This window comes from Lytechinus variegatus, chromosome 19 (genome assembly GCF_018143015.1).
Source record: "Lytechinus variegatus isolate NC3 chromosome 19, Lvar_3.0, whole genome shotgun sequence".
NCBI lineage: Eukaryota > Metazoa > Echinodermata > Echinoidea > Temnopleuroida > Toxopneustidae > Lytechinus > Lytechinus variegatus.
Window position 1 is genome coordinate 7048219 of NC_054758.1, and position 126037 is coordinate 7174255.

At 37.6% G+C, this 126037-nt stretch overlaps 3 protein-coding genes and 3 long non-coding RNA genes across 6 annotated transcripts; 3 read left to right on the forward strand and 3 right to left on the reverse strand.

Moving 5' to 3' along the window:
- Positions 1–240: 240 nt before the first annotated feature.
- On the forward strand, positions 241–69957 carry LOC121405804. Its single transcript, XM_041596762.1, has 19 exons — positions 241–611; positions 20086–22405; positions 23588–23660; positions 24280–24410; positions 27335–27419; positions 28064–28254; positions 31048–31170; positions 32398–32568; positions 32688–32826; positions 34621–34725; positions 36101–36189; positions 38594–38644; positions 39492–39599; positions 40974–41149; positions 47214–47285; positions 61945–62079; positions 63046–63156; positions 67145–67235; positions 68114–69957. The coding sequence occupies exons 2-19, from the start codon at positions 20498–20500 to the stop codon at positions 69911–69913; spliced, it is 5559 nt and encodes a 1852-aa protein (XP_041452696.1). The 5' UTR covers positions 241–611; positions 20086–20497; the 3' UTR covers positions 69914–69957.
- Positions 32625–49499, reverse strand: LOC121405806. The gene is made up of 3 exons (XR_005968698.1): positions 49318–49499; positions 34001–34002; positions 32625–32634 (listed from the first exon to the last, which is right to left on the reverse strand). It is a non-coding gene; the product is annotated as an uncharacterized LOC121405806 (long non-coding RNA).
- On the reverse strand, positions 51132–58679 carry LOC121405805. Its single transcript, XR_005968697.1, has 4 exons — positions 58561–58679; positions 56406–56491; positions 55746–55866; positions 51132–51329 (listed from the first exon to the last, which is right to left on the reverse strand). It is a non-coding gene; the product is annotated as an uncharacterized LOC121405805 (long non-coding RNA).
- Positions 69958–98535: 28578 nt separating the features above from the next.
- LOC121406129 lies at positions 98536–101898 on the reverse strand. The gene is made up of 3 exons (XR_005968756.1): positions 101839–101898; positions 99092–99211; positions 98536–98551 (listed from the first exon to the last, which is right to left on the reverse strand). It is a non-coding gene; the product is annotated as an uncharacterized LOC121406129 (long non-coding RNA).
- A 4115-nt stretch (positions 101899–106013) lies between these two features.
- On the forward strand, positions 106014–107651 carry LOC121406245. The gene is made up of 2 exons (XM_041597263.1): positions 106014–106021; positions 107201–107651. The coding sequence occupies exons 1-2, from the start codon at positions 106014–106016 to the stop codon at positions 107649–107651; spliced, it is 459 nt and encodes a 152-aa protein (XP_041453197.1).
- Positions 107652–110630: 2979 nt separating this feature from the next.
- LOC121405866 lies at positions 110631–121308 on the forward strand. Its single transcript, XM_041596838.1, has 2 exons — positions 110631–110823; positions 118740–121308. The coding sequence occupies exon 2, from the start codon at positions 118842–118844 to the stop codon at positions 119781–119783; it is 942 nt and encodes a 313-aa protein (XP_041452772.1). The 5' UTR covers positions 110631–110823; positions 118740–118841; the 3' UTR covers positions 119784–121308.
- The last annotated feature ends 4729 nt before the right edge of the window (positions 121309–126037 follow it).

A 126037-nucleotide genomic window follows, 5' to 3' on the forward strand; every position in this document is an offset into this window, starting at 1 on the left:
ATATCCAATTACCTGACATGACCCCCTCCATTTCACTCCACCCTTCCTAGATTTGCATGCCCCTCCCTTGAGGCTTCAGGTCTTGCGTGACTGCAATGTAAATACATTTGTATTGAATTATGATGTCTACTGCGGTGGAAAGACCCAAAGCATTCATAACAAAAGAATATTTGATTAGATTCCAAAGGACACCCGCATGAGTGAACTGTTAGAAGTTTTACACCTGACCTTGAGTATACACGAATACGATTCGTATTGCTCATATTACGTTTTGAGGAAGTAGTCGACAAATTGCTATCTAACCACTTTACATACACAGAGGCGATATTCATATTCATTCCTTACATGGAAATTGTGACAATTTGGATAACTGCTACATCATACACTGCGTCGTTACTACAAAACTCTCACCCTTCTAAATCATGAAAATTGGATAAGGAGGAGGAGGAAGAAGACTCCAGCGATGACGGAAATCAATCGTATCTAATGCAGATATCGACGAACGTGATTGTGAAAGCGAGGGAGAATCTTCGGAGACCCACGATCCCGAAGACTCGAGAGAGACGCAAGAACCCGAATACAAGTGGCGTTACAGGCGGGGGAGGAAAAGGGTAAGAATCCATCAAAAATTCTTATATATATATATATACATATATATATACACAACAAAAAAGTAAGTCCCCCCTGAACAAACATCAATAATTTCCGAACCAATGTGAGTTTTTGATATATTTTTACATGAGCGTGTAGGTAATTTTATAAGCTACCCTCTGAGTAAATGCTGTGGACGTATCTTACGTCATGCTTCAGTGAGCACCGTCAGAAGGCAAAAATGTCACTTTTCAAAAGTCACAAGCAAAATATCATGACTTTGATTCCATTTTATTGGAACTAATTCCACATTCTCATCATGAAAAATAGTCAGAAGGCTTGTAAAAGGTACTTTCTAAAAGACGATACAACTTTTTTTAAGCTAAATTTCACGGTTGAATAAACTCAAGTCCAAATTTGCTATAATTGGATTTTTACACATTTCTATCAATAAAAATGCTAGAATATGATGACAGTTATTTTGGGGAAGACTATCTTCAACAATATTCATCGTTTCACGGTTCAATGAACATTTATTTGAAACAAAAAATGCGATTTTCAAATATCGTAGGCAAGTATTGCTTCATTTGGGTAACTGAAAATGATATTTTCTCAATTTTTTCGTTATGTTCATGACCAATTAACATGCTTCAATGATTCAAAGGTGTCAAATTAAACATTTACGCTTGAATGAACACGTGGAATGTGATTAGCTCTTTTTTTACGTTATTGGAAAAAATGCAATTTGTAACTATGGATATCTGTCATAAAACTCCTTGCACAGTAAATTTGATTTTTATGAAAATCCCGATGTTTAATGCATCAGTGAGCACACAATATTCGAAAATTATGCAAATGAGAAGAAAGTTCAAGGCCTTGGCCCCACTCTGTACCGTATCTAATGGTTGTTTTAGTGTGCGCACCTTTTGGATAGTGTTACTCTGAAGCCATGTGCGAAGTTTCATGAAATAACTTGGCAGAAGTAACAAAAACCGTCCGTGAAACAAACCGTCATTTCATATTTGTTAAAATTTTGACTTCCTCTCTCATAGACTTGTGTACATTATGGGTGCATATGTTTAAGCATACTTAACCCCTTGTTCAATATGGTGGAACTTTTTTTCAAGGCTGTTTTTAGCAATGTCGTTTGGCAGTAATGTTTATCAACCTATGGGCAGAATTCTGTGCAAAAATGAAATCGATTTGTTTCTTTATGGATGAGTGAGCACGTATCAAAATGGGAAAATTGGTATTTTCAATGTCACAGACTCATTTTAAAGGGTAAATAAAGTGAATATTGGGGACAAATTTGATTTCAAATGTGTCTTTAATTGCTGTTGTTTTATCATCCATCATTTCTATCACCAAACATTTCCCGAATTTTAACCATTTTCATGGTTGAGCGAGCACATTCGAAAACTTAGGAATGAATACTCTTTATACTGCATAAATGTATTCTTTTCCTAACAATTTCTCAGGATCAGTTGAATGTATGGACAGATCAGTGGTGGATCCAGAATGTTAAATGGGGGAGGGGCCTATAATCGGGAGAGCCATCAACATTTTTAAATTTTAACATGATCTAACAAATTGTAGAACATACTACCAAAAAACCCCTATGATGATACGTCACAATACAGGAGCCAAAGAGCAGTTTACAAAGTGGGGGGGGGCTGACCATGCCAAAAATCACAATCGTATTACATTTTTATACTTGCTTATGGGAAAAAGTGGGGGCTGAAGCCACCCAGCCCCCATCCCCCCCCCCCGCTTCTGCGGCCCCTGTAATACATCGTGCTCACTCAACCATGAACATACGATATCAAAATTTGGTTAAATGAGTGGTTAAATGATGGATAGTAAAACAGCATAACACCATAAAATTCTCCTAAAAACTATTTTTTGCCCTACTTTGTATCTGCACAATCCGAAAAATGACTCTTGTGACTTTCAAAAATGGTCATTTTTAATTCGATCTTTAATCACTCATGCATGACTCAACCGATCAATCTCATTTTTCCCCAGGAGTTGCTTAATGAGTATAGGAAACACCCATGAAATATATCACAAAATAATTCGGTTCAAAAGTTACAGCAATTTGATTTAGGGGGGACTTACTTTTTTTTTGTGTGTATAGATCAACATCTATTTTGAACGTAGACCGTACAATTCTTTAGTCCTTTCAACACGAATAAAAGATATGTTCTGGATGAAATAATTTCACCAGATCAAGTTGGTTATACGGAAAATAGAAATATAGGTGAAGCCATAAGGTTAATAGATGATAATATGAATAAGTAGGCCTGGGAGTAAGACAAGGAGATCCATTATCTCCCTATTTGTTTATTATTTGTATTGAAACACTTATGCACCAGGAACCGTCCTCTCTGCGCACTTCGATGCGAAAGTTAAGCGCACTGTATCTATTCCACGAACCGTCCTCTGTTACGTTGCCGGCCCACTGTGGCGTAAATAATTAACTTCACGAAAATGTAAAGATACGGGATGAAACTTTGGAACCTGAACTTTTTAACGAAGACACTGGTAAATAATTTGCTCTCCTTGTAGGTGCACTTATTGCTGGTTTAAAAAAAACTTTTCTTTAAATGCCTTTTCTGAAAAAGTAACTTTCGCATCGAAGTGCGCAGAGAGGACGGTTCGTGGTGCGTGCGACGACGAAATGATAATTTGGTTTTGGGTTTCCAATTGGAGACACAGAAGTGAAGCAAGTTCTTTATGCAGATGACATTACCCTTTTTGTTAAAAATCCTATTTCAATGAACCGTTTAGAAATAATTTTTGAAAGTTTTGCAAGTGTACCTTGATTGAAAATTAATAACGAATACATATGTACATGTATGTAATATCACGAGGCAATGCTGATCAAGAAAACCCAGGGGGTACCCCCTTCCGGAAAAGTAGTATTATGGGTATTTTGTAACTTAGACATTAATGTAAAAGATTGTATGAACTGTAAAGAAATTTTGAGTAAATCAATAACTTCCTCTCGTGGTGGAAACAAAGAGATCTAACCTTAAAATACCAATGGTTAAAACTTTCATATACCCTAAGTTGATATTCATGACGTCACTTAATCAAATTCCACATTCGATATTTCAGGAACTTGATAAATTGATGTATAACTTTTTATGGAGAAGAAAATGTAAAGTTAAAGGTAAAGGCGAGCTTTACCTTTGAAGGTAAAGTTAGGGGAGCTAATATGGGGGACTTCCCTCCCTCCTTTCTTTCTTTCCTTCCTTAATCCCTTCCTTCTTTCTTTCTTTCCTTCTTTCTTTCTTCTTTTCTTTCTTTCTTTCTTTCTTTCCTTCCTTCCTTCCTTCTTTCTTTCTTTCTTTCTTTTTTTTCTTTTTTCTTTCTTTCTTTCTTTCTTTCTTCTTTCTTTCTTTCTTTCTTTCTTTCTTTTTTCTTTTCTTTCTTTCTTTCTTCCTTCCTTCCTTTCTTTCTTTCTTTCTTTCTTTCTTTCTTTCTCTCTTTCTTTGTTTCTTTCTTTCTATCTTTCTTCCTTTCTTTCTTCTTTTCTTCCTTCTTTCTTCCTTTCTTATTTCTGAGATACTACATGAATTTATTTTTGAGAGTTTCTTTATTTTTAATTTTTTTTGTTTGCTTATTGGCCCTTTTCGCTGCCCATATTTTGGGCATGGAGCTATTAATGTTTGGGGAATCCCCAGCTTTGGTAATCCCACAGTCCGCATCCATTTTTTACTAGTCCCGTTCTTTCGTGGGAAGAACGCGAACGCTTATTTACGACGTTAGTTGACTTTGGAAGAGACTTTTGGGCCCGTCGTCATGGTCGTAAAACTCTGTCCTGCAATGCAAATTGTGTGACATGAGATTTTTTTTCGTTTCGCATCTGGAACGGAAACATTGAAATTTGCGTTTCGTGTGCAAAATTCTGATTGCTACTATGGCAACAGCGATATATTCGATTTAGGACGACTTTCCAAAGCAACATTTGGTGCCTCCCAGAGCTCGAGAGGCCGCCCGGGGGGCCCACTTCCATTGAAGAGTGGCGACCACGCGTAAAAAAGGAAAGAGTGGGTAAGTACGTTACGTATAGGCCTATGCAATGTAATAAGGGTGTCAAAAACGATGTTAAAAATACTGAAAGTGAGGATATGTTTTAATACTTGTTGGGTTTCACAAGCTAAATACTTGTTAGAGATGCATTTTCATAATCTGGAAAAGCCTTGCTTCCCTTGTTTAGGGTGCTTTTCGAAACCGCATGGTCTTGCCTGGCATCCACTCATCAATGGAAGTGGTTCCCCTCGGGAATTCGAATCTAATCCCCCATTTCTGGGGATAGTAAAGCATAGGCCTAATGCCCATTACATTGTGTGCTAGAGGCACATCGTTTGTGTAGAAGTGAACAAAAGAAAAAAAAACCGCACGTATGCATGCCGTGTACATAATCGACGCATGCGAAATGGTTTCGGCTGGAGAGGTGATCTGACCCATGGAATCAACTGCCAGAGATCCAAAAATAATCCACATTAAATGCAATATTGATTCGATGGACTGTAATGATCTATATCTAAGCCTTAATTTAGTAACCTTTTCCTCACTCAATATGTACTCAATTTTTTGAAAAAACACTTTCTTATCCATGTCATAATCTATTTTAGGTCCTGCACTTCGGATATCTCCAGCCATCAGTCGCAATGTACTTCATGTATGATGCGGATATCGAGGGAAAGCATTTTGCACACGAAAAGCAGATCTGTAGGGCCTGTAACCCCCCCCCTGTAACACAAAGCTTACCATTGATTGTAGAGCACTTTTCTACGTTTGATTCTATTGACTGTAATGTACAATCACTCTTAAAAATCAAGTTTATGATTAAGCGTTAACTTTTGTGTTAGGGGACCCTAAATATTAGCGTCCGTGAGGATTGCGAAAGGTGGCAAGTATTGCATTGTATTGCGTTAATTGCCCAGGCCCATGCAGGCGCCCATGCAATGTGAGTGGACCGAGCGGTCGGCCTACGTCGCACGAACGTAGCTTACCTGTTACGTAATTACCCGGGGCCGCGGAAGCGGGGGGGGGGGGGGTGTTGGCTTTGGGGCTTTAGCTCCCCCCTTTTTTTCCAAAACCGTGTACAAAAACGTATAAATGACCATATGATTGTGATTTTTACATGGTCACCCCCCCCCCCACTTTGAAAACCGATTACATATAGTACAAACTATTTTTGAGAGCTTCGTTATTTTGAGATTGTTAATTATTTGTTTTTTTGCCCTGTTCGCTGCCCATATTTTGGGAATCCCCGGCTTAGGTATTCCCACAGTCCGCATCCATTGTACTCATAATCCCGACCTTTAGTTTGAGGACGCGCACGCTTGTTTACAACGGTAGCTGATTTAGGAAGGGACTTGTTGGGCCGTCATCAGGGTTGTAAAACTCTGTCCTGCAATGCATATTGTGTGACATAAGATTTTTTTCGTTTCGCATCTGCAACGGAAACATTCAATATGCGTTTCGTGTGCAAAATTCTGGTTGCCACTATGGTAACAGCGATATATCCGATTGAGGACGACTTTCCAAAGCCACATTTGACTCCTCCTAGAGCTCGAGAGGCCGCCGGGGGGGGGGGGACACTCCATTGATTAGTGGATACCAGGAGCGACCACGCGTAAAAGGGGACAGAGTGGGCAGGTACGTTACGTATAGGCCTATGTAACGTTATAAGGGTGTCAAAACGATGTTTAAAATGCTGAAAAAGGGATATATATATCCAATACTTGTAGGGTTTCACAAGCCAAATACCTGTTAAGATATGCATTTTCATAATCTGGAAAGGAATTGCTTCCCTTGTTTAGGGTATTTTTCGAAACCCCATGTTCGCTGCCCGTATTTAGGGAACCCCCGGCCTGGGTATTCTAACAGTCCGCGTCCATTGTACTGATTTTGCATTTCCGTCGGTACTGATCGATCCTATACAACACCGCGGGGGAATCCGACCCCCCCCCCCCTTTCTTGACCTAAACGGGCTCCGCCTGCGTCTCATCCTCAAAAACAGAGCTAACGTTAGACTGGATAAAACAAAAGATCATAACATCCTATTTTCACAGAGCATGAACATTCATTGACTTTGCATTAAGGTGTTGCTTATGGTGGCCCTGAAGGGATATCGCATATAGACCAAATCGCGAATATTCACGATGAAATTGGCGACGAAATTCACGACGTCGCCAATTTCGTCATGAATTTCGTCGTCAATTTGATATTCACGACGAAATTGGCGATTTGGTCTATATGCGATGTCCCTTCAGGGCCACCATAGTTGCTGCCTCGGCTACCCATGGCGATCGCGGCCAAGCCTGCCGGGTCGCGTGTTTTTTTTCCGTACCGCTAACGCGTCATATTCCACAAGTCCCCAACAGAAACTTGATATGAATAAAAAGAGAAAAATTCAACAAGCATAACACCAAAAATTTCATCAAAATCGGATGTAAAATAAGAAAGTTATGGCATTTTAAAGTTTCGCTTATTTCAACAAAATAGTTATATGAACGAGCAAGTTACATCCAAATGAGTGAGTTGATGACATCACTCACTCACTATTTCTTTTGTATTATATTATATGAAATATGAATATATCTATTTTCTCGTCATTGTCATGTGAAATGAAGTTTCATTCCTCCCTGAACACATGGAATTCCATTATTTTAACATTTTGTGCTTCAGGCAATGAGGTCCTAATCATCAATTTCGTACAAATTGAAATATTGTATAATTCAAACAATAAAAAACAAAAGAAATGGTGAGTGAGTAAAGTCCCTCCAGTGAGTTTGATCACCCCTATTGTGAAAATTTATCACCCCTAAAGGCGCTGTCACACCTTGGCGTTTTAGACAGCGTATGCCCGACGTATGAGGAATTTGGCGAATACGCTGGTGTACGTTGAATACGTTACGGGTAAGTTTTGCATACGTTAAGAGTACGCTAAAACACGCTGGTATACGTCGTCATACGGCGAGATCGTCGAAAATTTTTGTGCAAGCACAAAATTTTCGACGTATGCCAGCGTAAGGCTCATACGTCCCGCATACGCGGGCCATAAGTTGGAGGCAAGTTACGCGATCAATGATACACGTTGACACACGTTACTCGTAAGTTACTCATAAGTCGATGTACGTCGAGATAATGTCCAGCGTACCCTAAAACTTACTTCTAACCTATGAGTAACGTGCTTTGAACGTATGTGTAACTTAACTCCAACGTATATTGACGTATGAAGACGTGCTCCGGACGACCACAACACTCACTGAACGTGTTTATAACTTACAGCTACCGTATAATGACGTATTGACAACGTTTATAGGAATTGGTATATAAAGGTGGGGTTCACAGGAGTTTTCTTCGGCATGGCGGTGGTGTTGATACGGTGATGTATCGTGCGGTTATGATTTGAATAGTCGAGCGGCAGCCTAGCTTTTTATATGCTACGACACGTGTTCGTCAGCGATACGCTGCCGCACGCTATGCGTAAGTTAGGCTATCGTAGGGCATAAGTTGTGTACGCCAGCAAAACGCTAAGCATTCGTTGGAATACGTTACTTATAAGTTAACGAAGCGTTCGATATAAGCTACTAATACGTTATGTATACGTCCAACTCGTTATGAATACGCTAAGTATACGCCAAGAGTTGAAAAAAATATCAAAGTTCAGCGTATGCCGACGTTTTAGAGAAATTTTGATACGTCGGGCATACGCTGTCTAAAACGCCAAGGTGTGACACCACCTTAAGTTGTAACACAGTCAGCTGTTTGCACTCAGGGTCACTCCGTGACCTGTGTGTGCCTTCAAGAGTTGTACACGATTTTCTGTCTCATTTAGGCAGAAATCTTTCATAATGACCCCTTTAAATCATGAGATCAGAGACAAAACACAGAGCAGATTATTTACTATAGGTAGTTATGTTATTGTTTTTAAGTATATTCATAGAATAAATCAGCACGAATTTGGGAAGGACCTGTTATTGCAAACTACCATTACAATACACCCCAATTTATCCTCATTATTAGGTCCCTCGGAGAGGTCCTTAAGCTGTCGGTCCCTGGTTGTTTGCTCACAGGCATTCGTGCTTTCTTAGCAGTCAGGTAAAAACCTCGATAGAAATATAAACATAATTATTATACATGTGTACTCATGTCAATATAGTGACTGCAATAAACTAACAAGGCTTAGTCCACGCGCATATGTATTTCATAATTCTACTTCTGTAGTATTGCATTAATTTTCACTTTCATGAAAATAATTAAAAGAAACCGCTGAGAAACCCACGCGTACGTATCACCACATTTTGCAACTTTCGAATTGCGACCTTGCCCCACATTTCAAGACACTGCACATCCATGTGAACCATAATCATATCATGTATGGTATCATTTTAAAGGGAATTAAATGCTCTCTATTCATTAATATTAATTACACTTTGATATTTACTAAAACCGAGGAGGGAATATCGATCAAAGTCAGATTTCCAAACTTCTTTTGAGGATATATATATATATATATATATATATATTACATATACACTAGCTTATTATATATATAGATATACATGTATATATAGGACTGACATGCACAATAAAGCTTGAATAAATCTCTGAATAACATTTGATAATGCCATAGACCCGAGCATTCTTTATTTTGCATTTGCAGTATTATATAACGGGACCAGACTACTAATAGAACCAGAAAATCCGGCCATGATCCTGAATTACATGCAATAATTATGTGTCTGTGGAGAGAAAAAGAAAACACAGCTATAATCTTCTGCAGAGTTTGTTTTATTGATCATCATTCTTTGGAATTCCGAGACTTTCCTCCACCTCGCCGATGTACACCGTCCCTGGGCGGAGAGTGCTCGCAGTCCATGCATACAAGCGCACTATGCACTGGATACAGCTGCACACAGTGTTTCCACTCTTCCCGAAATTCGGGAAATTTCAGGAAATTTTGAGTTTTTCCAGGAACGGTTCGGGAAATGAAATTATTCCAGGAAATTTCGGGAAATATGAAAATTACAATTAAACAACAATTAAACGTAGAAACTATCAATATTCATGATATTCAGGTTACATTTTATTAATGTTTTACAGCCATATGTAGCTCAAAATTTTCCGCTCGCGCTCCGCGCTCGAATTTCTAATTTTGTTCCTTTTTTTAAGAGGGCGTGAACAAAAAAAATGCTAAAATCCTTGATTTTGGCCACCTAGACCGAATTTAGGCTCGCTGTATTATTGCCCGATTTTCGTTTAAAATCAAACTTGAAAATTCCAGGAAATATCTATGACTTTCAGGAAATTTGTGATTCAGTTTCGGGAAATTTATTTTTGAGCTGTGGAAACACTGGCTGCACAGCTCACAATACGCACAGACAGTGCGCGAAAATGAAACAAGCTAGGTTGCACTTCGTAAAATCTGTGGTAATTCTTGCAGCTATAGACAGCACATCTATCTCTGGCACCCATAATTAAGAAGAAAAGTGATGTTGGACTCTGGAACAAATATGACGAGGCGTTTGCTGGAAGTTAGAAAAATGTTGACTGCGGGCGTCGATCGTATTTTGATACACTATGGAAATCGTATGCTATATTGTCGGCTGCTTGCTTTTGCATGGTCGCATCCGGACAATAGCGGAGCTATGATCCCAGGAAGCCTGAGGTCAAAGGTTAAGATCACAGTGACTTGTTTTCATCTTACCCTTCTGAAGTCCTTGATAACGCAATAATCTTAGTTGAACTTAACATAGGCTCATATAATTTGGTGTGTGTGATACTAGCATAGATCCCAGGAATTCTATTTATTTTTTAGGTCAGACGTTGCTTGACCAGGCGGGCTTATTATGTGCTCGCTTTAGCGACACTCTTGCTCATAGATCTTAGCGTGCCATCATTTGACTTAATTGGAGAAAGTATTAACCATTTTAATTTGTATCAAAAGAGTGTCATTGAGTGAGAGTGTATCATCAATTGATTGTGTATTTGAGAGTGTATCATGATTTGAATTTACAACTAAAAGTGTGTCATAGTTTAACCATGTTCACCTATCAATTGTAAGACGCACCCCTCGACCCCCCGGGAATGGTGCGTCATGGGTGGGTCATTCCCGACCTTTCGTTTGAGGACGCGAACGCTTATTTACAACGGTCGTTGACTTTGGAAGGGACTTTTTGGGCCCGTCATCATGGTCGTAACACTCAGTCCTGCAATGCAAATTGTGTGACATGAGATTTTTTTTTCGTTTCGCATCTGCGACGGAAACATTCAATATGCGTTTCGTGTGCAAAATTCTGGTTGCTACTATGGTAACAGCGATTTATCCGATTGAGGACGACTTTCCAAAGCCACATTTGACTCCTCCTAGAGCTCGAGAGGCCGCCCGGGGGGCCCACTTCCATTGATTAGTGGATACCAGTAGCGACCACCCGTAAAAGGGGACAGAGTAGGCAGGTACGTTACGTATATAGGCCTATGTAACGTTATAAGGGTGTCAAAACGATGTTTAAAATGCTGAAATAAGGGATATATATTCAATACTTGTAGGGTTTCACAAGCCAAATACTTGTTAAGAGATGCATTTTCATAATCTGGAAAAGAATTGCTTCCCTTGTTTAGCATGTTTAGGGTACTTTTCGAAACCCCATGGTCGTGCCTGGTATCCACTCATCAATGGAAGTGGTCCCCCCGGAATTTGAATCTAATCCCCATTTCTGGGGAATGTAAAACATAATGCCCCTCACATCGTGTGCGAGAGGCATATCGTTTGTGTATAAGGAGTAAACAAAAGAAACAAAGAAACAAAAGAAACAAAAGGAAACGAGTTCAAAGGTATCGCATATGATGTGTACATATCAACGCATGCGAAATGTTCGGCTGGAGAGGTTGATCTTATCCATGAAATCAATTGCCAGTGATCCACCAATAATCCACATTAAATGTAATATCGATTCGATGGACTGTAATGATCTATATTTAAGCCTTAATTCAGTAAGTTTTTCCTCACTCAATTTGTTCTCGATTTGTTTGAAAAACCACTTTCTTCTCCATGTCATAAATCTATTTTAGGTCCTGCATTTTGAATATCTCCAGCCATCAGTCGTAATATGCATGTATGCGGTACGGGTGTCGCGGAAAGGGATTTTGCACACGAAAAGCAGATTTGTAGGGCCTGTAACCCCCCTGGTACACAAAGCTTAGCATTGATCGTAGAGCAGTTTCCTACGTTTGATTCTATTGACTGTAATGCACAATCAATCTTAAAAATCAAGTGTATGATTAAGCGTTAACTTTTGTGTTAGGGGACCCTAATACTAGCGTCCGTGATGATTGCGAAAGGTCCCAATTTACCAACAAATTCGTGACTCAGGGTACCGTCATGGAGGCAATTGGTCAGTCAGAGCATGGAGAATAGGTGCGTCGTAGTCGGTCATTTTACCGGGGTGCGTCATAAAGCCTCAGCATGGTACGAACGGGTCTGTCCGCGCACTTTACTCACGTCGTCGGGCGTTTATATTTAAACCCTGCATGCTCATCCTTGGATTAAAATCTTGTCTTGAATTTTCTGTCACCTTGCATAAGAAGTTATTTCACTTTTCTTTAGATCCATTTTTGTCTCACCTGCGAAGCAGAGTGAGACTATAGGCGCCGCTTTTCCGACGGCGGCGGTGGCGACGGCGGCGGCGGCGGCGGCGGCGTCAACATCAAATCTTAACCTGAGGTTAAGTTTTTGAAATGACATCATAACTTAGAAAGTATATGGACCTAGTTCATGAAACTTGGCCATAAGGTTAATCAAGTATTACTGAACATCCTATTAAAGTTTCATGTCACATGACCAAGGTCAAAGGTCATTTAGGGTCAATGAACTTAGACCATGTTGGAGGAATCAACATTGAAATCTTAACCTGAGGTTAAGTTTTTGAAATGTCATCATAACTTAGAAAAGATATGGACCTAGTTCATGAAACTTGGACATAAGGTTAATCAAGTATCACTGAACATCCTGCATGAGTTTCACGTCACATGACCAAGGTCAAAGGTCATTTAGGGTCAATGAACTTTGGCCGAATTGGGGATATCTGTTGAATTCCCATCATAACTTTGAAAGTTTATGGATCTGATTCATGAAACTTGGACATAATAGTAATCAAGCATCACTGAATATTTTGTGCAAGTTTCAGGTCTCATGATTAAGGTCAAAGGTCATTTAGGGTCAATGAACTTTGGCCAAATCGGGGGTATCTGTTGAATTACCATCATAACTTTGAAAGTTTATTAGTCTAGTTCATTAAACTTGGACATATGAGTAATCAAATATCACTGAACATCCTGTGCGCGTTTCAGGTCACATGACCAAGGTCAAAGGTCAATGAACTTTGGCCGAAGTGGGTGTATCAGTTGAATTACCATCAAAACTTTGAAAGTTTATGGATCTGATTCATGAAACTTGTACATAAGAGTAATCAAGTATCACTGAACATCCTGTGCGAGTTTCAGGTCACATGATCAAGGTCAAAGGTCATGTAAGGTCAATGAACTTTGGCCATGTTGGTGTTTTTTGTTGAATAACCATCATATCTCTGTAAGTTTATTGGTCTAGTTCATAAAAAGTGGACATAAGAGTAACCATGTATCACTGAACATCTTGTGCAAGTTAGAGTAGTATTCAAAGTCAGCACTGCTGCTATATTGAACCGCGTGATGCAGGTGAGACGGCCAGAGGCATTCCACTTGTTATATATCCAGCCCGCAAGCCCGCACGATGGCTCAAGATGAAAAACGAGTTTTTCTTGCAGCGCGCGTCTCGTACGTCGTTCCTCTCAGATCAAAAACTGATTCTCATGGGGGGGGGGGTGTTCTTTGCAAAGGACGTCTTTCGTGTTGCGGATTTATGATGCGCCGTAGGACATTGTTTTCTTTAATGCCTGCCAACATATTTTATTCATTTGTTGGTGAACAAAAACCGTTGCTTAATAATACCATATTTGCCGGCGTGAAGGCCGCACCCCCATTTTGCGAATCATCTTTGAAAAAAAATGCATGACAGAATTCCCGGCGAAGTCGGAAAAATCTTGGTTGGAATATTGTTCAACAATCGCCGCGGAATGGGAAATAATAAACACGCATGCTGTAATTCTTACTATTTCATCTTTTTCGCCAAGGCGACGCAAGGAAAATAATCCACCATCGACGTGAAGAAACGGCCGATCGAGGTAATCAAGCGCTGCGGATGAAAACAAGAGCTGCGGAGGTAAACAAGCGCTGCGGAGGTAAACAAGAGTGGCGGAGATAAACAAGCGCTGCGACGGTAAACTTTCAATTAACGTCTTTTCGTACAAATAAAGTTGAAGGTCAAGTCCACCTCAAAAAATGTTGATTTGAATCAATAGAGAAAAATCAGACAAGCACAATGCTGAAGATTTCATCAAAATTGGATGTAAAATAAGAAAGTTGTGACATTTCAAAGTTTCGCTTATTTTTAACAAAACAGTTACATGTATATGAACGAGCCAGTTACATCCAAATGAGAGAGTTGATGTCACTCAGTCACCATTTCTTTTGTATTGTTTGAATTATACAATTTTTCAATATTTACGAATTTGACGATTAGGACTTCCTTGCCTGAAGCACAAAATGTTAAAATAATGGAATTCCACGTGTTCAGGGAGGAATGAAACTTCATTTCACATGACAATGACGAGAAAATCAAAATATTTCATATTTCAAACAATAAAAAAAAACAAAAGAAATAGTGAGTGAATAACATCATCGACTCTCTCATTTGGATGTAGCTGGCTCGTTCATATAACTTTTTTTTTGTGAAATGAAGCGAAACTTTGAATGTCAACTTTCTTATTTTACATCCGATTTTGATGAAATTTTCAGTGTTATGCTTGTTGAATTTTTTTTTATTCAAATCAAGTTTTTGTTGGGGTGGACTTGTCCTTTAAATAAATACAAAAGCACGGGCAGTGTTTCAATGTTTTTTTTTTTATTATTGAAGTCGGTGATGTCTCATGAGATAAATAATCTACAAGATGTACATCAGGCCATTGATTGAGTTTGCCGTGCCTGTTTGGGCATTTAGCATTACCTGCCAACAATCCGCTAGCATTGAGTGGGTTCAGGAGAGGGCTCTGCGTATCACTGCCTGGCCAAATGTCTTGACATACATTGAACTTTTACAAAGTATCTCTTAAAGACAGACGGAGTGAACTTGTTGAAGGATTTGCACGCTCGTTGCTAAAATCGAAACGACATCACCACTTCTTGCCTGAAACCCGTAGGGTTAGAACTGGTCTTTCCCTAAGAAATGCACATCTTTAGATTCCTCGGACTAGAACAAAAAGATACCATGAAAAGTCGCTAATCCCCCACTTTGTGCAATTGTTGAACTCTGTAATATAATGTAATTTTATATGCAGCTTTATTTTTTAGCAACTGTAACACTTTTTGTACTCCCCTTTATTGTTTATCTTTAATCTTATTGATTTTATGTTAGGTTTGTCACCTTTTTATTCCAATGTTCTTTTTTTACTTACTTGAGTTCCACCTACATGTAATACGACTATTCGATATGTAATTCTGCCCAACTTCAATATTTTTTTGGTTCGTTTATTTATTTTTTTTACTATAAAGCATATAATGTACCAGTCACATTTCTTTGACTACCTATTTGCCTGTTTCGGCCGGAGAACATTGGATTCAGTGCACTGAATTTGCTATTCTCTGGTTTAGGCAGGTAAACGGGTGGTCAATTGGGATTGTGACTGGTGGTGTACTATCTACAGTATATCACATGGTTAATTCCAGACTTCATACCAATCTTGTAACATCGTATTTATTTCGCTTTAGTTTTATGACTGTCATACAAGGCTCAAACTAATTTGAAATTACAATTATTCACAACATTGATTTGGTTTATATTTTTATAGGACTTATATATTATTTAATTTGTCTTGCTATTTACAATTTTTTTATATACATGCCCATTTTTCTTGTTTTAAATATGATATTTTAAAAGTGTAAATGTTAATTTATATATGTTTTTAATACTCGCAACCTTGCTGATGTGATTTTGACGATGATAGTTTTACAATGTTATAATTTCAATCAATAATCTTTTTTTGAGATTGTCCAAATTATTTTTTCTGGCTTTATTTGTTATTTGTCAAGCACTAGAATTGTGATATATTGTAATCTTTTAATAATATACATGTACATTTTTACTTTGTAAATAATGATGAGTCTTCGGACTTTTGTCATGTACCATTTTCACAATAAAACCAGAATTGAATTGAAAAAAATAAAGAGTGAGAGAGAGGTAAAGACCAAGTGAAATAAAGACATTAGCGGCGGAACCCAAAGAATTAGAGGGGGTCTACCTTAGTGATGGACAAATGTAAGTAAAATAATTTGACAAGCAAAAAAAAAGGTCATCAACCTAAATTTTAGGGGGGGGGGACAATAGACATTTTAGGGGGGTCCACCAGAATTTAAGGGAGGGGGATGCAGGAAACAAATTTGACAAGCAATAAGAAAAAGTTATCAACTAAAAATTTAGGGGGGGATCGTCCCACCATCTCAATTTTTGGGGGGGACCTGCCCCCCCCCCCCGCCGCCTATGAATAAAGATGAACCCGGGGGGGCACTTACATTGACGAGTGGATACCATGCGCGACCAAAAAAAAACATGTAAAAAGGATGTCTTTTTCACGATAGGGCACGTTACGTACGTAACGTGATAAGGGTGTCAAAAACACAAAAAATAAGGAAAAAAGGGTATCTATTTCGCTAGGAAAATTACGTGTTTAGGGTCGAATTTGCGGGGATGATAAAACAAAATTAAAATGCTTTGTAAAGGATGTCCTTTTTGCCCCAACACTTCGTGTTTAGAGTCTGATTTGCGCGAGGTGTAGGAGGTGGGGTCGTACTAAACCAAATTAGGTAAAGCCGACGACCAAAGGACCTGTAACAATAAAACATTCCTGTACTTAATTGTTTAAGGGTTCATTTCAGGGAATATTTGCCAAGAGTATCGTTTTCCAATACTTGTTAAGGGTAGGGTTTCACACGCCAATACTTGTTAAGGGGTGCATTTTCAGAATATGGAAATTACGTGTTTAGGGTGCTTTTCGAAACCCCATGGTCGCGCATGGTATCCACTCATGAATGGAAGTGCCCCCCCCCCGGAGATGAACACTGAATCTTTCTTGGAAGTTTGTGGTCTTGAAAAAGACCGTTATTAATTCACGCACAAAGCAATTTTAATTGACATACCTTGTCATGTTCCCTCGGTCTCTTTCAGCGGGAAAATAATGAAGGCGGCATGATTCTTTTTAATACTTACGCTATTTTCCACCTGCAATAGAATATCAAATTTCATGCAAACTTCGTGTATCACCTTGTCATCTTTATCGTCGCACGCAAATCGTGCATCATCATTTACTATTGTCAACATAAACGTGCTCTATCATCATCATCCTCGTCGCCATCTTAATAATCCATAATGCCTAACAAGTAAAAATCTAAATCACTCATCTCAATGTTGTAACTTTAATTATCATTTTATGGCAATTCATTGACACAATCGTACTTATATCATTATTGTCACCATTATCATCACATAATTCATCCAAAATAATTTGTATTCACAACCAACCAGCCAATCATCACCACTACCGCCATTTCCCGCAGCAGACCACAGCACACATCGCAAGGTAGGTTTTTATTATTATTTATTGGCCGATGAGACTTGGAGATGCAAAAGAAAAGATCAAAAGGTAAATATTTTCATTTTATTTTCCATTACGATCGATGATGATGTAAAAAATAAATTCAAAAATCTAGAGCGAGGTGCTGTTAATCTTCCTGGCTCCTGCAAGGAAGATAAAAATGATAACGTGTTAAATCAATGTTCCACATAATTTCATAAAAAGTAATGACATTCATTACAATAATTAGATATAGGTTGTGTTGACAAAAGTCTACCAACATATTGCAAACGTACTTATTACACATGCTCTTGCCGGGGAATGCCGGCCCCAGACAGAGTCAGTGAGTTGCACGGTCTCTGAGCTCTGCTACGTTATACGGAAACAAATTTAGACCCAAATAGAATTTAATTTGAAAAGTAAGTTATCACGTACCGGTACTGAAATGTTTTCTTAGTTAAGTCATGCTTTTTACTATTTCATCCTATAAACGCGCTGTTTTAACTACCATTACAATGGAAGCGTCACTGTAGTCCCAAACGTACGCATACGTGCTGTTTTGACCGCGTATTCAGCGTTCGCGCTTTAGGCCGCACCCCGACTTTGCTTCTTTTTCTCATCAAAAAATAATGCTGCCTATACGCCGGCAAATACGGTAGTTCATGATTAAAATGCGCCTCATAAAATGGGCGATACCAAAGACAGTCCTTTCAAAGACCCTCTCGTGCATTCGCCCCCTGAATGGGTATTATTCCATAGTACTTTGCAAGGTTCCTTCGCGAGAGATGTACGCGGATGTCGTATACAGTACAGCGGCGGCACGTTGGTGCCGCGCCCGCGGAGCCGGAGATTTACTTGACGGAGTGCGTCATGGAGACAGTCGATGGTCAGTCAAAATCTAGCACTGGTGCGTCATATTTTTTCGTCCAGGCACAGTCATCGTAAGAAAAGGTCCGTCACAGTCGAGACACACAGGTGCGTCATGGTACATGGAAATCCGACTCACATCTGACGAGTGACGCACCATTCCCGGGGGTCGGGGGGTGCGTCTTACAATTGATAGGTGTACTAGGGGTGCATTGATAACGAATCTGGAACATCTGTAGTATCTTGAATTCTGAAATTACGTGTGGCTCTAACATGTCCTGAAAGAAAAACCTTTTTAATCATGAACCATGAAAAAATTTGCATTAGTGGGCCGCGCTGCTCGTATATGGCATTACAAATAAAAAAATTTAAATTCTAAGCGGGTGATAGCTTTTTCAATCCTTGATGAATTTTCCTCAAACCTTCACCCAAGTTTTTGTCTCACCTGCTTAGCAGTGTGAGACTATATAGGCGCCACTTTTCCGACGGCGGCGGCGGCGGCGTCGACACCAGATCTTAACCGAAGGTTAATTTTTTTAAATGACAGCACTTAGGAAGTATATAGACCTAGCTAGTTCATGAAACTTGGCCATAAGGTTAATCAAGTATTACGGAATGTCCTACCTGAGTTTCATGTCACATGACCATGGTCAAAGGTCATTAATTTTAGGGTCAATGAACTTAGACCATGTTGGAGGAACAAAATCGTCATCATAACTTAGAAAATATATGAACCTAGTTCATGAAACCTGGACATAAGGTTAATCAAGTATCACTAAATATCCTGCATGAGTTTCACGTCACATGACCAATGTCAAAATTCATGTAGGGTCAATGACCTTTGGCCAAATTGGGGGTATTTGTTGAATTACCGTCATAACTTTGAAAGTATATTGGTCTAGTTCATTAAACTTGGACATAAGAGTAATCAAGTATTACTGAATATACTGTGCGCATTTTAGGTCACATGACGAAGGTCAAAGGTCAATGAACTTTGGTCGAATGGGGGTATCTGTTGAATTACCATCATAACTTCGAAAGTTTATGGATCTGATTCATGAAAATTTGACATAAAAGTAATCAAGTGTCACTAAACATCCTGTGCGAGTTTGAGGTCACATGATCAAGGTAAAAGGTCATGTAAGGTCAATGAACTTTGGCTATGTTGGGGGTATTTGTTGAATTACCATTATATCTCTGTAAGTGTATTGGTCTAGTTCAGAAAACGTGGACATAAGAGTAATCAAATGTCACTGAACATCTTGTGCGAGTTATAGCATTCAAAAGTCGCCTTAAAACATATTTGTTTAAGCGGTTCTATGATTGGGACAGTCTACATAATAGCTTTAATCCGCTCTCTTCTTTGTCTTTTTTTCTATTAAGTGCATATAGGGACGCCCATGGGTAGTGATATGCGCTATACAAGCAACGTCGTATTATTATTAGTATTAGTCCGGGTATTAGTCCGGGTATTAGTACTTTTCAAAGTCAGCACTGCTGCTATATTGAATCGCGTGATGCAGGTGAGACCGCCAGTGGCATCCCACTTGTTTTTATTATTTCGTGTGCTTTAAGGCCTGGTCACGTCACACCGCCCGAGCGTTGTTTGGGCGGTCGTGGAGCGGTAGGGAGAGAGGGTCGAATTTCGCTCACAAAATTTGGGAAAAAATCGAAAAAAAAAACCAAAAAAGAATCGAAATCGAAAATGGTGAACGGTAGCGAGCGGTGATGATTTTTTCTCTCCGCTCCACGACCGCTCCAACAACGCTCGCGCGGTGTGACCAGGCCTTATTATATATCTTAGTAAATTGCATAAAGCTGCAGCAGTTGGATTCTTCGCCATCCCTCAAAATTCAATGTTGTTTTTTATATTTTGTTCAGGTAGGTGACTCTAAAGCATTGAGCAGCATAGAGATAATATTCCAGTGAGTGGATGACCAGGACCTTGATGATCAGCTGATGAGGACATCTTTCTTATTGGAAAGACCAGATCTGATCTGACAGCTAAGCTTCATGAAAGTCATGAAGATACTAAATGTATTCTCATAGTCCATAGAAGCTAAGATTGGCGGTACTCAAAAGTCTCTATACAAACATATATTCATAGATCTGGAGCAGCAAACCTGTCTAATCAAAAGAACTCTTTAACAGTAATCGAGAATGAGTGGACAAGCCTAGAAATCTGAAAGATATTAACAAGATCAGAAGTGTGATGATTGGAGTAGTGGTTAACAGAACCGAGGATGACCTATATAGAATTCATGGTACTGTCGATGGTGTAAAGGAGTGACGGTACCATGGGTGACGATTTGATTGTGATTTCTGATAGTGAGGATGAGGAGTATCCTTCAACCTCTTCTGGGAACAGTCACAGAAGATCAGGGGGAGTGAGGTTGAGAGAGAATTTAATCCCCAACCAAAGTGAGAAGGTGGGAAACAACGACGAGTTAGAAAGTGATGTCATACTTTTATCCTCGGAGATCGATTCAGACTCTGACTCAGATTTACCGGATCCTTTCGCCAGAGGCAATGATGATGGTTATGTCAAAAGAAAGAAAAAGCTAAAGAAAAGTAGAAAGAAGGTTAATGTCAAATGTTCAGAATTTCAAACTCAGCATGCCAAAGTAAAGCAAGAAGATGACAAATCTTATGAAGATCTAATTTTTCAATCCGAAACAAATTGTGATTGTGACCAAGACAACTCCAGACATTTGAGAAATGGGCCCACTTCAGGGGATACTGAGTGTGATGATCGTGAAGTTTATCCAGGTTCTGATAAAAGTACTTGTCCTTGTGTTGAAACAGATGATGATTTTACCGAGCCTTTTTCCCCATCTGGCGGTGCCGAGCCTGATGGTCAGACGGGCAATTCAGATGGCTTGGATACCCAGCCTTTCCAACCTGTTTTTGATGACCAAATTGAGTATTCGTCGAGTATGCACAGAGACACTTCTTCTCCTGAACAGAAATTCGCCACAGATTGTACTTATTCGGACAGTGATGGTCCTGGAGGATCATCCAATCAAGAACAGGACACAGGACAGTATTTCCCTACAGATTCTCAGTTAAGTTATAGCCTTGACAGTGAGGACACTGAAGATCAAAAAAGCCTTTCAGCGGAAGGAACAGCATTTTGTGGTAAAGAGGCAGAATCCGGTTGGTCCAACCCTTCCAATGGCCGCTTACCTGGAAGAGATTCTGACTGCACTGAAAAGAGTGATGGAAAGAAAATTCTTCCCTGCCTACAACATGCTTGGTCTCCCTCAAAATTGGATCCACAGCAAAGATTTTTGATGCTGCAAGGGGACGAATCTGAGTGTATTTCTTTCTCGCAGAACACTCCTTCCGATAGTGCTGCCTTAAGCCCTGCACTTTCTCATTGTGAAACCCAAGACAAGCATGTATCTTCTTTGTCACCTGACAACTCAATAATGACTAGTGGAAGTAAGAAACGCTCTCCCAAGGGGAAAAGATTTCCAAATCTTTCAAGAGGTGAAAAATTACTGTCAACCTTGAAAGAAAATGAGAAGCAAAGGGAAAAGAATGAGACAATTACTGCACAGGATAATACTTACATTGCATCAACATACAATCCATCCGACAAAAGTCCTGAGGTATCTTCACAGACCACTTCTACCTCTGTCAAGGACATTTCTGGCACTCCGGACAATCAACCCAGCTCAAGTTCAATGGATTCTTCCGAAACCCCTTCCAAGTTTGGGAGCCTTTCTGTGCAGGGTCAATCTTCGCTGTCACATGCCAATGAGGTTTGCTTTGAAAAAACAATGCAAGTAGATTCAAGGACTTTTTCTAGAGACAATGCAAGTGTGTCCACTCCAACAAAGTCGATAGATAATGGTCGCACCGCTTCTGCAGGCATCTCAAATGGAATCGATTTTGCACCAACTGGTGTGCTGTCTAATAGAGTCGGTAGAAGTATCTCTTGTGGCCATCCAACTGTGTTCACTCCGTCAGCAAGTGCATCTGTAACTAATGGTCGCACCACCCCTGCCGGCATTTCTAATAAATCCGGTTCTGCATCAACCCGAGTCCTATCAAATGGAGTCAGTAGATCTTTTAATCCAAGTGGCACTTCAAACCAACAGTGTATGGAAAGAAGCATACCTCCTAAGAACCGATGGCATCAGCAGACATCAGGTGTTCCATCGGGAAGCCATGGGTCAGAAGTCTCCACAATGACAGAGGTAGGTTCCTTTCTTTATCTTCCTCTGTTTGTTTTCATCCTAAATTGTGTAATCCTCGTTTGTTTACAACCCTTGCGTCATCTGCTTACCATTTTACCATTTGGTTTAACCCTACCTAGGCTGGGGTATTTTGGGAGTTCATATGGCCGGGTGTATAAAAAAACTCTTTTGGGTGTTCCTAGCAAGTTTACATGAAAAGAATTGCGATATCAGATCAATTTCTTATGTATATTATTGTTGTTGTTTTTTGCAATTTCTTTTGTATTTCTTTGTTTTTTGGACCTTTTTAGTTTTTCTTTTTTTTCTATGAAATTTGTTGTGGACTCTTCTGACATCATAAACAGCATAAAATAAATACATTTAGATCAGCAAAAACAAAAAATAATCATACATTTATGAATTTCGGTTGAAAGCACAATTTGCATTGACTTTGCACACAAAATCACGCTTTTGAGCAACTTTTGGTCTGACATGCACTTACATAATGTTGCGTAATTTCGGAACCGCGTACTTGGGTGAAGCAAAACTGGTCTCAAAAGTTGTGCAAGACTTGAAAGTAAAAAGTCAGTGAGCGGCGCGGTCTAAAATATTTGCGCGGCGAAAATATTGCGCGAATCGTTGAAGGTGGGGGGGGGGGGCTCCGTTAATCGTGATTTTCATGTAAGCCATGCACCACTTTGTCTGATTTCCAGTTAGACCATATACCCAGATTTCTTTTCATATCCACGTGGTCTAACGGTTTCATGACATTTGCTCCAGTGACAATTTCTCTGATGGAAAATCTGCAGCTTATAATAAAACCAAATGTAAATCTAACCTCTAAAACTAAATATAGCCCTAATACATTATTCTTAACCAAAAACTATTAAAATCCTCTAACCCTATGCACTCTGAGATAATTAGATCAGGGGCCCGTTGCAGAAAGAGTTGCAATCGATTGCAACTCTGAAAATCATGCGTAACTTGATTTTCAACCAATCAACAGCGTGCATTTGGGACTTGCGATTGATTTTTTGGCTTGCGTTCAAATGCAACTCTTTCTGCAACGGGCCCCAGAGCAATTGTTGCAGGAGCAAAATTTCATTAAAGTTATATAAGGAAAAAAATAAGTACACAAATTGTGTGTTATCCTTTGTGCATTGCCGTGTAAAGTAGTTCCTTTCTTTTATCCTGTTTATCTAGGAAACTGGAATTAAAAAGGCCTTGTCTTGTATACTTTCGTGGAAATGTGATTGGATTTCAAGCAATGAAGGAGGTAAAGTTGTGTCTTTCTTTTGTTTTTTAAAATAAAATTATTGCTGGAGCCTTGTTTGGTAAATCGTGTTTCTGAAATTTGTATCTCTATCAAGTAGGCAAGAAATTTTGAGGTGAAAGTTAGGTATGAAATCTGATTTTTTATGAATCGTTGAAATGCCTTATATTTCCCCCAGGGGGAAGGGGTTGTCAAACTACAAGATTTAATTGGTAGTTCCAATGTTATTTCAAAAAGTTTTTATGTTATGATTATCATTATTTATAAGATTATTATGAGATATAAGAAGACGAGCAAGATAGGACAGAATGGCACATGTCTCTTTATGGATTGGGGCATCGGCATGCTCATTGATAATTCATACATTCACGTCTCCTCCAGGTTTCAAAAGGCTGTGTGACTAAAGTCGCTTATTCTCACCCTAACTCGGGTCGCGCCGACTCTCTTCGTCGGACGCTAATCTCTGCTCAGCCACTACTTAACAAGGAATATAGCAAGTCACGAGGCCTTGTCAAAAGTCTACGTACCTTTTGCATTGGTGAATTTATGCTTTCAAATAGGATTGTACTAATATTTTCTTTGGTTAGTTTACTGGTACTTAATTCTCTATTCATTCTCACAGTCTCTTCTGCAGATGTATTGCAATCGTTCTTAGGGTGTAGAGAAGTACCTCGACACCAGGATGCCTTCCAAGACGTGGGAAGCTATCAGATATCCCTGATTTGCTTTTTACTCCTTGAAATGTGGTCGAAGGTGAGTCCGCACCCAGAGGCGTCGATCCTGGGGGGCAGGGGGCGGGCGATCGCCCCACCAATGAAAATATTTGGACGGGGGGGGCAAACATATCATTTTGCCCCCCCCCCGCCAATAATTCCGGATATGGCAAAAAAACAAGCTTGTCATGTTCAACGAGCGAGAATGAGATACATAACTCGTTCTTTGTTTAAAATCGTGCTCAAAATGCCCGCTTTTCTGATTGGATTATAAAAATTTCCAGCTCGCGCTACGCGCTCGCATCATTTCTGTAGCAAAAACCCATACTTTTCATGATTAAATAGGTAAATGCAAATGTTCCCTTTTCACTTTAACGCCTCAAAAGAACTCCTGCTTCGATTTGCAATCATTTTTTCTTGGATATGTATCTTGTTCTTTATAAAAAAAAACGTCCATTAAACTGTCATTTTTTCAGATCGAAAAATCAAAATTTTCAGCTCGCGCTTCGCGCTCGCATCTATTGTTTTTTTTTTTAGATACCAATCTTAATCATTGGTACCAAAATGCTTAGAATATCAAGCTTTCAGGTCAGAATATAAAGAAATTTTAGCGCACTCTCGGCACTCGTACTATCTGTGTCGTGAGATATGTCTCCTCATGAGTTACTACAAACAGTTCTAAACAGGCACGCTTTTCCTGTCAGTATACTAAAAAAAGAATCAGCTCGCGCTTTGCGCTCGCATTAATTTGTTGGTGAGATACGTGTCTGTGTCTCATAAGTCATATATTATATATATGTGTGTGTATGTGTGGGTGTTTTGTACGATCCAGCGCCTTTGGAACGTTAATGATTTTGCCCCCCCCCATCTGAAAAATGGATCGACGCCCCTGTCCGCACCCCCCTTGTATTTTCAAGGTCAAAGGTCACAGAGCTCATTATTTGAACTTTGTTGTTGTTTATCATTGACTGCATTATCAATAGCTGGTCTTAACTACATGTAATTTGATTGGGCCATTTCAGAGCAGGAAATACGGGGGGGGGGTCACTTTGAGCCCCTTTAGATTTCGGCCGCTCATGATTGTGCGATTTCCAAATTTTTGATAAATTAATTGTTTATATTTTTTAATTAAATAATTATGCCAGGGCTCCACACCAGCTCTAGTTAACCCTTTTTTCTACTGGTCCAACCTGCTTGTGTCAGACCCAGTTTTTCCAGTTTTTACTTTTCCGAACCTAAAATTTAATGTTCCCCCAAAATAGGAAAAACTTAAAAAAAGAATAGTTTATTTTGCTGTCTTTTACTGCTTTTAGGAAAAAGAAAAAGAAAGGAAAACAAACAGTACACACATACACAAGATAATTTAGGCAGTTAGGAGAGCCATTTCTCAATTTTGGAGAGCCATTTTTATAATTTACAAAAGAGGAGAAAATGTTGTTTGTATCAGTTTTATGTATATATATATATATATACATATATATTTTATACTGCTCATTTCTGAAAAGTTATTGCCCCGGCAGCATTTTTGACTGGTCTGGGACCGTCGCGCCGGCGCCAGTGTCGTGTGCTGCTTATGCAAAAAAGCACATGGAATTTGCGGTAAAAAATAGTTTTTGCCTTAACTCGCTTTATATAGCTAGTAGAATGCTAATTTTTGGTAAAAATATTATTAGATTTCTAACAAATATAAAAGAAAATTGCCAAAACATAATTTCCTATATGTATGTATTTCATTGAATTTTAAAATTTATCGATATTTTGAGAAAACAGTTACATGCACATCGTCGTGAATATTTATTAGGTGGGCTGATGATGTCATATCCCCACTTTCCTTTTTCTTATGTCATTACATGAAATCATAAATGTTTCATTTTCACATGCATGTGAAAACTATGTGTCTCCATTATGATGAGAAATAAGTTGTGGCAATAAATAACTAATTCACGTAATCAGTTGTCAATCTAGTTGTTTTATTCTTGGAATTTTTTTTTTGAATAAACCTAATAAAAAAGAAGTGGGAATACATATATGACATCATCAGCCCACCTACGTTGTTATGAATTTTCATAAAGGCATGCTTAGAACTGATTCACCGGAATAATGCAAATCTTTAAAATTCAATAACTTTGTTATTTGTTATCCGATTTTGATGAAATTTTCAGCATTTTGCTCTGTGAATTTTACTCTATTTATTGAGATATAAATATTCCCAGCCTGGACCATCCCTTTAACATAGTTAATTAGTGTGATATCCTTTCAGTGGGCCTACATTATAAGGCTATTGTATATTCTCAGAATGTCATATAATTGGCCAGATTTGAGTAGTTAAGACTTGAGGTGGTGGTGACATACAATACTGCTTGACCATAATGGCCCAGGTATTTGCCCCTGGTGAATCGTCAATTCGTCCACTGCCAACTTGTCCACTCACCACGTTGTTTACCTTCATTTAGTCTAATGCCATTCGGTCCTTCAACATTTCGTCTAACAACCATTTGGTCCAATCATCACTTCGTCTAATCACCATTTCGTCTATTACCTTTTCGTCTTTATAACCAGTTGGTCTAATACCCACTTTCTTTTCATTCATATTACACAATTAACATCTTAAAAGACCAAATGATATATGGATTAAGTGGTTATTGGACCAACTGGTTATGAGACGGAATGGCATTAGACTAAATGAAAGTAGACCATGATGTGAGTAGAGGAACTGATGATAGACCAAATGGTAGTAGACGAGTTGGCAGTTGGACGAATTTGAAATAAAACTTTGCCCCATATTACATGTCCTTGTATTAGAACCATGATTCCTACCATTATACTTCTCGAAACCTGCTAGCACTCTTGGTCTTAATACTAGTTATGATGTTTTTAAATGAAGTTGGGTAAATTATTTCTTTATTCAATTCGGTGTAATCATTCTATATTTGATGATTTCTTTGATTGTCATGTTTTCTTTAGGTTTCAAGTGCAGTACACAGAGAGTGTGATGTGGTATGGAGACAGATATTATGGCAAAAACAGATCTCAGAAGGCATTGTTGAAGGTACAATTAACATCAACCACTGGACTGTTTGTATTCATAAAGCTGTTTGTTAAAAATAAATACCATTTGTGGTTAACAACCTCAAAATGAGTTCGAAGAGAATCCAATAAAATGACAACCCAAGTGTTTGTATGTATAAGTATAAATATGTGCCAAATGGCTCTGGAAGAAAATGCGTATTTGCTGAGATATTTGCAAAGTAAGCGCGAAATCCCATCAAATGTCTGGTATTTTTCCAAGCTATATTATTTTTTTTAGAATACAAGTGTATAATTATGTTATGTCTTCCTTAGAAAAATAAGTTGTAGCAATGAATAACTAATGCTTTAAATCAGTTGTCTATCCAATTTTTTTCTTCTTGGTAGAAAAAATTTGAATAAACCTAATTACATGTACATATAATAAAATACAAATGAACAAGCGGGTGTATGACATCATTAGTTTGCTTATTGAATATTCATGAAGACATGCCTCGGACTATTTCACCGGAATAATTCAATTCTTTAAAATGCCATAGCTTTGTTATTCCTTGTCCAAATGTGATAAATTTTCACTGTTTTCTTTGTCTGATTTTTTGTATCTGTTCAAAACATTATTTTCAGCCTGAAGTATCCCTTTAATATTTTATTCTCCTATAAATGCAGTGAACTACAAACCCATTGATAGTTCTCATCAAGGCCTGATTGTTGAGGACCTGGTCCTAGTCGATATGACGGCCATCAATGCTGTAGAGAACCAATACCAATTTGGACTGGTACGTGGGGTGTCTGATGGGACCGTGACCCTTGCCCTTCCTTCTAAGAACAAGGTTGTACCCAGGTCAACAAGACTAAAGGTATTAAATGTATTACATAATGGTAATGATAATAATAGTTAAAATAATGATAATGAGAATGGCCATTCTTGGTCACCTGTGTGACTGAAATTATGATGAAAACTCTTGACTTTAATCAGTTATAAATCTGAAACTTCTTGAGATTTAGTAATTCGAATAATATATAACATGAACATGTTAAGTCAGCCATCATTTGGAAATATTTTTTTGCTGTCTCAAATATGTAGATTCAAGGTCAGAAGTCTAATGAAGTGTGTCATGAGTGTTACTTCACACAGAAACGTGATTTTGAAAGTTTAATTTCTAATTAACAAATGAAAGTCAAGATTTGCCATAATTTAGGTCACATGCATTACACGTAACCAAGAATGACCCAAAGGTATACCACATATCACATTTATTGTCTCGTCTGAACAACTTTCGGCAGAGATCTATTAATCACTTTTCCTGTTGGTCGATTAGTCTGTTAAAAAATGTTAACGTTTTCAACTTGCTCTCATTTCTTTTTTTCTGCATCAATTTTGATCACACTTGGTTGGTTCAAATGATCGTTCGGTAATACCACAATTATTGAGGATGATAAGGTCAAACGTTATCTAGGGGTCAAATGGTCAAGTTTTTATTCAACTTGCTCTCATTCCTATATTTCTTCATCAATTGTTATCACACATGGTACAAAGGATCCTTGGGCAATACCACACGTATATTCATGAGGATGATAAGGTCAAACGCCATATAGGAGTTTAAAAATTACATTGCCTATTTTATTGATCGAGAAATCAGGCAAGCTAGCTTGTATTGTAATAAGTTTCAATGCGGGTCCTTACAATAGATGTCTACATTGCCTGTGGTCCGTCAACTGTGTTTAGGTAGGTCACACTGCGGATGGAAAATGAAAAAAAATCAAAGAAATGTTTTATATTGAATCAAAAGAGTGTGAATAAATAAGAACAAGTCTTATTCTGTTCTGCATTTGTTTTTGCAAGTTAGGTCTTGTGAAAACGACGCTCATATAATTTAGTGTGTATGATACTATCATATATCCCAGGAAGCCTATTATTTTTTAGGTCAAAAGGTCAAAAGTCCAAGGTCAAAGTGACGTATGTTAATCATACCCTTCTGCAGTCCTTGTAAACGCGAAAACATCAGTGTAAAACCTAGGGTCATATAATTTGGTGATTATGATACTAGCATGAATCCGAAGAAGCCTTTTTATTTTGAGGTCAAAGGTTAAGGTAAATGTAATAGTGACTTGTTTTCATCTTACTCTTTTGTAATCCTTTTAAACGAGATAACTTTAGTTTAACTTTACCTAGGCTCATATAATTTGGTGTGTATGATACCAGCATGGATCCCAGAAAGCCTATTGTTTTTAGATTGTTATATATAAGAATTGTAAAAGCAATTCCATTCATTTATTTAGTTTTTTCTCTTTAAGGATATTCATAGCACAAGAATGATCAAGAATGTTCCAGTACAGCTTTGTTGGACACTAATCATTGAATAATCTTTGTTATCCCTGGAATGTCCCAAGAGAGACAATACAGACTGCTAAACAATAGAGATTGCTTTACAATAGGCTTGTATTGGTAGTGGAAATGAACAATAGGCTTAGCTATTTTGTTGACATTGTTGATTTCAATGAGGTTATTCAAGAGTGTTTTAAATGTAGACTGCTCTAGAAATGGGCAGAATGTTCTTTTGTAGACAATACTAGAAAATTCCAGAATAGTGAATACTAGAAGTTTCTAGAATAGTTGAAATTTGTATACATAAGCTGCAGTTTCTTCAAGGACATCATCAAATCAGACCAGACTTTATGTCAGAGCCGAGTTTATTTCCACCTGAAAAACTTATCTTGTGTGGAATTATTTGCACGCGATCAATGAACGGTTTGCAGTTATTTTGAGAGGAATACTCGGTTCTCTTCGAGATCATCAATCTGTTTTATGAACACTCTTCAACCCATGGATTGCTGAAATTGACTGTTAATCATCATCAACATCGTCTTCACGGATATTTCAACTCGTTACTTTGACTTATCTTATTCATCGTGCTTCAATATCAGTTTCATCATCGCCATCATTGTGAACTTTAATTTACGGAATCTTCGCCAACCAACTTGGATCTTATTTGGATTATATACTGGACTATCATAACTGTGAACTCTAATCAAGACATCAAGATATGTAAGACCGTTATCATTTTTTATAAGTGTTAATGTATGCTTAAATATTTCCTGTATTAAAAAAAAAGGAAATCCAGTTAAAATTGTATTGTTTTTATTGTTATTTGTTGCAGTATCGTAACAAGGTCAAAGTTCAAAGTCACAGTGACATGTTTTCATCTTACCCTTCTGAAGTCCTTGTAAACGCGATAACTTTAGTTTAACTTAACCTTTAGACTCATAATTCGGTTTGTAAGATACTAGAAAAGATCTCAGGAATTCTATTGATATTGAGGTCAGACAGTCAAAGGTGAAGTCGCACCTTCCACTTTTCTTGCTTGACCGATATCTCCATTTTCCGCTTTACAGGCGGGCGTAATATGTGCTCGCCTTAGCGACGCTCTTGTTCCCAGATTATTTTTATTTACCTTTTTCCATGTTGTTTCTCACATTTCGTTTTCTACACGTTTATTCCGTTACCTAGTCTAAGTATTAAGCAGATTAGCTTTTATTTCCATTTATTGCAATTACTTTGTAATTTCAGAATGAGTTATCACTTTTGTTTGTGGTTGATATATGGAAAAGGAATAAAATTATGTTTTTTTTCTTGTATGTCTTTTCTGCAGATTGTAACATCCTTGAGTCATTACATGAACCAGATAAGAGCGTTGCTGTCATTTCAAAGTAACCCTCTTGCAAGGCATATCGCACAGCCAGAGGACTTGTCTGTATTTGTCAAGGATGGAAAGGTGTGTATAGTATAGGGGTGACACTATTATGCTCCTGCGACATACATGTATGCTCCAGTCTCAATATGTCATAGGGCATAGGATTAGAGTCGGGATTGTAATAGAGATTTTGGTTCAGAATAATGTAAAGAATATGATTAGGGTTAATTTAGTTTTGGAGGTTACATTTTATGTTTGGGTGTACAGATTTTCCACTGCAGCAATCGTCACTGGAGCAAATTTCATGGAATCAGTACAGTTAGCCATAATACCTCCATGACACATGAGGTTAATCAAGTATTACTCAATATCCTATCAGAGTTTCATGTCACATGACCAAGATCAAAGGTCATTTAGGGTCAATGAACTTAGACCATGTTGGAGGAATCAACATAAAATTCTTAACCTGAGGTTAAGTTTTTGAAATGACATCATAACTTAGAAAGTATATGGACCTAGTTCATGAAACTTGGACATAAGGTTACTCAAGTATCACTGAACATCCTGCAAGAGTTTTATGTCACATGACTAAGGTCAAAGGTCATTTAGGGTCAATGAACTTTGGCCGAATTAGGGGTATCTGTTGAATTCCCATCATAACTTTGAAAGTTTATGGATCTGATTCATGAAACTTGGACATAATAGTAATGAAGCTTCACTGAACATTTTGTGCAAGTTTCAGGTCTCATGATTATTAAAGGTCAAAGGTCATTTAGGGTCAATGAACTTTGGCCGAATTGGGGGTATCTGTTGAATTACCATCATAACTTTAAAAGTTTATGGATCTGATTCATGAAACTTGAACATAAGAGTAATCAAGTATCACCGAACATCCTGTGCGAGTTTCAGGTCACATGATTAAGGTAAAAGGTCATTTAAGGTCAATGAACTTTGGCCATGTTGGGGTTTTTGTTGAATAACCATTATATCTCTGTAAGTTTATTGGTCTAGTTCATAAAAAGTGGACATAATAGTAACCATGTATCACTGAACATCTTGTGCGAGTTAAAGTAGTTTTCAAAGTCAGCACTGCTGCTATATTGAACTGCGTGATGCACTTGTCTTACTCCTACTCTTCCCCCTTCTCCTTCTCATCATCGTCATTTTCATTATGAACATTATTACTATGAAATAGTGTGAGTGCTGTGGTGGGAATTGAACCCCCGACCTTGTATTTTAAAGCCTGTAGAGTGTAGACTTTAAACACTTATCCCCATCACCGCCCTCTCTGTTTGATCCTCACCACAGCCCCCTGCAGAAGGCAAAGTCTCTGATGATGCTCTACTGAAATCTTTGTCCATGTCAAGGTCTGCGCAGCAGCAAATTCGACTGATGAATGGGCCACCCGGGACGGGAAAGACTTCCTTCTTGGGTCACTTCATTCAACGAACTATAAAAGAATACATAAATATTCAATCGGTAAGATCAATTTTTCAGTCAGTGGAAGCACATTTGCTTTTGGTAAAGTTAAAATAAAAATATTTCCTGCATGTCTTTACTCAGTGCCATCTTTAAGTATACACCTATTTGTCTTGCAGGCCTCCAAAAATCCTTACAAACTGCTTGTATGTGCACCTACAAAACAGTCACTGGATGTGCTTTTGAGGAAGATTTGGAAAAAGCTTAAGAACATGAATGAAAGCAAACCATTTGACGGTGAAGCTGTTTCACACCAGAGTAAGTGTACTCAAAGGCCTTGTTCTCATCAGCGTTCCTAACTAGTTTAGTTGAAAGTGGTTTAGTGGAGGCGATCTTAAGTCCACAGAAGATAAATATTCCAGATGGAAATAAAGTCTGCTCTGACGTAAAGTCTGGCGTGAAATTCCTAGCTATGATCTGATATGATGATACTGCTAGCTTATATACAAATTATTTACTTTTATAGAAGGTTCTAGTATTGTCTACATTAAGAACATTCTCCTTCTTTCTGGAGCATTCAGATTCTAAAACATTCTTGAATGACCTCCGTGAAATCAACAAGATGTAAATAACATAGCTAATCCTATTGTTCTTTTCCACTGCCGATGAAGTCCAATTTTCTGCCTTAAATAACAAAATTCCTCGGCCTTCTCTATCATGTATCTTTGCAAATTGCAGAAATAACGGAATCACTTTATCTCATTAAATATAATGCCTAATAAAGCGTTACTGCCAGGACATTTAGAAAATAACTAAATAAATGAATGTAATTGCTCTTACAATTCTTATATATAACAGGCTCTTTTCTCTGCTCATGTTTCGACACCAAGTTTTCGAAGATCGGACTGTCTATTATGGAGTCATGAGACCTTTTGTGACCAAAGGTCAACCCGAAAAAAAAAGAGATTTATTTTTCATTTTGAGTACAAATCCAATAGCAAAGTGATATTTTCAATTTAAGCTGTAAATCATTTTAATATTTTACCTTTGTTTATCATTTACTTTGACATAATATTGATCAAAATAAAGTACTTAAACAAAAATGTAATAAAAAACAGTAAAATACATTGACATTGAAAACAATTATAGCATATAAAAGAAATTCATAAAAAATGAAATACATAAAAACGTTTATTTTAGATATATTTCAATGTTAACAATGCTTCTTGGATAAAAAAAAATATTTATAAGAAGCCGTGTTTATGAAGTTATCATAGAAAAAGCATGATTTATGCACATCATTTGCATAATTTATCATAACTAATTTTAAAAAGGCAATTCTTATTCTAGTCTTTTTTTAGAGTCTCCCTGTAAAAATGGGAAAAATGAGTTGCAAATCTTAATGGCACCATCATCAGTAGCAATTTGAAACTGCTTTGGACTTCACTCAGACTGCAAGGCTTGCAGTTAAGCAGAATTTAGAGTTTTGTACTCCTAGCGTTATGTCGACCTTCAAATGAGATTATTTCAATTTTTTTAACTTCATACTTAATTCAGGGTAATTCCAAATCATTGAAGGGTTTTGCTGTAACGTTTCTTTATTTTATTTCAGTTCAATTCTTGTGCAACTGTAGAAATCCAGTTACATAAAACTCACAGGCCCGAATTCACTAAGGTAGTTTTGAAAACCATCGGTTGAAACCATGGCTTGTACAGATTTCCTGTCTAGGTTTAGCTTATTTACATGTACTGTGTATATCAAAAAAATGCCCAATATTGATGCACGCTTTCGTCAAAGTGCGCTGCTGCCATGGTGGTTAGGAACGCTTTTCTATCCATGAGTCCACTGTTCTGAATTAAGGAGTCCACTCTTCAAACAGTGGACTCGTGAATAAAATAGCGTACCTAAACATGGCAACGGGCATCACTTGGAGCACTGACAAAAGCAGGCATCAGTATTGGACAATTTTCAATATTCACGGCAAATCAAGCGTAATTTATATGGGAAATCTGCATAAACCATGGGTTCAACCGATGGTTTTGAAAACCACCTTTGTGAATTCAGGCCACAAAATTCTGTTTTTTGTAAACGTTGCTTATTTCGTTCTCCAGAAAACATCGTAAACGGTGTACAGATTGTACGTGTTGGTGAAGAAGCTGATGAACGACTAGAAGAATTTCTCCTTTCGACTGTTCTGGCAAGAAAGAAAAAGCAAGGTATATTCGCTGCACTGGCCTGGGTCCCTATCAAAAATGGGATTATCTTTAAGATTTTGTTGCTTGCTTTTCATAGTATTCTTGGATCAGCACCACAATAAAGTATTTCATTTATTAATTACTACAGACCAAGTCCAAGCAGGTCTTTGTGCTCATCCACTTCTGGCTTCCTTGTTATTCCAAAAGTTGCAAAAACTTTTGGGGAAAGATCATTTGCTTTTGCATGCCCCACTTTGTGGAATAGCCTTCCTGAAGACATTAAAAAATGTACCTCTATCGAGACTTTCAAAAATCTAAAAACTTTTTTTCAGCTCTTAGCTCTTGAGCACTGTACAGAGTGGATTTGGCGCTTTATAAAGTCACATTTATTATTATTACATTTATATTACTTGCTGTGTTTGTATTCAGTTTAATACATGACATTTTCTTCGGCAACAATCGCTCGATCTGATGGAAAATCTGCATGTTAAGCCAAACCTAAAACTAAATAAACTCTGTGGCCCGTATTTTGTTGTCTGGTTTAACCTAGGCCATGGTCTAACTCTGTGCTAATATTATGGGAAGCCAAAATTTTCAAAATTTTGTTTACAGTGAATTCATTTCATGTTTACTGTACTCTTTACTGATTATTTAATGGTGAAGACAACTGTCGTTCTTATCCTTCCCAGGCAGAATAATGTTTTGGGAGTCAAATGAGCTAATACATTGGGCCTCTACTGTTATAGACTTATGTAACAACTGGCTTTCCATAGTTAAACCAAACCTTAAAACCAGAGTTTAAATTAAACCCGACTTTGGAATACGGGCCCTCACCTTTACATTATTCTGAACCAAAAACTATATTACAATCCTAACTCTAACCCTATTCCCTCTGATCGGAGCAATTGCCGCAGGAGCAAATGTCGTGGGATCATATGTCGTAGGAGCATATGTTACGTCACCTTGTATTCGCTTGGTCTACATGTAGGCCTAGTTGGTTTATACTTCCAAGAAAGGTTACCATATCCCACAGTGTTTAAACCATTTGGTCTATTATCAATTAGGACCGCTTGTCATTTGGTCCAATACCACTTAGTGTAATTTTCAATTAGTCTAATGCCCAGAGGGTTCAATTCCACTTCTTCTGCCAAACATTTTTGTACTTTATGAAGTGAAGTCTGAGTGGTATTAGACTAAGTGGAATTTAGACGAAATGGGTATAGGTTAGTTAGAAATTATATAAATAATAAATGGACTAAATGCCAATTGGACCAAACTTGTAGATGAGGATAAGACCATCAGTGGTGAAACCAAGTACATGACAAAGCTTACTTTAGAGATTTTTTGGATGTTAAATAACATCACCATGAAACAAAATTATTTTGTTTTCTTAAAGGTGCCAAGCTTGATGATGCAGACCTTCAAACAAAGATTCTTCAGCAAGCTGATATAGTTGGATGTACACTTGAAGATTGCGGATCTAAGGTACAAATATTGGATTTTGAATTGTTCCACTTTTAATGATAATAACGGTTATAATTTTGATAGTGCTTCATTCTTTGTGTATCCGAGGGCTTAACATGCAATTATAAATACCCCGGTCATAGGATCCATCACTGTTCCACACACAGAGTGCACCATCTCCCTTGATATGCACATCCTACCGGGTAACCATTTAACACCTGGGTGGAGAGTGACAAACGTGGTATTAGTGCTTTGGTAAAGGACATAAGCACCGGATGGGATTTCACCCCTCGACCCTTGGTTTAAGAGTAAAGTGACTGAACCACTACATGATCACATCTCCACATCTGCAAATTGAATTTCTGTTGAAACTTTGATTATGGACGAGTCAATTAAGCGGGTGGTCGCTGGTGACCTATTAAGCTGCTGGTCAGCACGGCAATTTCCTCCAGACCGATGGACCGCTCAAATAAGAAAATAGTTAAGAAACTAAGTGTGGCCCGACTAAAAATAACCACATTTAGATCTATATGTACTAATGTACTTTAGATCTAAACTTTCACATGATATTATAAACTGTTAAATGTTTTGATCCATCCTGGTAGAAAAGCAGATTACAAAGAGAAAATAAATTTGTTCATCTGGACGTTACTGGTATTGAAATGGAGAACAGTTTCATGTCCGATCCGGGACGCCTGTTAGCTCGTCTGAACTGGCTTGAATTTGTCGGTGGCCAAGGAACAATAGATGTTGTCTTTGAGACGTCGAGGAATTTTCTGGATTACTGGAATATAAATCCGAGAGACGGGTTGTGTGTGTCATAATTCTCCTCAGTAGCGGACCGTGACCCGGACGAGACAAAGCATTGGGGGGCACTGCATTGTCTGTGAACAATGCTGTGCCCCCCCCCCATGCTTTGTCTAGTCCGGGTCACGGTCCGCCACTGATTCTCCTCATGATGTTCTCTTTGAAACGTCAAGGAATTTTCTGGATTACTGGATTCCAGATCCGAGAGAGGTCGTGTCATAATCCTCTTTTGTTGAGAGAAGGGTTTTTGCGGTGACGTAGACTGCATCCCGGACTCCCCTCTCAAATTAACCATCTAGGTTACTTGTCTAGAATGAGTACCCGGTTTTTCTCTGTCTTTGTAGTTGTGTTCAGGTGGGAGTATTATAATGTTCTCTGTATCAATAACAGTAAGTCCAGATGAACAGATTTATTTTATCATTTTGTTATTTGAACCATGATACTATGTTTCAAGCCTTGAATAAAGTGAGTATAGCTATGGACATAATACTTCTGGGGGGCTGTCTTACAAAGAGTTGCGATTGGTCCAATCAACCACAACTATGGGCGGCTAGCAACATCAACATCTAACATACAAATTTGTTCGAAATAATTTCTAGCTCTGATGTATGTTCAAACATATACATTCATCGTTTTCTTGAAGATTCAGTGCAATTCCCCTTATTTACTATAAGGAGATTGTGCAATTATTCTGTAGAAAATCGGACGTGATACTGTCCTCTGTTTGTTTGAATCAAAGTAAGTCCAGATGAATACATTTATTTTTTTTCCATCGTAAGATATAGATGGATTTCCATACAGTTAAAATTGATTGGATCAATCATAACTCTTTGTAAGATGGGGCCTGAAGAGGATTTCTCACTTTTTTGCTGGAAATAACCGGCCTGTAATGTTACAATCCTGGTGTGTGGGTCCTACAATTTATTACATTATTTATTTTTAGTACCTACACTTAAACAGGAATTGCTTCCTAATAGGTACTATGCACAATGCTGATTAAATACCACAATTTAATTAAAATGGAATGAAATATTTCCAGGCCCTGTCTTACAAAGATTTACGATTGATCCGATCAACCTCAAGTATATGGAAATCCATCAATTGCATAATTTATTTCTTTAGGAAATTAGCACAATGTCCATTGAAAAAAAAGTAAGCATACTGAATTGTCAAGAAAGCAGTGTGAATATGCATCATATCTAGAAAATAATTTGAACAAACTTGTATTTAAGATGTTGACGTTGCTGATTTTCCATAGTTGTGGTAGATTCGATCAATCGTAACTCTTTGAAAGACTGGGCTCAGAGGCCCGTTGCAGAAAGAGTTGCAATCAATCGCAACTCTTAAAAATCACGCGCAACTTGATTTTCAACCAATCAACAGCGCGCATTTGGGATTTGCAATTGATTTTTTGACTTGCGTTTAAACGCAACTCTTTCTGCAACGGGCCCCTGATGATTAAAAATAGCCATATCTTTCTCATTAGTAAAGAGATAAGGCAATTTACATGTATATAAAACATTCACAAAAACTCTAGTGGTCTCGTTAACATAAAAAATGGCCATTATGTGGAAAAGTCCAGCTATATTAATATTGATTTATTTTGTTCAATTTAAAGATTGTGAGAGAAAGTCTGGAAGGAAATGTATTTGCACTCATTGTTGATGATGTAAGTATAGTCTTATTATTCATACCAATACCAATGTTTTGAATGACATGTATCTTTGACAAAAGTAGGCAAATCAGCTTCTTACGGAGTGAGCGGTAAACTGGATCTCTCCCTATTCTTTGGGAAAATTTGAATTCATGCATTTGAACATGTTTTAAAAGCCCTTTTGGCTGCGCTACTACTTTTCTTTACAAAAACTTTGTGAAGACTATTAATAACTACATTTATGAAATATCATTAGGAAAGCAGATTATATCTCAAAATTTTGAGCCAATTCCATACTCAATAAATTATCTTATGCCAAAATGGGAAAAAATCAATTTCTGTCAGATTCTTGACCAAAATACAAATAATACATATTATATAGGATATTAATAAGAATCATACCCCCGGGTACCTTTGGATTAGGTCGAATATGCCCAAGGCAAAGCTGAGGGCAATTTTGACCGTTTCAAATTTTACAGATGTGGATAAACATTCATATTACCAAGCAAAATGAAGTGTATTATTTTATTTGTTTATAAGATAGTGATGGAGATCGTTCTAATTTGATAAATAATCCTCATCTCAAAACCGCGAGGGTCCGTTGCATAAAAAATATCATGATGGTAACTGTGGCATCCAATGGTAACTTTCAGTGAATCCTTGATTTTGATTGGCTGATGATCAGCATTACCATGGTAGTCACCATTGGAGGGTAAAGATAATAATAAATTTTATGCAACGGGGACCTGGTCAATAGAAATATTAATGTAGTCTTTATAGAATTCACCTGTTGGCTCAAATAACGTATCTACATACTTTTGTCATTATAAAAGTTGTCTCATCTTTTTTCTTCTTTTTATAGGCCTGCCACTGTTTAGAAACTGAACTTCTTCTCGCCCTTCAATGTAAAACTAAACGTGTCTTTTTGGTTGGTGACAGAGAGCAGGAAATCATTCACATTCGTTCAAAGGTATGTGCACACCTGGAGCGTTCCATGCAATCAACCGCAAGTCAATTTTAGGTCACAGAATCAACCATAAGACTTGAAATTATTTGCAAATTTATGCTCAATTACTGATTTACTTTTTAAAGCAACCATGTAGCCAGGATTTAATTTTGGAGGGGGCAGTATAAAGTGCACGCGAAGCAGTGTGGCCAGTAAAAAAATCCAATTATGCCAGAGGAGCAGCGAAATCATGCTAAATCGCGAAAAATTATGCCAAACCGTTTTGGACCCTTAACACGTACCTAGGATTTTCCACAGGGTGGACAAAACCGTCCGCCCAAAAAATTGACAAGCAAAAAAAAAGGTCTTCAATCTGCAATGTGTGAAACATGAAAAACAACATGGGGAAAAATCGATCAAAAATTATGCTAAATTATGCCGAAAGGGTCGAAATTATGCCAGAAAAAAAGTCTAATTATTCCAAAATTATGCTGAAAAGGTTGAAATTATGCCAGAAAGCATAACTATGCCAGTTCTGGCAACGTTGACGCGAAGCGTGCCAACACTAACAGAGCGCGCATAAAACATGAAATGGATGTGCAGCGATATAGAATAAAGTATAATATCGTAATACTTTTGCATATAGCACGGCATGAATTTAATGATTCCCCTTTGAGCAGATACTTTGCCAAATATTACTTGCTGAAAAGCAGAAGAAATAACATTTTTGGACTCGTGGAGTGACGGTAATGTTTACCCGCTCCGAACAGAAGAGCCAAACTTTTGTGTCAATACAATATTTGAAAAAATACTTGTCATACTATTTACACCCATGTATACTTTATAATTTCTGGTAAGAATGTACGATTTCCACAGCCGGGAAGGGGAAAAAACGAAGAAAAAATGTGGGAAACACAAGGAAATGGCAATTTTGATATTTTTCCCACACGGAGAGCGGAAGCAAAATCTTGTATGAACTTGAAGAGAGAAGAACGTCTCATTTGGGATTTTATTCTTTTAACCAAAAAGGAATGGAAAAGACAGCAAAGATAAACCTTTCTTCCCTTTTCTCATTTTTCTTTTTCTTTTGGGAGCGTTTTTTTTTGGGTGGGAAGGAGGCGGCCGCCTCGACCGCCCCCTTGCAAGCTACGCGCCTGTTTTAAAGTAGCTCAAATTGATTTACTATGATTCATATTGAACCATCAATTGTAAAATTGCTAGGGAAATTTGCAATATATTGCAAATATTTACTTTCAACACCAGATTAATACGCGCATAAATACACACACAAATTCATGCTGGGTATATGCTTAGTATTATTGATCTTTAATTGTGGAATGTGAAATAATTAATCAAGTCACTTATAAGTTTCTACACATAATTTCCTGTTTACTATAGGAGGCGAAGGAGTTGGGATTTGGTCGTTCAATGCTGGCGAGAATCGCTCAGAAATTTGCGTTGGAGGATCAAAACACATGTATACATAATTGGGATACTCAATACCGCATGGATGCAGAAATTGCAAAGTATCCGTCATCTGTGATGTACTTACACAAACTCAAGACTGGAAAGAAGTAAGTGATTGAGATTGTATTTTGTTTATTAGTATATAAAAAATTAAAACATCAGTGAGCAACATAAACCTAACTTTATTTCCTCAATCTGCAGATTTTTTCCCCCAAATACTCTTTTTTCAGATCGTGATTTAATTTTGGTTTGGGTACTAAATATTTTGCAGCTTCAGAACATTATGTATGTATTGCACGAGTGTGTTTTGGAGGATTTGCGAAATGTGAAGGGGAAAAAAGCCACAAAAAACTGCTGCGGCTTTCTAGTGAGTTGTGAGAATATTGCGCGTCCCTCATCCTCGTCTACCCGTTTACCTGACAAAATTCCACATTTATGTGTTATTTATTACTCAGAAATTATTATTTTCTACCACAATCACTTGACACAATTTAGAGCTACCACCCTCCCCCCCCCCCCGCAGCCTTGTATAGCAAGTCCTCGCTTTAAGCCTGGCTAGGTCCCTAACCAGGGTTCCCAGCCCATCGGGGGAAATTATTGTGGCGGGTGATGGTCCTTGGTCCGCCGGCAGCTCGCTCTTGTCAGGATGCCTGCCGCCGGCGGGTGTTTTGCCACGTCCATTTCCAAACTTTTCGTCGCGGATCCGTTTGGCAGAGATATATGCTGCCGCAGTTGACTCTTGCACAAGCCTCGTTCCTGTCAGTAGCACCACCAGGCAACATCAAGACGGCTACACTCTTTGATGTCAGCTCTGGAAACAGCTCATCCGACCATATGCATCTAGCTTGTGTAGTTAAGCTCTCTCGACCATATGCATCTGATTCCTGTAGTTTAACTATGATCTCTCTACCATACGTATGGGTTCTTCTGTAGTCAAGGTCCCAATTAAGACCATACCCATGGACTCTAGCTGCTCCAGACTTCCGTCTGTCTGCTTCAGAGTTCAGACGAGTAACCACGTCAGTTCAGTACAGCTACCACGTCTGTTCCGTACTAGCTGCAACCACGTCTGAATTCAGTACAACAATCATGCACATCTCATTCCGTACTGCAACCACGCCTGATTCCGTACTGCAACAATAGAGTGACTGCAACCACGTCTGTTCAGTACCGCGAACACGTCTGATACCGTACTGCAACAACGTCTGTTCAGCACCAACCACGCCTGTTTCCGTACTACAACCACTGACATCTGTTCTGTACCAGAAACTATATGTCTGGTTCTTCGACCATATGTATGGGTCCTTCTGCAGTCAGTCACTCAACGACTATACCCATTGGCTCTGCTCCGGGGGGGGGGGGCACTCGACCAAAAAAGTGGTGGGGGTGTGCCGCGGGCGAGACAAAAAACGGGGGCCTTGGAGCGGGCTTATTGTAAAAAAGAGGGTCCTCGGAACGGGCTTCGGACGACAAATGTTTGTGAAAACGGGGGTCCTTGGAACGGATCGCCTGCGTGTGAGTGCGTATGCATCCCTATGGAACGGTCATGCGTGCATGATGCAGATAGCGCGGCCTCCGCCGGTGGAGCTCTGCGGCCGCTTTTCACCAAAATTGCAGCTCATTCAATGCGAACGGAGCGGCGTAACGAAAAATATGCGATGCTTTGGAGCGGATTTCTCTCTTCTTTTTTCTCGATAAGAAGAAAATGCTATGCCCTGGAGCGGCTTTCTTTGTTCTTTTTCTCAACAAGACAAAAATGCTATGCCTTGGAACGGAAATTTGAGTGTAAAAATGGGGGTCCCCTCCGCGGCACATACCCACTATGCATTATATACTGAGTGCCCCCCCCCCCGGCTCTGCTCTACTTGCAGTTTCCACCGTTGTCGGACCGTTGTCTGCTCCAGACCTCTGACCGTCTGCTTCAGACCAGCAACCATCCGCTTCAGACCAACCCGTCTGCTCCGGACCACCAGCCGTCTGCTCCAGACTCCGAACCGTCCGCTTCCAGACCAACCAGACTACCAAAAAAGCAAGCCCTTGTATAGTCTCTTGCCGGCATGCAAAAGACCCAACAGAAATCTAACCACAGTGGTCTCCTAGGACTAGAATTCCATCCTAGGTGTCCCCATTTAAAGATATGCGGACGATCATATAAGTCAGCTCGATCACATCCATCTTTTTTATTGGATAGCGAATCCAAATCAATCTGCATACTTTACGTGCAATGCACCCCGTGGGCGCCGTACTTTAACACGTCTTTGGCCAAGTCTCACGAGTTCATTAACTTAACGTAGTTGTCCATTACATGTAATTATACATTTTTTGTTACAGTTAACCTCTGGTACAATCTTAGATCCGCTATAACTTTGCTCTCGGAAATCGGATATGCATGAATGACATATCAAATTAAAGCATTCATTTAGTTCAAGCTGGTGAAAACCAAACTAACCAGTTAAACATCTTCAGGAAATAATTATTCCACAAAGACAGTACAAAACAATAACTTCATGACTTTTGTTATCTACGTCATTATTAGTGTAGAAGCATGCATGGAATATCGGCAGCTACGACAAAAAAATTATAAATCAACCGAAGGTAACATTCAAAATACGAAATAAAACCCATTTCCATTATTTTACTTTCAGAGGTGATATTAATTCTTCCAATTTAAATTGAATTTCACCCCCCCCCTCGGTTGCTTCAATCCCTCGGGCTTGGTCGCTACGCTCCCTTGCTTATAAGTATGTCTATTTTTTAAAGAGTGAATATCACCCCTGTACTTTTTTTCCAGTCAGGAAAAATCAGGGAATTTTGATTTAAAAATACCTCAAATCAGGGGAAAAATATGCCCATTACGCGAATCCTGTGTTTAAAAAAAAAAACCACCACCTTATAACACAGGAACTCCATTGCCTTGCGTGTTGTGTCAATGGGAGCTCAGGTGGGGTATTTGAAACCCCAATTTCAGATTTTGGGAGAGCTCTCGTTTAAACTGGGGTGGGGTTCATCTGACTGCTGATAATGCCTTGCATGTTAGTCAATGGGATCTCAAGTGGGGTATTGACACCCCAATTTCAGTTTTTGGGAAAGTTGCATTTCTCGCGTTTAAACTGGGGTGGGGTCGATTTAGTGACTGCTGCTGCTGATAAGAGCCGATAACACCGATGCCTGCCACCACAACAGGCTGATGAACAGCATGGAGTGGGATTGCAGCTGTCCTTGTTACGTAATAGTATAAACAAACTCTTCAGAGCTTCCTGGCTGACATTAATCTTGAAAGAATGAATTTGTATTCTATTTGTTTTAGGACATTAGCATATCTAAAAACGATTCGGAATTTAGATGAAGATCAACATGAAATTTTGAACGATGCAAAATGACCCACAATTGCCGAAATAACAATAAGTTTTAAAAAATCACCCTCTCTCTCTCTCTCTCTGCCAGGCCTTATGAAGGTCACTTCTCCTTGGGGGAAGGTGGATTATCTGGGAGAGTGCGTGGTTGTTTACTTAAGGATAACCATTCCTTGTTGATATCGGGGATGGGGGGGGGGGCGAGTGAAAGTAGCTTGGAATTTGAAATTGGGGGTGTCAGATGAGATCCATTTTTAAACACAAATTTTCGTAAAATATGTCAAAATAGGGGGAAAGTCCGGGAATATTGATCGGCCCAAAAGTCGAAAGCACGGTAGTCTGTCAGATGCTGTTACATTTTGTTGCATATCAAAACAATATCCATTGAATGACTGGTTGTGGTGTTTTTTTTTTAGTGTAGCCTCTTTGACTGCAGTACATGTACAAGTAGACAGGAATAACCATGGTTTCTGGGGATTTCCTTAAAAATTTCTGACATTTCGCCATAATCCCCATTTACCATGTTCACCGACGGTAGTACGTTAGTGTGAGCTCGCATGTGTTATCACGGTAACCGATTCGGTCGAGTAGTACCATCCAGACTTCAATATAAAAAAAAATCGGATTTAAAGTCTAAGGAATACCTAAATAATGTCTTGAGAATGTGAAGAATCAAGAAATTTGAAAAACGAGATTAAAATGTGATAAAATAGTACTTTACCGATGTTTACTTGTGCTGGTCTCGAGAATCCCCCCCCCCCAACAAAAAAAAATGGCAGCCAAAATAGCATTTACCAACGAACGAAGAGGGCGTCAATAAGTTACAAATTTGATATCGATATTGCTTTCGATATTATACGATCTGCTCCACATGCCAGCTAAAGTGCTACGATCACAGGTAGCAGACGACATTCGATATATCAAGACATTAAAAATTTAATAAGGATAATGACATCATTCAAGATGGCGACTTGCTAGAAAACCCCTTCAGCTTTGGTGAAAATAATATGGAATATGATAATGGAAACCATGAAACTGTAAATTTCGCTGGAAAAAAAAAGTTTTAAATCGCGACCTATAAAACGTTTTTTAATAGTTCACTATACGTTGTCTATCGCATACATTCGTAATTCCAAAGCTTCGTTATTCCGAAGGTTCGTTAGTCCAAAAACAAAGTGAGGTTCCTAATTCTGAAGGTTCGTTAATCCGAAAACGAACTGAGGTTCGTAATTTCAAAGGTTCGTTAGTCCGAAATGTAATAATTAACGAACCTTATTTCGTTTTCGGACTAACGAACCTTCGGAACAACGAACCTTATTTCGTTATCGGACTATCGAATTACCTTCGGAACATCGAACCTTATTTCGTTTTCGGATTATCGAACCTTCGGAATAACGCCACAAATGTTCGGATTAACGAACATCGAGGTATAGGCAATTTACGTGTTTCGAAATTACGAACCTTCGGAATTACGTAGTGTAACCGTTGCCTATAGGTACCGGCCAACAACTCTTTAGTCTACATGGTCTATTAATTAGTGAGAGGAGCCAACGTAATTCATCAGCGGAACAACCAAAATACAGAGACTGAAGCTTCTGGTATAATGTACTAGTAGCTGTAGCACATGACTTAAATGAGGCCTCTAACTTTAAACATAATTATGAACACTAAAATTGGGAATGGGTATAGATAATTATCAGGGAATTTTAAAACTTCAATTGAGAGGATTTTGTTTTCTTGAAAAGCTGGGAACCCTGCTAACCGGAAAATGCTACATTCTGAGTAGTGGAAATAGACCCACTTGAATGAGGACATAGTCCACATTCATACTTCAATAATCCTTTTACTGAATAGTTGAAGAAGAATTTTTTCTCTCAAACCTGCAGGTTCTCTATACAAATCAAATTACAGGTTGATTTATTCTCTGTATTATAAATTTTCATCTCGAAATGTGCAATTTTAAGGCTAGCCATTCATAACACACAGTGAATGAAAGAACGCAGTATTTGTAAGTTCTCTCCTGTGTTTTTAAATCTTTTTGAGTTTGGGTGGTCCATTTCGGGACCAACACTTGCCCAAGAAGATATTCCATGAAACCTACTACACTTCTTCTTCACCATGCATGCATGGAAACCTTCAGAAGTTGCTTCTAAAACTTGTAGTTGTCGGTAATTTTGTAGGATTCTGTGTGAACTCATGACCATATATATGTTTTTTCACCAAGATTTTAAGTCAGTGTGATTCCCAGTTGCATGTGGTATACTTTTAAAAAGGCATCATCGCGTTCAGATATATGAGATTATGTATTACACTGCACGATTGCTTTGACGTTTAACAGTTTAAGCATGACTGTAATGCCTGGCTCACATGCACTATGCGATTTGTTGCGACGCGATTGTTTAATAAATCGCATTTTGCATTAAATGTGAAAGTTCCAAGAAGTAAGATTATTTCATTTGAAGTTTGGCATAATTTGAGGAATAATAAGATCCTAATTTTGCTTTGCAGCAAGCCCTGAGTAAAGTCCAAATCACCTTCAAGTTGCAGTCGATGATGATGTCATCACTATTTGGATTTGAATTTGTTGTTATTCCTGCAGGGAGGCTCGAACTAGACTGAATTTCGATTTCCATATAGTCCTACCAGAATTCTGAACTCCGATCGCTAAGATTTAATTGGTTGGAATGTTTTTATATCAAATGTTACAATTTCTTTGAAATTGGGATCGCAACGAATCGCATAGCGTGACTGGGCCTAAGTCACATTTAGCTCTTTGTGACCCCCCCCCCTTCATGGAATTTATGTTTGATATTGACAGGCAAAAGTCGTTCTTCCTCCGCCCGTACATCATCTTTGATGTGTCCGATGGAAAGGAATCTATGCAGGGAGAGTAAGTAGATCCTTTTTATTCTTCCAAATTGGCAACCTCTTATATCTAAATTTTCGGTGCCATGTTTTTTTTTAAATAAAGGTAAATTACTTTATAGGACTTTTGCTTATTATGGGATACTGACACTTTTTCAAATCATGTACCATAAAGTTGTGGGGTTTACAAAGTATGAATTTTGAGTCTATGGGAAATAAATGTTCAACTGAAAAAGGGGGATGAGCTCAATCACACATCAAACGAAACAGCAAACGGAGAGGAAAAGAGGAAGTGAACTCGAGAGACACAGGAACAGAACTGAACTCAATGAAGGCTGGCAGTGCACTGGTTTATTAGAACGGCTACTTTGCCTCACTAAGACCAAGATCATATTCCAGAATTAACATATATTCAAATTACCCTGATAGCAAAAACTGGGTAAAAAGACGTCATATTGACGTTATTTTACGACGAGTATCACGTCGTTTTGACGTCGTAAAAAGACGTCTTAAAGTCAAGAATTTGCACCAACGCACGTCGTCATATCAACGTCGTAAAATGACGTGATTATGACGTCTTAATAAGTCGAATACGACGTCTTTATGACGTTTTTACGCCATATTCCTGACCAGTATTACACGTCTTTATGACTTGATTATTACGTCATTAATGGTTACTTACAACGTCTTTATAACGTATTCATTACCAGTATTATACGTCAGAATGACGTCGTATATTGACGTGATTATTATGTCATTAATGGTCACTTATGACATCTTTATGACGTGATTATGACGTAATTAATAGTCACTTTATAACATATTTATGACCAGTATTAGACGTCATCTGGACATGATTTTAAGGTCTTTAATAGTCGACTACGATGTCATAATGACGGAATTTTGACTTATTTTGACGTGATAATGATTTACATATGAAATTGTACATGAAAACACAACTCGAACGTACAGTTAACCTAGCTTAGTTCAAAATATTAAAGAAATCAAATCATGGGTTGATCAGTTCCAATATTTTTACGATTGCAAGATTGACTGTAGGTCCAAGACTTGTCAAGAACAGACAAAACACAAACACCCATACACACAGTCACACACATTAAACGATAAATCAAATACACATTTCAATTATGAACTCAGTTACAAATATTTTATTAATAAATTCAAGAAATCGCGTAACAAAACTTTTTTCCTTTAAGAATACAGTGTGTGGTGTATTCTTGTAAATACAACATACAACAAGTTGGATTTTACTCTTACAGGGTGCGGATTGCTTTCCCAAAAGTTTGACAAGCTAAAAAAAGGTAATTTGGCTTTCAGAATTGGCACCCCCCCCCCCCCATTCCGTGTCTGGTCAAAGAACTATGAAACCAGTTACAATGTCTGTTAACAAATACAGAGATACAATTTGGATAAATTGCCTATTCATCTATTGCCAACTCGTCCACTGTCAAATGACAATTGGTCCATCAACGAAATATCTAACAACCATTTGGTCCAATAATCTTCTAATCACCAGCTTGTCTATGACCATTTCATCTCATAACCAGTTGGTCTAATACCAATTTTCTTTTCCTTCATTTTGTCCGATTAACACTTATTACACTTAGTCCAATTAGACCAAATGGTATGGCAATTAAACCAATTGGTTATTCAGAAAAAATGGTGGGTGGACGAACTGATGGTAAACCAAATGATAGTGTTAGACTGATAAACCCATGTAGAGTCTGAGATATTAAGGTAAATACAATACTGATGTCCAAGAAATATGGCTTCCAAGTACCTTATTTTAAACAAGAAATGGCTTACCCTGAACAATATGTCTGTGAAAATAATACCAGATTTGCAGCGATACTCAAATGGGAGCTCATATTTATTTGGATGTAAGCAACATGTATTCATTTTAACTAAGTATGGTTTGTGATTGTCGCTTAAAAGTTTCACCTTGGTAACAGCAGTTTTCCATATATACATAATAATGAAAAACACCCAAGTTTAAGGTGAATACTTCACTTGCATACATGAGTGAAATTCCTGACGATATTGTGTAGCATGAGTTGTACTGCGTGAATATAATGCTGATATATAAGAAATAATTGCTTACAAGTATCAAAAATTTAACTAAAATGAGTAAATCAAATACCACATAAAATAAATTTTCTCTTTTAAAGGGGAATATAACCTTTGGAACAAATAGGCTTGTGTAGAAACAGAAAAATCAAAGAATAAGAATAAAGAAAGTTTGAGAAAAATCGGACAAATAATGAGAAAGTTATGAGCATTTAAATATTGCAATCACTAATGCTATGGAGATCCTCCCATTGGCAATGCGACAAGGATGTGTGATGTCACTGATGAACAACTTTCCCTTTGGTGGACTATAAAATACCCTCAAAATGTCTCTTTTTGCTTTTTCTTATGATGATACAAACTCTTTATCCATGATGTATTCTTAAAAAATATGTATTACATGCCCTCATGTAGAAAGAACACATGATCTATGGATAGATGTGATAAAAGAGGCAATTCAAGTGAAATATATCTAGAGTTGTTCACAAGTGACATCACATTTATATCTTTGTCGCATTGCCAATTTGCTATCTCCATAGCATTAGTGATCGCAATACTCAAATGCTCATAACTTTCTCATTATTTGTCCGATTTTTCTCTAACTTTTGTTGATCTGTTTCTTTGATTTTTCTGTTTTCACACAAGCTATCTTGTTCCAATGGTTTCATTCTCCTTTAAGTGAAATCAACTTTTTGTTGGCGTGGACTTCTCCTTTAAAGTATGTAACAATAAGGATCAGTGCGAACGACCCATCATTTTGCAAGTGCATGCAGACCCAAAATAACTCAAAAACGTGAATTTGTGTACAAATCCAATGCAAATAGTGTTTTTAGTCAAAATTCATAAATTGTATCATTTTTCCATTTACTGCTTAAAATCAATTAAATTTATCTTTTTTATGGTCAAAATGAAGTCCCTGACAATTTCCATTGAAAAAACAATAAAAAACAAAAAGTCGAAAAACAGAGAAATACATAAGAAATTTAGAAAACAATAGAATGCTTAAGAAAATAAATGTGATGTTGAAATTTAAAAAAAATAAATTTGATCAGATGCCTATCTAGATTATGTGAAACAAAAAGTAGCATTTTAGGGGCATTATTTTATTAATTAGAGCAAACTTATGATTTTACGCATATATTGGCAAATTAATGAGCAATGAGATTTTTCACAGAATTACATATATTGAAATTTTGTAGATAATGCCATGGGTAACGCGCGTGCCAATTTCCGTCGCGATCGCGCGATGGACGACCGAGATCATAAGGGGGGGGGGGCTGAATCAGGCCCCCCCCCAGTCTTCTTAGGTGTTGAAATAGCCCAGTCTATTTAGGGTAAATAATCAATTAGCACAAAGGAAAGGTTCACTAGTCGTTCTTAAAATCAATCTTAATTTACTAACAGATTTATGAATCAGCCCACTGCACTCTAATGATGAGCAGACCAAGTTGCTCCTGAAAAATGTATTGTACTACATAATTACTTATTCCTATGTAAAGCATCTCTTAAATTATTATCCCCCTAAGTATAAGATTACCGGTAGACCAATTACTCTCTGCCAAAGACAATGGATCTGTTCTATGTTTCATATGATAAAATACAAAAGAACGTCTTTGATCCTCATTTGACCTGTGTTTTGCATATTAATGTTTTTTTTAAACTCAAAATTTCACAACCTTCTTATCTTAGTCAGATTTTGATGAAATTATCAGTGCTTCTTTGGTTTTTCTCTATTTTAATATTCAAATTACGTTTTGCTGGAGTCTACCTTTTCTTTGATAGGCTCCATTGTAATTTGGCAATGTAATTGGTCTAATGTTATATATTGGGGATAGCACAGATACCGTTTATAATATGTGCAAGCTTTATGCACTCTCATTGGCATATGAAGGATACCTGCAGGGTTGCTAGAAACCATATTCTATGTTTGATTGATCATCCATCTCTGAACTCATCAAGGAAGTACTTTATCTTGTGACACCTGTAAAAAAATAAAAGGGGGGTATTGAGAAACTTATAACAAACATAGCCAAACTATTTCATCTGCATGCAAAACTTAATGGTTTCAATTATCAATTCTTTTTATCGCATATTGCCAAAAGTCAGTGATCTACATTATCACTATCGATATCAATATCCATTGTAGACTGTGGGATGGTCGCTAAAATTGTGACTTTCCGTGGGGCGGCAAATACAACCACGGTTCTTGGACATGATAATATGTAAAATATTATGAGTGAATACATGCACAATGTTGCCATCGGTAAATTTTGCTCCTGACCTCAAAATTAAAATAATAATATGCAAAATCGTACCATTGATTCGACTGGAAATTCCGCCATTCACCCCGTGTGTTAAGGACTTCCGTGAACGCGCGCAAGCGTGCACAATGCATGTAACCTCGTTCGCGTTTTATTTTTTTTATTCGCTGTACATGATATACGTTATAATACAGAATGTACGATGGCGGATAAGATGTCGTCGTCTTCGTCGTGTTTTGACAGCGAAAATGACGATTTATCACTAGCAAATATATGCTACATGCACGTCTTACCCAAGGAAAGAGGGCCAGTAAATTCCTTTCAAGTAAAGAGCTAGAACAAATTTAAGCCTTTGCTGCATTCGTTGATGTAGACTACCTGGGACTTCAGAATAAAAATAGCTATTCGTGCAGCAGAGAAACCAGCCCGACGTCCGACCAGCATTTCAGCAAGATCCGAATGGATCAAAATAAATATAGATGTTCGATGTAGGCCTACCGCGTTTACATCTTGCCCAGAGCCAGGTCAAACATCGTTCGTATATCACCAGCATTGAGCAATCAAGCGATCGAAGGTAATTTGTTTTCACTTTGTGCTCTTGCATTTCACTCTCTGCAAAAGTGAAGCGGTGCAAACTTTGATGATTTTTGTATAGGTCTACATCTAGATTTCTTAATTGAGTCGATGAATAATGTGACTCATGACTTACTTCGTCTTCTATTCATAGGCTTGTAAATGTGGCAATGAAGTAAGTCATGACATGAGTCATATTATGTATCGATTCAATTAAGAAATCTAGACCTATACAAAAATCATCAAAGCTTGTACTGCTTCACTTTTGCAGAGAATGAAATGCAAAAGCACAAAGTGAAACATTTTTGGCATGGACAAAGATCGCTATAACAAGGATCACCATCTCAAAATCATCCTCTGTATCTTTTTCACCTTCGATAGCTTGATTGCTGGAATGCTGTTGATACGAACGATGTTTTACCTGACTCTGAGCAAGATGTAACGCGTTACATCTATAATGTTAGTTTGATCCATTCGGATCTTGCTGCAATGCTGGTCGGGCTGGGCAGGAGCGTAACGGGTCGGTGGCCATGCAGGAGGGGCAAGAGCAAAAAATCTCCGGTCTTATCAGGGGCAGATCCATGATTTTCCAAAAGGGGGCTAATTTTTCAGAGGAAAGTTTCGACCAGCCCCCAAAAAAAAAAAAAAAAATTTCAACCAATTGACAAGCAAAAAAAAAAAAATAAAGGTTTTCACCCACAAATGAAGTATATTTCGTACACGAAAAAAGGGTCTTCAATTTCAAAAGAGGGGGCACACCTTTGTTTTAATGGCATATTTACATTACAAATTTTAGTATTTTGCTTCTCAAAAGGGGGGGGGGCAGGCAATGGCGTCATGAGGCAACATTTTGAGGGGCGATATGGTGTATCGGGTAAAAAAAACAATGCGAGTGAGCAAAAAATTATACATTTTTATTACAAAAATCCAATTTCAGATTTTGACATAATGTTAAAGAAGATAACATATTTTTCACCCTTCTCTCTTTCCTTTTCTTTTTTTTCTTGGTCTGTACGCCACGGTAAACAAGATTTTGTTTATGATTTTGCATGCTTATTTAAAAAAAAATAAAATCACCTTTTCATGACAATCTATCTGTTCTTCTTTCTTTCCTTTTCCAGTTCCTCTTTTTCCCCTTTCCCTTTCATTCTCCCCCTTTTCTTTTTTCCCCTTTAAGTTCCCGGTGAACTCCGCCAGGGGGGATAGCTTGCCCCCCCCCTGCACTGTTAAGCCACTGCTCCCTGGGATGGGCCGGGTTGCATGCAAGTCAATCGCAAACTTCTCTGCTGCACGAATAGCTATTTTTATTCTGAAGTCCCAGGTAGTCTACATCAACAAATGCAGCAAAGGCTTAAATTTGTTCTAGCTCTTTACTTGAAAGGAATTTACTGGCCCTCTTTCCTTGGGTAAGACGTGCATGTAGCATATATTTGCTAGTGATAAATCGTCATTTTCGCTGTCAAAACACGACGAAGACGACGACATCTTATCCGCCATCGTATCTGTGTATAACGTATATCATGTACAGCGAATAAAAAAAATAAAACGCGAACGAGGTTACATGCATTGTGCACGCTTGCGCGCGTTCACGGAAGTCCTTAACACACGGGGTGAATGGCGGAATTTCCAGTCGAGTCAATGGTACGATTTTGCATATTATTATTTAATTTTGAGGTCAGGAGCAGAATTTACCGATGGCAACATTGTGCATGTATTCACTCATAATATTTTGCATATTATAATGTTCAAGAACCGTGGTTGTATTTGCCGCCCCACGGAAATGAAAAACTAGAGACATTTTCCTTGTCCATCCCACAGTCTATTGATATGAATATCATCATCAGGTGAGGGAGGACATTTGCTTATTCAGTTTATTTCATTCCAATCGCTCAGCTGAAAACTTTTATATTCTGTTATATGAAATATGTAAAAATGAAAGGGTGCTAATTGCATTCACCTTTGTTTACCAGTCTAAACATTTAGAAGTAGAAAAAAAATAAATGAGGGCATAAATGGGGCACTTAATAAGAGGTGAAAGAGGGGACACTGCAGAAGAGATATTTCACTATAAAAAAAGGAGCGCAAGAGTGCAATAAAGACAATTTGAATCAATATTCCATTAAAGGAAAAAACTCATAGAAGGGAACAGGGTAGTATTTTGAGATCCATTTCATCTCTGAAAAAAGAATCCCTTAAAATCCCTTTGAATTGATATTCTTCTAAGAACAATTTCATCTTCATTTTATTATCTCTCTAAGACACAAATGGGTGTGTCTTAGAGAGATAATTTCATCTTCATTTTATTATCTCTCTAAGACACACCCATTTGTGAAGCAACATCCAATGAGAAAGGCTGTAAATAAAATGCAGCAGTCTCATCATTCATCCAATGAAAATCTTTTACGCCAGATGTGGATTTAATCTTTTAATTAGTTACATATGTAAAATTGCATAATTGATGTGTAATGTCGTTTTGATAGTGTCCCTAATCCCCGAAAGAGTGTAACAGGGTCCAATAAAATCATTGTCATTGTCTTTGCAAAAGCAAACAATACTCTTATTCTTATCATTGTTTAGATGTCTATTTCGCATCATAAAAATTGTCTAAGTTGCAAAAACAAACAATACTCTTATCATTGTTAAGATGTCACTTTTGCATCATTTTATGCATAATTTCAGAGAAAATTTTTATTAAACTAGTCTTTTGAAATTTTTCATTAACCCTAATTCTGCCAGGGGAGGGAGAGGGCCATAATGCCCCCCCCCCGACAAATTTTTGCGATATCTGCTGCGCAAATTTTTTTGACCTCGCCGCTTACTGACTTTTTACTTTTAAGTCTCGCATAAATTATGAGACCAAATTTGTGACACCCGGGTGCGCGGTTACGACATTACACGTCAAAATGTAAGTGTATTTTTCATGTACAAATCCAATGCAAATAGTGTACCGGGTATTTAGCAAAAATTCAGAAACGTATCATTATTTCTACTTTTACTAATTAAACATTATTAATTTTGCCTTGTTTAAAAAAAAATACATAAGAAATTAAAAAAGCAATAAAATACATAAGAAATCGGTCTTGGCACCAGGATTTTTTCATTCACAATTGTTAGGAATGCTATAAAGAATATTTCACCAATAATAGCATTCTGTGAGCTTTATTTAGTGAATCAGAGCAAAAAGTATGATTTCATGAATAAAATACATAAGTTTCATGAATAAATTAGAAAATTAATTCCTACAAAATAAAAATAAAAGAATTCAGTGAAATTTACCAATGCAACTGCGTTGGAAATGTCACTCTCTACCATCATGCAAATTTTCATTGTGATAGCGCAATCCGTGGCTGAGATCTTAAGGGGGGCCCTAATGCCCCCAAGAATCAAAATACCCAGGAGATTTAGGGTTAATCTACAGGAATAATGTTGGAGTATCAGTCACTGTCAATGATTACATAACTTTCCTTCATTCTCATTTTAACTTTGGAACAAATAAACTGAATCAAACATGGAGCTCATGTTCATGTAAAAAAATCCCTTCCAAAAGTGATAATTGTACTCACCACTACACAAAACAGCATATTTGCATGACTTTTGTTCCATCAGTCCATGTTGATGAAATCAGGATTGACACTGAATTAAATGTGGAGCGTAGAGTTGTTCCAACTGTCCCAGATGATGTCACTGAAATTGAAATGATTATTTATTTAGTCTATCGAGGTATACATGTCCTAAAGCTTCAGGTACTCCACTCATTGCACATGCAATTTCAATGGCAAATGCACAATCTTCGTGACTGTAGTGTGACAAGCGACTCCTTTAGTATTAATATTTTGTACAAAAATTGCAAATTGTAGAGAAAAACAAAAAATGCAAGTTTTTTAGGTGTATGCACCTTCATTTATTTTTTTCCAACAATAGAAAATGCTTTAAAAACTGAGAACTGAGGAACAAGAAAAAAAAATTGCATGATAAATCGAGTGTGTAGTAGCTATAAGGACACCTTCAAAATCGGGCGGCAAAATTCAAAGGTGTTTGGAAAAGATGGAAGCGATATTTTGGTTTGAGATATTTTCTAATCATAGTAAATTAATATATGATTTGCCACTTTTGGTTAGTGTCCATCACTACCAATTTTCAGACAGGGATTATTTTTTAGAAAAAACACATCTTTCTGAATAGGGTCTATGTACAATTACATTTATAAGCAAGGCCAAGCCTACCTCAAGTGATGTTCGAGCAGGCTTTTCTCCTCTTCATTACCGCTCCACTTCCCCGAACTTCAAGTCGGTGAACTCGTTCAGATACTCTGAGTGGCAAAGGTGGGGAAAAATGCATATTTATTGTAAAAAATATCCCCAAAAGACATCAACAATAAATAAAAGCTAGATTTCTTGCTCTAATCATCGGTTACCTCAATAATACAAAATGCTATGCCTTGGAATGGAAATTTGAGTGTAAAAAAGGGGGTCCCACTGCGGCACATACCACCACACATTATGTACTAAGTACCTTGGCTCTAAGACCAAGTCTAAGTCAAGAGTAAGAAATTAAACTTGGCGCTAATGCAGTTTCGCAGCGGCCGGTTACCAGCATACCTCATCACCAATATTTGTTCCCAAATGTCATGACAAGTCTCTCAGTCACATTTCGATGTTAATATATCCACCATTTTTCAAAATATCTTGATCGGGAATGGCTGTATTTCGGCTTCGATCTCAACGTCGTTGATCGACACGGCATAGACATCGCTTCGCAGGACGCAGATCACTTGGATTCACCGTGCACCGTAATGTTGATATGAACTGAAGTTAGCAACCAAAATCATGCGAGAATGTGGCGAACAAACTGCCAGCATGCCGCATGCGAATCTATGTTCGCATGATTTGGTTGCTAACTTCCGTTCATATCAACATTGCGGTGCACGGTGAATCCAAGCGATCCGCGAAGCGACACGGCGTAGACATCGCTTCGCAGATCGCTTGGATTCACTGTGCACCGTAATGTTGATATGAACTGAAGTTAGCAACCAAATCATGCGAGAATGTGGCGAACAAACTGCCAGCATGCCGCATGCGAATCTATGTTCGCATGATTTGGTTGCTAACTTCCGTTCATATCAACATTACGGTGCACGGTGAATCCAAGCGATCCGCGAAGCAACACGGCGTAGACATCGCTTCGCAGATCGCTTGGATTCACTGTGCACCGTAATGTTGATATGAACTGAAGTTAGCAACCAAATCATGCGAGAATGTGGCGAACAAACTGCCAGCATGCCGCATGATTTGGTTGCTAACTTCCGTTCATATCAACATTACGGTGCACAGTGAATCCAAGCGATCCGCGAAGCGACACGGCGTAGACATCGCTTCGCAGATCACTTGGATTCACCGTGCAATGTAATGTTGATATGAACTGAAGTTAGCAACCAAATCATGCGAGCATAGATTCGCATGCGGCATGCTGGCAGTTTGTTCGCCACATTCTCGCATTATTTGGTTGCTAACTTCAGTTAATATTAACATTACATTACGGTGCACGGTGAATCCAAGCGATCCGCGAAGCGATGTCGATCAACGACGTTGAGATCGAAGATGAAATACAGCCATTCCCGATCACAATATTTTGAAAAGTGGTGGATGTATTGACATCGAAATGTGACTGAGAGACTTGTCATGACATTTGGTAACAAGTATTTGTGCTGGTAATCGGCCGGTGCGAAACTGCATTAGCGCCTTAAACTTAATGCATTGTTGGTTGGGGGGGGGGTAATTTTTACAATAGGGCCTATTCATTTCATTTTTTCCCACCTTTGAAACTCGGAGTATCCGAATTACAAGTTCACCAAGTTGAGGTTCGGGTAGGTGGAGCGCAGTGTAGCGGTGGTTAAGTGGAGCCTGCACGGACATCACTTGAATTGAAGGTACATGTAATGTAGGCCAAGCCAAAGCCTTAGGCCTATGAAAAAGGCAAGGAAAGGGCACTGTGCAGAGCACCACCACCATGCCATGGCTGACAACGTCCACACCATACAAATTAGAGAATACATGTAGGGTCTAAAATTATTCTTTGAGATCAAATTTAAGAAGTCATAACATAAGAATGCATTTCAACGTTTGATGATTGGTTTTAAAGATGAAAGCAAAGAAAAAGTTTTTACATGTTCACAGTCAAAACAGCAAACGCCACGGCTCGAGAGCCGTTGTCATCGCCACAACTCTAGGGTTCGACTTCACGTACCGTGCGGTACTTACGCCGGCACGCACGATACCGCAGGTTGAAATAACTTCATCAGTGATAGGTTATTCTGATTTCTACTGATACTCCAGCTAATTTAGACATATATAGAATATTAGTATACATGTAAATGCTTACCCTGAAGTGTCTTGACATGTCAAAAAAGGGCAGGCAGTCAATTGAGAACAAGTTATTACGGACGTCGATTGCACGATCCAGCACTTTGACTCGACTTCGTTCTTCATTAACGGTTGCATTTTCAAATACACGAATCACGTGCGCGCTCTGCTGACGATCGGACTTGGCATTTAGTCTTCATTCGAAACATGTTTTGGTTGAAGTGTCAAATGAAATATCAATTTTCGACGACGACCTACCCGGGCGACCTACAGAACCTTTAAACATTTAGGCTAAAGAAAACACCGGGAGAAAAATAAAGGGAACATTTTGAAAACGTATTTGTAGTATGCATTGGCGGCGGAAGCCAACAAAATTTAGGGGGGGGGTCCATCTGAAATTTTGGGATGCATGGTCCATCTGAAATTTAGGGATGGACGCAGGCAAAAAAATTGACATTTGAATTTAGGGGAGTGGATTACCAAAAATATTTGACAAGCAAAAAAAGGGGGGTTATCAACCTAAATTTTAGGGAGGGGGGACACAAATATTTCAGGGAGCTAGGGGTGGGGCCCACGTGAATTAAGGGGGATGCATGCAGGAAACAAAGTAGACAAGCAAAAAAAGGTTATTATATCAACAAACAAATTAGAAGGGGGGAACGTCCCCCCCTTCTGTCCCCCCCCCCCCGCGCTTTCGCTGCCTATGGTTGTATATATATATATATATATATATATATAAATGTTTTCATAATGAGGTCATATAAAATTGTAAATGCACTCGTCGTGAAGGTGTTGTGGCTCAGTGGATAAGTCTGCGGACTGTGAACCACAAGGACCGGGGTTCAAATCCCACCGCAGCACGTCCTTTGGCAAGGCGTTTATCTACAATTGCCACTCTCGACCCAGGTGTAGTAAATGGGTACCCGGTAGGAAGAAATTCCTTGGAATGCTCGATGCGCCCGATCAGGGTAGCCGTGCTAAAGCCGGGGTAATGGTATGCAGCGCTTAGAAACATTTGTATTAAGCGCTATATAAATGTTGCATATTATTATTATAATCACGTTGTATATTTTGGTCATGCAAAATAGTAAATTTACTCGTGACTGGTTGATTAATTACGTCATAATCACATCATTATCTGGTCATATAAAATTGTAATATATTCGTCTTTGATTTGTCAATATATGACGTCATATTTAGGTCATATTCTGGTCATGCAAAACTGTAAATTTTGCTTGTCATTGAATGGTCAATTAATAACGTCAAAATCTGGTCATGTAAAATTGTGGATAGACTCGTCGTTGATTTGTCAATAAATGACGTCATAATCACATCATATTCTGGTCATGCAAAATTTTAAATTTACTCGTCATTGACTGGTGAATTAATGACGTCATAATCACGTCATAATCTGGTCAAATAAAAATGCAAGATAAACTCGGCGTTAAAAATGGTCGCAATTACGTCATAAAGACGTCATATTTATTGTCTACGACCAGTATGCCGAGAATACGACGTAATTATCACGTGATTATGACCATGTCTGCTATCAGGGAAATCAACAATCGATCAAACTGAGAAAAATGGTGGAAGGCCTGGTCACACCGCCCGAGCGTTGTTGGAACGGTCGTGAAGCGGAGAGAAAAAAAATCATCACCGCTCGCTACCGTTCACCACCGTTTAACCAAGTTGGCCTCCGTTAAGGCAACGCCGAATACGCTCGGCCACCGCTGATGGTCCCTCCTACCGCTCCAAAAAATTTGAGCTGTTCAAAATATTGCGAGCGGTGAGGAGCGGGCAATTTTCCGCTCCAGCGAAGTTGACTACCGCTCTAACAACGCCCAGTCAAAGTTTGGCACCGCCAGACGAAAGTTCGTGAACACTTGGGTCCGCTAGGCCAACGCAGAAATCGTGAACGCTGGACAGCCGCTGCTTTGCCAGCGTTGCCCGGCCGGTGATTAAACGGTTCTCAAACTTCGGTGGAGCGGTTGTAAGCGTTTTCCGAGCGGACACAGGATTGCTGGAACGGTGCATTCATCTATTCATTGTTAAATAATAGCAATGAAGGGATGTACTTTTGTCTACAAGAGGAATTGTGGCGAGTACAATGAGTAGCTGCAGAAATAGTACACTCTCTTTGTCATCACGATCATAGTGTTAAACCCCGTCAAGCCGACGCCCCGCATGCGCAGAACTACGCTCTATCAACGCTTGAGTCACCGCTAAACCAACGCTCGCCACCGTTAAACCAACGCTAAAGCTACGCTGGCTTCAGCAGTGCACCGCTAAGGCGACGCCCATGTTTTCGATTTTCCCCCCAATTTTGTGAGCGGCAAGAGCGGTGACAAGCGTTGTCGAAATTCGACCCTCTCTCCCTACCGCTCCACGACCGCTCGAACAACGTTCGGGCGGTGTGACCAGGGGTCGATTGCACGAAAGGGTCTTTCCAAGGACCGTCTTTCGTGTCGCCCATCTTTTATGATACGCTATAAGCATGATAAGCGGGGTGTTTCTGAAATTTATGATAAAGAATAAGATTCGTTAGCTTGCTTTTAAATCAAATTTGATACAATTTCATGATATATCACATTATTTTATTAACAAATATTTTGTTTATTTGAACGAACGAATAAAATATGTTTGCAGATGATTTATTAAAAATGTGTTTCACATGGCGCATCATAAAAGATGGGCGACACGAAAGACGGTCCTTGCAAAGACCCTTTCGTGCAATCAGCCCCAGACCTTAAACCTGACTTCAGAATACGGGCCTATAGGAGACTAATTCATAAAATAAGAGTACATAGAGATGTGTAACATGGTGGGATGATTATGTAATAGTATGTTGAACAAAGAATCAGTTGTGGGAATGTAATGAATGAACACATCAAGGTAGCAACGGAAAGACTTGAGAAGCAAGTTGAAATCAAGATGGAAGTGGATGACAACAGAAGCATCAAGACTGGAAACAAAGCTGAACTAAATATAACTAAGCTATAATAAAAGGAAACCAAATGTCAAATTGAAAGTCTCAAAAAGTCAATAAGTACTCACCTCTTTGCATGTCATAAATTGCAAAATGTGTACATGGGACAATATTCTGGGCAAGTAAGGGTATAAAATTCATATAAATAGAAAGTGCATGACATCATTGGCTCTTATTGCCCTATCCCCATTCATATACATGTACAACATTTGCAATTGTTGCGTGAAAATAAGCAAAATTTTAAGATGTCATAACTTTCCCATGTTCTGATTTTGAGTTAATTTCAGTTTTACGCTGTTTTTTGATTCTCTGTTTTTAACATTCTTTCTGTGGACTTGACCTTTTAAAAGCAAATTCTCTCAAATTTTATTATCAGTAGAACACGCCTTGATTTTTTTTTTTCTCATTCACATACAGATCAATTGTCAACAAAGACGAGGCTTTGTTCATTAAAGAGCTAGTATGCAGCCTCCCTGAAGAGAAAAAGTTCACCATTGGGATAATCACCGACTCCGATGGTCAGAGGGGTCTCCTGAAAAAAATGCTGGAAGGGTGAGAATGAAGCCAATTTCTAGTTAGCTCTTGATCGACTTATACTGTATCTCAAATGACCTTGCCCATTTTTCATGAGGAAGAGCAGTAACACTTCCAATGAAGATGTCTTGTAAGCTTTCCGAGCAGATCGAGCGTTCAAATTCAGAGAAAGAAATGCCTTTCATAGACCTGGGCTCCGTAACACAAAGATTGGCGATCAATCGCTAAATGAACTGACCAATCAATATCAATGTTACACGCGCATATGATTTAAACTACTGACCAGGTCACCAGGAACCGATGAGTTCGGTTCTTTTATTATTTCAATTCATCGCAAACCTTTGTGTAACGGAGCCGTGGTGTTTGTTTCATAAAGCAATTTGTGAAGTTACCCATGGCTTTATGCCTGACTGGAACGTGTTCTTAGGTGAGAAGACAACTGCACAGGGATATATCATATTCTGCAAGAAAGGGTCACCATTCAAGTGTCATTTCCGGTGACTGTGATGGTATGTCAGTGATTAAGTTTAGAAATCGTTTGGATATTGGAACTTTGGAAATCGATTCTGGCTCATTGACTATTGTTTGGGCTACTGTCAAAGATTATGAACACTTTTCAGCTTGGATGTGATGAAATGAATAATACTAAATCACAAATGCTTATGTCTGTGAATTTGACATTTGTCTTCTCGATTTTTCTCAGAAATGAAATGTTACTGTTCATTTGCAGTTACACGTATAACTGTGCATGAGACTTTAAGGATTGGTCAAATATAATTTAGCACTAAACATAAAAATGTCGAGGGGAGGAGGTAAAAGACCAACACCCCCCCCCCCCCCATCTCCGGTTAGATAGGGTTAAGACCAGAGCTGGAATGAAACCCAAATGCAGAATAAGGACCAAAGGCTTTTAATTATTAAACATCATTATTGTCACTATTTATTATTTTATGCTCTTCAAAAAAAAATGATGTTGAATTATAGGCAGAAAAGTCATAAGCCACTAGTCGGAACCCCAATAGATTTCTTTGGCTTGGAGAAAGATGTCATCATCTTGTGTTGCACAAGAACCGGAAGGACACCTGCTGATCATGGGTTAGTGTGTACATACAAATCACTGATATGAAGATGATGGTGGTGATGATGATGATGATGGTATTGGTGATGATGGTGAAAGTTGGGGTGTTGGTGGGTGTGATGGTGGTGGTCATGATGATGATGATTGATGATGATGATGGTGGTGATGATGGTGGTGATAACGGTGGTGGTGGTGATAACGGTGATGGTTGTCGTGGTGGTGGTGATGATGATGGCGTTGGTGTTGGTGGTGATGAAATAAAAAGAATACCTAATGTTTCTCAGAAATAGTATCCCGTAATTAGTAACCATCTGGAATAAAACTTATTGGTAATGGTTTTTGACTGAATTGAGTAGGTATGGGCATTATGGGTGTCAACATTTACCAAAAAAAGGTTGTAGGAATACGGGTGGGGGAAAGTGCTTTTTTTCAAGGTCAAAGGTCAATTACATTTTTAAATATACTGTATCATTGTATCTCCCAGATAAAATATTACAGGTTGGTGATCATGGTGTCAAAATGCACAGATTCTTACAAGAAGATCAAATAAAATCAAATCAAGTACTTAAAATGCTCATTCACCCATGAAATTCAGGGTCAAAGCCTTTCAAAGGCCAATGACCTTTTTTTACATTATATACCATATACGGTATAATGTTATTTATTTATTTATTTATTTATTTATTTATTTATTGATATATTCATATTCCACAATCATCAAAGTACATTTCGTAATCATGTTTACAATGAAAAAAATGCATAACATATGCAGGATTGAAACGTAGCAATGAAATTAAAAAAAGTGGAGGGGCCTACTAAAAAGCAGAGCTTGTAAAATGTAGACCCCCTATCAAAACTTTATACAAGGGTAATATGATACAAATAGAGTAAAATAATCAGCAAAATTTTATAAAATTATATAGATATAAACACTGTAACACAAATGTATTTACACTATATACAAAATTAAATATTGACTTTAAAAAAAAAATAATAATAATAATAATAATAAAATAATAATAATAATAATAATAATAATGGTATAATAATTTTTTTTTTTTAAAAAAATAATAAATAATAATAATAATAATAATAATAATAATAATAATAATAATAATGGTATCAGTGATATGAAAAGGCGCAGGTTGGTGATCTTGGTGTTAAAATGCAGAGGTTCTTACAGGAAGATCAAATAAAATGAAATTAAGTACACAGAATGCACATTAAACAATAACATTCAAGGTCAAAGCCTTTCAAAAGTTAATGACCTTTTTTTACATTATATACCATATACGGTATAATGGTATCAGTGATATGAAAAGGCGTAGGTTGGTGATCTTGGTGTTAAAATGCAGAGGTTCTTACAGGAAGATCAAATAAAATGAAATTAAGTACACAGAATGCACATTAAACAATAACATTCAAGGTCAAAGCCTTTCAAAAGTTAATGACCTTTTTTACATTATATACCATATACGGTATAATGGTATCTCTGAGATGGAAAGGCGTAGGTTGGTGATCTTGGTGTCAAAATGCCCAGATTCTTACAAGACGATCAAATCAAATAAAATCAAATCAAGTACCTACATGTACAATGCTCATTCACCAACGAAATTCAAGGTCAAAGCCTTTCAAAGGTCAATGACCATTTTTTTACATTATATACCAAATACGGTATAATGGTATCAGTGATACGAAAAGGCGCAGGTTGGTGATCTTGGTGTTAAAATGCAGAGGTTCTTACAGGAAGATCAAATAAAATGAAATTAAGTACCCAGAATATAACATTCAAGGTCAAAGCCTTTCAAAAGTCAATGACCTTTTTTTACATTATATACCATATCGTCGGCCTTATGCCAAAAGGGCCTTAACCCGATTTTAGGGGTTCTGAATATTTTATAATAAATTTAACACATTTCATGTAAAACTTAATAACTTAACACGTTTATCGAAATTGGCTTCAAAAGCAAAAAAAACGACCACAAACTTTTGATTATTAGAGAGGCCAAAACCTTTATAAACGCCATTATCTCGGAATGGCCAAAAGCAGTTAAGGCCCTTTTGGCATAAGGTCGACCATATACGGTATAATTTTATATCTCAGATGAAAAGGCGGAGGTTGGTGATCTTGGTGTCAAAATGCCCAGATTGTTACAAGACGATCAAATAAAATAAAATCAAATCAAGTACCTACAAGTACAATGCTCATTCACTAATGAAATTTCGGGTCAAAGCCTTTCAAAGGTCAATGGCCATTTTTTTTACAGTATATACGAAATACGGTATAATGATATCAGTGATATGAAAGGCGGAAGTTGGTGATCTTGGTGTTAAAATGCAGAGGTTCTTACAGGAAGATCAAATAAAATGAAATTAAGTACCCAGAATGCACATTAAACAATAACATTCAGGGTAAAATCCTTTCAAATGTCAATGTCCTTTTTTACATTATGTATCATACTGTATAATAGTATTTCTGGGATGAAACGGCACAGGTTGGTGATCGTTGTGTCAAAATGCACAGATTCTTACAGGGAGGTCAAATAAGATAGTTTATCACCCAGAACGCATATTAACCCATAAAGTTCAAGATCAAAGGTCAATGACCTTTTACATAGGTTATATAATATAATGGTATCTCTGGGATAAAACGCTGCATGTTGGTGATTTTGGTGTCAAAAAGCAATTTTTGCAAGAAGACAATAAGGCACAAAATAATCAAAGAATAATCCTTCACCTTTGATATCCAAGTCAAAGGTAAAAAGTTAATGAATATTTATATATCCATGCATGATTCCCCCCCCCCCAAAAAAAAGAAATTAATCCATTATATTTTTTTATTCACATTTCATTTGTGAATAATAGAAAGAAAGATATTGAATTGAATTGAATTGAAAAAGATAGCTATTTGTAATGAAAACTTGGATGTTTAATAATTTTACTCTGAAATAAGGATAAATAATGGCCATGAAAAATATATTCAGGGGTTAGAGGTCAATCAACTATGTCAATAACATCAGGGAATTTAAGTAAATAGGTCGATAACTTGATTGTGGCATGTAGGTATAGTGATTCTGATAGGAAAAAGACTGACCTGCGTGAAAAATGAACACAAATTCCGAAATCCTTGACCAATGATGATGTCAAAATACAAGTTCGAGGTGAAATTGAGATCAAATAGCACTTTTTGATATAATATTGTAGTAATGCATTGCCAAAAGTGTGTTCCTTAAATTTATGATTATTTATATATACATATTATATTTTGTAGTATCTTCGACCTTGATTTGTTATGTTTACCATATTATTATGTTCATTATATTACTGTGAAACGGAAATGAATAAATCAAATCAAATATTTTTTTAAAAGAGAACTTTCCCCAACCTGTATCCTCCTAACTGTTTTTTGGTAAATGTTGACACCCATACCTACTCAAATCAGTTGAAAAACCATTTCCAATAATTTTATTCCAGATTGGCTATTTTGAGGTCTAATTTAGGGATACTAGTATCTCAAATTAGTACATTAAGTAGCTTGTTCATCAGACCCATCGAATGGGGAAGACATTAACGGAATCTGACTACGTCGGATGAATTCTGGTATGCCTTAATTCTTTTCCGGCCTAGTTAGAAAGTAATGAAATGTATTATTGGAATATCAGATGATAATCTAGTATAATTAATGTCATTGACCATTTACCAAATCTTTATGTTGGCTTTAAAACCAACATTTTTTCTAAATAGTATTTATTAAAATCATTCATTCGTCTAATGTAGGGTTAGATTTGCAATAGGGTTTTATTTTAGGTTTAGGATAGAGTATAGTGTTTAATCCAGGGTTGAAGTTGGTGATTCAAGTAGTGTATGGAATTCACAACTGCAATTGTCGCCTGAGCAAATGTCATGGAACCTTAAAACCAGCTTGCCATTTGCTATGTCCCTTTACGATGTATCACTTGATAATGGTTTCATCATTTAAAGTCATCATTATTATCCTTATTTCAGATTTTTGATGAACAAACAGGTACTGAATCTTGTGTTGACCCGAGCCATATTTTGTCTCATCATTGTCGGCAACATGACAAGAATAAAGGAGGTATAGTGGAAAACTTTTTCTTGTTAAATAAAACTCTTCAGAAAAAGAGGTATTGAAATTTCTTTATTTCCAATTCATCCGATTGCCAACTCATCTACTATCATTTGGTCTACCATCAGTTCACCCACCCACTATATGGTCTACTAACATTTAGTCTAATGCTATTTCGACTAATAACCAGTTCGTCCAATAGCCATTTAGTCCATATACCATTTGGTCAAATTGGACAAAGTGTTAAATTGTGCAAAATGAATGAAAATGAAATGGATATTAGACCAACTGGTTATGAGAAGAAATGGTCATAGACGAAATGGTGATTAGACGAAGTGATGATTGGACCAAATGATTGTTACATGAAAAGTTGATGGAAGGAATGGCATTAGACTAGCTGAAAGTAGACCATGTGGTGAGTGGACGAGTTGGCAGTAGACGAAATGGCAATTTACCGTTGAAATTTGTTTGGTCTCTATTGTCTTTGTCGAATGTCACTTCGTTTGTTGGTGTAATTAATAGCTCTTGTTCACTTAGCTTAATGCAATCTGGTCTACTATTGCTTGGTCTGATATCGCTTTTACTAAGTTCAATGTGGTTCATGATTATACATATCAAAATAGATTGATCTCACTATCTTTCAAGGTTTACAAAGTCTAGGCCATAGAAGCAGCTATGTGAAATGATAGTTGGGATCTATAACTATTATTAAATTCTCCATAAACTTCATTTTGTTCATTTCTTTTATGAATTATTCATGTAATTATATCTTGCTATAATTTAAGGATTAAATGTGACTGCATGCTGTGCCCCTACCTTTTTAGTATCCCATATAATCTCCATAATGCCATAAATCTTGACAGAGTTCTTCATTGATTTGTCTGCAGTTTGCCAACTGGAAATACCTGGTGGATGATGCTACTGGTAGAAAGCTTGTCTTCAGGACTTCCAAAGCATCCTACAGGGAAGATGCACAGAACTGCAGAGAAAGTAATTCCCAAGCCAGTACATCTAGGAAGCAATCAGAGTCACATACACCAAGGACTGAATTTCGAGGATCAGCAGCTGGACTTCAGCAGAGAAGAGATCAAGCAGGACCTTCCAATGGAATGAACCTCGTTTTTGAGAGCGGGCACAACCTACGTCATGAAGGGAATTCCGCCAATGGTAATAGCCAGGATCCAAAGGAAGAGGTGTTGACCCATGCAATTGACTTCCCGGGGCATCCTGACATGGACTCTGGAAGCAGGTCATCCGAGGCATTGTTCAATGAAGGTAGAAATCCCATGATTGAAGAACATGTGCAGGATATTCGGAAAGTAATTGTTGTGGATCAGACTAGGGCTGGGGGCTTCCGTGCCATGGAGAACAGACGATCAACACTTAGACAGGTTTCCGCTGATAATGACAAAAGCAACAGGGGGAAGAGGCGCGTGAGCTTTGATACAGCCACAGAAGATCATCAGAGACCAGCGAAGGTACCAAGGACGAAGGGCTCTGCCCAAGAGACATCCTCTCAGATGAACTCATCAACAAGTAGAGATTATCCAAAAACATCCAGAGGCTCTTCTCAACCTAGGGGCATCCCAAAGAAGCCGCAGGAAACCATATCAGCAACAACTCATGGGAACAGATTGGGTACAGACCAAGACAAACCCAGCAACCCCCATATTCCTCAAAGACAGAGAGGAAATGGCTCTAGTTACATTCCAAATCACGGGATTGATGACAGGAAGAATCTGCATGAGATTGGTGTTGGTCTGAGGAACAATGAGAGGATTTCAACAAAGAGAAAAGCTTTAAGTATGAGAGGTCGCACTTTCGGTAAGTCTACACCTCAGAGATCCAGACGAAAAGATAATAATTTAAGGAGTAAAATTATACCTCCTGGTGTGGATGCTGATGCAGAAATGGCCCAAAGTCATCAAGATTTACATAGTAGTTCAGCAGGACAATATTACAGCCATGGAAGCAATCGGCAACAAGAGGGTGTAGATCAGTATCCTCAACCCCTGTCCCATTCACATCAGTCGCTCTATGAAAGAGCAAAGAATAGGAGTGAAAGGAGACATTGGAGTGAGTCCACCAATGTGGGAACATTTCAAAGTCGGCTTGGTTCACAGGTAAATCAGAGGGGCCAGTCTTGGAGGCGGAATAATAATCAGCAGCGAGGCAGGTCGGAGGAACGATTGCAACGTCAAAGCCGTCAAGAACCACCGCCAGAAAGACATCTTAAGAGATTAGAATCGCTCAACCGACTGGCCACCAATCCTGCGCAACCAGAAAGACATCTTAAGAGATTAGAATCGCTCAACCGACTGGCCACCAATCCTGTGAAATTAGACCCAACGATGGAGCATCAAAAATTAGTCAACCAGGCATCTGGCGGTCGCTCTACCGAGCTAACGACACCTCAGCCAAATGTAAGAAGAAGGAAGAGCTGTAACCCTGTCAAATATAGCCAGATGGATTATCCTGCGCAACCAGAAAGACATCATCAGAGATTAGAATGGCTCAACCGATTGGCCACCAATCCTGTGAAATTAGACCCAACGATGGAGCATCAAAAATTAGTCAACCAGGCATCTGGCGGTCGCTCTACCGAGCTAACGACACCTCTGCCAAATGTAAGAAGAAGGAAGAGCTGTAACCCTGTCAAATATATCCAGATGGATTATCAAGATTGAACCCTCCACAGTTCATGACCTATCACAAAACCTTGTCATGATATATATATCTATACAGTGCGTATCAAAAAAAAGTTTACACTTAGAAAAAGTCCTGTAAAATTATACATTTGTTATATCCTGAGGATTTTTCCACATTTTCACATTGGTACAGATCCATTTAAGCAAATGACGATATAAATGTCGAAAAATATTTCCGCTTGAGTGAGCACCACTTACTTTTGAAAAGTTTGTGAAAAATGATTTGCGCAGAACTTTAAAATAGTTATGCGAATAAAAGGAGACCTTAATCACGAAGAACACATGGAATTTAGCTAGTAAAATTGATTTGAAGATATCTTTTACCTTTTCAACTTGTTTCCTTGCCCAAAACACTTCGAAGAGTGCATTGCGCCCCACCCCACTCCCCCACACACCAAGAGCCATCGTGACGATATTTGCTTTACACTGAACTGTGATTTACATGAAATGGCTCAGGCTTGATTTTCATTTTGTTAATCATTGTCAAGCTTGGGAAAAGTGTGGAGAAACAAGTATTAAATGAAAAATGAAATGTAAACCCACTTTAATGATAAAAACTTAGTGAAAAATGCTGGAGATGTCTGATATAAACTTTTGTTCAGATTCAGTTATGTCCTCAGATCCAGCTGGCACAAAAAGGGTAAAGGTTGTGCTTACTAAGTGTTAAAATTCCACTTTGGGTGGCGTAACTGTTACAAAATGTTTGAATATATCCGTTTTATTTCAATTGACTAAAAGTGCAAGGGAAATGTGTGAGAAATGTTTCGCAGGGTAAGTTTGATTTCACCCTTTCTCCTGGACACATCGTGAAAACAAGCATTTCTGCGCAAACAGATTTCTGCGAGCTTTACAAAAATGGACAGTGCTCACTCAAGTGTAACATTCTGCCAAAACTTTTACTTTCATTAGATAGATGAGACCCAAACCCAAGATTATATGTGAAAAAATTACCCACATGTTGTTTACTTTTTAATTCCCAGGGCTTTTTCAAAGTGTAAACTTTTTTTTGATACGCACTGTACCGCTGGCCTATATATATGTATATAAACCCCTCAAAAAAAGTTCTGCAACCCAAGTTTGAGTGCTAATAAATTTCTTCGTGAGCCATCATCATATGTAAAAGTTGTACCATTGGAAAGTATGATTATTCCTCTTTACAATCATGTGTCATTTGTAATGCTTGTGTTATTACACAGACATGATAAATATGCAGCAATTTCAAAAATGAAATGTTGCAAAATTCGTTGCCATTTCATGTTTGAGTTCTGCAACTCAAACTGCAAGTTTGAGTGCCAATAAATTTCTTAATGTGCCATCATCATGTGTAAAAGTGATATCTTTAGAAAGCATGATTATTCTCCTTTACAATCATGTGTCATTTGTAATGCTAGTGTTATCATGAAATACACAGACATGATAATACGCAGCAATGTTAGAAATGAAATGTTGCAAAATGCGTCGTTTCCAATAGCGAATTTTCAATTGTTTCGAGGATGGACCGAGTGCATTCACTGTCACCGGCCGGCCTGCATGGTGGAAATTCTATAGAAATGGAGACTCTTGTTAGAAATCAATGCACTTTGCAACATTTCACTTCTGACTTTTCTCAATGTTCATGGTGACTGCAAATGGCATGTCATTGTAAAGAGGAATAATTCAGCTTTCCAATGAAACCAGTTTTATCTTTTATACTTCATTAACCAAACAGATATCATCCCCCAAAACTGAGTTGCAAAACTTTTTTTGAGGGGTTTATATATATATATATGTGTGTGTGTGTGTGTTTTCATAGATAAAATATACTGTAAATAAAAATACACACTGTTACGCAATATTTTATTGAGGGTAAAAACACAAAGACCTCACGGCCAATAATAGCATCGTGTATTTGCTAGATGTAAAATATGCAATACTTGTACATTATTACTTTGTTTGTATTCTTGCGTACCTATGCATATATTTGGGGTAAAAATATCAGTTTTGGTGCCTTTTTGTCCTGTAATCTATTCATAAACTTTTCCTTACTGTACTATGCAATAAAGTGCTTTTACTTGTATTTTACTGTTTTATAGTGGAGGCTGGCATAACAATTAATCATGGGAAATGTTAATTTAATGTGGGTTAATATCACAAGTTCATTGGCACTAAGTGCATGTTTTGCATCATCGCAAGACAGTCGCTTTTTTCCAACTTGGGGAGGCCTTCATGTTACAGTGGGCTGAACGTGGCTACTGATGATGAAGATTATAATGATGTTGCTTGTATAGCGCACATTACTACCTTGCTGTCTCTACATGCTGAGGAATATGGACGAGAGAAAAAAAAGTGAAGTGAAGCTTGTCTGGAGACTGCTAAAAAGTGTCTTACTTGATATACTGTTTAAACAATTTTTTTAATGTGTTACATGTGGATTGTGTTCCAAATGTTTAGAGGTACATGTGGCATAACCTCTTCATGTGGCATTGTCTTGGTTGTAAGCTAGTGTGAGCTTCCCTAAGTCCAGCTCACACTATATATGCGACGCGAAATTTTGCACAAGATCCTGTTGAAAACAAAATGACCAAGTGTGCGCCAACCTACAACGAGCTGCAACTGCGACCCGCTTTGTTGCAGTAGGATCGCAAACCAAATCTCAGACATTTAATATGTCAGATCTTTCTTTCCAATCAGATTTTGTCCTAGATGATGACGTCATGGCCAATTTGCTGCGCTTCTGCAGCGCAGACAACATACGAGCATGTTTGTTTGTAAATAACTACACACAAACACAAAATGCCTTTCTCACCAATGCAAGGGTATGATTATTCTAGAAGTACTTTTTTGTTTCTTTTCTTCATTAAGATGCCAATGTTTAGAGTGTCAGAATTTACCCTATGCATTTCGAAGGGAAATTATTAATGTAATTGTATTTATACTTTAGATTTTTTTACTTCTCTATATTCATGTATAAGTGTGTAAGAAGGGCTGACATTTATCAAAATGTATTTTTGAATTTTGAGTATTATTATTTAATTGCAGTTATAAAGTTTGTTGAATCAATACTGTTTTATTTTATTTTTTTACTTTTCTACATGTTATGTGATATGTGCTATTTAAAAACCGAATATATGATTGTTATTAGTAAAAGTTCCTGTACATGTTTGGCTTTTTGAACTACCCGGTATTTTAAATTTGTATTGAAAATATTTCACTCTTGTTACACCTTTTCTCTTTTTTTTTGGGGGGGGGGGTCGAAACAGGGAAAATTGGATGATATTGATAATGATTTGAATTCAGATGATTGATGTATTGGTTAATTTCCTGATATTAATCATCAATTCTCACATTTTTAAAGAAGAAGTAATTAAAGGTTACGGAATGGTGTTTGCAAATGATATCTTGCCGAAGGATCTTTACACGACTCACTTCAGGCTTGGGGCGGTGGGGGGGGGGGGGGAGAGAGGCGGAAGGTGCATGGGTGTACCCCGTGAAATATAATATCTGATAATTCACCAATTGGCTTGTCAAAGTTTGGTGGAGATGAAATGTCCTTCATTTTGGACTGCATAATGATGACCATTGCTTAATTGTCAATTTTTTTACACACGAATTTGCACACTGTAAACTTAGTTGATGAATCCGTGCGGGAAAAGGCCGAGAACATGGAGAATGGGCCGGAGTATCTCGCTATCAATTGCCGATCAATTTTCTATAAAACCTGAAAGTCCTCATTCACCATGAATGGTTATAGATGCTGTACGTCAGTATGACAGCCTTTAAATGGCAATTGGAAGGTTTGAAGCAACATATTGTTTCAGTTTTCTTAATCGGCTCATGGGTTCGTACAGAAACCAGTACAATTACCACTGAAAGTGTTTTTTATCAGGGATTAAAATTTGACAAGGGCTTGGGGTGAATTCTCCCCAAAATGATCAAGAGAGCCCTGGAATATAAAAAAGGGCTCAGAAAATCCCCATACACTGCAGTGTAATGTATTCAATGTTGCATATTTACGTAGTTTGTGTAGAGTAGCCCCTGAAATTGATGTTTTCCCCCTAGTTCGGATGCTCAGTGTAATTGAAAAATATCTGCCAGATGAGTCCAGTAGAAAGTGTGGATTATTGCTTAGAAAGGGGACGAAATAAGCATGTCATTCCAGTCGTGTGTTGGGTCTTTTTCACAGCAATAATAATGCTTTGTCCCACGTGTGCTTATCTATGTAAGCTATCTTCAGATTTTTTTTCAGTTCAAGCAAATGTTACTTCAGCGCATTTTGTTGGAGCGTGCTGTGTTATTGCAGAAAGCCAACTCAATTTGCTAGAAAAGTACAGATCTCCACAAAGTAGAAACTGATTTAAGATCATGCTTATTAAAATTACCCTTTTAGTTGATAGCTTTTTGCATGTCAATTTCAGGTAGTCTCTTGAAAGTACTTGGTAGGCCTATTGCTACTATCTAAAACCTGAAATATTCTTTGTCACCTTTTTTTTTAAAATTAACTCTGCATTTTTACATTGTATATATATATATATTGTGTGTGTGTGTGTGTCATTCCCAGTATTTAGCAGGCTGACTGGTTCTAGCTTTTCCTTTCCTTCTGAAATTTTAGAATTCAAAGTGTATACACCCTGAACTGGTTTTCCTTTCTTAGAAGAGGGAAGAAATGCAAAACACTGTAGGCCTATAGTTTATCGTAAAGATGATATTGTGCTTCAGAATAGCTTATTTACAAATTTATTAAATAATTATTATTATGCTCATGATTGTGATTATGACTGATTTTGATGACTCTTATTCATTGTTATTATCAGCTTTAGAGGATTTTCTCGCAATAGATTCCACCCAATTTTCTTGTATTTTTTATAATGTACATTTCCATTCAATACAGTACATAATGCAGTCTTCCAGTTACTATGAAATGAACATTTATGAAGGGTTTTGGTGAAAAAGGACATTGCTGCCAATAAAAGATGTAAAATATGCAATAAATCGTACATTTTCAATTTTGGTGCCGTTTTGTCCTGGAATCTATTCACGAACTTTTCCGAACTGTGTTCCTCACTTTATTCCTTTAAAGCCACTATGAAGCGCACTATGAAGCGCAACCTAATATCATTGTATTCAAATCCGCCACATTGACTATACTTGTACTTTTTTTAATGATGAATTTTGACCCCTCCTCTAATGTACTTGCACTACACTTGCACTTGCACTAAACCCTCATGACCTCTTGTTAAAAAATTTGTAAGTTTTACATGTCGCTTTTTTTTACCTTGAGGCCGTCGTCAACATCAAGCAGGTCGCTCATGACGACGGTCTCCTGCGTTCTGAAATTCAGTGAAATAATATTTTTCATATACTTTTTTATATTCAGAAAGAGATTGTAAATGATACGTGTGTCTAAAATGTATATATATGTAAAATCTATGTAATAATTGATGATGTTGTATTATGTTGAACATGTGGAACGCAGAAATAAATTTCAAGCAACAAACAAAAACTGTACTACAGTGCCTTTTACTTGTATTTTACTGTTTTATAGTGGAGACTGGCAAAACAAATGAATCATGCACTGTAAAAAATGAAGTGCTAATTTAGCCATTACAGTGCATGTATAGTGACTGCACTACGAGTGCAGATTTTCTAGTTTAAATTTGATATAGAAAATCAGCACTCGTAGTGCATGAAATCACTATACAAGCACTGTAATTATTAAGAGCTTAATTAGCACTTTATTTTTTACAGTGTGTGAAATAATAAATTTATATGAGTTAATACATGCATCACAGAGTTCATTGGAACATAGTGGTTTGCATCAGCGCAAGACAGTCGCCTTTCCACCAACTTGGGGAGGCCTTCACCTTACAGTTTGCTGAACATGGCTACTGATGATGATGATCATGATGATTATGGTGATGATGATGGTGGTGATGATGATGATGATGATGATGATAGTGATGTTGCTTGTATAACACACATTACTGCCTTGCTGTCTCTATGTGCTGAGGAATTAATATAGACGGAAAAAAGTGAAGTGAAGCTTGTTTGGAGACTGCTAAAAAGTGCCTTAATTGATAAACTGGAAAAGAATGAAGTGCTAATTAAGCACTTACAGTGCTTGTATATAGTGACTGCACTGTAATTGCTAAGTTAACACTTCATTCTTTACACATACTGTTTAAAGAAATACGTTTTTATATTACACGTGGATTGTGTTCCAAATGTTTAGAGATACTAGCATAACCTCTTCATGTGAAGCAACCGCGTAGCCAGGATTTTATTTTGGAGGGGGCGGTAAATGCACGCGAAGCGTGCCAATCAGGCCCCCGAAGCTACCGCCATTTTGTTTAATCCATTAGAAGCTAAAATAAGCCTCCATTAATATTAATTTCGTACGATGCTCCCTCGTCAACTGTGGTTTTGTACGTGTATTAGACAATACGCACATCAGCGCAATGACAAAGGTCAACTTGGAAAATTCATTAATGTATTCATTTTGTTACGCGCTCGTGACGCGAAGGATTCAGCGAATCAAGCAAGCGCAAATCTGAGACGATACGTTGCGCTTTATAAAGTATCGATATCACAAGCGATATCACTTAAAAACAAAACAATGTTTGTATTGCGTCTTATAGGCCTATGCTAATTCTAAAAGGGAAGATGAAAAGAGTAGATCAAGTCGCGATTAGGTAAAAAGGTGGGGGTGGGGGCAAATCATGGTGAGTATGGTTGAGTATGAATACTGAAAAAAATAACTTTTACCACTAAAAGAGCCATTTCTTGTTACAATTTTCGAGAAGTGAAAAAAAAAAATCTTCATGGATCCCCGTGCCTGCTTTCTTCTGGCGTCCGTTTCATAATGAATTACACTGAGCTATTTAAACATCGCTATTATTGTGATAACCGTGGGAACCTTGATTATGATTGGTATTCGTAGTTACCATACTTGTAACTCATGATGAAACGGGCCCCAGTTTATCATGTTCAATATGTTTCCTGTCTCCTTTATTCTCCAGCATTTCTTACTCTGTTTTTTTTTTTCATTTAATCATTTTAACATGTTGTTTTGTGCCGCCTTTCTCCTACATATGAAGAGCTCACTTTTAAAAGGGGTTAGGTCCATTTTTAATCAAATTTGATTTTTATGTCTTAATTGATTTTTAGTAGCTCTATAAGATGATACCATATAGAAAAGTTGAAATTCCCATAAAAAAGGTGAACTAAAAAAAAAAATTCACTTTTTTTCAAAAGGGGTTAGGTCCATACATAATTTTTCTGGAAAATAATATCTTAAAAAATATGAAGATAAGTAGATTTCTTTTATACCCAATTTTAAATTTCTAATGGTAGGGTATCATGAAAATTCATTTTCGCATAAGAATATTGCAATATGGGAGAATAAAAAAATGATTTTCTTGGAGTGGCCCTAGCCCCTTTTGCAACTTAACTTTTCACATTTCCTTCTTATTTTCCCACTTGATATCTGTCTCCTGGTTTCCCAAAATCTCGTCTTATTTCTCTCGGCTTCCACCCCTTTTGTGCCTACTTCCAACATCAGCTCTCTCACCACTCCCTCTAAATTATCTCTTCATAATTATGTGCCCCTCCATTTTTTTCTCATCTCTTTTCGACCCACTTCTCATCACTCTTTCCCTCTCTCGATCTCATTTTGAATTTTGCCAATTCCAAATCCCTTTCATTTTAGCTCTGTACAAATACTATATGAACACAAATGAAAGACATGAAGGAATTCTCTGGTTAGTGGTGAATTTTATTAATTATCCAGAAAAAAAAATCACATTATCAGAGGATTAAGCTTTACCTTTTCTTAAGCGTATGTTAATACTTTGAACCAAAAGAAATTTGTTTTTGTATGTTGGGGAGGGGGCACAATTCCCCCTACTTTTTGAAGCACTGAAAAGTGACTTTTTATGCAAGAAAATGTCCCCTCACGAACGTGTACTGTGTCCTTTCACCTGATGAGAACCTGTTTTAGGTAATACCAGATAGTGCTCTTCCTTATATGCAATTTTTTACCCAAAAATGCCCCCCCCCCCCAACGTGTTCTGTGCCCTTCCATCTGAGGGCCCGTTTCACGTGTTACAAAGTGCCCCCTCGCCTTCTTGAAAGTGCCCTTTCTTGAATCACTGCCCCCTTTTACCAAAGAAAAGTGCTCCTAAAGAACTTGTTCTGTGCCCCTTTCACCTGAGAAGGATCTGTTTTATGGTCACCATGACAAGTGCCCTTTGAAACAAGAAAACAATATTTTCATTTCTATAATATACTTCTGAAGGAAATCCTTTGTGCATTAAGTTTAATAATTCATGTGAGTGGAGTATATAAGCAGTTTCGTACAGATGGAGGGGAGAGGGGCTTGAAGGACTCTTGCCCATAGGCGGCGGAAGCGGGGGGATAGGGGGACCTGTCCCCCCTAAATTTGAGGTGGGGGACAGTCCCCCCTAAATTTTTTGTTGAGAATCTTTTTTTTTGCTCATCAATTTTTTTTCCTGCGTCCCCCTAAATTCAGGTAGACCCCCCCCTTAATATTGTTGTGGCCCCCCCTAAAATTGTGGTTGACAACCTTTTTTTTGCTGGAAATTTTTGTGGTCTCTTAAGATTTAGTTGGATAAATTCAGGTGGACCCCCTAAATTTTTTGCCTTCCGCCGCCAATGCTCTGCCCCCCCCCCAGAAAAAAAAATCATGACTAAGAAAAAAAAAGAAAAAGGAAAGCAAAGGGTGAAATATATCATTTTGAATATTTTGTCAAAATCTATAACAAAATTGGATATTTGTTTTTAAAATGTCAAAATTTTGCTCGCTCGCAACTTTTAAAAAAATTTCACATAAAACAGCACTTTCCCTGTGCCCCCCCCCACTTTCAACTTCAATCCGCCGCTCCTATTTGTATGTTTATAGCTTCTCTTTTTGCAACCAGTTTTAATAAAAATCAATAAGAAATTTCATACGTCATGAATTTGGGTTGTGATAATATTTTTTTTTTTAAATTGGACTTGGAAAAAAAAACCTTTTCCATCTTCATCACGTGGTTCCCAAGTCTTCAATGTTGACTTGTTGGATTTCTTGAATGAAAACATCTGTTACACCAGTCCTGCAGATTGAAAAAAAGAGAAAGAAAATCAATTAAATTGTCATGATTTATAACACATAAATGTTTTAAGAAAAAAAGTGAGACTATGCATATATATGTTTCTTCAACACATAACATAGGAAATCTTACTTCTACTAATTATAAACTTGTACTTCTATAAAGCATATCACTTAAACATGTTCTCCGCAGTTTACATACCACTCTCCATTCTAACTACATGTATACTTTGAAAAAATGTCAGAGATTTCTTGTAAATATCAATATATAAATTAACATATGTAAATTATATGAATTGTAAGAAAGAAAGTTGATATGTTTCGTTGCACAGAATTTTTTTGATCTGTAATTAAAAACGACACTAACTATAATCTAAAAACAAAATTGAAATTGGGTTTTTTCAAAGGCAGGTCTATTTGTTGCCAAAAAAAATGTGTACAACCTCCAATATCAAAAATAATCACTAACTAACTCACTCACTCTTATAACTGCTGTAGTTTGTATTTCTCTTTGTGGTCCAGTCACTGTTCTATTAGGCCTACTTCACCAATTATTTATCATCATCAATCACCTCCATGGAAATTGTCAAACTGCATCATCCTATTAGACAAAATGTAAAACAAAAAAAAATCATAAATCTACAAATATGAAATATGAATATCACACTAATCAAAAAATTAATTTAATAAAATGTAACTCATGAAAAATAAATATTGCTCTGTTCATAAACAAATAGGAAATAAAAGGCAATTTAATTACTAGTAGATCAAGGACATGACCTTGTTTTATAAATTTGCCCAAGGTACATAACTTTGGACATTGGTTCTACTTTAGACTCGAGAGCCTGTATATTTAAGAAGTGTATATTCAGTACAGATCCTAACAGTACCTCTTTGTGACTCAGATTATTTTTATTTAATGTAAACATGGTTAACATTCAATGCATGTAATGTATCTGTAATTTTGAATGGGTTAGTTTAACTTTTATACCTGGATGAGAATCTGCGAAATGATGCATGCACTTATGATCATCATCTTGAATCATATAGGTAGACCTCTATACTGTTTTTCTTGTTCTTCAAACTCAACCTGTTTTTCTTGTTCTTCAAACTCAACCTGTTTGTGAAAGAAGAGAGTACAGTAATAAGGAGTGATATTTTTCATGGCCGTATGTATAGGGGAGGGATTTGGGTAAGAGCTGAAATGTGAAAACCTTCATCAAAAAAAGAATAGCATGACATCCTTCAATTTTATTTTAGAAAATGCACAAAACGGACATAGGTAATATTGGTTACTTCTGGCACTCACTTTCTGAATTTTAGGTTTCTCTAAATTTTTTCACATGTCAGCCCCCCCCCCCCAATAAAAAAAGAAACATCTGCATCTTTTTATTTCCGAATCTTATTTCATTTGACTTTAACATTTCATCTCATGCACTAGGTCTAGATCTATTTGTAAGAAAGTATAGATCTAGTCCAAGACTCAGAGCTGTGCAACAGCATTCGCATATCTAAATTACTCGTAGGTCTAGATCTAGATAGTAACGATGGACTCTCGATCTATCTAGACCTACAAAGTAACGCTTTGGTTCTAAACCGAGATCTAGGCCTATATGGATTTGATGTCTGACTCTGACTTTTATTCCAGGCTAAAAGTTTAAACTTCATTGCCATTATTGACCAAGATTAGATCTAGTCCTTGGTCCACTGACACTGACAGGCATAGGCCTACTCGTACACGTAAATGGAGTCATTTAGGCCCAGACCTAGATCTAGGCCTAAATTACAGACCTAGTAGCCTAGATCATAAGCCCTGGGGGTAAGTTATGCGGGTTGGGAAAGTATAATTTAGATGACTAGATTTGAATTAGGATGGCCTAGAATTAGAAAGCATCGATGAATAAAAGTACCGTAACGGCATGAGTCTAAAATAATAAGCAACACAAGATCCTCTCTTAACCAAGTTAGAAATTAGATCTAACGTTAGGCCTATCTAGATCTAGGTCCTAGATCTATTGTCTATTGATAATAAGACAAACATGCAGAGCTGCAGCATATTATTTCTTAGACAGGAATAACCGTCGTTTCTGGGGATTTATTCAACAATTTTTGACATTTTACTACGTTCAGCGGAACAACCAAAATAGAGAGACTGAAGCTTTTGGTCTAGTTATTTCTAAGACAGAGTCTAACTATATTTATAAATAACAATAAGTTAAAATGGGTGGGGGCTTAATGCAGAAGCCTGAAGTTATGCAAAATAAATTTGATATCTGAAACTGAAAGTGAGGATTGACACAATGACAGGCAATATATCTTCATCCACACTCCACTTCACAGTTTATTCCTGACTGGGTCTCGATCTACTGAAGATAGATGCAGATCTCCCTCCATCTCCCTCTAGATCTAACGTTACAGTGTACAAAAAGAAGCTTCATTCTTCTTGTTTTAATCAATCGTGGGTTGGTCCTTGTTAATTGGAGGTGAACCAAACCGGCCCGAATTTCTCTCGATGCCCAATCGGCTAGGAGCTAGGAGCCCGTACAAAATACATGTGGTTAACACAGCGGCATAACCGCAACACTGCAAGCAACCTACAGGCTGCACTGGGCGACGATGACAATCTAACTTCAATTTCAAAGACCAAATTCTGCTTTCCTTTAACAGAAGAATGATAGCAAACTCTCTAATTTGGTAGAGAAATAACCTATGATCACAAAATACAGTGTGAAATTCGTAAATAGTCCACTGAATTCATGTGGTTATATCAGTTTATACGTACTCACCGGAGTGTTCGTAGGTCCTTTTTTGTGTGGAAAGAAAAGTTTCAGAATGAATAAATTAGATGACGTAATGAGGTCAAATGAATAATTAATTCTGTAACACGATACCACTAGTATCGATGACAAAGAATCGGGGAAATCGCGTATTAATGACGCTCTTAGCCAATGAAAAGGGCGGATTATGAATATATTTACGCTCATGAATGTCAATGGGGGCTTATTTTTGTCTTCAAATGATCGCGGTAGGCGGAGCCTAATCTGATATGTTTTGTGTTGAACGCGCGCGCAGCTTTCGGTCTAGTAATATTAGTCTGGTCAGTTAGCGGAATTATGTGGACACGGTGGACAAAAGCGTGATTTTTTCTCCAGACCTTTGTTTATGTATAAGAATTAAGAATGGGGTATGCTCCAAAAAATCTGGCTGCAGGAACAGTGAAAAAATGGGTGAAAATGTCAGAATTTATGAGTTCAGATTTGTCTGGTATATAGACTAGCGCTAGTGCAAAACTCAATAGCAGTGCATTATTTTGCATTGGATTAGTTCTTGAATTCAGACCCTTTTTGAACAGATCTTCTGTTTGTCCTCGCATCTCAATGCACCAAATATCTGAATGAAGATGCTAACCAAGCCGAAGGGTGACGGTGGAGGGGGTTGAATGTTGGTGTGTGTGTACATATTTTGGTCTTGGGGTAAAGGTGTGCAAGACACATTTTTTGCATGTGTTGGAAATTGTGTTGCCATGGTAACAGTGTATTATTGCAAAAATAAGGTAAAAATCTTGCAGTTAGAACCACTTCCTCTGTTTTTAACCGATTCTCATGAAATTTGGCACACACATTGGTCTTGAGGTGAAGATGTCTAAGACACACTTTTGTGTGTCTTTCAGAAATCTTGTTGCCATGGTAACAACATATTATATGGTGAAAATTGGGAAAAAATCTTACAATTCAAACTGCTTCATCAGTTTTCAATCAATTCTAATGAAATTTGGCACACACATTGGTATTGAAGTAAAGATGTACTAGGCACTTTTTGTGTGTGTTTCAGAAACTGTGTTGTCATGGTAACAAAATATCATATGGCAAAATTTAGGTAAAAAACTTGCAATTTGAACTACTTCATCAGTTTTGAACCAATTCTCGTGAAATTTGGCTCACACATTGGCCTTGTGGTAAAGATGTGCAAGAACCTTTTTTTTGCATTTGTCAGAGAGTGCATTACCAGGGGCCCGTTGCATACAACTTTTTACCTGAGAAAACTCTGGTTGCTTTTGCCCTGTGTTAAAGTCAATGGCAGAAATCAGACTAACCTTAGTTTTCAGTTTTTACCAGAGTTTTCTCAGGTAAAAAGTTTTATGCAACGGGCCCCAGGGTAGCCACATATGATAGCCAGAAATGAAGGAAAACTTATTGTGGATCAAACTTCCTCCCCTGTTTTTAGTCAGTGCTCATAAAAATTGGAAGAAATATTCATCTTAGGGTAAAGATTCATATTGAATTCTAAATGTCTTCTCTGCATTAAAATGTGGGGGTATTAATCACCTTCATTAATATTTCTGGGTTGGGGGGGAAGGGGCAGGATTAGTCCTTTAAATCTGACATCAAAGAAGGTTAAAGGCAGTGGCCATTAGAAACATAAAAATGATAAAACACTCTTAAAAAACGCATCCCCTTAAGGGCAGGCGCGTAGCCAGGGGGGGGCGGTGGGGGCGGTCGCCCCCCCCCCCCAAAACGTCCCCCCCCAAAAAAAAAGAAGGGAAAAAAGAGAGGAGAAAAGAAAAAGGGAATGGAGGAAAGGGGAGAAAGGTAGCTTTGTGTTTTTTTTCTTTTTATTTCTTTTTTTTTCTTAAAAGAGAAACTCCATCACTCTTGCTCTAAATTTATATATGAATTTTTCTTCCGTGCTGCGCGCGGTTAAATGACAATATTGCAATTCTCCATTGTTTCCCCCACCCTAAATTTCTCTAACCCTGTTTTTCCACCTCAGGTATATATGTGTTTCCTACCGGTTAAAGTTAAAATGTATCCATTAGGGCATGGAATTAGAGTAAGGCTACGCCAAAGTATAGGCCTATGAAGTTATCTTTTTTTATATACTGATCGCGCAACTTCTGGTCGGGTCGGCTCCGGGCGGGTAAAATTTTATATCAATTTCCACCTCCACACTCTAAAAAATGAAGTGCTAATTTAGCTCTTAAAGAGCGTGTATAGTGACTGCACTTCGGAGTGCTGATTTGTCTAATTCAAATTTGAACTAGACAAATCAGCACTCCGAAGTGCAGTCACTATAAACGCTCTTTAAGAGCTAAATTAGCACTTCATTTTTTAGAGTGCATAAAGTCAACTTCTGCTTTTCAGCTCATTACCAAACAACCATAATTCTGGGGCAAACCGGTTCCTAAAATTCGCGTCGTATTAAATAAAGAAGTACAATATAATTTTTTTATCAAATTATATTAAACTTCATGTCATTTCCCTTCACATTCATCTCCTGCCCTGTTTTGCGCCCTCAGTTTGAAATGTTGAATGACACTTAAGTTTCTTTATTATTCAAAATGAAGCACTTCAGGATAAGTCAAAGAAATTAGGAATCCTCTTTTTTAAATTTAATTTCAATAAATCACAGAAGTTTAAACTTTCTGCGCACTATTTCCTCATAAAGAAGTTCAATAATCTTAGAAAATCATTTTAATTAGAGCCGATGGTGGTATTAGACGTATCTGCATTATTTTGATGAACTACACGTCCGCCCTTTGAAATTTCACAGTTTCATTGCTCTGCGCGGGGCTGAATATCTTTTTCCGGCATATATACACTTCTTCTCCTCTGTTTTGCGAGTCAAAGATATGCACTGTCGCTAAATTGTTTGTAATCAAATCTGATCTTTCCAAGGGATCAGTATTCAATATATCTTTGAGAAGACCCTTTAGTCGGGACCCTTTTCATGGCAAAAAAAACTGATAAAACGCTTTAGCTTCCGCGCTTCGCGCGAGGGTATTATTATTTTAATTTCCTCCAACGTATTCCTTTTTTGTGCGTTCACAATCACTTTTTGAAAACAAATTACGGTTCATGAAAACAAATGTTCAAAATCACAATGAGTCAACTGAATTGGAGCTGAAATAGGCACTAGAGACAAGAGAGACGGCTCCTTTTCATTATAATTTATGAAACACCAATAGCTTCGCGCTTCGCGCGGGAGGAGGAAACTCCCCCTCCCTGCACCACCCCCTAGGGAGCGCGCTTCGCGCGCTCTTTAAGTGTTGGCACGCTTCGCGTGCATTTACCGCCCCCTCCAAAATGAAATCCTGGCTACGCGGTTGCTTAAGGGCATATAGGCTGGAGGTACACTGGGTGAATATGAAACCTTCCGCTGAAGCAGAGGAGTTCCAACACTGGCAAGCAAAACAAAATGTGTACCCCTTCTACTTTCAACAGCTGATTTTCCAAACCTTAGTTCCACCTCCCCAAGATGTGCACCCCTCCCCATACCACTTTTAGTTCTACTTCCCCATGCTCAAACCAGTCTACACCTTTGTCCCTCAGGGGTCAATGCATTTTTGAAGCTAGACATTACTCTTTTTTTTGGGGGGGGATGGGGTCTTTAGAAAATGACCTCATTAAAATTACAGTTAAAGGATTATGACTAGGAACTTAACCCCCCCCCCCGAAAAAATAGGGGGCTGATAATACTTTTTAGCAGAAAATGCCCCCCCCCCTTCAAAGGTAAGAAGAGTCCTTTGCACTTCAGACCATTCATTTGAAGCTTAATGCATTCTGATTTGATAAAAAAAAATTTACAGTACCTAATTAACCATTGTTTATTTATATTCTCCTACTCAGTCTTTTATTCATATTCATATTCCGTTCCTACTCTTTCTTTTTAATTTTCACATCACTCTTGATTTTGAGCTTCACCATGCCATCTCCTTCTGTTTCCTGTCTGCTGTCTCTCTCTAAGTAATTGTTTTGTAAAACTTAATTGTATCACCTAGATGTTATGTTGAATATTAATGCTGAGTGCAGAAATAAAATCAAATAAAAAATAAAAGTATATTTTTCTGACATATTTTAAAGTGTACCTTTAATTTTGCAACTAATTATTATAGAAATATAAATACATACAAAAATCTGCACTTGTTTTAGAAATTCACTTGCAAATCCATGACTCAGTAACATACCATATCAAAAATATACCTATGTGCACAATAGATTTTAGCCTTATATTTTCTTTCATTTAATTTTTTCAGTATATTTCTGTGACAGCCCCTGCTTCATGCTTCAAATAAAACATTGATTAATTGGACACCGGAAACTTTTTTTTTTTCAAAGCAGAATGTTTGAGGCTTTAAATCAATATGCTGAAGTGTAAAGGATTTCCCTTTTTTTTTTTGGGGGGGGGGGGGTTAAGTCCTTAGTCGTTATAATTTCATTTTAATCTTTATGTGGCAATTTTCTAAAGCCCCCCCAAATAAAAAATGTAAGGGGTGTTTTTTTAAGACTGTTTAAGTTCCTCATGGTCATGGCCTTTAACCTTCTATATTTTTATGTTGTCAGTTTAAGGACCTTCTCCGCCCCCCCCAAAAAAGCCTATAAATATTATTGAAGGTGATTAATACCCTGCGCTATTATATGACGTTATAAAGGGGAATCAAACCCAAATAAACACTTGTTTTTAGAGGAAAATGAAAAATCAGACAAGTTTATAGGTCAAAGTTTGAACAATATCGGACAAACCATAACAAAGTTGTGAACATATTAAAGTTATAAACATTGGTAATCACTATACCCATGAAGACTTCAAATTGACCGCATATGTGATGTCACAGTAATTTAAGAAGGCAAGGACCACTCTTCCATGTACTGGAATAATTAATTAGCTAAAATTTCTTTTTTCAAAAGTTTTACTTCAAATTATATCTTTCTTTCATGAGGACATAAAACATACTACCGGTTTATATTACGGCGCCAATGGAATAGGGATTTAGGAGAAAAACAAAAATCCTGATAACTACTAGTCTTATGGGAAAGTTTACATAATAGAATAATTTACATAGATATACATGTACATGTAAGTAATGATAATTATATAAAATAAAATGCAGTGGCCAGCTATCATAAGCAAGTTGTCCTTGCGGCCCCACCCCTTGTCATAATTTACTTACCCGGTTGCCAATTTGAATTCTACATACTAGTAGCCTTAGGGATCTTAATTTTAAAGCAACCATAACTATATTCCGCTTGTCCGATTTCTGTAAAACTTTCACCATTCTTATTTTTTCTCCTTTTCCATGCACACAACATTATGACCAAGGCTTGATTCCCTTTTAATACTGAATATGAATCTTTACCCAAAATGAATATTTGTGTCAACTTTTATGAGCACAGGCTGAAAACTGAGAAGTAGACTGATCCACAATGAGTTTTCCCCATATTTTTGGCTAAATGTGGTTACCAAGGCAATGCACTCTCTGACAAAAGGTTCTTGCACATCTTTACCTCAAGGCCAATGTGTGAGCCATAATTATTTCATGAGAATTGGTTCAAAACAACAACAAAAAAAAAACTGATGAAGTAGTTCAAATTGCAAGGTTTTTACCTAAATTTTGCCATATAATATGTTGTTCCCATGGCAACACAATTTTGGAAACACACACAAAAAGTGCCTTGTACATCTTTACTTCAATACCAATGTGTGTGCCAAATTTCATGAAAATTGATTGAAAACTGATGAAACAGTTTGAATTGTAAGGTTTTTTTCCCCAATTTTCACCAGATAATATGTTGTTACCATGGCAACAAGATTTCTGAAAGACACACAAAAGTGTGTCTTAGACATCTTCACCTCAAGACCAATGTGTGTGCCAAATTTCATGAGAATCGGTTAAAAACAGAGGAAGTGGTTCTAACTGCAAGATTTTTACCTTATTTTTGCAATAATACACTGTTACCATGGCAACACAATTTCCAACACATGCAAAAAATGTGTCTTGCACACCTTTACCCCAAGACCAAAATATGTACACACACACCAGCATTCAACCCCCTCCACCGTCACCCTTCGGCTTGGTTGGTTATAGCATCTTCATGCAGATAATTATTTGGTGCATTGAGATGCGAGGACAAACAGAAGATCTGTTCAAAAAGGGTCTGAATTCAAGAACTAATCCAATGCAAAATAATGCACTGCTATTGAGTTTTGCACTAGCGCTAGTCTATATACCAGACAAATCTGAACTCATAAATTCTGACATTTTCACCCATTTTTTCACTGTTCCTGCAGCCAGATTTTTTGGAGCATACCCCATTCTTAATTCTTATACATAAACAAAGGTCTGGAGAAAAAATCATGCTTTTGTCCACCGTGTCCACAAGTAGGGCATTTTTGACGCTAACAGACCAGACTATATATTATAAGGTCTTTGGTGCCAATACTTACAGAGCGCGCAAAGCGCGCTCCCTAGGGGGTGGGTGCAGGGAGGGGGAGATTCCCCCTCCCGCGCGAAGCTCTTGGTGTTTCATAAATTAAAATGAAAAGGAGCTGTCTCCTTTGTCTCTAGTACCTATATTAGCTCCAATTCAGTTGACTATATTGTGATTTTGAACCTTGTTTTCAAAAGTGATTGTGAACGCACAAAAAAGGAATACAATGGAGGAAATCAAATAAAAACCCCGCGCGAAGCGCGGAAGCTAAAGCGTTTTATCAATCATTTTGTTATCTAAGATATATTGAATACTTCGCTTGCAAAGATCAGATTTTATTACAAACAATTTAGCGACACAGTGCATACCTTTAACTCGCAAAACAGAGAAGAAGTGTAATTGCCAGGAGGAAGATATTCTTCCTCGCGCAGCGCAATGAAACTCTGAAATTTTAAAGGGCGGAAGTTTCATCAAATGCAGATATCTCTAATACCCCATCGGCTCTAATTCAATTGATTTTCTAAGATTGTTGAACTTCATTACAAGGAAAATAGTGCGCAAAAGTTGAAACTTCTGCATGTGAAGTGAAAGATGCCTAATTTCTTTGACTTATCCTGAAGCGCTTCTTGTCCCAATGTATTATTTGACAATTTAAACCATGGTCTAGACACCGAAATCATAAAATAATCCCAGGTGGATATTATATGAGCTTTGTCCATTTTAAGTACTTACAGCCATTTTAAACTAAGCCATCTTGGATTTTTGGACACACCAGCCCACTGGCTGCTTTGTAACTTGTACCAATATACTACTTCACCATCAAAACCATTAAAAAAAAACCAAATTAAAGCCACTTAAGTAAGTAATAGATGAATTTTGGATTTTTAGTCTCCTGCAGCCATTTTGGGCGCCATCTTGGATTTTCCTGGTATCCAGGAGTGCTAATATCCACGCTAACTTGTATCAATATATTCGTTTACCCACTGGACCATGGATTATGAATCAAATAGGATTCTAGGGTGGATAATGAGTGAGTTATATCCCTTTTCATTGAATGGCGGCCATCTTGGACGCCATCTTGAAAATAACTACTTTCCCACATGCAGATTTTTGTAGATTTTTAGTATGTTATTCCTGAGGTCAAATAGTACAAAAAACGGTTGAAAAATCATTTGTTGCAATTTGTTCCGGGTGAAACCATATATTGACCCGTCTAATATACGTAATCGCCTTTACAAGTCACATTTACGCAGACCGTCCGAAGCTAACTCAAAAACAAATTAAGTATATCGAAACAAATTGACAAAATTAATTCGTATGTCACGTAAAATGTATTACGCTGATAGAATAAAGAATGCTAGTTCAAACACTTAATGCAACTTGGAAAATCATTAAAGAGGTAATGGGAACAAAGACAGACCCCCCCCCCCGCCCCCTACTGATGATATGACTCTAAACGGTTTTAAAATTGACTCTTCCCTTCATGCAAATTCATTTAATTCATTTTTCACAAATGTCGAACCCGAACTTTCAAGCACTAATGCGCGTTTTACCGACTATGTCCCCGAACCTATATAATCCATACTTTATATGTTTAAACCCTACGAACCCACTGAAATTATCAATATTACACGGTCTCTTAACAGTTCAAAATCGCATGGACATGAAAGCATTAGTATGTCTCTTTTAAAACAAATAATTCACCCACTTGCTAATTCTCTTAGTAACATTTTTAATAAATCATTATCACAAGGAGTTTTTCCTGACTTATTCAAAATCGCCATGGTCAATCCAATTTTCAAAAAAGATAATCCTCATCAAATTAGTAATTATCGCCCCATTTCTCTTCTCCCAACTATATCAAAAATCTTAGAAAAAATAGTATATAACAGACTTTATAAATTCATAAGCAAACACAATCTGCTCAATTCTAATCAATATGGCTTTAGGAAAAATTAATCAACAAACTTGGCTTTAATCCAAATCTATGATAAAACTACAAACGCCTTTGCTAACAAAGAACATGTCATTGGCATAAAGGCATTTGATAACTTATAATCACGACATTCTACTCTCAAAACTTAATTATTATGGCATACGAGGTCAATCCCTCCTTTGATTTAAAGATTACTTAAAAATCGAAAACATTACGTCGCATTTCATGCATTTAATGGTTATGACTCTGACCCACTTTTAGTTCATTGTGTTGTCCCCCAAGGCTCCATCTTAGGCTCACTATTATTTTTACTAGTGTCAATGACATTATTAATACATCATCCATTTTATCTTTTGTATCATTCGCTGACGACACAAATATTTTTTTTCTCTCATACAAATCTCACTCCCTCATACAATATTTTAAGTCATGAAATAAATAATCACAGTGGTTCGCATCTAGCAAAAAGAATGGACATGTGTGCGAACGAGCGATCTGAATAAAGACAATTAAATGAAATAGTAATAAAAAGAAAAACGAACAAACAAAACTCTCATCTGATAATATTTGGAGAAATCGGGCGATGCCAAACAACCATTCATTTTTTAATGTTTTGTTAAAAGGGTTTCCGGGCTTAAAAATAATGTAAAATTCATTGAGCAAAATGCTGGATTTTTTTTCTTAATATATTTAATTATTGGTGAAAACATGCAGTTATTATATGCACATCGTCCTGAATAAGGTGGACTGATAATGAAGTTATTGAATTTTAAAATTTATCAATATTTTGTCAAAGTAGTTATATGCACATCGTCATGAATATTCATTGGGTGGGCTGATGATGTCACGTCTCTACTTTCCTTTTTTCTTATGTTATCACATAAAATCATTGAGAGCGGTGTTGGCTCAGTCGGTAACGCGTCTGCCCGTCGAACCAAAGATCGTGGGTTCGAGTCCACCCCGGGCGGATGACTGAAGCCAGTGCGTTGTGTGTAAACGTCCCTCCCATGTTTCATAGATGCAGGCTATGTTACAATGGAAAACCGTTGACTCCGTCCCTCGGATAGGACGCTAAATGGAGGGCCCCGTGTAGAGGAGAGTCACCACCTTTGCACGTTGAGAACCATTGCACTATTCGTATAAGAGTAGGGGGAACCCCCGGTGTAGTGGTCTGCATTCCCCCAATCAGTTATCAGGCACAAGTGACGTACCAAACAAATAATAATAATATTTTTTTTCATATTTTCATACAAGTGTAAATGATGTGTCTTCATTATGATGAAATAAGTTACGGCAATGAATAACTAATGCACTTAATCAGTAATCATTGTTAATCCAGTTGTTTTAGTTTTTAGTAGAAGTTTTTTTTACTAAACCTAATTTCATATAATGAAATACAAAACAAGTGGGGATATGACATCATCAGCCCACCTATATGAATATTCATAAAGATGTAGCCTAGAACTGTTTCACCGGAATGATAACCGTGGCAACGTAACTTATTTCATCATTAGAACGAAAAACTCACTCTAGATTTTTAGGGGTTATCATAGATGAAGCTTTATCTTGGAATGAGCATCTGCTGATCTGCTCCATATATAGTGTGTATTTCAAAAGGAGTATTGGAATTATTTGCAAGTTAAAATATATTTTGCCTCTTAAAGCTTTATTCTTATTGTACACTATAATTACCTAGTACTATATTGTAACGTCGTTCGGGCTAATTCTGGCTCTACAAAGCTGACTTTTATGTTTAAATTACAAAAGAGAGTTATTCGCATTTGCAAATCAGGATCGCATTACTTTGATTGGCTCACACTGTCCTTTATTTATCAAACAAAAAAATTTATTTTCCAGCGTTACGGAGTATAGCTGGTAAATTTTGTTTAGACGGCAACGTATGAATGCTAAGTCAGGCAAGCGTAGCGGTCTTGACGACGTTGGGTAATTTGAATGTGACGTATAGGGTAATTTGTATATGAAAAGAAGTAGATTCTTGAGTTGGGCGTAGAGAACGCCGAGGATCATTCTAGCCTTCTACAGCATAGAACTAGCACGTCTTTTTTGGAGCTTCCGATATAAACATGGATCCGTCGAAAGTCGCAGAGTTAATTGATGTCAAGATGAGTCAGTCTCAGAACAATCTTCTATCCGAACTAGATAATTTAATTTCAAGCAGACTTAACAATTTTCAACAATCATTTGGAGAAACCCAGAAGATACTGAACGACGCCCAGGTCGCGAAGATTCGGGAAATGCATTCCGACGACTATAAATTCCAGAGGAGAGGAAATGAAGAACAGCACAAGGTCAACGCTAAGATTCATAGAAAACTCGTGGAAGCCAATCATTACCTCGAGGGATCTCAGGACAGGCCATCAGCAGTTTCAGATGCTAAGGAAAAGATAGTCGAAGGTATAGACATCATAGAAAAACGACAAAAGCTCATCAGAATGGCCGACCCCTTATAAAAAAAATTGAATGGTATACCATTGACTACCATTTATCATACACCATTGATATACCATTGGAATACCATTCGCACAGCACCCACCATACACCAATGGTATACCATTCAAGCCTCAATGGTATACCATTCAAACTAATCTAAATAATTCGGACCTTACTATTACCATATTCATGAGCACCATTTACCATTCATATACCATTGATCAAACACCATTCACCATTGATCTACCATATGGCCACTATAGACAGGTTTACCATTGACCACCATTCACCATTCAGCCACCATTCACTGGCCTACCATTTACCATTCAGCCACCATTCACTGGACACCATTGGCCTACCAATTACCTTACACCATTCACCATACACCATTCGCCTACCATTCAACATACACCATTCGTGTACCATTCACCATTCGTGTACCATTCACCATTCGTGTACAATTCACCATCCGCGTACCATTCATCGTACACCATTCACTGTACACCATTCGCGTACCATTCGCCGTACACCATTCGTGTACCATTCACTGCTCACCATACACCATTCAACTACCATTCGTCGTACACCATTCACGTACCATTCACCGCTCACCATACACCATTCAACTACCATTCGTCGTACACCACACACCATTCACCATTGATTGACCATTCACTTTACACCATTCTACCATACACCGTACACCATTGACCTACCATTTACCATACAACACTGTCATACACACTATACTATTAGTCAACCATTCAAATAACACCATTGGTCATACACTATAGACCACAAGTTCAATGGTAGACCAATGGTTTACACTGAATGGTAGACAGTAGAACAACGATGTGCAATGTATAGTAGGCCAATAAAGTACAGTGAATGGTAGACCATTGGTGAACAGCATATCTCTGGGGTTAGTGGTAGGCTTAATAATGGAATAAGTATACACAAGAAAAAAAATGAAAACAGTTACTTATTTCAAGAACGTCAATAAAATATTTTTACTATAAGAAGTTTAAGTACAGCATAAATGGCACAGAGTATTCACAAGTATAGACTTTATAATTAAAGCACATAAGTTATTATATATGGGCAAGTCCAAGAAAAGGTCACCTGGAAGGCAAAATTTAATCTTTAATTTAAGAAGTTATCTTTGGTGGGGTAAGAAAGCCCAAATGTGGAATTTTAAATTTCATAAAGAAAAATTTGATAATATGCATATTTATGCTAATTTGGGGCACCTAATTTGCATAATCAGTAAAATGGGCGTTACGTATGGGACAATTATAAAAACTCATAGAAAATGAAAACAAAACTTCTGAGATTCAGTCATAGGTGGGACATGGACCCCCTTACATCTTATTACTTTTGGCAGAAAAAAGTGGTGTCATCTAATTAATTATGCAAATTAGGTCTTGTCCAAGGATGGAATGTCCCATACGTAACATTTTGAGGATGTTTTTTTAAGTTATTTCTCATAATACAATACTTGTATTGTTGCATCTCTGGGAAGTTCTAATTTATTAAGTATGAAAATGTTATACCACAAAAAGTTTCAAAAATGGAGTTTACTTTTTAATCATTACGCGAATCCTGTGTTTAAAAAATACCCCACCAGCTTATAACACAGGAACTCCATTGCCTTGCGTGTTGTGTCAATGGGAGCTCAGGTGGGGTATTTGAAACCCCAATTTCAGATTTTGGGAGAGCTCTCGTTTAAACTGGGGTGGGGTTCATCTGACTGCTGATAATGCCTTGCGTGTTAGTCAATGGGATCTCAAGTGGGGTATTGACACCCCAATTTCAGTTTTTTGGGAAAGTTGCATTTCTCGCGTTTAAACTGGGGTGGGGTCGATTTAGTGACTGCTGCTGCTGATAAGAGCCGATAACACTGATGCCTGCCACCACAACAGGCTGATGAACAGCATGGAGTGGGATTGCAGCTGTCCTTGTTACGTAATAGTATAAACAAACTCTTCAGAGCTTCCTGGCTGACATTAATCTTGAAAGAATGAATTTGTATTCTATTTGTTTTAGGACATTAGCATATCTAAAAACGATTCGGAATTTAGATGAAGATCGACATGAAATTTTGAACGATGCAAAATGACCCACAATTGCCGAAATAACAATAAGTTTAAAAAAATCACCCTCTCTCTCTCTTGCTCTCTCTCTCTGCCAGGCCTTATGAAGGTCACTTCTCCTTGGGGGAAGGTGGATTATCTGGGAGAGTGTGTGGTTGTTTACTTAAGGATAACCATTCCTTGTTGATATCGGGATGGGGGGGGGGGCGAGTGAAGTAGCTTGGAATTGAAATTGGGGTGTCAGATGAGATCCATTTTTAAACACAAAGTTTCGTAATGATTAAAAGTTAATTAAAAAATTGTTACGTATGGGACAACATGTTACGTATGGGACATTTACACACAATGTCAATGGGGAGATTTGTGTACAAAGTGAATGGAGAAAAACAAATTTGAAGAGTGCTCTAAAAACTGATTATTTACCTTTTCTTTAGTTTTTAAACACTGATTTGTTATGAATACTGATTAATGAATACAAATGAAGCCCCAAAAAATGTGAAAATGGAAAAATATGAAAAAATAAAAACAATAGAAATACATAAGAAATTCATAAAACCATGAAAAACAAGGAATAAAAAGGTTGAAATGGCTAATTTCCCTTCAGTGATATCAAATATGTCTCAGTAGAACATTTAAAAAGAAAGAAACTCTTTTGTTATTTCCATATTTTAAATTATTTCAATTTTTTGAATTATGGGGAAAATTGTGTACGTTCTCTATGGGGACAAAATGTCCCATACGTAACTGTCCCATACGTAACATGTCATTAATTTGTTTAATTAGAGTCTGTAATTAGAGGGATTTGGCTTATGACATGAAACTTGCCATAAATATACTTTAGTATTGAGACTTCTATCACACTAAGTTTCAAGTTGTCAAGTGAAATACTTTCAGAGAATTCTCATCTTGAAACTAATGTATTAAAAATTGTCTTTTCTCTGCGTCCCATACGTAACGGCGCATCTTTTTGCTCTAAAAGGTCAAGATCAAGGTCATATGTCACAATTTTTTGCATGATTATTCTTCTCCTAGATGTCTACCATCATGAGGGTATTCAATCTAATCAAAGTCATTTAACACTATTTTTCAGGTCATTAAAGCCTCTGAAATGTCCCATACGTAACGCGCGCGAATTCTTGGACTTGCCCATATATGACTTAGCTACTCGTTGATATCTATACTCTGTCAATCTTGTTATCTAAAAGTAAACATGCATCAAGACAGAGTTTGATTGAAAAACACAACAAATGAAGGCTAACATTTCCAAGAATAAACCTGTTCTCTCATATTGCTTTTTACATGGATTGAGTACTTGGCAAAACCACTGTTCTGCATACAAACCTGATACTTGTAATACAATAAACTTGATGTTAAATCTGTTGTGTGTAATTGCTTTCAACGACATTAATAAACATTTTTTTACTAATAAGTTCAAGTACAAAAGAGTATTGACAGGTATGGCATAAAAGCACCATATTATGAATACATGTGACTGTGCGACTCCACAAGAGATCAATGATTGCACTCCACATAAATATTATGTTAATCTTCCTATAAACAAATTTACATGTAAGACAGAGTTTGGACAACAAACTAATGAACACCAAATTTCGAAGATTAAACTCAAAATGTGTGATAGCCTTCACATGGCCAAATGAATAAAGGGTACCACACCTAGAAGAAATGAAATATCCCCAAAAGGGGGGAAAATAGTACTCCCAAATTGGTCTCTTTTTTCTTTTCACCTAAAAAGATATATCAATGGCATGTTTCTACATAGAATTGTTAAAAGGTATTACCCGCCTAAGTATCCAGAATCCCTGATAACTTTCCTGTAGAAACAGACGCGATGCGGTTTATTGATAAATTGCATCGCGCAAAATACGGTTTCTCATAACCATCTCTCTGAGAGGTGGTTATTGCCATGTTAATCCGTTTAACTTTTCTGTAAAAACACGGGGCAAAATAGCATACGTGTCTGGCTTAAGTGCTTGAACCAAGAAGTGCGATCTCACAGTAAACATATATTCTGGCCGTTTTTTATCTCGCCAGCTGATCGCGAAACGTGTACCTGCTACAATGAGTGAGATCTACCATGAATTTTGAAAATTTTCCTAACGAGATGCAATTTTTGACATACCAAAATGCAATGTGAGGTTATAGGTTGAATTTTCCGATTTCCACCGTATTTGCGACGCGAAATGCAAGTTAATCAGATTATTCAGTCTGTAGAAACAGGTTGGTTTAAGAACGATAAGGTTATTCAAGTCCGGAAAAGATAAACTGTTTTTAATGATTTACTGTAGAAACACGCCAAAAGTTTATCATAAATACAATAATGATACATTAAGAAATAAATAATATATCACACATAGAAAAAAAATATAATGAAAATAAGGAAAGAAAATTATTCAATTTGGAACACTAAAAAACAGAAGAAAAATAGAGACCTTTTTTGCAAAATATATAGAAAATAATATATACAAGATACCCACTTATTTCTTTTCTGTCTATTTTTGTTGTGTTATATTGTCTTACACAGTAAATCAGTAGTCAATCGTAATTTTTTACAACCGAGCTTGGACAAAATTTAAATTCATATAATACAAAAAATATATAAATTGTGATCTTGTATATTCATGAGGACTTGCAGAGAACAGTTTTAGCAAAAAATAACAACTTTAATTCGTCAAAACTTTGTTAATCCTAAACAAATTTGGATGAGATTTTCAGTGTTTTTTGTTTGTCTGATGTACACTTTGAATTATATCACATAGCTTTCAGTCTCGAGTACCTCTAGCCCTTCAATCAAATTGGTTGGACGACCGGTTACACTTTACATATAACATAGTTATAAGGAGAATGAAGGGGACCATAGAAAGAAAGCATGAGAAAAGGGGAGATTTTGGTAGGGAGAGAATGAATCAGAAAAGGATCATGCTGAAAATTTCATTAAAATCTGATAATAACAAAGTTATTGAATTTGAAATTTAACAACATTTTGGTAAAAAATTAACCCAATGTACACACGATCGTCAGGAATATTTGTTAGGCTTATTCTATAAAATGAAATAATTATTTCATATTTTCATACATGTGTGTATGATATGTCCCAAGTATCATATCATTATTTCCAGCAATGCATATCTTCACATTAAAGGTCTAGTCCACCACAGAAAAGATTGTTTTGAATCAACAGAGAAAATCAGGCAAGCATCATGCAAAATATTTCATCTAAATCGGATGCAAAATAAGACCCTCACTTTTTGTTTTGGTTTTCATTGTTTGAATTGTACAATATTTTCAATTTTTTTTACAGATTTGACAATAAAAAATAAAAATAAAACTTTATTTCATAGGACAATGAGGAGAAAATTATAATATTTCATATTTAAAAAACAAAGAAAAGTGAATGAGTGATGTCATCAGATCCCTCATTTGCATACCGACCTGGATGTGCATGTAACTATTAAGTGAAATTGAGCGAAACTTAAAAATGTCATACCTTTCTTTATGTTTGATTTTTCTCTTTTTAATCAAATCAACTTTTTTGTTAGGGTGGACATGTCTTTGAAATAAATTTTCACTCCATTTTTTATAGTTCTCGGAGGACAAAATGTAAATTAGCGCGACTTCTTGTAATAAAATACAAAAGAACAAGTGGGGATATGACATCAGCTGGGAACGTCGTGGTCTAGTGGTTCTGACTCTCACCTTTCAAACAGAGGGTCGTGAATTTGAGTCCTAGCCATGGTGTGTTTTCCTTCAGCCCGAATTTCATCCACACTGTGCATCACTAGACCCAGATGAAGTGAATGGGTACCCGGCAGGATTAATTCCTTGAAGCTGTAATAAGAAATATTGGATGAAAACAATGCAAAGGACAGTATATTAGCTAAGGGTTCAAAATATGAATGCTTGTCATGTGTGTAAGCTTTCTTTAGAAGTTCATATATTTTTTTATATATTGAGAAATTTGCAGTATACTCTACCATTCAATTGAATGATACCAATTAACAAATATCAACAAAACATTTTGTAAAATATGATAAATAAATTTATGTTTAACCATAGATGGGTAGACAATAACCTATTATATAATGGGAGGTTGCCCCAATGATGACAAATACCACAACAAATGAATACCTGGGGAAAAAGTGTCCACCCTTCCCCCCTCAGCCAACATACTGATTTTTTTCTGGGGGGGGGGGGGTGTCAGAAAAGACGTGTGCTCCTCTAAATAGGGATGACATTTGTCCTTTCTAAGGATTTTTTACCATTCCTGACAAGGTTTTTTTTTCAGCTATGCCACTGCAGGAATACAATCTGTTTTATCTCATGAAGCTTTGCATTTTTTTCTACTGAAGAAAATTCTTACACACCTACCTTTCATAAACTCCAATTGTTTCTTGTACACGGTACGTTTTCTGTGTTCAACACCCGTCGTGTCATTCCAAGATAAGGCTGGATCATCTACCTTATCATCCAGTGTATCCGTCGTCCAAACTTTGAAAATGAAATAAAATCAATTTAAGTGTTGTAAAATCTGCATGTATGTGCAGATACAAACAAAAATAGAATACTAATATAGTAATAGAAAAATAATGATCTTAGAACTTTAATGTTAAAGATATTTTTCATGGACCTCTGATTACCAGCCCAGAATTTAGGATAAAAATAAGGAAATGTGATAGTATTTCAGCGTAGTTCAGACAAGGCTGTATTATAACTGTGCATGCTTTATACTAGTAATAGCTATGTCATCTGAAATCAAATTTCTAGAGCAGCGATTTTCAAGAGGGTAATCGATGACATAAATTCCATTTTTCTGGTATTGACAATCGCAGAAGCAGATCCAAGTGGGCACATTTGACCTGTGCCCCCACCTTGAGAGCAATAGTTGATGTGTTTGATAAAAATGTGGCTTTCTTACACAAGTGTTCCCCCCCCCTTCGAAAGTTACAGCAAATATTTATATTAAAAATATTGTCTCATACAAGAGGATCTCCTTTTGGTTTGCTTGTTATTTAAAGTTTCCTTGGGAAAATGTGCCCCACTACCCCCTTTGAGAAATCATGGATCCGTTCATGGACAATCATATGCCAGTGGATGAACTCCAGACGTTTTTTAGGCAAGTTTTGATCAGTAAATAAATAAAAACAGATAAAATGTGATCACAGGACAAACTTAACTTTAAAAGAGGATAAAATTTACTTTAAAAATTGATATGCCTAGCCCCATGAAAGGATCTGAGAATACCCTCCGGCACTAATGCAGTTTCACACCAGCCAACTCACAGTGAACAATTGTGTACAACGGATAGCGGAGCGTGAACGTAGCGGTCGTGTACATTTTTGCTTATTACATGACGTCATCCAGCCACTGCCGAGAACCAATTTATGAATGAAAATATAGTAAGCATGCGCAGTGCAAGCCTTTTGTTTCCCCACACAGAATTCCACCAAAACAAGTGTGCAATTCCCTATCACCTCGTACCAAAATCGACCTAGAATTTCAATTTTCCTATATCTTATATGAATTATGAAAGGTATTCTCGGAGGATCTATTTTCTCACCGATACCGCACAGGTAAGCGAATTTTGAATACTTCTTGCTTTTCCGTCAAAATCTTACGAATTAGCGTCTATATGTCATCGTGTTCCTTGGAATTTGTAGAGTCTATCGCAACGTGCATAAAGTCAATTGGCTTCCGGGTTTTGGAGCGTTGCGTGAATATGCATGAAATTGCAGTTTCGATAATTTTCGATCGATACCGGAGCGATCCGATCACGAACCAAGACCATTTACCGTGTACACAACATGACCGGATATCGTTATCGATACTTCCGCACGCAGTCCAAAGGAATTATTTTTGGGACCACGTGGTCATGACGTGATCTGCGCTATTGACCAATCAGCGGTCTTCGATCGAATCGCTGTGCGGAGACGATCTATCCGTTGTACACAGTCTATGGACAATTGTTCGTTGTGCATGCAACTTCAAGCAAAACTCCCCACCAGAATAATTGTCTACACACATTTTGAGATCAATACAATATCAATTCTAGATCAATATGCCCACCACTTTTCAAAATATTGCGGATCGCTTGGATTCGCCGTCATGTTGATATGGACCGAAGTTATGCGATCAAAAGATTCGCATGCGGCATGCTGGCAGTTTGTTTGCCACATGTTAGCATGATTTGGTTGCTAACTTCAGTCCATATAAATATTACGGCGAATCCGAGAGATCCGCGAAGTGATGTCTACGGATTAGATCAACGACGTCGAGATCGAAGACTAAATACAGCCATTCCCAATATTTTGAAAAACGGTGGGAATATTAACATCGAAATGTGACTGAGAGACCTGTCATGACATTTGGGAACAAGTTTTGGTGATGAGGTATGCTGGTAATCGGCCGGTGCAAAACTGCATTAGCGCCAGTTTTCTCTGCATATTTATTGCAGCCTCTGTAGAAAAATTGAATAGGAATCGTTTGTCACTCCGTCCAGTCACAGTTCCACACACAAAGTGCACATTTTACCATTGAAATAGTATGTGCAATGAGTGGTGTGTACAGTGTAGCAAAGTTATAGACCTGCGTAGCCTTTATCATTTTTTAAACTTTAGGACCCTTACCATGTTTCACCTCCATTTTATCTCATTTACCAACATCTATCAACAACAACAACAACAAATTATAGGCCTAATTTCAAAGCAATATTTGTCGGCAAGTTTTCAATTTCAGTAAATTAACGTGTGCAGTAACCGGTAACGGTCTATTTATTCACAATTAAAACTTTGACAGTCTTGACATTAGCATTAACAAATCATTCATTCACGAATTCAATGTATTCAGAGATGGTTTTTGTAAAACATTGACAATAAACATCAGGCAATATGAGCGAATTACTATTCAATGCTCGCCGATCTTAACTCTGCCAATACAAAGCATAAACCATAAGCACTCCCTATCGTCAAAGCCACGTCCCGGCCGTAGAGCAGCGGCCAGCGCCAACGGGGCAGTGACGGTGGCAGTGCAGTGGTCGTGCATGTCGTGGCAGTACAACGACATCTAACATTTTGAGACAATTTGAGAAATAAATCAAAGAAAATTGTTATAGAACTTACTGTTATAGCCTTCTACAAATGACTTTGAAGTCGCTGTCCGAATCTGACCCGTGTTCCTTTAGTTTTTGATGAATTATCGACGGACTTATCACAGCCAAAACGGTAGTACGGTAGATCGAGTTTTCTTTTTCAAATATTGCACTTGGCGGTTAGACGTTCGCGCGTGCGTAGTGCGAGAACAACACGTATAATAGAGCTATACTGGCAAGCAGCCAAGCGGCCCCTCTCGCAAAGCATATGGGGGGGATAAATTATGACAAAATATGGGGGGAGGGGACTTCTTCGCCAAGATAAATACACATCCCGATATGGGTGGGGGGGGGGGGGGGTGAATTAAAACCAAATCAGGGGTGTCTTCTTTTTCCTCTCGATTGGTTCTGGGTTGGAAACCATGATGGCGTGAGTGCATGCCACTGTTTTCCTTGGATCTTGGAATCTATGAAAAAAGTTTTCGATCCCTTCACATTTTTTTCCTGTTCTCTATGTTATTTTCTTTTTTATTTTCGTTGTCTTTTTTTCTTTTTCTGTTATCTTTCTTTTCTTCTTTGCCTTTTTCTTTTCTTGTTTTTTCCCCTTTATATATATATTTTTTACTCACTCCTCTTCCCTTTTAATTTGCTTTTGTAATGATTGAAATTGAGATTTCATTCAGTAGATTTCTTTTCTGTTACATTGTTGTACTATACCCTGTATGGCGGCAGGGAATTTTGATAGGGGTGAGGGAGCAAGACCATGTGGATAAATCATTTCAATCAAGTAATGCCGGTCTATAGAATAGCTCTCCTCTTTATAAACGCCGTCCACAAGTGGGAAAGAATATTTAGAGCCTAAAATAGAATTAGAATTTTGGAAATATCATTTGTAAAAAAAGGGTGAAATAATTCATGATTGGAAGCAGCTATAATAGCGTACAAATGGGTCAGATGGGGCTTTTGACGTTGCAGACAGACCAAATCAGGGTTTGCGGATGGGAATTTGATAGAGGTTGGGGGACCAAGACAACCAACAGTGAATTCATTTTTAGCAAAATATGGGGCATTGCAAGAAACTTGCAATCGAAGCAATCGAACGCAAATCAATTTCAGACTCCAAAATCATGAGAGTCATACTTTTCATTGCAAACTTGCAACTGATCCATAAAAAAATCCAAATTGATATGTTCTAGATAAACTTAATGTATCATCACCTGTAAATTTGCATCTGATCGAATTTTGGGATTGATTGCAAATATCTTCTTGGAACACTAAATATATATTTCTTTTTATAAAAAGCGGCCATAAACAAGCAAAATGATTATAAAAATAGAATAAAACTTATTAATTAAAAATTAAAACCCTTTTTATCAAAAAAGATTTCATTGACCGATTGATTTTATTTTTGCATGCACCCATTGCATCAGATTTAAATTTATGTACAATAGTAAAATATAACAAATTTATAATATTGTATCATAACCACTGGATCAATAATATTTAAACACATATAGACCTTTTACTTAATAAGGACAAAGACAATTTAAAAGAATGCAAGAGACCATGTTTACAATCATGAGCGATTACACTTGATTTGGGGAAGCTGCTCGCATAAAAGTCACAGGTCAAATATTTAATTAACTCTAAATACCTTTTAATCTTTGATATATTTTCTTTAAATCTTCGGAATTATGTTAATGGGTAATGCAATTGGGCATATCATTCAGCATTAACACAAATGGCATTCATTAGGCAAACACCACTAAGCCACTATAGCTTTACAATTATCCAACATGATTATATTATATACCACTAGGCACATACTACTAAGACACCATATTGATACCAATCATACCATTATAGAGGCACATACTACTGAGACACCACTGAATACCACTGAGACACCATTGTATACCACTGAGACACCATTGGGTATATAATGGTATACCATGCAGTCATACCATTAGAGGCACATACTACTCAGACACCATTTGACACCACTGAGACACCATTGGGTATATGGTATACAATTCATCATACCAGTCATACCATTATAGAGACACATACTACTGAGACACCATTGTATACCACTAAGACACCATTGGTGCATGGTATACCATTCATTATACCGGTCATACCATTAGAGGCATATACTACTGAGACACTATTGAATACCACTGAGATACCATTGTATACCACTGAGACACCATTGGATGTATGGTATACTATTCATCATACCAATCATACCATTACAAGCACATACCACTGAGACACCATTGAATACCACTGAGACACCATTGTATACCACTGAGACACCATTGGGTATATCATGGTATACCATGCAGTCATACCATCAAAGACACATACTACTGAGACACCATTGAATACCACTGAGACACCATTGTATACCACTGAGACACCATTGGTGCATGGTATACCATCCATTATACCAGTCATACCATTAGAGGCATATACTACTGAGACACCATTGTATACCACTGAGACACCATTGGTGTATGGTATACCATTGATCATACCAATCATACCATTACAGGCACATACTACTGAGACACCATTGAATACCACTGAGACACCATTGTATACCACTGAGACACCATTGGATGTATGGTATACTATTCATCATACCAATCATACCATTACAAGCACATACCACTGAGACACCATTGAATACCACTGAGACACCATTGGGTAAATGGTATACCATTCATCATACCAATCATATCATTAGTCACATACCACTGAAACACCATTCGGTATATGGTATACCATTTACCATTAAATAAACTACCAATTACCATTAAGAACTTACCATTGAAACACCACTTAAATACCATTCGCGTACCATTTACCATTCAGATTACCATTCAACTACCATTCGGCACCATTCAAATACCATTGGCGATTTTTATAAGGGACAAGTCGCCGTTGGGATGGAAACTTGTCGATGAGTACGAGCAGAACACTTTAGCCGACGACTCAGACGATGAAAAACGCATGTTCAAAGCCGAGGCGAGGGCGGAAAGAAAAGCGAAGAAATCTAAGAAGCCAGAAGGGAGGCGTTACTTCCCTTATTGCGGATACCCAGCTTCGCCATGGAAGAGCCACCCAGGTTCCCAGAAAGAACAAGGCCCCTCCACATCTAGCTACACATCATATACCCCCTTCGGTCGTACGACACCAGAAGAACGCAAGAAGCCCGGGATCTGTTTTTCATGCGGAAAACCAGGCCACTGGAAGGTGGATTGTCCGTCCATCAGAGGAAGCCGTTCAGATCAGATAAGTGAATCTAAGTTTTTTGTTGAGCATAACAAGATAGTATCTGAGAGTTCATCCCAAAAAGAAATAGAAGGGATATCTGAAATTGTACAAGTTAAAAATACAAAGTTGTATGAAGAAGCTGAGGGTCAAGATACTGAGTTGGTAGACTCGAGAGAGAAGGAGAATGTTTCTCCTGTTGGAAAGTTGAAAGAAAATGCTAGTGCATGGGCCGAATTCGGTGCTAGCAAAGAGATTTTAGACGTGATCCAGAACGGTTACAAATTGCCTTTACACACGTTGCCCTGATGATAGAGAACTCACTAATAACATATCCGCACGTAACCATTCAAATTTCGTACAGGGAGAAATCGGGAAATTGTTAAAAAGAGGTTGTGTTTCAGAAGTACAATTTAAGCCATCAGTGGTTAACCCCTTAACCGTTTCTGAAAACAAGGGAAAACTTAGATTAGTGTTAGACTGCAGACATGTCAATCCACATTTGTACAAGAACAAATTTAAGTATGAAGATGCCTCGGTTGCTAGGGATATTTTTGAGCAAGGGGATAACGTTTTCACATTCGATCTTAAATCAGCATACCATCATGTGGAGATTTTTGAAGAACATAGGAAATATTTAGGTTTTTGTTGGGAGTTCCATGGTCAGAAGAGATACTTTGTCTTTAATGTTTTACCCTTCGGTATATCTACTGCTGGTTACATCTTCACAAAATTAACCAGAGTACCAGTTACTTATTGGAGGTCACAAGGAAAGAAGGTTGTCATGTTCTTAGACGATGGGATTGCTGGTTGTAGTGACATGAAAGTTGCAAACGAAATGAGCAGACAAATCAAGGCCGATCTAAATAAGCTGGGATTTGTTTTAGCTGAGACCAAGTGCGATTGGTTTCCCCAGAATAAAGCGACATGGCTAGGTATGTTTTGGGATTTTCACGAGGGAGATGTTTACATTACAGAAACAAGGATGCAAAAATGCAAAAAGTAATTGAAGATGTCTTAACGAAAATCCAAAAAGGAAAATATATAATACCAGTTCGAACTTTGGCCAGCGTAACAGGCCAGATAATTTCTATGCAACCGGCAATTGGTACAATAGTTCAATTGAAATCAAAAGAAATATTTAAGTGCATCAATAACCGAGCCTCTTGGAACGCCCCCGTATTAGTTACAGGAGAAGCGGTTACAGAATTATTGTTCTGGTATAAACACTTAGACAGGCTAGCTTAACGGTGTATCAATTTCACGAGTAAAGTCATGTAATTGCTGTTTATTCACCGATGCGTCGGGCACTGGATTCGGGGCGTATGTTAGTGAAATACCAGACCTGGAAGTGGTCGGTTCATGGACAGACTCCGAAATGAAATATAGTTCTTCATGGAGAGAAATCGAAGCGTTAAATAGAGCTCTGAAATCAGTCGGTCCGTGTCTGGAAGGGCAGGATATTCGTTGTTACACAGACAACAAAAACGTTACTAGCATAGTTCAGAGAGGCAGTAAGAATGTACAACTGCAAGAGATAGCAATCGAGATACATGATACATGCGATCTTTATGGATTGGGCATAGATATGGTTTGGATTCCAAGAGAAATGAATGTTATGGCAGACAGTCTTAGTAGGATATCAGACAGTGATGACTGGGGCATTAGCTATGATGTATTTCAATATCTGAACCAAGTATGGGGACCACGTTTGGTCGACAGATTTTCATGTGATTACCATGCAAAATGCAGTCGATTTAATTCGAGATGGGGATGCTCCAGTACAGAAGGTGTTGATGCTTTCAAACAGTCCTGGGCTAATGAAATCAATTGGTGGGTCCCTCCACCTCGTTTAGCTGCCAGAGCAATTGGAAAAATAGTGAAAGAAAGGGCAGAGGGTACCTTAATTGTTCCTGTGTGGGAATCTGCTCCATTCTGGCCCAAAATTTACCAAGGAGGAACATTTGTTCAATTCGTGAAAGAAAGTTATGTATTTCCATGTCAAGAAATTATGAAAGGAAAGGGAAACAACGGTATTTTTGGTTCCGTGGGACAACGGTTTTCCATGGTTGCTTTGAAATTACGTTTTAGACATTCTTATTCATTTTTTGCAGGTTTAGGACTACGAACATCAATAAAAAACGAAGTGTTGGCTTCTGGGGCTTCGGGCAAGCTGCTGAGATTAGCAGATATCTAGTCGACTCCAGGAGTGAAGGTACAACCAACAATTACTTCTGTAGTTTCAAAAAGTTCGAAGAATTTATCAACGCTGAGGGCAAGAGGGCGCTACCTGCTGAACCTATACACATTGCTTTATATTTAACTAGTTTGATTGACGCCTGTAAGTCCTCAACAGTTATCCAAGGCGCTTTATACGCCATCAAATGGGCACATAAACTGAAGGGTTTAGCCGATCCAACGACCAATGGCTTTGTAGTTCATTTGGTGGAAGCCGCTAAGAGAAAAAGTTACACGAAAACGACGAAGAAGGACATCTTAACGAATGAGCAGATAGTCAACCTTTGCGACAAGTATAAAAAGATACACAAGACATTCTCGTTCTGAGAGATCTCGCATTTATCACACTTTGTTACAGCGGATTCTTCAGATTCGACGAAGCGCGATCACTCAAGTGTAATGATATTACCTTCTTCGATGATTATATGTCTGTAAAAATTTGTAAAAGTAAAACTGATCAATACAGAAAAGGAGACGAGGTAGTTATAAGTAAAGGGCAAACAAACGCATGCCCTGTCAGTATCTTGAAGAGATATATGTTTAGCACAGGGATTAATTCTGCCTCAGATCATTTTTTATTTAAGCCCGCTTACGGTAACCGGAGAGGAAAGTTCTTGATACATAAAAATAAATCAATGAGTTATACTAGAACACGAGAAACAGTAGTAGCTCGTTTGAAGGAAGTGAGTAGTGAAGACGCTAAAATTGGTCTACACTCCTTGAGAGCTAGCGGGGCCACAGCCGCCGCAAGGAGCAAGGTGAATGACAGGGTCTGGAAAAGACATGGTAGGTGGAAAGGTGAGAGAGCCAAAGACGGCTACGTAGAGGATAGCTTACAGGATAGATTATCTGTATCGAAAGCTCTTGGTTTGTAATGTGGTACATCTATTATAAATATTGATTTCTCCAAATTGAGGAATAATATCTTTATTTATTGTATCTTGCATTCCATTTGAGACTAACCTACGTTCGAAGCTCAGGTTGGATATGACAATGATAATAAAAGGCCTTATATGGAATGTATGAATTACTTTCGATTCAGAATAGTTTAAATTTTTAATGTAACAGCTTCTATCGCTCATCAATATTTCAATTATTTAACAAATTAGAATTTTATCAGTTTTTGAATACGTCATCACATGACACGAGCACATATATATGCTCTAATTTTCGTAACTGGTCAAAATTAGGTCCATATACATTTAATGAAGTTAAATGTAAATACCGCCCTTCTTTGTAGTTTATTCTAGTAGCTTGGCAGGCTAATCCCAAAATAACGTGTATTTTGGTTTTTTTGGTGCGTTATGGTTTGTAATGAGAGATTTGTAAGACTTATGCTGTGAACGTTGGAGGATGAACATTTATTTTCCAGCGTTACGGAGTATAGCTGGTAAATTTTGTTTAGACGGCAACGTATGAATGCTAAGTCAGGCAAGCGTAGCGGTCTTGACGACGTTGGGTAATTTGAATGTGACGTATAGGGTAATTTGTATATGAAAAGAAGTAGATTCTTGAGTTGGGCGTAGAGAACGCCGAGGATCATTCTAGCCTTCTACAGCATAGTACTAGCACGTCTTTTTTTAAAAAGACCAATTAGTTACCCGAGTTAATATTTTAAGAATCCATTATTTCGTTTTATGTCTGGTAACAACGTTTGTAATAGCCTAGGGTTTTTCAGAGTTTTTGCGCTTATTAGTTTTTTATCTCTGTTTTTTCAGCCCGGGCTAATAGGATAGGGAAATGTTAGAGTCAAATTTCCCGTGTTAGGATTAAAAAGGACAAAACCTACGAAGATGATGTACCTTAAAACACATACTGAAGAAGCAATTGGTTTGTTTTCGCGTTTGTGACATATCTTATTTTTATGACAACTGTGTTGTCAAATGTATTGATTATTTGATATTACTGAATAAAGACCTCGCCGGCTCGATCGTGCTAGTAGCTTGGCAGGCTAATCCCAATCAGTCGAGGCTACTCAATCACGTGTATTTTGGTTTTTTTTGGTGCGTTATGGTTTGTAATGAGAGATTTGTAAGACTTATGCTGTGAACGTTGGAGGATGAACCACTAAAAGTTGCCGACTTTTATACTTTTCAAGTAGCTAGTCATTATGTTTAAGTATATCAATAATCTACTCCATCGTCTTTTGATGACATGTTTAAGTCCAATAGTTCTATCCATACCTATAATTATACCCAACTCGTACATCTGGAAACTTTCCTCTCACAAACCCCAGACTGTTACTTACCTCTGGCTCTAAATCAATTCGGCATCATGGTCCAGACATTTCGAATAATCTTGCAGACAATATTAAATCTTGTTCCACTTAATACTCGTTAAAATCAACTCTTAAAAGAAATATAATTCAATCTTATTCATCCCATACTTCAAATTAATCCTTATTAACCACTATGAATTAAATGAAAAATATAAATTCTACAGCTATATCTAAAGCACCCGCACCTGCATTGCACCCACTTGTTAAGTAATTACCAATCTTATAGTCACGAACAAATATATCCAGCATTTAGCTCGATGAATTGTAGGCCCCCTACTTTATTTTTAAGCCCGGAAAACCCTTTAATTAACAAAACATAAGAAATGAATGGTTGTTTGGCATCACCCGATTTCTCCAAATATCAGGGGGCGTTTCATGAAAGGACTTGTCGGACGTTTTATCCGACATGTCCCATTTTAACCGACAGTTACCATAGTAACAGTGCCTCTCAGCCAATCAGAATCAAGATAAGATGTCAGATCTGACAACTTGTCGGACAAAAATGATTGATGAAACGGTACCCAGATGAGAGTTTTGTTTGTTTGTTAGTTTTTTTTTAATAATTATTTCATTAAGCATATCACTCGTTCACATGCTCACACACGTCCATTCATTTTGCTAGCTAGATGCGAAACCGTTTAAAACGGAAGTCCAACGCAATGTTTACGGCTCTACGATCTAAGAAAAGAAAGAAATTAAAATCCCGTCCAGGGAAAAAGATATACACTGTAAAACTGTGGTGTTAAAACTGACACCAGTTGCACACCCTGGTTACACCCTATGAACACAACACCAACGAGTGTACATGTAACATCCAAAGGTGTTTTAATAACACCTATATGTGTTAAACTAACACTGTAAATCTAACTGGTGTGGTCCTCTATGTACACCAGTTAACACCACAGTTTTTGCTGTGTAGGCTAATATAGGCAGACACGCCTAAACACTCGTCTTATCGGATCAAGTTCGTACCGTTCGGGTATTAACAGCTAGCGCATGCGCTCTATGCAAGTCGCTTTCGCGTTTATGTTGTGAAACTTTCGATTAGGCCTAGCCTATTCCACGTGGTTTACGTTTGAATCACAGTTGATGCATCCATTCTTTCTGCGCTACACTAAGTAACTAGCTCTCTCGTCTGGAAATTACTGCTACGCCAGATATCCGCCTGCCTTTTCAGTGATAGTTGGCCGGAATCATCATATCAATATTCAAGTTCAGACGGTAAGTAGGCCTACTATCCCTCAATTGTTAATTTTGTTGTGTTGATGTGTCAGTGTCGTTGTCAAACATGCAAGAGGCTGAGAGAGAGAGGGGCACCCAGCGATCTTCATCGACATGGCATGGCTTACCACAACAATTGAGTTTATAACTTTGCTGATGCGTGCATACGTTTGGATCCGAGAATGACAAATATAGTGGCGAATGATGATGTATTAAAATGTATGTAGGCCACCAAACTCTTTGGAAGGCCATGCTTTGGCTCTTTTTGTGTGTGCATTTTGATAACATTATTATTTTGTGATATAATTGATCTAATTTATTTTATGATTTTAAGTTGGCATGCCTTGGCTCTGTCAGTCGGGGGGGGGGGGGGGGCAGTCATGCCAGTCGTTCCTGCTGGGCCGGGCTGTGCCATCATTGTGGGTCATACTCGTAATCGTTTAGATCTATTATCATTATTATCTATTATCATTATTATTATTTTAACTTATCTATAGGCCTGATACTATCATGTGGGTAAAACTGGAGTTTTTTTGTGATCTAATTATTTTTAGCTGATTGAACATTGAATAATTCTTTACTCGACATAATCTAGAGGCTATGCCTCTATATCACACTTCATATTATTGCTCAACATTTACTTTAAGGGCACGTCCACCCCAGTAAAACAAAACGTTATTTTGATAAAATAGGAGAATATCGAACAATATCGGGGGGGGGGGGCAATCTTGCCAGTCGTTCCTGCTGGGCCGGGCTGGGCCATCATTGTTGGTCATACTCGTAATCATTTAGATCTATTATTATTATTATTATTATTTTAACTTATCTATAGACCTGATACTATCATGTGGGTAAAACTGGAGTTTTTTGTGATCTAATTATTTATTTTTGCTAATTGAACATTGAATAATTCTTTACTCGACATAATCTAGAGGCTATGCCTCTATATATATTATTGCTCAACATTTACACTAAGGGCACGTCCACCCCAGTAACAAAACATTATTTTGATAAAATAGGAGAATATAGAACAAGCATAAGCAGCTCTAAGACTGAAAACTCCATCAAAATTGGATGTGAAAGAAGACATAACCATTATGACACTTTCTATGGACATCCTCGTGCAAAGAAGGGGACTGATCATACAACCCACTCACTATTTCTTTTGTATTTCATTATATAAAATATGAATTTGTTTTATTTTTCTCATTTTCCTACTTGTCATGATTAAATATCAGTGTCATGCTTGTCGATTTGATTTTTTTTCTCTTTTTCATCAAATGAAGATTTGTTGGGCTGAACTTGTCCTTTCACTTTGTGGAATAGCCATCCTGAAGACATAAAAACTGTATACCTCTGTCGGTCGAATCTTTCAAAAATCTTCAATTTTTTTTTATTTAACTTTTTGCCGTTTATGCGCCTTGAACACTCTACATAGTGTATTTGGCGCTTTATAAGTCACATTATTATTATTATTAAATCATTATGGGCAGTAGGCATAATTGTTATTATTTTGTGGGCAATATTCCAAAGTACAGAGTGTACTATTTAATATTTACGCATTTTCATGTATTCAAGAAATTGCAAAATTAGCGTTCTGCGCATGTATCCCCTGATAAATAACACAACCTCGCTGCACCCCGCACCCCCCCCCCCCCCCCCTGAGCATCTGAACCCAATGGCAGGCATACTGAATTTCAACCGATGATATGCATGTTCCCGGTATGTAACTGTTGGGAACTTGTGTTTAAAAGAGTAGTACACTCACTTCTGTACAATATAGTAAATGTTTAAGGTTTCAATTTCAACCCCCCCCCCCCCCCCCCCCCCCTCAATCCTGTTTTCATACTGATTTGATACACACCCTGCAAGTAGGGCCTACATTGTATAAACCCAGCCTTTGGTCAACGTTGCAGAGAAAATAATGTTATGTTGGAATCAAAATTTGACTCATATTTACAACAGAAGAAAAACAAAATCAGAGCACTAAAATACGATGAGAAAGAAAATAAGGGGAAGAAGTCGCTTTCATATTTGGGGAAGGGGAAGAAATAGAATACATGTTTACAAAGTATCAATTATCACAGCTAATTTACCAGTCTTGTCACTTGATTAACATAAGGCTTACGCCTAACTTTATAAAGGGGGTCGAAGAAGCACCCTATTGTTGTTGATCTCACCCTCGCCTCATTCTCGTTTCAGCCCGGTTTATGGCAATTCTACCTAGTTTAATCCTGTCTGCGTAATTACCCGGCTAATCGCTCGTATAGGCCTCCTTTGTAGCTAATAATTGGACAGTGGTTTATTTTGTTCGTTGAAACATGGAGCTATTTACGTTTAATAGCTCCATGTTTGAAACATGGACCTACTTGAAATAGGAGCATTGCGATTGGAAAAAAAAAACTGCACTGATTAGAGGATAACACCAAAATGAGATGTTTTCGCTTTCGAGGAACCATGGGGAAGGCAGTTTAAAAACATATAGAGAATAATTCCTTTCCACATGCAATGTTGATTTCAATATTGAATGAAATGCAATCACTTGATATCTGCTATTCAAGTCAACAGGAATTCTCTTTTTTTCCTTTCTTTCTTCTCTCTACTATTTTATCACGTGTGGTTTGTTATTTTCCTCTTTTTCACGTTTGACTCATTATAAACAAAATTTGGCTTTCTGAGACTAAGGTATGTGTATGAGGGGGGGGGGGGGGGTGTAGTACCTACGTTGATTTACTACCTAATGGTTAACGGGGTCCTTGGGGGTATTTGAACGGATACAGAAAAATCAGAAAAACATAGCAATGAAACTTTGAGCAAAACAGGAAAAGGAATAATGACGTTCTGATTTTTTTTAAATTTGCATTATTTTGGTGAGTTCTACGCTTGCCCCCATACTGAATATTCAATGTGCAAACTATGTATACATGAAACAATTTTATTCATGTTTTCTCCAAAAACTAAAAAGAAAATGGATAACGGCAACGACCTTTCTTTTTGGCATTAGTGCCGCCACTGTTCATATTTTTACTCAAAGTCAGCACGGTCAGAGTTGATGAGAGATGTTTTTTTTTCATCTGGTTTCTTTAAAGGTATGATGGATTCTTTTTGAAAATTGATGACTCATCTCCCCCCCCCCCCTCCCCAAAAAGTGGCTTTCCGAGAACATTGAAGGGAGAACGCTATTGTGTCGAACCAGATTTCATTTTTGGACAGGTTGTTTGCTTCAGTGTTCATAGTGTTTTTTTCTCTCTCTATATATAATAATATGCTATCAGTGGTCGTGGTAAACCTTTACCACATAAACGTCCAGCGTCATACTTTTCCCCGAAGACAGCGAATTTGAAAGGAATTCAAGTTATTATCTCGGTAAATGGAAGAGTGAAAGTATTTATGTCCAGCATTCATGAAACCTTGCTAATTCGAGCATTATTCATGTCAGTGAATAAGAAACCATTTCCCCCTTGACTCATGCATATGATTAATGCACTGTAAAAAAATGAAGTTCTAATTTACCACTTTATGGAGATAGAATGGTGTTACCAACACTAAAAAATGAGACGCTAATTTAGCACTTACAGTGCTTGTGATAGTGACTGCACTACGAGTGTTGATTTTCTAGTTTAAATTTGAACTAGAAAATTAGCACTAGTATAGTACAGTCCCTATTACAAGCACTGTAAGTGCTAAATTAGCGTTTCCTTTTTTTACAGTGTTGGTAACACCATCTCCATGGTGACACACAAGAAGGGGGAGGGGGCAGGAGGCGGTTCCAGTAGAGAGATGGAGAGAACGGACAGACAGGCATATGGAGACATAGCGGTGACTGATGTTGATGATGATGGTGGTGTTGCCTATTGTAAAAGATGATGGTGAGTGATGATGAGATGATGATCATGGTGATGATGATGACGATGTGGTTAATGTTGTCCTGTTGATGGGTGAAGAAGAAAATATCAGATAGCTGGTCATGTAAATTCACCTTGCTTCATGAATCCGTACATTTCACATCGCACTGTATTACTAAAATACTAGCCATTGTGACCCTTTTTCATATTTTGTAAAAGTGAAATTTCTTGCACACTTTTGGTGATTTTTCCTCCCCCCCCCCCCGGCCCCTGCGTAAGGCCATGGCTTCGAAGTGAAATGAACTTTTCGCTCCCATCAAATGGTCAAATGCCAGTAGCCCACTACTAAATGACAACCCAGCTAATCTAGTCACCCCCTCCGTAGTCTGCTGGGCAAACCCATCACTCGAAATAAGGGTCTGAATGTGCAGCCTACTCATGCCTTGTGTACTGAAGGCTCTCTCGCTCAGTCTCTGTATTGGAACAGCAAGTTTTGTAGTGCTAGTCTCTGCGCGGAGGCACACTTGTTGATCAAAGTTCCAATGAGGGTCTGTGCCTGCAGACTACCCCCTCCGGACTCCCAAACATGTAGGTAAGAACCGGAATATGCGGTGATGCACGCAATGTATCCATGCAACCAATAAGAACAATGGACCATTGACGCTGAACTCTCTGTTCTTACCTACATTTTTGGGAGTCCGGAGGGGGTGACTAGCTTAGCTGGATTGTCATTTAGTAGTCTGCACGCACAGACCCTTTTTATCCACACTTCAACAAACTTGTAGGTTATTTTTTACGAGCATAGCACAAATCACACTCAAGTTGCCATGCATGACAAAGGTTCATCATTCTTTCTAGACCACGTGAGATTGAAAATCGCTACAAATTGATACAATTTATAGTGCAATAGAAAATGAGAGCCATGAAAACTGCTCATGACTCCGCGTGGACAAGGACTTAAGTATGTACGAAAAAAACAAACAAAAAACAATCGGACCTCTTTTTTTTTCAAACTTCCTTCGCACCCCCCCCCCCCCCGGTTTCCATGAAAAGCAATTTGCAGGGCGACCTTCCCCGTTTGAAGGAAGCTCTACAATTCTTTGGTTTAGTCATGAATGAGTGTAATACTTTGTGTCTGAGTGTGAACGGGGTGAAAGACGATCTAGCGGTTGAATGTCAAGCTTGCTTTCAAATGATATTGACGATTCATTATTCTTTCATGAAAGACTTGTTTCTGAAATGATGTGAAAATTCTATGCAATGCAGAATGTACCCCGTTCCTCCCCTCACGCTCCACGGTGTTTGGGAGGGAAAACGCATTCAATGATAATTGGCTTATATCTAGACTAGCGCAATCTCAATCCACGTCTGTTCAAAGCGCAACTTTAGGCGGATCAAGGAGGGGGAGGCACGAGGGGCCCGGCTCCCCTATTGGCGGAGCAAGAAAAAAAGAAAGAAAGGGGAAAAATGAGGGAAAAGAGAGGAGAAAAAAGAAAAGGAGGAAGACGATTGAATAGAATAAGATGAGGGGAAGACTTGAAAATAAAAAGAATCTTTCATGTCAATATAAAATTTTCGCTCGCGCTTCGAGCTCGCATTGCCTGTTATCATGGTTATATAGATGATTTTCATATCTTATTCAATATGGAGTTCAAATATCAAGTTTGGAAGTCAATATTCAAAACCTATTTCACCTCGGAAATCGAACTTTCATTATTTTGTGTGATTTACAAATTTATTTATAAAAAGTGCTCTGTAAAATTAAAAATGTCAGTTTTATGGTATGAATATTAAAACTTTCTGCTCGCGCTGCGCGTTCGTAAATTTTGATTTATCAGGTATCTTTTCTTTTCGTGCATTCCATTAAATTTTCAAATCCCTTTTCAGGTCTAATTGTAAAAACGTATCAGCTAGCGCTGCCTGCTCGCATTTTGATTGGCGAGTTACGTATGTCTCACTATTGATTATACAACAAACTACTTAAGATTCCCTTGTCATGACAGTGTATGAAAAATTTAGGCTCGCAATTTGCGCTCACTTTAATGGCTTCAATGTATTAACTGATGCACATATTTATAATTACCAAAGTGCTTGAAATGTCTAGGTTTTAGGCCATTATTATCATCAGATTTTCGCCCTCATTAGGAATTAATGAATAAGATATTAATTCAATAATTAAATTGTTCTTTTTGTTTTATCTCGCGCTTAGCAAGAGGAATAGGAAGACAGTCATTATTTTCATAAGATGACATCCTAAGCATGTCCCGGTCCTATGTCAAAACACCTTTTTTCAGATCGGAATAATCAAGTAGTTTTAGCTCGCGCTTGCTCTGATTTTCATGATAAAAGATTATTTAGAGTACCTAGATTCTATAGATCTAAATATGAAACACGCGCGCATATGTGTAAAACAGATACTCAACTTGTTCTCTTAATTTAAATCATTATCCAGTTTCAGAACACATTATAAAAAAAATCTGCTCGTGCTTTGTGCTCGCATTTTTGATGTACGTAGATCGCTTATTACTCAATCTTTTCATGATTTATAAACCGTGAATAGAAGGTCTTAATCTCGATTTTTTTCCACTTGCGCTTCGCGCTCGCATTAAATCATGAATTGTTTAGTTATACAGCAATCCTGTTCACGATTACAAAAATTGATTAAAATTTTCCATTCTTTACGAAGAAATGTCGCGCTCGTACTATTTTGATTGTTGAAATATGCAACGTCTTAATGGCTAAGTGCAAGCAGTCATTAATAGGTACCTTTTTGATCAGCTCAGAACGTATATATAATTTTGCTCGCGCTTTTCGCTGGCATTATTAATGTAACGAATATCCCAGTTACTCATTCTTTTCATGATTTACAAAACATGAATAAGTGTCTCGTTCAGTAGGTTTAAATCTCGAAATTTCCGCTCGCGCTTCGCGCTCGCATCAATTATTTAGGCTTTTACTTATTCTGTTTAAGTTACAAAAAGTTCATAGAATATCCATTCTTTAGGTAAAAATGTCAAAAAAAAATCAGCTCGCGCTTCATGCTCGCATTATTTGATTCTTAAAATATGTAATGTCTTCATGGCTAACTGCATATCGTATATAACAGGTACCATCTCCATCAATTTATTTCTGCTCGCGCGCTTCGCGTTCGTAGTAATTATTTAGTTACATACACATCTTTTTTTCAGGATAACTAACACTGTTCAGAATGTTCAAATATTAGGAAAAAATACAAAAGATTTCAAAGAAAAATTTAGCTCGCGCTTCGCGCTCGCATTATATAAATAAGGAGTATGATATTATTTATTTATGTTGATTTATAAGAATAAAGCTAAGAAGTAACTATAAGGACTACCCCTTCAAAGAAACCAAAAAAAAATCATCGAGCGGCCGATCGGGGAAAATATGGCTGAAAATATCTGCCCCCCCCCCCTATTGCGAAGGCTGGATCCGCCCCCTGAAACGTTTTACAATTATGATTACCCGGTCACTGGATTCATATAGCTGTTTTAGCAGCCTGTTAATTGGCGCACACTTAAACATATTTGTTTACATTTGCATTTGAAAATTTTGTTTGCAGATGCGTTTGAAATATACAAACCCTCCCCTGATCAAAGATTAACTAAAACTCAATAAATTAACTCAAACGCAAATCTGAATTTCCGCCTCTGACCGTCTGACGTCACGCTAAAGAACGACTGTGTTCATACTCCCCACCTTATATTCGATGAAGACGATACACATATTCCTATTGTAATACAATTACTGAAGTTGCATTAATGTTCATACCATGTATTGTATACCACTCATTATTCATATTGTCGAAATATCTTTTTTAAGGGGGGGGGGGGTGTTGAATAAATAGAAGGCTAAAAATTATTTTGAAAATAAATAGGAATAGGAATGATATAGGATCTAAGTTTAAAAGAAATATATAAGAAAAATATATTGGGGGCGCTATTTCCACTCGCCGTAAATAAAATATTTTAAAAAAGTGAAGCTAAAAAGGTAAATATGGTATTCAGCGGTTCCGGTAATACAAATGTTTTGTTGTCTTTTTTCATAATACAGATTTAATGACCGGATATCTTTGGCCTTGATTGAAAGGACAACTTTGGTAGAGATCGTGACAAGGGGCTTAAAAAAAATTCGAGTAGAAGTATCAACGGAATCATGGTTACCGATCGTCAAAAAAATGAATTGCCTCCAAGCATGAAAGACCGAATGATTTTTTACTCCAACCATGGAGTCTTCGACCTGCGGGTGTATACCAGGCTAGAGAGGGATGCAATTGAGTGTGCTACGCGAGGCCAAAGTGACAACAATCTATGGTCGACATACAGGTACGGCTGCATTGGCGCTTCTAACGTTGGTGGCGTCTTGCGCTTCATGGGGTTTCAAGGCAATCGACGAAGAGCAAATCCATGGGCTCTAGCTGGCAGGATTATCGGAAATGGACGCTCCCTGAAGCATCTTCCTCAGATTGCTCGCGGTTACGAAATGGAGCCAGTGGCAAGAGCAAAGTATGCCGAACATCAGCAGAAGAGAGGTCACCATGATATTGAAGTCAAAGAGTGTGGAATGTTCTTCCATCCGAGGAAGTCATTTCTGGAAGCTTCACCCGACGGTCTTGTAAGTTGCAAATGCTGTGGCGAGGGACTTATTGAAATCAAATGCCCAAGCACGGCCCCAACGGAGAAGCCTTCGCCACTCAACGAGAAGTTCCTCAGACGGGACAAGAGAGGTAAGGTCCAACTGAAGAGGAATCACCCATACTTCGACCAGATCCAAGCGCAACTGGCAGTGACAGGGAAGGCCTGGTGCGACTTCTTTGTCTACAAAGACAACGGGGTGTTCCTTGAGAGGATTGAACGGGATCCACAGTGGCAAAGATCCTTCCTGATGATGATGGACCGGTTTTTCTGGAGGTTCATTGTCCCTGTCCTGGTTAGCCGGGCCATCCGCTACAATCAGGCAGTGGTTCGTAAACGGTATGGCTGCCCTTATTGTGGAGAACCAAGCCACAGGGTTTCCTTCTGCTGGTACTGGTTTCCATTGCGCTGCCATAATTGTAAGAACCTTGGGCACAAGGAGAGAGTTTGTCCCAGAGCATAAGAATGCTTTCTTATGCACAAGTGTATGATACTTCCAAAGATATCGACCGAAGTTCCATTCCATCTTTTGTTAAACCTTGATTAACCTCTTTGTATTCATCCTTTGTACTTGTATGTCTGTATTATAGTAACTTTTTAAACAAAATGTTGTTCATGAGTAAAGCATCGGATTGATCACTCCATTGATTTGTAAACAACTATTTCAGTACTTGATAAGGAAAATGAAAAAGTCTCCAGATCAGTCACATTGCGTATTAGATTGATGATCATATGCTCGACCAATTCCTGCCGAAAGTATTTTTTTTGGTTATCAGATAATCAGATTAAGTTTGATGAACATATTAGAGCTTTTATCTAGAGTTTTTATTTCGGATATTTACTTATGTCATGATAGTTCAAGGCACGATACAGTTACTTTTAAGTTTTAAAGGATTTTTTGTTCCGTGTTTCATAAAGATATTTTCAGATCCTTTTTTCTCTCGAAGGGGGGGGGGGGGGTGATTCGAGAGCTCTTTTTTTATAATCTATTGAAGATCGCTTTGCTATCTGTTCAAAAACAATAATAAAGATGACATGGCAGACATGGCATTATTAGTTTATTTCTTTAACCTGTTTAATTAAAAAAAAAATGATCGTCCGTTCGTCTTTTGTATAGGGCCATTGTATTTTGTTCAAGTAAATCTACATCCCGTATCGCAAGGGAAATGTGTCACAATGGGAACAACACGACTACGAACTTTTCTTACATTTTATGACATTTAGCTTTAATTGAAGAATCGGAGTAAAGGGCATAAATTGAGTAGTGTGTTTGAGTTTAACCCTAATAGGATGGCTGAATCACCCCCCCCCCCCCGCCTCAACATTTCTTACGATTAGTCCGCTGTGCAAAAAAAAATCGACCGCGCCGCTAGCTCGCTGATTTTTTATGTGTCAAAATTTTTGACCCTTTTAGGTACATGGTTCCGATGTTATGCAACATGTCGGAAGTGCATGTCACACCTAAAATTGCTCAAACACGTGACTTTGTGTACAAATCTAATGCAAATTTTGCTTTCAGTTTAATTTAGCCAAATTTCGTAAATGTATCATTTCTATTTTTGTCTCGCGAGACTATAACCGCTGTTTATATTGAATTGCGTAATTCAGGTGAGACTGCCAGAGGCGTTCAACTTGTTACTGAATATATGTAATTGATTTCTTCTTGTTCATGGTCAGAATAAAGACCCTGATGTCCATCGAAGATAACCCAAAGTGACGGAAAAAGTAAAATAAGAACGTAAGAATTTTTGAAATAAAAATACATTAGAAATCAAATTGATCATATCCTACAAAGAGTATGTGAATGCAGATTGTGCTGGCCTTATTTGTTTGATTAGAGCGAATTTTTATCTCTCGCATTAATTATTGTTTACCTTACAGTTTTGTTGATTATGCCATTTGGTAATGCTCGTGCGCATTTTCGTCGCGATCGCGAGATTGACGGCTGATATAAACTGATAAAGGAGGCTTAATCAGCCCCCCCCCCAGGCGTCAAAGTATCCCAAGTGCATAGGGTTAAATAATACGATGAGCATTATTTTTGTCTCTATTGAATACGTGTACATTGCTTGTTTTTTTATTATGTAGTAATATGTACATAATAGTTTTACAATCGTTAACAGATCACAATATATTTACAAGTACATATAGTCAACCGCCTTATGAATATAATAATACGGGATGTGTTATACACACTAAGAAATAAAGGTTCAAATTGAACCCCGAAAGGTTGATGCAAAATCAGCACCCTATGGGTTCAATTTCTGAACCCATAGGGTGCTGATTTTGCATCAACCTTTCGGGGTTCAATTTTGAGCCTTTATTCCTTAGTGTGTAGGGGGATATGGGCCGTAGGAAGCAATGGATGTTCTTTCTGCCAAAATGACCCATGATTTGGTTTTGGTTCGGGTTGGTTCAGTGATGAACTTTCGTCGTTCTCGTATACACCATGACGATCGATTAAATGATATGATTTATTAGGTATACTGTATATGATGTTTGATTAAAAATCAAATAATTGAAAGTAATAGTGACTGTACGTTGGAGAATTCTAGAAACCTTGTTGTAAACTCAAACTGTTGTGATTTATCTTATCGTTCATATACTTCATTATAAAATATATAATCATTTTTATTTCTTAAATGCCTTGATTATTTTTTCATATTTTCTTTGATTACCTGAATTAAGGGAGAAATGGTGAAAGTAAAGTTATGCTAGTGAGGGTAATTTAGGGGAAATGATAGAGAATAAGAACCAGTAGTAAAAGAAGAATTCAGAAGAAGGAGGAGAAGAAGGAAAAGAAAAAGAAGAAGAAGATTAGAAAGAAGACGAGAATGATGAAAGAGGAGAAAAAAAATTAAGAGGGAGAAGAAGAGGACGAGAGAGAAAGAAATAAAGAAAACAATGGCAGGGGCTTACATAATTGGGGGGGGGGGGGTAAGTACGATACTGCAAAATATTATGAAGAGCAGAATGCTTTAGGGCCAATACAATTGCGGGGGGGGGGGGGGCAGAACACAGTGTAACTTGAAGGTGATTTTTGGCAATGGTGACTATAATGATGATGATGATGATGAATGCTTGATGATAATGATCGTGGTGGTGGTGGTAAATATGAATGGTGATGACGATTCATGTACAAGATAAGGGGCCACAAGGATGGTCGCACCCCGCTCCTCTCCCATGATTTTCAAGTATTTTCAAGTATGCTTTTTAGTGGACCCGCCTCATTTCCATTTATGCTCTATATTATACTGTTTTTTCTGTTTTTAATACGAAATAAGAATACCCTATAAAATTGTACTTGATTTGTATTGCGTTATATTACTTTGTATTATGTTTTGAATGGAAATGAAATAAAGAATTGAAAAGTATATAGTGAAAAGGAAGGAATAGAAAGGATAGAGGGAAGAAGAGTCTTAGAAATGAATTATTGTGAAAATTTATCGGCCTATTACCGCTGTATTTCAATGAAAAAATTAATTAAGCCCCCCCCTCCCCAACCAAATCTTGATAAGTTCAGTGCATGGGGTGATTGTGGTGCTGATGTTAAACCTTTACCCATTTTGATATGACATGTCTTTCTACAATTACCCTGTCGGGAATTGAAACTCCCTCAGATTCTCAACAGCCCTGTTTCAGTCTAAGAAAGTTTCCAGTTTCTTTTCCGCCCGCCATTGTTAAAAAAAAGAGAGAAGAAAATCGGCGTAGGAGAACAGACCAAGCAAACTGCGCCCCTTCAATCCAGTGCCTGGCGTCTTTGATTGGTTGTTGGCAGGTTAATGCATGGGTCGCTGAACTGGGGGGGGGGGGGGTGGCCTAGGCTCAGGCCATACTTTTTTTTCCAAGTGTGTACAAAAATGTCAAAATTATTATGTCTAATTGTGATATTTTCATTGGTTAACCAACCTAAGGAAATGTTCCCTTATTCTTAGATCTCGGACGAAGATATTGTATACTCCCTTTCAATTTTTAATGGTAGTGGATAATTTTGCAATCATGATTAAATGTAAAAATTCTCACAGCTGCGTAATCTCCGAAAAGAAAAGGAGCGCTAAGATATGCTGCCCCCATTCGTCTCGCTCCCGGCACCCCACCGCCCACTTTCAAAACCGTTCTATGACCCGGAGTTGAACTGCCATATGCCTGCTTTACCTTTAAAATAATAAATCTCCCAGGAAGAAAATGTGCTCCCCAGATTTATTGGTAATCGTATAGGCCTACACAACGAAAGCCTTAATTAATTAGAGGATGAAAGGCGAATTCTACTTTTTCAATGTTTTTTTAGGCGGCCATAGCAAAGGTCTTTTAGGTCGATATTATAAAAGCCACGGAGATGATCTTTCTTCTTTCCATTCTGAGCCCTAACGCAAAGACTAACGCACAAGCCAACCAAGCCTTCCGGTCTTATTGCCCCCCCCCAAAAAAAAAGCCCTTGGAGCAGGCGCCATTTGGCATTGAGCCTGGGGATTTTAGACTGGGATTCCCCGTTAGCAGTTCAATGCATCCATTATTTTGCTTCTTTTGTTAAAAGTGGGCGTTTTTTTTTTTTTTTTTTTTTTGGGGGGGGGGGTTGATGCAACTGCTATTTTGTATTCCAGACTAAAATTCTTTTGAAAGTTTTGATTTCTAGACCTAGGGGGGGGGGGGGGTCTATAGCGGTCTCTAGCTTCATTTATATATCATAATCCACTTTTCACTTATGAGCTACTTTGGAGATTAGAAATATATTGTACAATTGTTCTGAAAGGAAATGAATACATGAAGTCCAAAAAGAGGAATTGTAATTACCCCGTCAGCAAAATTAATTTCCCACCTGGCCTTGAGCAAGACTAGTACGTAGATCTCTGTAGCTGGCATGGCCGGACGACTGCACATGCACGCGTTAAATTTTAGTATTTTTAAAGCCAATTTTTAACTTCGATGTCACTCTCACTTAGTCTATCAGAAGTTTACTTACACTAGTCTACAGATGCATGCCGAGTGTTATGCTACATATTTGTATCATTGTGCAAGGACATAGCCATATGGAGTCAAAGACTTCCAATTTTGGCTTCAGACCGAGATCTAATTTAGTCACTGAATCAACTCGAACCGAAATTGAACTGCAGCCCGAGACTCAGACAGAGGTGAGCAATCCGAATTCAACTTTCACGATCCAGATTAAGTAACGTTAGGCCTAGATAATGTGTGTGAATTGAGATTGTGATATGTAATTGTAAAGCTGAAAGTTTGATCAGGGGAGCTATGCCAGGATTGACACTGATGCAAAAGATTTCAGTTGCCAAAAAAAGTATTGCCTACGGCCGTAGATCTAACAGTAACACGTTAGGCCGGCCTAGGGCTAGGCTAGATTGGAGAGTGGACCTAGGCCTAGCCTACAAGTATTCACTATTATTTCATGAACGGTCCTCATCATGCAATCCCATACTAGGTCTAAGTTTTAAATGTCTAGTCTACAACATCAGATCTAGACCTATATCTAGACTATACTAGACCTAGACAGTATATAGCCTTATACTATAGGCCTGGATCTTTATCTAAATCTAGGGGGGCTAGATCTAGATGTCTAATTTACATTGTAGGGTCAGAAAGGTAAATTGATAGTGATACTCACAAGGCCCCCTATTTCTTTTGTTTTTTATTGTTTGAATTATATAATATTTAAATTTTTACGAATTTGATGATTAGGACCTACTTGCCTGACGCACAAAATGTTAAAATAATGGAATTCCATGTGTTCAGGGAGGAATGGAACTTCATTTCACATGACAATGACGAGAAAATCAAAATATTTCATATTTCAAACAATAAAAAACAAAAGAAATAGTGAGTGAGTGACATCATCAACTCTCTCATTTGGATGTAACTGGCTCGTTAATATAACTGTTTTGTTAAAAATAGGCGAAACTTTAAAATGTCATAGGCCTAACTCTTATTTTACATCCGATTTTGATGAAATTTTGATTGTTATGCTTGTTGATTTTTTCTCTTTTTATTCAAATCAAGTTTTTGTTGGGGTGAACTTGTCCTTTAAGTTAGAGTTGGGGAGAAGAACACATGTAAAATGAAGTTGGAATTTTTGGAAATGTGAGGATGATGAATATTAACTTGTAGTGGGGTATGATGTGTCATCCCGTAGGACTAGCGTGCCAAAATTGATTTTTTGGTTGTTTTGGCTTCAATAGGGTCCCCTTAGACCAAAAACGATGGGGTTCAAATTTTCAGACCCCTCCTTCCCTTTGTGGGGGGTCCTTTTTGGCGCCATATTGGCCTATACAAAGCCCAATAGGATAATCCATTGTTTTCAACCTTATTTCTCACTTTTCCTCGCCAATTTTATTTCTAAGGTTGTCTGAGGTGTACAAAAATGAATATTTGATGATGTTGTGATGTTAATATATTTTCACTTTTACCATACGGGGGACGGATTTTGCGAAAAATGCCCCAAAATTGTAAAAAATTACCCCAAAATATAATTTTCCCCCTTTTTGGCACTAGAATATTAGGACAAAAAGATTACAAAATGAAGTTTATATGTCTTGTTGTACAGTCCAATAACAGAGGAATACATGACATGTAATTTATATGATTATTCTTGGTAAATTAATTTTAAAGTCACCCCCATCTCAGGATTTTATGCAGTGAAAACCTAACTACAACACTAGAGGGCGCCATAACTTATCATGATGATATTAGTGTGGTACGGTATATCAT

Excerpts from the sequence above, each read along its gene's own strand:
- LOC121405804 (XM_041596762.1), top strand. The coding sequence starts at position 20,498 with ATGGGTGACGATTTGATTGTGATTTCTGATAGTGAGGATGAGGAGTAT. Across the intron at positions 31,171-32,397 it reads TATTTGTCAAGGATGGAAAG|CCCCCTGCAGAAGGCAAAGT; the intron begins GTGTGTATAGTA and ends TCCTCACCACAG. Across the intron at positions 41,150-47,213 it reads AAACTCAAGACTGGAAAGAA|GCAAAAGTCGTTCTTCCTCC; the intron begins GTAAGTGATTGA and ends TGATATTGACAG.
- LOC121405866 (XM_041596838.1), top strand. The coding sequence starts at position 118,842 with ATGGTTACCGATCGTCAAAAAAATGAATTGCCTCCAAGCATGAAAGAC.